General features: G+C 34.8%; 8 protein-coding genes, 2 long non-coding RNA genes and 3 other non-coding genes across 15 annotated transcripts in view; 8 read left to right on the top strand and 5 right to left on the bottom strand.

Annotated features, from left to right (window-relative positions):
• Positions 1 to 4,214: 4,214 nt before the first annotated feature.
• On the top strand, positions 4,215 to 13,089 carry LOC120342010 (galactosylceramide sulfotransferase-like). Its single transcript, XM_039410656.2, has 8 exons — positions 4,215 to 4,336; positions 5,519 to 5,731; positions 6,913 to 7,091; positions 7,931 to 8,027; positions 11,307 to 11,425; positions 11,832 to 11,979; positions 12,418 to 12,534; positions 12,614 to 13,089. The coding sequence occupies exons 1-8, from the start codon at positions 4,235 to 4,237 to the stop codon at positions 12,968 to 12,970; spliced, it is 1,332 nt and encodes a 443-aa protein (XP_039266590.2). The 5' UTR covers positions 4,215 to 4,234; the 3' UTR covers positions 12,971 to 13,089.
• A 2,978-nt stretch (positions 13,090 to 16,067) lies between these two features.
• Positions 16,068 to 16,139, top strand: Trnaq-uug (transfer RNA glutamine (anticodon UUG)). The gene has a single exon. It is a non-coding gene; the product is annotated as a tRNA-Gln (tRNA).
• A 3,132-nt stretch (positions 16,140 to 19,271) lies between these two features.
• Trnan-guu (transfer RNA asparagine (anticodon GUU)) lies at positions 19,272 to 19,345 on the bottom strand. Its single transcript has one exon. It is a non-coding gene; the product is annotated as a tRNA-Asn (tRNA).
• Positions 19,346 to 19,457: 112 nt separating this feature from the next.
• On the top strand, positions 19,458 to 19,529 carry Trnaw-cca (transfer RNA tryptophan (anticodon CCA)). Its single transcript has one exon. It is a non-coding gene; the product is annotated as a tRNA-Trp (tRNA).
• A 920-nt stretch (positions 19,530 to 20,449) lies between these two features.
• On the bottom strand, positions 20,450 to 67,565 carry LOC120342007 (nuclear pore complex protein Nup205-like). The gene is made up of 43 exons (XM_039410651.2): positions 67,286 to 67,565; positions 65,332 to 65,503; positions 64,436 to 64,580; positions 63,322 to 63,481; positions 62,366 to 62,597; positions 61,572 to 61,653; positions 60,909 to 61,107; positions 50,534 to 50,632; positions 50,103 to 50,204; positions 49,434 to 49,601; positions 47,905 to 48,055; positions 47,596 to 47,741; positions 46,919 to 47,008; positions 45,791 to 45,992; positions 45,052 to 45,181; positions 44,321 to 44,435; positions 43,464 to 43,583; positions 41,952 to 42,104; positions 41,635 to 41,763; positions 40,930 to 41,051; positions 39,157 to 39,368; positions 37,761 to 37,909; positions 36,640 to 36,836; positions 35,667 to 35,731; positions 35,231 to 35,349; positions 34,307 to 34,567; positions 33,785 to 33,895; positions 33,359 to 33,448; positions 32,897 to 33,043; positions 30,903 to 31,054; positions 30,418 to 30,529; positions 29,880 to 30,012; positions 28,958 to 29,092; positions 28,339 to 28,459; positions 27,110 to 27,524; positions 26,560 to 26,694; positions 26,154 to 26,258; positions 25,473 to 25,623; positions 24,363 to 24,517; positions 23,667 to 23,753; positions 22,806 to 22,977; positions 22,245 to 22,345; positions 20,450 to 21,115 (listed from the first exon to the last, which is right to left on the bottom strand). Exons 1-43 carry the CDS (start codon positions 67,424 to 67,426, stop codon positions 20,948 to 20,950), a joined length of 6,351 nt encoding a protein of 2,116 aa, XP_039266585.2. The 5' UTR covers positions 67,427 to 67,565; the 3' UTR covers positions 20,450 to 20,947.
• On the top strand, positions 53,459 to 59,003 carry LOC120342020 (uncharacterized). 2 transcript variants are annotated; one of them, XR_005569462.2, is made up of 9 exons: positions 53,459 to 53,654; positions 54,171 to 54,314; positions 54,674 to 54,746; positions 55,214 to 55,329; positions 55,784 to 55,856; positions 56,742 to 56,869; positions 57,324 to 57,384; positions 57,927 to 58,099; positions 58,390 to 59,003. XR_005569462.2 is itself a non-coding variant. In XM_039410672.2 (8 exons), the coding sequence occupies exons 1-8, from the start codon at positions 53,620 to 53,622 to the stop codon at positions 58,041 to 58,043; spliced, it is 747 nt and encodes a 248-aa protein (XP_039266606.2). In that variant the 5' UTR covers positions 53,459 to 53,619; the 3' UTR covers positions 58,044 to 59,002. The 2 variants fall into 2 exon arrangements, 1 of the variants encoding a protein (XP_039266606.2); XM_039410672.2 differs by having other exon boundaries at positions 57,927 to 59,002.
• A 9,712-nt stretch (positions 67,566 to 77,277) lies between the features above and the next one.
• LOC144420862 (uncharacterized) lies at positions 77,278 to 78,630 on the top strand. The gene is made up of 4 exons (XR_013474758.1): positions 77,278 to 77,395; positions 77,805 to 77,878; positions 78,031 to 78,206; positions 78,499 to 78,630. It is a non-coding gene; the product is annotated as an uncharacterized LOC144420862 (long non-coding RNA).
• Positions 78,631 to 80,233: 1,603 nt separating this feature from the next.
• LOC120342025 (uncharacterized) lies at positions 80,234 to 81,563 on the bottom strand. The gene is made up of 4 exons (XM_039410678.2): positions 81,486 to 81,563; positions 81,047 to 81,123; positions 80,583 to 80,809; positions 80,234 to 80,349 (listed from the first exon to the last, which is right to left on the bottom strand). Exons 2-4 carry the CDS (start codon positions 81,121 to 81,123, stop codon positions 80,327 to 80,329), a joined length of 327 nt encoding a protein of 108 aa, XP_039266612.1. The 5' UTR covers positions 81,486 to 81,563; the 3' UTR covers positions 80,234 to 80,326.
• A 6,370-nt stretch (positions 81,564 to 87,933) lies between these two features.
• LOC120342019 (lactadherin-like) lies at positions 87,934 to 92,475 on the top strand. The gene is made up of 5 exons (XM_039410670.2): positions 87,934 to 88,344; positions 88,957 to 89,001; positions 89,634 to 89,783; positions 90,139 to 90,305; positions 91,878 to 92,475. Exons 1-5 carry the CDS (start codon positions 88,095 to 88,097, stop codon positions 92,034 to 92,036), a joined length of 771 nt encoding a protein of 256 aa, XP_039266604.2. The 5' UTR covers positions 87,934 to 88,094; the 3' UTR covers positions 92,037 to 92,475.
• Positions 92,476 to 101,679: 9,204 nt separating this feature from the next.
• Positions 101,680 to 104,752, bottom strand: LOC120342442 (uncharacterized). The gene is made up of 4 exons (XR_005569503.2): positions 104,658 to 104,752; positions 103,865 to 103,974; positions 102,953 to 103,067; positions 101,680 to 102,331 (listed from the first exon to the last, which is right to left on the bottom strand). It is a non-coding gene; the product is annotated as an uncharacterized LOC120342442 (long non-coding RNA).
• A 553-nt stretch (positions 104,753 to 105,305) lies between these two features.
• Positions 105,306 to 108,166, top strand: LOC120342854 (lactadherin-like). Of its 2 annotated transcripts, XM_039411842.2 has the most exons (5): positions 105,306 to 105,539; positions 105,730 to 105,765; positions 106,136 to 106,291; positions 106,761 to 106,933; positions 107,777 to 108,166. In XM_039411842.2, exons 1-5 carry the CDS (start codon positions 105,380 to 105,382, stop codon positions 107,930 to 107,932), a joined length of 681 nt encoding a protein of 226 aa, XP_039267776.2. In that variant the 5' UTR covers positions 105,306 to 105,379; the 3' UTR covers positions 107,933 to 108,166. The 2 variants fall into 2 exon arrangements, with proteins under 2 accessions (XP_039267776.2, XP_077966712.1); XM_078110586.1 differs by lacking the exon at positions 105,730 to 105,765.
• A 982-nt stretch (positions 108,167 to 109,148) lies between these two features.
• LOC120342362 (N-acetyltransferase 9-like protein) lies at positions 109,149 to 111,112 on the bottom strand. Its single transcript, XM_078110585.1, has 2 exons — positions 110,864 to 111,112; positions 109,149 to 110,202 (listed from the first exon to the last, which is right to left on the bottom strand). Exons 1-2 carry the CDS (start codon positions 111,093 to 111,095, stop codon positions 109,715 to 109,717), a joined length of 720 nt encoding a protein of 239 aa, XP_077966711.1. The 5' UTR covers positions 111,096 to 111,112; the 3' UTR covers positions 109,149 to 109,714.
• Positions 111,113 to 112,966: 1,854 nt separating this feature from the next.
• LOC120342308 (uncharacterized) overlaps positions 112,967 to 115,652 on the top strand; it is a 5,904-nt gene continuing 3,218 nt past the window's right edge. The window contains exons 1-4 of the mRNA XM_039411082.2: positions 112,967 to 113,498; positions 113,976 to 114,115; positions 115,095 to 115,242; positions 115,509 to 115,652. The exon at positions 115,509 to 115,652 is cut by the window's right edge and continues 25 nt beyond it. Coding sequence (XP_039267016.2) covers positions 113,376 to 113,498; positions 113,976 to 114,115; positions 115,095 to 115,242; positions 115,509 to 115,652 — 555 coding nt within the window. The 5' untranslated portion in view covers positions 112,967 to 113,375. The remainder of the gene's footprint in view (positions 113,499 to 113,975; positions 114,116 to 115,094; positions 115,243 to 115,508) is intronic.

The raw sequence follows: 115,652 nt of genomic DNA, 5'->3' as shown, positions 1-115,652 counted from the left end.
CCAACTCCGTCACGCCTTTTCTCTAGAAGGCTATTACTTATTCATTTCCAAGAATTTTTTTGGACTCTTTGTGTGTGTGTGTAATGATGTCATCAAAATATGGGCATCTTGTGGCGATTCCGCTTTTGCGTTGGTCGTGTTGGTGTTTATTTACAGCTGCAAATAAAAAAAGAAATTTATCCTAAAGGAATTGAATTAACAACATACAAACAACAACAATATATTCAAATTAAAATCGATTCATAAGGATTCATAGGATACTTGATGATGTGGCGCAATGGCGGCATCGTGTGATCACGGTATATCTCAATGAACACAAATACTGCAAAAATAATAGGATAGGATTTACATATTTATCCCGGGGGCGAGGAAAGCCGATAAGACGGCTTATTCATATGGCGAACCACGGCCTCTCGTGCGGTTACCATTCCAAGTCGGGTATGGAATTAGTTTTTACTGTATTGTTTGTTTTCGGAAGCATGGACTTGGTGGTGGAGGAAGCCGTAACCGACCAGCGGTTACGTGAACCACCCAACGACGGCGAGGAGTCCAGCAATCCTCTCGCACATAACCATCCCTGCAATGCTGAATACACGATAGAATACGTTTAAAAAGTAACATTAAATGAAACATTAATGGCTTTGAACGGCATGGGAGAGCTATCGTTGCGTGTCCCGCGTTACGGGTTTGGTCATCAATGATGATGATACGATCATTTTAAATCATACATACTGGGAAAGAATACGCTGCATAAGAGTATTCTACATTCCACGAGAACTAGAGAAAGGGCATTAGACAGTGACTTCAAATACCCAGGGAAAGAATTAGATTTTTAGTCAGCCGTGTCAATATGATGATTCAGCTAACGTAAAAACAATATAAGGTATTAACTTATCCAGGATATTTGTCACCAGGGCTATCTATACACATACATACATGTTATATTTCATATATATTATATATGTTCATTATTCGAACAGTATCGATCGCCCTTATTTATTCTTTATTTCGTATTGTAGGAACATTTGTAAGTTGTACATCTAGTTTGGCAAAAGAACGTATTCGACTTAGAATGTATCGTGTAATTTCCTAATTCCGATAATGAAGTGTGCTCATCAAGTCTTGTTATAATTTCGATTTTGTTATAAAGTCAGTTTTCAATACATAGTAGTACATGGTACATCAAATTTTATTTATCTAATTTAATATATGACTTTATGGACAACTTGTATTACAATTTATTCCTAAACCAGTCCAATATTAGTGTTCTGGAACACTATATAATCGACACTGCCTTTCTCTTATCCCAACAACTGGTGAAAAACAAGGTGACCGTACATTTGAACCCACGTACATTTGAACCCATGTGTATATCCACGGGTTCAATCTATATGCAGGTGCTAAAACCCATGGGTTAGGGTTAGTATGGGTTTAACTATCCGTGAAACAAAAAAAATTCCATAGGTGCAATAGCATACAGGTGCAATTGTCATGGGTTCAAATGTACGTGGGTTCAAATGTAATGGAACCGGAAAACAACAATATCACAGAGTGAACAATATTAGGCAATAATGTTTAATCGCAAATTTTGTATTGTGGGCCTTGTAGGTGTGTTGTAAACTTACCAATTACGAATGGGAAATGTACTTAGTACCTTATTTGAAATGAAAATTGACAACTGTATATTTCGTCTGGGATCGCTTATTTTGAATGTTAGCCAATTGGAGAATTTCTAAGCTTTAACTTTGGACATACCAATCGACATTTTTTCCTTTGTAGAGAGCTTATTAGGCCAATATATATAGAGAGATTTTTGATTTTCAGAGAAGCTATACAAGATAATCAAGTACAATATTTAGATTTGTCCATTACGGATATTAGCTTGATAGTGATTACTTGTAAATCTAGTTTCCTGTTGTACTGTCTGGTACGTTACGATAAATTTCAGTAATTTAACTAGAATTCATAAGTATGAAGCGTTGAATTCATTGCTTATTCGAAAGTTCGATAAAAAATGACAAACGCATCAAATGCTTTAACTGGGGTTTATCAATTTGTTGACCAAATTCGACGACATGATACAGTCTTGTGGAAATATAGAATATGACAATTACTAATAAATCGCGGACAATGAACTGATTTTTTTACGATATATGTCAGTATTATGCTTACGGAAATTGTATATTGTACAGAACATAATTTGCATTTATTCAAAAAACATCGGCATAGTGTTATTTCATAGTAATTTCAATATATTTAAATATAGATATTCGGATATTTTAAAGTCAATAACAGCGAATGTGAATCAGAAAAGAACCAGCAAGAAACTCAGATCTCAGACACAAAATTTCTTTACTCCTAATTGTAAATGCAGTAAGGTAGCGAAATAGGTTGCGGAATGAGGGCTTTCTTGTTTCGAAACAAGACTTTGTAATAGCAAACTCTGCTTTTCCTCTGGGAAATTAATAAATTATGGATTTAAAACTATGTGTGATGGAATATTATTGCTGATAACAACACATTCCGCTTAAAAAAAATAGTAACTGACGTCCTAATACTTCTTGAGACAAGCAACTTGAAGTAAGTCAATCTTATTAAAGATCAAGTCTACGGGGTTTCTTCCCCATTTTGCGAGACATTAGACAAAATACCTTTATTTCGTCGTGCAAGAAATCACTACACAAATGCAAATAAAAAAAAAATTATGCATTACAGCAGGGGTCGGCAACCTACGAAGCACTATAATCCAGCCCGCGACGCTTCACTAAATTATAGTAACAAAACATCCGCTTCGACGAATATATTCTTTAGACTAAATTATATTATAACCTAACAATTATATATTTCACAACTACTCGTTTAATGAGTATATAATTTAACAAGAGAGCTATGCTCAAATATATGGACACGAAGCGCCACCCGATGGCAATAATTTTGATGACGTCATAGCGAGAAAAAAAAGTAATAGCCTTCTGGAGAAAAATTTTATCTTCAACCACTGAAAATTTCAAAGCAATTGGTCCAGTATTCGAAGAGAAAAGCGACTTTTTAAAAACGTATCAAAGAACAACAACAACATAATATTGAAACGATCGTTATGTCCACTTCGTGTCCAATTATAATCAAGCAAATGGCAACAAAACGCAGGAAAGTTGATGCTAAGTGCAAAGGGTTCAATGGCGCTGAAAATATTCAAATGGAATTTTATGAGATGCAATGAGGAAATAAATCTATATTCTATTCAAGAGGTGTATCACTGCTTGATTTTTTTATTATAAAAAGTACCATCCGTTCGGTTTTTCAACTTTCTAAAAATATGCGCGGTCCGCAAATGACTTGCAACCTTAATTTTGGCCCGCGAGCGACAAAAGGTTGCCGACCCCTGCATTACAGTAACGGATATTATTGAAATTGACAGAGAGTCGCAAAGGACCAGAAATTGTTATCATAAGTCTGCTACGCCAAGATTTAAAACGAGTCAATACTAAAAATTGAAATAAAAGAAAGTAATAAACACAAACAGAAACTTAGTCATTCAAAAATTTACTAATTTGTTGGTATGAATCTTTATATACGATTTGAAAAAGAGAGAGGGAGAAAATAATAGTCGTGGAAAAGTCAATTAATACACAATAATCATGAAAATAGTTCACTATATCATATAGCTGTGCTTCTGTACAATTGCAGCGATTTTTATCTATCTATGGTCATATGCAACATCAAATCGAGCGATCATTTTTATTCGATAATAAAAATAAAATTAAGCAACTTCCGTGTACAATTTCTAAGGCACAATCCATACTCTATATACAGCCAGTCACGTGAAACTTAAAGTAGGAAAAGAAAATTTGCCCGAAGGTCCAGTTTCAGCCACTTTTTGGTTTTGGTTGGTCAGCTACCGTGGACAATCAATTGTTTAGGTTGCTGAGCGACTTCGCGCATTCCGAATCGGATGTATAGGAAACTCGATACGAGAATAATTGTTACGATCGGGATAATTTTAATCCATGGTATTTCGAACCCTAAAGTGACAACAATAACTGATTTTCATTACTGCTTGCCGTACTCGCAGGTAACGTTAAGTTCTTCAGGTGAGAGAGAATTATAATAGAAAAGTAGCAAAGCTTTAGATTTCCCGGCATCAGATCATGCTGCCTATAGTCAGTTTTTTACCGTTATATTTTTCTAGACTTGCTTTTTGTATTTACAGATAGCAATTAATGAGTTTAATAAAATGAAAAAGACGGCAACTAAGTTTCTGATATACGTTGCTATTATAAGCATATTGCTTACTTCCATGTTAGTGATGCACAACATTCAAATAAGCAAAATAATCGTAAGTTTATTTGATTTTGTATGAGCTGAAGCCCGCCACAGAGGTTTCTTCTACTCTTAGTAAGAAATATTTAAAACTATCTAAGCTAGGGATGTGAGACCTGCGGCCCGCAAGGACAAATTGTGCGACCCGCCGAGTAGTGCCAGTTGGTGTGCGCCCACAAAATGAGTTTTTAATGTAGTTAAATCTGGTAGGTGCAAGTAATTTACGTTGCAAAGCCTATTCCTAAATCCAAGTTATATATAAAGCATTTAAATGCAATCCGTTCATGTATACCTTGCATATCACTTACATTAGGAGTGTACAACCTTGAATACAGAAGGTCCAGATACAAATACCTGAGCCATTTAACGTAGTCTTTCTATTAGTTACAGAAAGTTTCGGTCATTGATCCTATTACAATTTACAACCGCTGTTTGCTCCACACGAGCTAGCATTGTAACGTCATGACATATTAACGTGTTATTTGCAAATGTTTTTTTTGTGTGTTTCTGTTCTATTTACTATTTCCTGCAATAATATTCGTGTTGTGAGCATGCGAATAATTATTGGGGAAAATTTATCATAGCGCTTTATGGTAACTTGCCATAATGTTTGCAGATGGTTTTCTCTGTGTGCGTGCTCTATTTACGATTTCTTGCAATAATACCCGTGCTATGAGCACACGAATGAATATTCGGGGAATTTGCGATTTTAAAATGCGTTCACCAAAACTCAGTTCGATTTATTTTAGTTTATTCTAAAACCATTTTTTGTTGGTCAAAATTTTGTCAAAGTTGGTGAACTTTTTTACATACCTTGAAGTAGCTCTTCATCATACTTGCATATATGCAACTAATTAACTTTTTTTGGTACTCCAGCAGTATGTGAACCAAGATGGCGGAACAGTTTAGGGTTAAGCCATAAGTTCAGGTACGAATACTACGGGAGTCACTTGGCTAGTTCCTAAACTCGTAATAGAACTAAAATAGGGAAAATTGGAATAAAATTATGGTCCAATCCTAACCTGGTACGCATACTATGTTCAGGTGTCCGCCATCTTGGTTCACATACTACGGGAGTGCCCTTTTTCCTCCGAGATATATAGCTATGTATTCATTGACCTATGTCTTGCTGATCTTCTTCATATCTTCAGCTGACCTGATTTTACAATAACAATATTTTATAATTGTTCGTTTGTAGGGAGTGAAATTGCCGAATATTGGAAAAAGCGTTTTTTTGTCGAAATCTCGAGTTAAAACCAGCACAACGGAAGAAGCACAAACAGAGGCGATTGTAAAAAATGATTGCGTACCATCGCGATCTCTAGTTTATGTAAAAACGCACAAAACGGGGAGTAGTACACTGAGGGCAATACTCGCGAGACACAAAAGAAGATATGAACTCAGTAATCAGGTTAGCATTCTATGATGTAATTTTAAATCTGCTACCAGTACGCATTCCGTCGTACTGTGCTATAGCGTAGTTCATTCAGCCTCAAGATGTATTGCATATATATGTCGGTGTTTCGCAATCTTTTTTGACCGCGTTCCATTTCCGAAACAAAAATGATCGAGGCGGATTCGCGACACTGAATCAAAATGTTGCCTTCATTTATTTCGCTTCACTTCATGTTCTTTCTTCTTAAAAATTGTTTAGTTTAGGTTTATTTGGAAAAAAAATCTGCTCAAAACAAGGCCGCACTCTCACTCTAAGTACCAAAGGGAATGACTTCTGTATGTCTCCTGGGGACACCACACTTCGGCGTTTTCCAAAGAGCCGTGAATAAGGGCCTCCAAGCCACATTATACATCTAAGTAAACCCAATCTCCGTTAACTCGGTTTGTGCGTAAACTCTATCTTTCGCTTTGCCATAGATGTGGGAAAAAAATTAGTAATCAGTAAAAAAGCACATAAATAAACCTGTGTTATAACTGTTGGATCCTTATAATGCCGGGTTGTTTTTCCTACCCGAAACAAAAACAACTTAAATGGGAATAATTACAATTGTCGATATTTCTACAAATTGTTAAAAAAGTCATTTAGTTTCGTCGAAGCTACACTGTATAATAATGAGATTTATATATTTTTTACATCATCGATAACGTCTACAGGTCATTTCAGATATAGGGTTAAAAAGTGGGATTTTTATTCGTCAGAAAACATTCAACCGAATATAACCTGTGATAATGCTTTTAATTTCGCATTGTAGACTCCTGGCTAAAGTCGTTATCCGAATTGAAAAACATATGCAATCATCGTTTATTGTTAATAATTTTTACCTGACTTTTCAGGAAATAGGTATCAAAGAAATAAGATCTCTGAATAATGTAAAGGGCTAATGAATCAGAATGAATAATGACTTGCATCTGAAATTCTCGAATCGGGCGCATTAACAACCTAATTATATTATATATACATTAATATTAGGACTGAAAAAGTCTGTCTACGACAAAAACCTTATTTTAGTTCAATTCGAAGTTCGACGTTCCTTATTTCTATACGCCAGTTTAGTGCGAATGTTGCTCTTTGCTTGAAGCATATATTTTTGCCGCTTTTGTGCATAATTTCTGTCTAATATTCAATGACTATTTCAGACGCAAGTTATGACATTCCCAGCACCATTTTTCGGTGGATATCCAGGAAGATTTCTTCAGAATTTGACAGTTGTTCCTTCTTCAAATATGTCCAAGATTGATGTGCCGCCAGATTACTTACTTGGCCATTTTCGCTTCGATGAGGATGAAGTTCGGTCGTTAATGAATCCAAATGCTAAGTGAGTAAAAATAGGTGTTCTACTTCTATAATTATAAAACTATTATATCCAATTATTCGAATATTTGTCAATGTGTCACACAATTGGCCTGACCAATATGGAGCCTAAACCATGTTCTTGAATAGCTTTGAATGGCGCTGACTGTACTCAGTCTGCTGTGTTGTTGCTATGCTGTTACCCATGATTACCTCACCGGTACCTGTTGATGCCCGGAGTCTCTTTTTTGTAACGGTCCTGGTTTTTTAAACATTAATCTTTTTAATTCCATATATTTGTTCGACTTATTTCTATTCTACCTGTATCAAAGTTAGACTTTTATCACAGTTGTCGTTGCTCGATAACCAACATTGGGTTTTTTCGTCATCCTTCACCGTGAAATGCCATTTTCATCTTTTTTCCTAGTTTTTGATTGCATCAAGTGTATGTTCATTTTGGTGACAAATAAACTACTGACTGACTGACTGACTGGGTTCAAAAATTTCCATGTTTACCGCCTTACCCGGGTGTAATGATTTTTGTCGGCTAAAAGAGTAAAAAGATTGTTACCCCCTTTCTAGTAACTTTTACGTGGAGAAGATATCAAACACCCAAATACAAAAATTACACTTTACGCCGCGTGTATATGTACTTCTCTGAGTGCGTTCTTTCACATAATTTTGAATTAGTCAGACGCTACGTGAAGAGTCCGTTTTTCAAAGAAAACTTGCATGCCCAATAAAAAAAATAAAAATAGCCCGATACCACCTAAACTACCGCAATCATATTCTGTCTTTTCAGTCCAACAAAATCAGCGTGAATTCATGTCGCTCATCCCCAACAAATATTTAATCTATTTACAGATATATTACAATTCTTCGAAACCCGCTTAAAGCATTCGAGTCCTCGTTTTACTACTATTATGGAAAACATACTGAAAAATCTGTGAAAAATTTACAGGTATGGTTACAGGTATATTTTTGAACTTCAAGGATGCAATATCATAAATATATATAACATTAATTTTGTATTCGTTTGTTCAGGGAAAGGTTTACAGACCCAACTAAAAGAATATCGTTAGAGAAGTTGAATTCGAAAGGAGCCCCAATAGATTTATAGTTCTGACAATTTAGGATAGGATAGGATTTACATATTTATCCCGGGGGAGGGAGAAGCCGTAAGACGGCTTAATCATATGACGAACCATGGCCTCTCGTCCGGTTACCAGTCCAATTCGGCTATGGGATTAGTTAGCCAGTTATTTGTTTTCGGAAGCATGGACTTGATGGTAGAGGAAGCCGTAACCGAACAGCGGTTACGTGAACCACCCTACGGCGGCGAGGAGTCCAGCAATCCTTTCGCACATAATCATCCCCGCATGGGACTCGAAACTGCGAACCCACAAAGGGTAATCAGAGATGCGGTGGCGAGCATATTCCTAACGCTTAGCACGATGCGCCACACCGCCGAGCCGTCAAACTTTATTGGACACGTTTAGTGGCCATAACGATCGTTTCAAAATTTTGTTGTTATTGGACACGTAGTGGACATAACGATCGTTTCAATATTATGTTGTTGTTGTTGTTCTTGTTCTTTGACACGTTTTTAAAAAGTCGCTTTTCTCTTCGAATACTGGACCAATTGCTTTGAAATTTTCAGTGGTTAAAGATAAAAATTTTCTCCAGAAGGCTATTACCTTTTTTTTTTTGCTATGACGTCATCAAAATTATGTGACTCTACGTGTCCATATATTTGAGCATAGCTCTCTTGTTGTTATTGTTATTTGTCTCCGTCTCCATTTTAAAAAAATTGCTTTTCTCTTCGAATACTGGACCAATTGCTTTGATATTTTCAGTGGTTAAAGATAAAAATTTTCTCCAGGAGGCTATTACTTTTTTTTCGCTATGGCGTCATCAAAATTATTGCCACTGGGTGGCGCTACATGTCCATATATTTTAGCATAGCTCTCTTGTTTTGTCAAACTTTGATTAGGAATAAATTTGCCATTCGCATCTCGAAAGCTGTCGAGAGGTTTTCAAACATCCAAAATACATGAAAAGTTTAGAAAATAATTTTACGCGTTATTTTCAACAGTACTTATTGGTTGAAGCTTGACATTTAAAACTTATAAAACAGCTTCAAAAGAAACGAGTAAGAAATGTCGTTTTTATGCAGTTTCGGTCGAAAGTTTGCACACTGTTATTTTTTGAGTGAGATTTGAGTCAAACTGTCACCTACGTCATAGGTCACCCGATTTCATTTGAGCTGATCTTTTTGTGGGGATTATCTGAAACGAGCGACAAGCATGCAAAAAATCCAGTCATGATTTAAAAAGTATATATATATATATATGGATATTTTGCTGGGCTTTGCGAAGTCTTTTAAACATTTGGGTGAATTAACAACTTGTCTCGACCTCTCGAATTCAACAACACCATTAAATTGATTAGCTCATGCATGGCAAAATTAAAAAGTAAATGTATATTTTATATCGATTAAGAGAATTAAAGATTGCTATGTTATAATATGCATAAACGATGGAATCGGACTTGAATCGGAGTAACAGTCGAAGATTTGCCGTCTAATTTATGTTTTTTTTACAGAGAATTTCATAAAATTACAAATGATATACATAGCGCAACTATAACCTATAGTTAGTGATCGTTCTATTTATTTTTTTCCTCCTTATTGCCAATTTCTGTGTTAACGATTTTATATGTTTCGACCCACAGCGTTATTTCAATGATTTGTGAACAGCACGAAGGGGGTAGATGTATCGACGGTCAAACTTAAAAAGATCTTATGATAGAATGAAATTTTAAACACTGAACTCTGACCCCTAAGTTAAATGCCGCTTTTTGTGTAAAACGCTCTGCTATCGATTTCGTTTCCGCGGGGCTAACCACTTTTATACATTCTACGCATTTGCTACGGGAGAACCGTATGCATATATACCAAGGATGCTGTAACAAGAGAGGGATTGGGCTAACTATTCTAAGTGATTCAACAGTCTTGGTGCCCATTGACACAGATATATATTATGCTAAAACAAGTAAACGCGATTCGCTTTTCTTATCATAGTTGAATTATATAAATATCTGATGAAGTGGTCTTAGCCAGAAACGTTATATAAAATAGATTTGTGCTAATGTGCAGCACTGCTGCTAGATCCGTTAAAAATGTGGTACTTCCGCAGTGTGTGTACCAGGTTATGGTTGGGCCATAATTTCATTCCAATTTTCCTCATTTTAGTTCTATTATGTGTTCGGGGACTGTCTGTGTTAGCCTAGTGCAGTGTTTCCCAACCTTTTTTAGTCGCGGACTATTTTCTCACCAGGGAAAATCTTTGCGGACTCATTGTGCGTTAATTGTAAACCCCAATTGTGTGTGAAGAAGCAATAAAATCAAAAACAACAGAATTTTACCGGAGTCAGTTTATAATCCACACTTATAAATTTCAATGAGAACCATAGCGAGGGTGCTCTATCATTGAGACATCGAGAACTGCTCGCTCTGGCAAACTCGGAATATATTATGTGATCACTGGCGACGATTCGCCGAGAAAAATTATAGGAAGGAATTTGCAGCTAAAATTTTCAAATAAATTCATTCCGATTATTATCTGTCGTATGTGTCGCGTTTGCTGTTCGAATATTTTAACCAGCCCTACTCGCTAAATATTGAATCGATTAATTTTATGTGAATAAACTTGCCTTTTGTGTTTTATGTAAATACTAACGTAAATCGTAACTTGGCTGGTACTTAAGTCTAGTAAAAACGTTTCCGCCCCGCAATGAATTTGGCGACACTAAAAAGTTCAGTGACCTACATGAAATATACTACTAAATAACTTTTATGCGTATAAACTTGCCTTTTATGTTTTATGTAAATACTAACGTAAACTTGGCTGGTACTTAAGTCTGGTAAAAACGTTTTTGCCCCGCAATGAACTTCGCGACACTGAAAAGGTCAGTTACCTACATAAAATATACTACTACATAACTTCTAAAACGGTGTGGCTCGTTGAGGACTCATTCAAACGCTCTGCGGACTCATTTGAGACTGCAGACTCGGGTTGGGAAACACTGGCCTAGTGAATATACCCCCTGCCCATAGTAATCAGTCCCTTTACACAACTTGATGTAAAGTAGGCGAACAAAATTTACCTCCATATTGGTACACACACTTCTTGAGCGCCAAAAATGTATAGGCTATATATATATCATACTTTCACTTTAGGCGGTTACGTGTCATCCTGAACCATACCTACAAGTTGCGAAGAAGTATGAAGTTAGTTATCCTGACTACCTAGCGATGGCAGAAAATTCCTTGAACGAATCGATTGCCTGGTATTTCAGGTTCGTTCCCCGTTAGCATAAATATATAGCTTACTGGTGGTCGTTTTTCTTCAAGATACATGTGGAACCAAGATGGTTGTTTGAATGTTGATGTATATATTGCTTATTCTAAAATGTCTCACAATAACCTATCTATCTACTATTGTAGCTGAGCAGTTATATTTCATTAGTCGAACTAAACTGCTGTTTTTTCAAGACTGAATCTAACTAGATAACAAATATAGTACTTGTACTCGGTAACACATTGATGCCAAAACAAAGTTGCATAGGCCAGGCAACAGTAAAAAAACGTCCCGAAATAGTCTTGCCCTCATAGACCTTGGAATAAATATACAAAAAACAAAAAAATCTAAAACAAAAAAATCTAAATGAGCACTTTCTTACCATTCTTAAAATTCATCTACAGAAGCCGCAATTACCAATCATTTGATCTCGGACTTGATCCTACAATCAACGGAAAAGATTATGTTCTCAGCATGGCAAAGAAGTTGGATGCCGTTTTTGACTTGGTTCTCATCACAGATCATCTCCTGGAGTCCTTGATACTGATGAAGGTGAGTATAGACAAGTACATGGTGCTATATATATTATATGATGCATCTTTTGTAGAAAAAGAGTCTCAGCCGTGGTAACCCTTATCATTTGCGCGACGACGAAACACTTGGTGTTGTCACTTGTGTATGAATCCCCAAACCTGTATAGTTGATAAAATTCTAGTCACGGGCGAACCGATTCGCGGGTCCCGGCGAATGTCTTAACAAATAAAGTCAAACCAATCATGTATTGAGCTTATGTTATGATTTCTGAATCGAATTTCTGAAATAAATCAAAACGGCCTATTTTATTTTTTTTCTATAAAGTAAGCTTGTGGATTTTCGAATTTTCCACGACATGTCATTTCAAAAGTCGCCCGTAAACTTTGCTCGGAGATGGGCCTGTCTTACTTCAAATTAGTAGGGTTTTTAAATTGTACACAATTTTTATATTTTCAGGAAGTATTATGTATGTCATGGGAAGATATTGTTCCACCAACTAGGAATAAAGGAACTTACGAATCACATACTTATTCTGTCAAAGAGAAACAGATTGCCAGCAGACTCAATAATCAGGTGTGTATTTCATCGGATTTTATTTGTGACCCTTTCTCAATTGTTGCTATAGTTACCAGTTTGTGTTTGTGGAATTCAGGATCTCGTTTTGTACGAATATTTCAATGCTACGCTATGGAAAAAGATTGATTCTTACGGTAGGAAACGGATGGAAGACGACGTGAATACACTGAAAGAATATATAAAACAAGCCAATACGCGCAAAGATGATAACAAGAAAAAGCGAAACAGAAGAAGCACTCAAACTATCAATAAGAATGAACAAGATGCAAATAAGAGACATTATGCAACTGCTACAGACGCTTTAATATCATCAATACTTAAGAAAAGGGGCCACAATTCGGTTAATATAAATAAGATTCGGGAAATTGCTATTCACATGTCAAAGAATTCAGGATGGTGCCCGCCTAGCCCAGGTCGATTCACGTTGGATTAGAAATATATACATATCTATATATACGTAAGCATCTCATTTAATCATTTAATCACTCTCAGACGACTTGAAAGTTCAAATATATATATATATATATGTGTGTGTGTGTGTGTAATTGTCGTTTGCCGTTTTCAGTTACTGATTTATTCTGACAACATTTTGATGAATATATATTTGTTACTTCAATCAGAGTTTTGTGAATGCTCAGAAAGTGAGGTAGGAGTTGTGGTTACCATGACAGAAATAAGAAGTGAAAATGATAATAAGAAAGAAACAGCGAGAAGAGGTAATAAAAAGTGACTTGGCCCATCGATGCATACCGTGTTTCCCCAAAATAAGACCTACCCCGAAAATAAGCCCCAGTCTGAATTTTAAAAATGATTTCAATATAAGCCCTCCCCCTCATTTTTTTTTTTCTTTTAGTTAGTCGAAAGCAAGAAATCTCTCCTACACGTTTTAAATGATTGATAATTATTATAATCTATGTTATGCAGTTTTTTTTAATAAAAGCGTGTTATTTATAAGTGAATGGAAATCTCATAATTCTCTACATTATAATTTTGTTTTTGATAAATGAAAATATAAGACATCCCCCGAAAATAACCCCCAGTGTTATTTCTCGGAGATAAATTTAAATAAGACCCAGTCTTATTTTCGGGAAAACACGTTATAGGAATACTTCACTGTGTTCAAACCATCAACCTTATTGCCGGGCTATCAGTCGGGTTTGTCTAATTTAATGGGTACTTATGGAGATATATAATCACTCTTCTAATTCGTAGATTTTCATCGCGTGAATCGCGGCCAATCAGAGATTAACTCTTTGAACCCTGAAAGCCGCTAAACCGGCTTTCCCGAGAAAGTCTTCTGACGCTGAAAGCCGGTTTAGCGGCTTTCGCATCCCGTAAGAGGTATGCAACTTTGAAACCTCATATCTCGCGAACCATTTATTATATTTAGACAAGTTTTACATCGTGTGAAAGATAATCTACAGGACTGAGTATAATTTTAAAATTAAGATAGAATATTGTGATCATCTTATGAAAATTGGCAAAATTAAAAAGCATAAAAAACTTCTGAAAATTGCTCAAATCTAATTGACAAAACTTAAATTTGTTTTCGATTAAACCTAGTACATTATCGACAAAATTTGTAGAATTTGAAGATAGCTTTCCAGTGATACCATTAGATTGAACTTATGTTGCACCATTCAAATTTTAGAAGCATTTTTATTCGTGATTTTGTTTGTCGCAAGATCGAGGTGACGTAAATAACGACCTAACACATTTACGCCGTTACGCAGCGACGTTAAGCACGTAGCACGTTTACGTTTCATACGAGAAACACTTTTCCTCGCATGCTCGTAACGTCATTTACTTAAGTTCGTACTCGTGAAGCGACTTACGACTTGTAAACGATACACGGGGAAATTTACGCATTACATCGGTTCGACTAAAACACACAATACGCAGTGTTATTGCCGTTTTAATTGCATAAAGATATGAAAAATACGAATAGCAAAATTACGGATTTCTAAAAACGGAATGATGGAACATATCGATGGATGCATTGTTTAGCGCCATTGCTGAGTTTTATTGTGCCATATTTTCTTCTTCCGATAGATGAATACTATCCAATATTTCATCTGGACAAAGCTTCCGTTTAAAATCCATTGTAAATATAGCGATAACAGGAATGTAGCGTATATGCAGTAATTTCGAAAATCTAATGAGGCTGCAAAATGTAAAACACTGGCCAGGTGAGCTACTGGTGCCACCATGTCTTCCGTGTACCCGTTATCAGTTTTTTTTTATTCAATCTTCATGATATCCAACGGTGAATAATTAGCCTTGATGTTTCCGGCGGAACCTCATAAATTCATGAGGATCAAATATTTCGTTTTGGCCATTCATTTTCGTCCCATATCCAAATAGTAAACGTATATAAAATGGCCTTTATATTCTAGCAATTTTACTATGTTCGATCAAAATTCGTCTGAAAGGGTTTTATCTGCGGCCGAGGATATGATACTAATGCAATGAAGCCACCATCTGCACTCAAGCTGTGAACGACCAGATGTGCAATTGCGCAATATACCTCACGCAAAGAGTTACGCACGATACGTCGCATGAACGTTATCACGACAATGTCGTCGTCGCCCTTTGCGTCCTTACGCAAACTTGGCGTCAAATAGTTGATAAATTTTGTTCCCAAACCATTTGAATCGATAGTACAAATTCTGCAATAAAATGAGTTATGCGTATGTTAAGAAAGTCATACGTATATTCTCCGAAAGGTAATTTTGTATACTTTTCAAAATTGTACTTATATTAATGATACATTTCTAAGAAATGTATTAAATATTACCAAAATACAAAAAAATAGTAGATGGGGCTACAAATAGGCTTACACATCTCATCAAAACATCTCGTGAAAAATAATGCCAGTTAAAAATAAAAGACTAGATAAGCTTTTATATGATATATTACAGACCATCTGATATCTAATGGTTTAGAAGTTATTTTGATTTAAAATTAGGGATATTACAATTTTTTAACGCGTCAAATCGATGCGACGCCGTGGGAAGTCAGGGTGAGAGAGTAGCATCGTTCTGGGGATTCAGAGTTCAAAGAGTTAATGGTTCGTGAACCACACTATGGATCAACGACTAACATACCGCTATGGATCGACAATTAAGCATAAACTTTTTTATTCATGGTTGCTCCCAATGTGTTTAAATAATTCATTAACAATGAATGCTTCAAATTGAGCCCAGAAAATTACATAAAAACAGTAATCTACTATTAAAAAAATCCTAACTTGAAAAATAATGACAGTAATAATTCTATTATTTAAAATTACAACTTTCATTTCGATCCATTCAAGATTTATCTACTTTCTTTGCTCTTTCATGCCCAATCGAATGAGTTTTAAAGGATGAGGTTGGCCTAGTAAATGGGACCAATGTGGATAATAGTCTGCTCGTTTATAACACGTCAGAGTAACGAATACGTATTTTCATATTCTCTCGAAAAAAATGAAAAATGCGTCTCTCGTCTACAGTAATAAGTACCTAAGCGTGACGCTTTCTGACGCGCAAGGCCCCATGGTGTAATGGTTAGCACTCTGGACTTTGAATCCAGCGATCCGAGTTCAAATCTCGGTGGGACCTCTTCTTTTTTCATTTTTCTGTTTCCCCTTAAACAGAGCACACATTGGTTATCAAATTGACCATGTCATGATCCAGTATTTCCTTACGGCAACATTACCCATAAAATTAAAAAACGATCACAGGAAGAAAATTTGCATTGGTTATATATTACACGAAAGATGGTATTATGTTTGGCTCAGGGGCGGACACCCGGGGGGGCGAGGGGGGGCGGTCGCCCCCCCAATAATTTCGCAAAAAAATTTAATACATGTTGTTTCCGCCTTACAAAATTATCATTTCCGAAAAGTGCGATAGTCAAGCGCAATTAAACGGTTAATAGTTACCGATATTATAAATGTTTTCTTACAATAATTTGGACCAGGTCGCCTTCGGAGCACCTCACAATTTTGTGAAACATGCGCGCCCGCACGGGTAATACTCCGTCTTCAAACGCACCGCCGATCACGCGCCACGGTTTTGCACAACTAATTCATTTTTGTACAATTTAACATGATTTTCTCATTGTCAAAATCTTTCAATAGTGTTATTGTTGGCACTTGCGAGAGAAGTGAAAGTGGCAAACTGTGTTTCATTACAACAATTAATTATTATCGCTAAAAAATTAACTAAATCTAAAGTTGTTATAAACAATTTTCACCGCTGGACGTATCTTTTCACGTTATGGATTTCGTGCAAGGCCCAGCATAATTTGCGATCAAAGATCAAAGCATTTACTATGTCGAAAAGTTGAAAAGCGGAAATATAAAATACTAAAAATAAAACTGTAAACAATATAAGTTTTGTTGAGGCCCGCGACAGTCTAAAAACGCTTTTCTAGGCATCGAAAATCGCAAAATTTCGTGTGTTATGTTTGCTTGACTTGCACAAGTTATGTTTGCTTGACCTTTAAAAACATTTCGTCACTAAAATCGAAACACGGTCAATTGTGAGCGGGATTTGCCTTTGTATCCATTACTTTTAAATTGACGTCGAAAATTTTCGTGTTAACATTAAACAAAGCTGAGAACGCGACTTTTCCCCGGTTTGTGATGATATATAGAATAATTAAAGTATATTCGATCACTTTTTGTATTTATTTATGTATTTTTATTGTACTGAAATAACTTTTACTACGTGAGAATTGACAGAAAATTTACGGATTTTTCGAAAGGTTTTATCTTTGAAAATAATCGGAGTGACAACATTGCGATTGAGCGGAGCCAGTGTGACAAGTACATCTCAAATTTATCGAATGCGCAAAATAGCAAAAATACGAATCAAAACAATATATAAACGGGCAGTTTACCACACATTTTTATGTCCGCGGATTGCCGTCGTGTTTTAGAGTGGCTCTTGTTTTGTCGACTCAACCGCAGTTTAAATTGAAGACAATTAAATTAATAAATCAAGACATTTTGAATATGCCCGTATCGGTCTTCGATTGATTACTTTGCACAAGTGAAAAATCATTTTTCTTTGATAAAGTCGGCTCTTTTAACAAGTGGCGTAATCGCGGCGACTGTTCCGCGTGGATTTCGAGGCGGTGAATTTGTATTTTTGATTTACTAGTATACTTTATAATTATTTTCATTGTATGAATTAAAATTGTACTATATGGGATTTTATATCAGATATCGAGATTTTTGTAACGGCGATAACGAGTTCGGAAGATTGCAAAAATACGTATCAAAATTAAATACATCAGGCAGCTTATCTCATATTTTTATGTACACATATCGCCGTGGTACTTTAGTTTAGTAATATTTTTATTTTGACGTAAGAAGTGTCAACCGCGAGTTACGTTGCACACAAATAAATTAATATATAAGGACATTTTAGAATCTCGTGGCTGTCATGAATTGACAGAAAAATCATTATACGCTTAAATAGGCGGCTCTTTTAACGAGCGCGTAATCGCGGTGCTTGTTGCAGACGGCGATGGGGAGTTCCGACTTTGATCCCCCCGCCTTTTCTTTTAAATCCTGGCTGCGCGCCTGAACTTGTGCCTGTTTATTTTCGTATTAAATTATAAATAAAAACCCTGCAAAGTCATTGCGTGAATCCTGAATGTTATTTCGAGTTCAAATGATGATTTAATAAATCGGCAATAATGGCAATTCTACTAGTCAAATGATAATTCCTTGGTAAAATTTAGGAAAAAAATTCGCACAATAGCTTGTTACCTTGTTTTGCATTTCTAATTTTACGAAACGGCGTTAGTGCGCTTTATGCAGAACTAGGAATTGAAACAATAACCTAATTTGCTATTTTCTGTTTGTTAGCAAGAGCCGTGGGCTAATTCTCGCGGAATTCAAGAAATTGGTTCAGTGACGCGCAAGTTCCGTGTCCGAGCAAAGCAGCCTAGGTAATCGATATATGAGTAGCAAAATGACATGCTAATACTTAGAGAATGACATCGACAGGTTATTGTTACGTGACGATACACGGCGCGGTGTTTTTCGGTAGGCGATCCAAGTTCGCCCCCCCCAAAATTATGGAAAGTGTCCGCCCCTGGTTTGGCTACTAGGCGATATATAACGTTAGATGAAAACATGAAGTGCTTACTGACACTCCAACTTAAATATAAAAAAAAACTATCTTTCGCATCTATTGTGACAAGTAACAAATAGTACGACATTGTTGCAATTGAATGGAGTCCAAATAAATTTCTACTTATGATATCATACTACGATGGTTAATCAGTTTTCTTATTGCAAATTTCGACTAATATTTCAGTATTTCGCTGTATCCGTGTACTAGGTTTCATAAAGATGAAAATTGAATTTTATATTTTCCTCTATTCAAGACATTTAAATTGAGGAATATACTGTATAAGATTAAATTGGTCATTATTACGGTAGCTTAGGCAAATTGTAACATCCCGAAAGTGCAATACATTCGCGTGCTTTCGTTTGGAGTATTTGGTTGATTATTTCTGGCCCAAGCCTCGTTCAACTAGCTCTGTGATATTTGTAATTTTTATGTGTGCTGGCAAGCGCACAAATAAATATTTTCATGTTTTGAAATATTTCGCTCCCTCTTCATTCTAAATTTGTGTGAATTATGGTGTTTTCAAAACAAGCTATCTATCTAAATCGCACCAATCATTGATATTGTATACTATTAGATTAGTATAGGACTAAAAAGTAACGACGTCCCTGGGTGGGCTTGAACCACCAACCTTTCGGTTAACAGCCGAACGCGCTGACCAATTGCGCCACAGAGACAGACGAGCACCTCGGTGCCGAATACTGAATATGTTACAAGCAATGATACTGTTTAGCCCCGGGCGATGAACAAAACGTTACATATTAGGACTCTCGCAATAATTTATCGTCTGACTCCGTGGCGCAACGGTAGCGCGTCTGACTCCAGATCAGAAGGTTGCGTGTTCAAATCACGTCGGGGTCAACTTTTGCTCATATTGATAATAAATTTTTGTCTCTTATAAAAAACTGAGACAGTTGCCACACAAGGCACACATACAAGCAACTTAATCACGGGACATCGTAAGCACAAATTACTAGAAAATGATAATGTAGCTTTACTGCGGAAAAAAAGTGGCGGGGAACCATAGCTGGTTAGGTATCGAGCAGCGACACCCGATGCAGGCGCTTAGATAGATATTGCACCGGCTACGGTACGTGAAAATAACTTAATTGTCATAATGTCTTCCGAAAAGTTTTTGTTCTGAGAAAGTCCCAAAAACGGTGCGATAGACTCGTCTAAAATTACCACCAGCTTATTGCATCACTTTAAAACTTTTATCATAAAGGACTTCAGGAGTTTACACGTTTGTATCTCTCGCATTTAATTGACTCCACGTTAACTACAAGCTATAGTTTCGGAGTATGGGTTGCGGACACATATCCGGGTGTTTATATTAATTGCTGTTTTAATGCAATTTTTCATCTTTCTTTATTATGTATACTTCCGGTTTGAGATAAAATAAACTACCGACTGTTTGTTATCTTATTCCATATCATCGACTATCCGCAATGTGCAAATTGCTGATTTTAGAGTCGGCAATGTTTGACCTTTTGTTACTAATACATCTGCTCAATACATGTTCTCGCAAAACTATTTTTTCACATTAACTTTCGCGCAAAGGCCATTCTAGAAATCAAGCGCTTGTAATCAATCACTCTCGCAAGTGGTTTTCGAGCACTATTCGTTTTCTCGCAATGTACAAATAGCTGATTTTGGGGGAACGGACTACATCTGCCCAATACGCGTTCTCGCAAAACTACCTTTTCACATTTACTTTCGCGCAAAATGCCATTCTAGCCATCTTGCAACTAGCCTCTCGCAAATAGTTTTCTCGGACACTGTTAGCTGCACCAGTCCGCACATCACAGACCATCAAAATTTGTTTATTGGCAGTAAATTACATCAGAAAACATACAAATCCCGACTTATGAAATACCGTAATCCACGAAATATACAAAATCACCACCAAAGTCGGATAGTTGAACATAATTGAATTATTTTACGAATTATTGCCTATTTTAACAAAGTACAAATACATTTTAAACATGGAATGCATAAAAATTGAACATTTCTATTCTGTATTTGGAAGGCGTAGATATAAATGTAGATTGCCAAGGTTCATGCAGCATAAACAATGGTTCAATTTACCTACAACTCTATTTTGTTCGAGGCTATTGGGCTGTTGTAACTTTTTATAAAACTTATGTCTTGATCCACATCAAATATCAGAAGTTCAAACAACTGCATTCTTTTAATGAAAAGCCAAAAACAGAGAAACAATCACATTGAGCTATCACATATAAGTGGTAATTTGACGACATATATTCTAGCAATCTATACTACATTGCTGCAGACCTTGTCGTTGTATGCAATCGTACTATGCGTTGAATTCTTCTTACGAGCGGACGAACGAATGTACACTTCGATCCATCGTTCCAATTTGCTTCGATGTCACATAGTTTGGAGAGGAAGACATCAGTCATGCAGGATGGTAAACATCGTTTAAGCTTGGAGTAAAAAGAGTGAAAGAATAATTATTACGAGAGCAATGCTCAAATACAGAGAGTTCCAGATATTGAAATAAAACAGTAAATTTTAGGGCGGAATATCAGGTCTGGTAGAGAATTGAAAAAAAATTAGCCTCCTTTTCTTTTATTGGAAATTTGTGAAACACATAAGGCGAAAGTGAGAAAAATATCCACAAGAACACTTCGTATCTGAAAACAAGTTGATATTAGGCCATTTGTCACACTGTGTCGGCTAAAAGCAACAAATTTGATATTAGGACATTTGTCACCCTCAAGGGATAATTACATGTGAGAGGATGGATAGATTTTAAACATTAAAACAGACGTACAACAATTAAATGGTTAATCGCTTAATAATGATAAGCTTTAACTGTAAGATTGAGTCACTTTATTCACATCCCTTTCACAAGACGACCAGCTAATTCCACTTTGTATAAATTCCCTATCACTCATAGTTTATTTAACCTATTAATGATCTGATCTAGGCTTCAGAAAATATCTTCCCAGGGCTGCTCATTGTGTCAACTTCAACTGGTTCTTATTGAGCACAACATTTAGACACAGACCTGACTTTAATACTACATGCTTTCCATATATAGGTCTGATGATATAGAATCTTTTGTGTGGAGACTTCTTTTAATTCTTTGACATATTTCTCAGTCTCGATTATTATACTTGACCTCACAAATTCTTTTATCAGGTTCACCAAAGCTTTACCGGGCTTCTATAGACATCCACTTCATCCAGAACGAACCTAATCTTTCAGGCTAAATCTGCCTTCTAATCTATTTATACTTCGGCCATTAGTTCTTCAATACACTTTGAATTGGATTGTCACTTTGCTATGTTGATGATTAACTAACTACTGCTTAATAGCAATTAGGATCACATGAGGCAGAAAACTAAGAAATGATTACTTTATAACTCATGACTGTCTTCAAATAAATCTTATCTAACTATTCCAACAAAAAATCATGATAAAAAAACATATTTTTAGCTTCTTTTTCTTAAATCCTCGTTAAATCTTGCTGTAAAATACTTGCCATGAAAATCCTCATCACCAGAAAACTTCCAAATATAGTGACACTTAATAACAAAAAAGCAATACCTCTTTTATAACTTCCTTGTTAACGCCAACTGACATTGTATGTTTGGGGAATGAACTTTGACTGGAAGGCGACATTGAATCATCTGTAAAGTTGGATATGTCTGAAAAAGAAAGTCAGAATATGATGATTTTGAAAGAAAGATGTTTTTTATTAAGATCAAGCTTATGAAGACAATGATATCTCTAGTCCAGTTTTCTATCAGAAAGGTTTAAGGAACTAAAGTCACCAGAAAGGTTCAAGTAGTATTTTTTATCATTGCAATAATTATTCATACCTTTCACTTAGAACAAGGTCCTAATACACTGAGACACTGAGCTACCACACCCTGAGTAAGGAGGTGGGCATTTTTATTTTTTTGAATCACAAGAAGTAAAAGAATTACCAAAGGCTTAAATCTGAAAGAAAAGTACACCCCCTCCCATCATATGACAAACATTAATTGATTTCACTTCAAAATAAAAATTAATCATAAAAATCGAGAGATCTGAGTTTTGTTAATTGTTCGAAATAAATCCTCCTGCTAATCAACAATGCCATGTTTCGACACATTGATATCTAACCTTGCAGTCTTCTTGGGGTTTGTCTCTGCATTCCAGAATTCTTAGTTTGGAAAAGAATTCCAGTTGAACCTGTATCAACTTCTACAGACTTTATGACGAAAGAATCTAGATGCTGCCATAGCAACAGTAAAGAATTTTCCATGACAAAATATAATGTTGAAAGAAACTGCTCCTGAAAAAATATATACAAGTTGAAGTAAAAAGAAATACTGTAATAAAAACCAATTTTTTTCATGTCAGATTAGGTTAATTAAGAACTTTCAATTAAAATTTATGGTTCTTAAAGTAACATCCCTGCACGTCTAAAGGAAGGGATAGGATAAGATTTATATATTCGTCGAGAGGAAAGACGAATAAGACAGCTTCATCATATGGCAAACCACATCCCTCCCGTTCCGGCCCAGTCCAAGTTGGGTATGACCATGGGATTAGTTAGCCAGTTATTTGTTTTCTGAAACATGGACTTGATTGATAAGGAAGCTGTAATCGACAAGCAGTTATGTGAACCACCCCAAGGGGCTGTGGTAATGCAATACAAGACTAATCAGAAAGTTTGCAATGACAAAATCCCTAGCACAAAAGTTTATTTTAAATAGCTAACTATCTTTACACAATAAATCAGTAAAAATAATATAATGTTCTTATGATATTATGCTGCTGCAGGTACAAGTACAGGCAGTTATGAACTTAAAATGTCCAAGTCAGTTGTATAGTCAATAAATCCCTTCACTAACAATCAATCCATTTTAATATTCCAGCTGCCCTATTGTCTTGGTCATGCCAAAAACTGGTTGTTTCCAACGATCAATGGAGAAATGATGACAAATGAAAATATCACAACCTAAGCGAAGAAAAACAAACCTTGGAAGATATTTCCTTCCTAAGTTTGATAGAAGCAATAGCTTGCCGTTGCGGAATCGATAATTTATCGTCTTCTGTAGTTGAAATCTTAAAACAAATTACCACAATGTCGGTATGTCAATATTGAAATACCAAAATTACGGAAAAACCTGGAGAAAGCGAGAAACCCGAATAATTTACTATTCTGAATATATTCTGAACACATGTTTTGAAATATGAAATATATTCTAAAATTTAGTTCTGCTCCACAAAGAACATGAATAAATCAATCCATTGTGTAGAAATTCAATTTGATAATGCAGACAGAAAATCATTATTTCATTGGTTTTTCTATTTTATACAGTTGGTTGTTTTCAGTTTGATTCCTAAAAACCGAACTAAAAAATGTCAAGCGGAAGCATTCTGCATGATTCCTGAAATCCAGAAAAAAATTGCTCCATCAAATTAAGGCGAAATAATGTGTAATGAAAAAATTGAAAATAGAGTTTTATTTTTAACAAGCATGCATTAGAAGTGTTCTGCATGATACCTGAAATCAAGAAATTGCTGCACCAAATTAAGGCAAAATAACAATTGAAATGGAAAAAAAATCCATATTAAAATAATTTTTAATTTTTAACAGACATGTATTATGCTGAGGTAATACTGTATGTGTATATTTACTGTTAATAATTTTTTTTTTAAATCTTAGTTTACCTCCTTCAATTCTTGAGCAGTAAGAATAGCAACATTATCCAATCTTCTCTTTTGTACAGCAACTGATTCCATGGCAGAATTAAATTTTGAAGAGGAAACTTTCAAGATTCGAACTAATAATCCAAGTGTAGGAGGTTGGATGGATCCTGGGTAATCTGGAAAACAAACTAACTATCAAAAATTGTGTCATCAATTGAACCTTAGCATTTATATATTTATCCCGAGGGAGAGGAAAGCCAATAAGATGGCTTAATCATATGACGAACCACGGCCTCTCGTCCATTTACCAGTCCATGTCGTGTATTGGATTAGTTATCCAGTTATTAGTTATCCAGTTTTTGAGAAGAGTGGACTTGACCTTCACAGGAATAGCTAAAACCAAATAGTCCACTTATTCCGAATGCGCTTTAAAATAGTATTTTTGAATTTCGATGTGTTCAAAATGGGGCCCTCAAAATGGGGCCCTACTTCGCAAAGAGCACTTAAAGACAAATGAATAGGAAATGAGTTTACCATGGGATTGCAACGGAGTTCTAGATTTGGATTTTTATTTTTCATACTTTTCAGAAATTGAATAGCATTTTGGGTCATTCTGTAAGACTTCAGTTATTCAAGGTAATAATTTTTTAGAGAACTCCATTCCAAACTATTCCTGAAGTTAGGAATTTGGAATATCGAAGGTATAATAAATTTTTAATCGATCCGAATGTTTGAATCATTCTGGACATTCATGTGCTCACCCATATTGGCCAAAACTGTGATGTAAGATTTAGCCTGCTTCTGTAACATCCATAATGAGAAAGAAATGCAAATAAATATATGCTTGACAGGCACTAAATAGGAACTGACATAGATGTTAAGGTAAAAAAAAGTTTTTGATATTATTGGAAACATACTGGTACATTCCATAGCATATCCATAGACTTGCATAGGAGATGAATATTTGAAATTCTCGAATACGTCAGTTCTACAATGTTGGGCACCTACATCTCTCCGCTAATTGAATCCATCTGATGCATTGAAATGGATAGATATTCCATGGGCAACTTTTTATTCAGGCTTTGAATGGTATTTTATTTATCCTATCACAAATTTAAGAAAGACTCTCACCCTGTCTATAGATGTTGTCACCATCAGACAATTCATCTAGGTGAGGAGAAAATAACAGGACTGGTGAATCCATGTCATGTGACTTTTGTTGCATTATGACAACACAATAACTCGCCAAATTTGCACAAATTTCATGAACAAGAAGAATTATCTGTCAAAAAATAAATTGATATTTTAATGTAATCATGAAACAAAAATCATGAAACAATAAAAGTGAACTTTGGTATAAGCATGGATGACCAAAACTAACACATTCAAAATTGGGAATATTGGATATACAGTGATCTCCCGGTAGTACATAACTCGTTCAGGATTGGTGTTCGACTACAGATTTGTTCGAGTACAAAAAAAAATTTTCGCAATAAGAAACAACAGTAACTATTTTGATACGGTATCAAAATGTGTACCTAAATGACAATAATTACTGTCACTCCCTGCGTAACAATAGCATCCCTTTTCATTTACTTATTTTCCAAATTCGTGATGCTCATTGAATGGCCGAGATGCGCAATTAAGGTGAAATCGGGTGGCGTCATCTCACTCGGCAGCACGCTCGGCACGCGGGTGTTCGAGCCCCGAATTTCCGTTTAAGTTCTGCAGCATTTTTGACAAGTTTGTAAACTCAAACAATGATCAAGCCAGTTTAATATCGTCTGAATCCTTTCGAAAGAAGTAACATACCTCTTGTATATTTTCCTTATCTTCCCTTTCTCTGTTATTTCTTCCAATGTCACGAATCCATTCCGCAGATACACAATATCGTGGAAGAAGACTCAATAACTGACGCTGTTAAAAATGATTGCAAAAATGTTGTGTAAAAGGGAAAATGGATATTAACACACATAAATGGTGGAAACATTATTTCATAACTAGCAAACATTAGACATATTGAATAAACTACAATAGTGAAGCAAATAACAAACATGAATAAATGAGCTAAGTAATTAACTCGAATCCATTTATGAATCAATTCTACGTTTCTATATATGGTCCAGCGTTGTAATCAATATTAAAGGCCTGTTAGGGGAATTTGATGAGACACGTTATGTATGAATATAATAAAAAATATCCCAGAAACCCAATTTACCTGAATTTTCGATAAATGTCCTTGCAGCTCAATGAGGACTCCTTGTGGAATGTTAGCATACATTGCTTCATTGGAGAAATCTTGTCCTGCAACCTGACTCAGGATACCAGTCACAAATTTCAGTTCCATCAAGGACTAAAATGAATAAAACAGAAGCATTTTAGTAAAAACTTTACATCAGGTTCATCAAACCCTGATTGACAAACAAATTAGCAAGTTTAATGCTTTAAAAATATATGGATTCATAAAATGGCTCAAACCATGTAAAGGGGAACAGGTGTGCACATGCAAGTATGTTTTCTAAGTCCATGTTTCCGAAAACAAATAACTGGCTAACTAATCCCATACCTGACATGGACAGGTAACCGGACGAGAGGCCGTGGTTTGCCATATGGTTAAGCCGTCTTATCCACTTTCCTCTCCCCCGGGATAAATATGTAAATCTTATTCTGTCCTATACATGCCATTTATGCATGCATGAAAGGAAAAGTGGTTAACCCTAGAAACTCAATCGATAAAACATATTTTCTTAGAAAATAAGCAAACCCACCTGTATATCATCAGGAATAGGTTGATTTCTCAGAACTGGATTTATTATTGTGTCAGCATGAATCAGCATAAACTCTAGAACAAGCGCGCTCGCTTCATGATGTGTAGTGCCACCTAGTGTTGCAAGAATTGATGAGCAAAGTTTCAGTGCTGGGAAAAGCAGTTGACGATAACGAGACATCACACTTGGCAGAAATGAGTTAACATTTCCATCGTCACCAACTGGACGCATTTCGAGGAATGCACATTTTGCGAGTTTAGTGAGAACTCCTGCATCTAAAATAGCTCTAGCGCCAGCTGGTGTCCGTGCCAGCGAACTCAAAAATGCCATCTTTTGTTCGTAGATATATAATGATCGAACTGCTTCAGGATTAGGTGTAACGGCCTGCTGAAGAGCTTCATCTTCTTGAATAAAACTAAAGAAAAATATTTTTACAAAAATAAAACACATCGAAGGCCTGACCAGTACAATTTACAAAGATTTACATGAAAATAAATTTTGTAAATGTCCGAGTGACTCAGGTGTTGGACCTATTTATGTTGGCAAAACAGGTTACAGGCCTCGGGTCCAACACCCATGCTTTCAACCTATCTTCAAAGATTTATCTTTACCGAAAATAGAAGGGTATTCTGTGTATTCGTATCTGCTTTTCCAGAGGCACTAGCATAATATTGACAAATCAGCCCATATACATTAATAGTAACAGATTGATCTGGTGCTCTAGGTCAGGGCTACCCAACTGGCGGACCGCGATCTGAATCCGGACATTTCGGGTATTCGATTCGGACCGCGCATAATTCTTTATTTTGAATCATTAGGCCCACTTTCAAAGTTTCCTTTATAAAATAACTTCCATAGATTTAAATATATATGGAAAGAACTATAACGCCATGATAAACAATCTTGATTAGCTAATAATCATTAGTAATACGAGGATGTACGTATTTAAGGATGCCGAAATATTATTTCTGGAAAGACCGGACCCAAATACTTTTGAAGTTTTGTATGCGGATCTTCGGTAAAAATAGTTGAGTAGCCCTGCTATAGGTTATAGCTTGAAATGACCATATATTGTACAGAGACATATCAACAGATTATCAAATCATCTTTTATCCAATTGCATGGTAAATATTTCATAATCAATCAACTGATTCATATGTAGCATACAGCTCTAAGCATAGCGTATTGGCAACATAAGTAAAACAGTAACAAAAACTTTTCGAACGAACCTGTGAGCAATTGAGTTAATGTATCCCTTCTTAATCATAAACTGAAGCCATGCAAGTTCCCAATCAATTTGTATAATCGCATCAAGGCACGAATAAGCAAGAATTCTGCAGACGTTATGACCTGTAAAACATCAAACCTAATATTACACGCAGCTGTAGATACAATAGACTGCTTAATGTATGGGTTTGAAATGGCAGTCAGTAGAAATCTGTTCAATGTATATGTGAAAATACATAATACAAATACATATAAGTTATAGATGATGATGCCTAGGAATCTAATAAAAAAACAATACCAGAATTTGACACAGTGACCTAAAAATGACTCAATTTCCATCAAATAACTTCAGGATCTCGCCATCCACATAACCAATTCGATCAACTAACTAACCGGCACTAATCCAACACAAACCATTCAACAATTTCGTCCAAACCAACCAGAAGCAACAAAAACAACTCGAATATTCATCACAAACCCATGTCTACAACAAACACCGAAATCATTAGACAAATCCTCACAAAACAATCAATTTACTGATTCATCAATTCGGGACAAATCAACCATCTCTCAACGCAAACCAGCCAAATTCTATAAAAACAACTAAACGGAAATACCAACCATCACTTGCATCTTTGCATAAAAGTTCCATCAAGGTATCACCATAAGCCTTGAACAACTTGACGTTATCCCGAGCTAATTTTGCATAAATATCTACTGATAATGCACGAAGACCTGATGAAGATGGTTGAGTGGCTGCATAATAAACATATTATTACCTGCAGGTCCATACAGAACTTTAAAACATTAATGACTCTGGAGCAGGACTATGGAGGTGGAATTTTTTTTTAAATTATAATATTGGAGTTGAAGTCAGAATTGTATTTTCAAACTCCCAGAGTCAGGTGTCAAAGTTAGAATTTGACAAAAGTTGGAATTTGTCTGTGTCAATATTTTTGACAAAAGATGAAAAAGTATAGAGTTAACCAATAATTCTAAACAGACAATTAAAGAAGGATGGTATTGGCCTACGTTTTTGCTATTAAAACTTTTTTTTTAAGGCTATTCTTCAAATGGCTTGAATTTGATGCTTGTGTGCTCCGTTGACTACACAACTCAGTCGAGGAAAACGACTGGCAAACATTTTTAACAACAAATCCCTTTGTAATGCAATATGTATTCAATCAGATTGTGATTGTCTTCATCCTTAGCGTTAGGAATACGCTCACCACCGCACCTCTGAATACCCAGCATGTGTTCGCGGGTTCGAATTCCATGCAGGAATAGTCATATACTGGACTCCTCACTGTCGTAGGGTGGTTTACGTGACTGCCGGTCGGTTATGGCTTCCTCCACCATCAAGTCCGTGCTTCAGAAAACAAATAACTGGCTAACTAATCTCATACCTGACATGGACTGGTAACTGGACGAAAGGCTGTGGTTCGACATGTGATAAAGCCATCTTATCGGCTTTCCTCTCTTTCGGGATAAATATGTAAATTCTATCTTATCCTCTTTAAACTAAACGACAAGTTGGACTCACCTTTTTCCTCAGAAGATGATTTAGGTTTCTGACACATTTGCAGGTAATATAGAAGTGATGCATACAGATTAGCTCGTACTTTTTGACCAACCCCGGCCTGGAGTATCCATTCCAATATTCCTTTCATTATAACCTTTGAACAGAAAATATATAAGTTACCTATCACTGGGAATAATTAGTTGTTAAACTAACTAAAACCAATGGGTAACAGTAACAAAATTAATCAAACAGTTTCATTAGGCATTTTACATAGAAATACAGAACTACTAATGTTTAAAACCTTTTCTTCACCATGCATACCAGACCTAATTTTTTACTTCAAGTGTGACGTGACAATTGCACTTAGGTCTAGTAATAAACAAACTGAACAGTAAGCAGAAACCAAATCTGTTATATTTCTCTATTGCCAACACCTTGTAAACTAATGAATTAGTTGTCAAAAAAATTTAATATCCAATCGCTGTGAAGTGATGACATCTAAAATCTGGCAACTGGTGAAACATCATTAAAAATTTCTTCTAAATCTCCAAGCAAGTACCTGTAAGGAGCCAGCAATGCTCGCTGGAATGGGTGTGCTTGATTCCTGTTGTAATATTCTTGATACATTGAGATTTTGACTTGTTGAAAGATCAGAAACAAGAATTGAATGTCTAAATATAAAATTTGTGATCAATTTAGTGCGGGGGAAGCCTCCTTGCCTACTATATCTTTATGAAGGTGTATTTTATAGTTTTTCTTCCCAGTAAAGATCATTTACGACTTAGAGAGAGTCAGGTTAGGATCTTCCAAAACTATGTCAGAAACCATTGTAACGTCAGAAGCTAAAATTTATATACATATTTAGGTTTAGAGCTTTGCAGGGGCTACCAAAAGTTATAAATTCAATAGATAGCATATATTAGCAACAATGGCTTATTTTAAGGATTCGTTCCACAATTAGGCAGGATGGGAGACATTTAACAATACTTCAGATGCTTCCATAAAACACCTTGAACTAATTGACAGTACATATACAATACAAACCTTTGTCCATCAATGCTGCTCGCTGCAGAGAAACAAGTTCGGAGATGAGTAATCAATGTTAAACATATTGAAGCAACAGGAGATGAAAGTTCCGACATGGAATCCGGGTTTAAGACTCTGCTTAGAAGTTCTTGAAGAATGTCAAGTAAGATCTAGGATAGTAAAGAAAATATTTGAAGTGTTGTAATATTGATAAATCGTATTTCAATACAAATTTTTTTTTTGCAAGGACCTATCCCAAACCATCTTTAAATGTCAATTCTCTGTGGTTTGCCAAGACAGAGTTGATACATTCGTCTATACAGCTTAAATCATTGACATGAGTGAATAGAGTCTTCCCAAGACTGTACTCAATAATAAAGTTTTAAAACAATTTTAGAAAAAATTTGTCAATCTGATACCATCAATTCTATGATAATGCTGCATGATTGTAGAAGTCAAATTGTGGAAATTCCAAAAAACTGTGGACACTACAAGTTTTAAATGTTTTCAGCCGGCCAATTCGATTGGCTGTTAGTGTTAACTCTCACTCCTTTACAGTCAGTGTACCAGCTACCAGATACCAGAAAAAAAATACAATGCTTAATTAAGTTTTTACCACGATCTAGATCACGATCTAGATGCAGCTCTCAACAACCTTTCCTGCGGCTCTCGTTAATGCTTTAAAAATTCATTATTTTCAAAAAAAATTTTTCATTGAAAACTAATCATTGACTTGAAATTAAAATGCGGAAGTCTATTAGTCAGTCGAATGGATTCCCCCTTCTGACCGATATTCTCATTTTAATGGTTAATAGGACATGACATTTCTTGTCTTGTTTAGAACTTAATGAGTGTTTTTCATACAACTAACTCATACCAGCTTTTGGAAAAACTTTTGGTCATTTTTAAATCCATGTTATTTACACAACTAGAGTTTTCTAACAAACTAAAATCGCCTTTTTCACAATGAAACGCCAAAAAGTCATTTTACCATTTAATTTTAATCAACTTTATGTTCAGTAATGCAAGAAATGGCTAAGGACATGTCACCAAGCATGCGGAGTTTAAAATCTGATAAATTTATTTCAAATACCTAATCTGGTTTGACGTTTTCTAAATTTGTGGAACGGTCGGTACGTTATTTTCGCAAAATAATGAATTGAAACAATACGTTTAGTGCAAAGATAAGCATATAACACCATAACACAAAGACAATGATTTTTCAAATTTGTCTTCTTTTTCTGATAGCGAGCGCCGTTGGGAAATCTCGCACAATTCACGATTGAGTTGGAGACGTGCGAGTTCGGTGTCCAAGCAGAGCGGCGCAGGTCACGTGGTACCGGAAATTCGAATAGTAAAATGCAATACGAATATTTTGCCCAGCCCTAGTTGTTACGTGTGTTGTTGTTACGATCACTTGGTATTTTAAATACGCTCTTAAGGTTTGTTGCTATTTTACCTTGCGTTGTTTGTGTGCGGCTCTTCATAATTTTGATGTTTGAAATGCGGCTCTGAGACTAAAAAAGTTTGAGAACCACTGATCTAGATCTTCAGTTATGTGGAATTCCATGCGCGATAACTGTTTTTCTGACCTACTTGATGCGAACTACACTTCAAGTCTTGCGCCAATCAGTATTTACTAACACACAATTTTAAACTAATTCTTTATAGTGTATCGGTAGCTCTTCGCATTTTAGTGGTCTCCCCCCTAGCTTTGCTCAGGGATCATTCTCTTCAATTTTCTAAATGAGTTCTCGTGACCTTGCTTTGAGCAAATATTCTCAAAAAAAGTTCTGTATTTACTCAAGGCCATCAGACATGATCACCTATATTTTGAAAGATAAGTGAAAAGTTTATTTGCTCTCAAAGCAGATATACATGTAAAGGTCCGTCATCCAGGCCTGTTACAAACTATAATACACCATCACTAAAGCAGCACCTTTACACAAACAAGTAGACCAAAACATTCAAAATAAGTTTTAATGTTGCAACAAGAGTTTCATCAAACTTACCTGTTGTTTTATTTCTTTCCCCATTAAATCAACAGGACAAGCATTCAATGCAACTTCCAAAGTATGTTTCCATGCATTGAGTAATGCTAGTTTGGAATGAACGCTTTGACGAGTTTGATTTCTTTCCAAAGCAGTCTTCAATATATTCTGTGCAGAGAAATTTAATAATGTGAGGAAATCTATACATATCAACGAGCTGCTTGAATGATATTTATGCCGAAATTTAAAGGGTCTTGGTTATTTCAGAAATGGTTGCTTTCTATCTATACATATCAGTGCCTATTTGTATAGAGCTCTGTAAGATGTGAAGCGACATATAAAAAAACTATAGGTAGCTCTATCTAGATAAAAATCTAGAGAAAAGAGATACTTTTTTATATTTGTATTGCGTATATGGGTTATGCATTGCAATATAATAATAGAATTTATGAAGTAAAGAACCAAGAAAAAGGTAAAATGAACCTGAACTTCTTGAATTGCTCGAGACTTTCTCTCAGCATCATTTGCACTTTGTAAAGTATTAACATTTGCTTCTAATAATTCATGAAGAGCCTGAAATAAAGATCACATAGTGTTAGATAATCTACAGTTAAAGATATGCTGAAAATAATTCTAGTATTATGAATAAAGTGATTTCTACATCACTAAATAAATTTTATAAATCAAAATTTTCAATATCAAAAAAGGAATAATTCTTTTTAAACACATGAACTGTCCTATTAGTACATACCAGTCATAAGCTACTGTTATATTTGTATAGAACAGCACTTCCCAAAATTTCACGACGCAACTATGTGAAAAAAATGCCTTTTTTGGGAACCGCTGATATTGTTGAAGTGACTGATACAAAAGTGAATAAATAATTACATAGTATTTGATTACTTTTACCTTTATATCACAATAAGAGAGTCCATGCTCATTTCTAACTTCACATGATTGTATGGCATTCTCAACATTCGCTGGAACAAATTGTTCTAAAGCAAGAGGCTGTGGAAACTCCTGCCAAAAGAAATAATAATTTAAACCGTCTGAATTTTTCCAATTTCAGTATGTAATATCCCGAGCATCTGTTTCTACCTGTTTACCTTAATTCTATCTAGGCTAGGGAAATATTTTCATATTGATCCCATGGAGAGAAAGGTCAAGAAGGCGAAATATGTAGGGAACCATGAGCTCTTGTCCGATGTCGGGTATGGGAATATTCAACCTGTTATTTGTTTTAGATATATTGATTTGAAGGTGAAGGACGTGCTATGATGTGAACCACTTTATGTGCGAAGCCAGTAATATTCTCAAATGCAATTATCCTCCACAGTATTTGACCTTTCGCAGGGTAATTAATCACCAAGTAATAGCTTTCTTATGTAAATATCATACTTTACCATCAAACGATAAGAACAACAATTTAACCTGTGAAAAATCCAATATGTTCAAAATCCTTAAAATCTGTGGCATTTCATGCCCAGGTTGGAGGCTGTTATTCAATGCCGTGGCATTCATTGTTGTCATTGCCGCTGCCACAGATGTATCTGCTGTCATCACACTAGCACCAAGTATAGAATGACTCAGAGAAGGCATAGCAGATACAGAAGTGAAATCTGCAACTGTCGTGTTCGTAGTTGAAGCCCCAAGAAAGCTTGCTGATATGGATGAACGTTTGTCAAACAACATCTGTGTATGAAGAGATTTCATTAAAAGGATCGAATACAAAAGAACAATTACGGTAAATAGAAAACTAACAGTGTCTTCAATTATCTGTCATATTTTAAAGCACATCGTTTGTTCGGCGCTCTGGAAGTGTATGTACCAATATGAAGGTTGTTGCCTACTTTACATTACCGGTAACCGGTAAGTTGTATAAAGGGACTGAAACCTATTCACTTGGGTAACACAGACAATCCCCAAACTCATAACAGAACTAAAATAGGAAAAATAGGAACAAAATTATGGCCTACGCTAACTGGGTACATATACTACGGGAGTACCGTTTGTTCTAGCTACAAGTTTCAGCTTGCTTACAATGTTTATATGATAATAGAAGAGATTATATGAAGAAGAAATTTTATTTTACCCATTAATGGCCCCAGGATAAAACAATGTAAAAAAAAAAAATCAGCAACCATATGCTCAACAAAAATATTGTTATGAAACACTGATTGGCAAAAAGCAATCATCTACCCTGTCTATGTACCTGCTTAGTTTATTCAAAACTTAGGTTATTCAACTAAACCTCAAACAGAATAACCAAAAGGATTACACCACAGGTAAAATTTATCTATTGAATGTTTCAGAAATGTTTGGCGAAGAAGACAAAACATGAGATAAATGTCTTACTTGAATCAGCCTCTGTGTATGTGATCTCTGTTGATTTGCAGACGTTGAAAATAATTCTATTGCTGTTGTTTTCAGTAACCAAGCTTGCTGTAATAACAGTTGGTTTTCTTTGGCAATACCTTAGAACAAATAATATCAAGCGTATAGAATGATTAAAGTTTTGGATTGTTTTTTGAGAAATTAATAAAGTACGCTATAATATATATATATATACCGGTACTATAATATTCCCAGGTTTTGACTGACAGTCTAGCAATTCATTTTGTGGAACTAACATGTCTATTACTTCTACTAAGGCTATTAAAAAAAGATAGATGAAATAGGATTTTTCCATATTCAATTTATGGAAAGGATCAATGAACTTGAAGATGAAACTTTTTGTATTCGATTTGTTTTGACAATCACTACTATATATTTCAACATAAAAAATTCTTACCGCCAGGTTGGAAAGGTAAATGTTGAAGATGTCGAAATACAAAGTCATGAGAGGATCGAAGATATCTGTGAAATAAGAAGAAAATGAATTACAACAAATCATTATCAGGTGGCTATTAGTTCCCAAAATTAAATCTCAATTTTGAGAATTTAAATGACAAAATATAAACCGAATTCCGCTCTCCAGAAGTGTGTGTACCAATATCGAGGTGACTAATTTTGTTCGCCCACTTACATCAAGTTGTGTAAAGGGACTGAAGCCTATGGGCAGGGGGGTATACTCACTTGGCTAACACAGACCCGAACTCGTAAACGAACTAAAATAAGGAAAATCGGAATAAAATCATGGCCTAACTCTAACCTGATACACATACTACAGGAGTACCTAACATTTACCATAGATGTATAAATAATAATAAATTTCAAATTGATTCCATTGAATTTTCATTGGAAAGAAAGTAGGGGTTTATAGATTAGATAATATGGCGAAGGTTTCATAACTATTTGACATCTTTTTACAATCGGTCATAGCATTTGATACTAAATTTGTACACTACTATTCATTATTTATTCACTATTATTTGCATAATCCTACATATGGAAATTGCATTTAAATAAAAGATTAATACCACTAATAAAGCTGACAAATACAATTCTAATTCTAATCAATACTAATAAACCACATGTAACATATTTCCAGTAACAATAGCATTAGACAGCAATCTCGTTACAAAAAGGAATGAAAGCTTGGATAGGATAAGAATAGGAAATGTTGAGCCTTCAATGGGTTGTGATCAGGGTCGCAAAAATTACTTCCGCAATTATTCATATTTGAAATGTCATTTCGTTTAAATAAACATTTTATAACAGAGACATTGAACCTCAGCAGACTAAACTTTCTGACTTCGGCATATTAATAACCTGTTTCTTTTTTGTTAATTTGTAATGAGTATAAGGATTTGAATACAGCCTACCTCAACACAGGTCCAGTTGTTTCTACATTTGCAGTTAATTTATAAATAAGTTGAAAGCAAAGTTCGGCTAATGCAGGAGTTTCAGTAATTGCGTTAGGTTGAGTTGGCGTCGATGTCTTTGACGTTTCCATACCATAAGACAGGATGGATATCACTGAATGTAAACATGTTCGTGGCGACTGTAGAACGCCAGCATCCTGCGCAGAAGTATTTGGATGGATAATTTGAGAAGTTTATAGGTCGATCTCGAAAATAGTAATAATTTATAAAAAAAATATGGCGTTTGCCAAAGTGTGTGTACCAATATGGAGGTAACTAATTTTGTTTGCCTACTTTGCATCAAGTTGTGTGAAGGGACTGAAACCTATGGGCAAGGGGATATTCACTTGGCTAATACAGACAGTCTTCGAACTCGTAATAGAACTAAAATAAGGAAATTACGAATAAAATTAGGGCCTAACCCTAACCTGGTACTACACACCAAAAATCTAGATTTTCTTAACTTCATTGATTTGGTTTTTAATGTGCCAAATTCGCTAAAAGAAGTTTTGTACTCCAGCTTTAGAGCTACGTCAAAATGATTTCATGAATATGGAATGGATGTATCTTTACAAAGCCTTTTTATACTTTGCGTACAAAATTTGTGAGCATTGAGATATAGATGATATTATGAATCAGCAGGATCTCAATTGCTAAAGTGTTTTTATGCTAAGTTTTCCTAAATTAGCTGCCATCTGGCTGGTTGGTCGTCAAAGTGAACTTGACAAGCCAAATTTCAACTGATGTTTTTTAGCTTATACGTACGTTTAAGGATAGCACATCAATGGTGGATTTCACCTGTGGTACTTCTAATTTAAGTAGAAAACATGCAGGCTTGATCTGTTCGTGTTCAGTCTTACATATTAACAACAATATACATTTAACTCCTTGTACAAAGTCAAGAAAAATAGAAAATGTGGTATAAACAAAAGGTATGTGTACAAAAGAAAATTATTACTAGGCCTCATTCAAACTGATAAAGGTATCATAATAGTTGATATCAATAATTTTGTTATTTATGGTATACAGTAAATTTTGAAAAAAGACAATCTGAAAAACAAAACTAACAAAAAATTTGTCACCTGCAAGCTGGCCTTGTTGATAGGTTTAGAGATGTTGAATCCGAGTAAGAAATGAGCAAGGTTAGGTGATGGTTGATCAATACAATGTAGTAGTAATCTCAACACTGTTAATCTACATTTACTGTTGTAGACAGTGGATGGATCAGATTCTAAAAAATAGAGGAAAATTCAAATTATTGTCAATATGGGATAAGTGATTTAATAAGATAATGCAGCTGATACTTTGGAGAATGAATAACTTATTTATGAAAACCCATTTTTTTTTATAAATAAATAGTCATGGAGGTTCAGTCGTGTACCCCAAGCAGGTATGTGGAGTCTGGGAAACCTACTATCGACTACGACTTGGATATGCAAAAAAAGTTCAAATTTTGATAACAAAAACTTTGATTTATGCAAACCTTCTTTCATAAACTGTAAAGAATTCTCAGAAAAATAATGGTTTTTGAGTTTAAGTGGAGAATTTTGAGTTTTACTTTCATCATTGAGAATATAGAATTTCGACTTTAACTTTGGAAATTCAAAATTTCGACTCCAACAGCCATGACCACGGTGAAAACATGTCACTGCCTACTGTGAGAGAGCTTTTCATAAAATGAATCTGGAATATAATATACACTGTTCTGAACTGCTTGAAGGCAATGTGTAACCTGCAATGCCAGCACAGTTGAATTTCAACGTTTCAACCGCTAGACCAGAGGTTCTCAAACGGTGGGGCGCGCCCCACAAAGGGGGCGTTGGCAATATTTTGAGGGGGCGAGAAGCTAATTCAAAATAAAAATATTTGTTAGATTTGATCTTCTCCACTCTATTTTGGATATTTACATTTATTTATTGATTATTTTCAAAGTGCATGGCTTAGAACAGGGGTTCTCAACCTTTTTTCTGTCAAGTACCCCCCGAGTCACGAAGCAATGAATATATTGACTAACAATTTGAAGCAACAACGATTTGTAATTAAATATAATTTTCGCGTTGATATTATTGCCCTTGTCGTCTGCCTAACTAATGAATTCTTAAAATCTTTCCCAAGTTTCAATAAGCATAATCACTTTCTCCGATGCTCGCAGCACGTCGTCTTAGAGATTTCAGTTTGTCTGCAAAGCCGTGAATTTAACATTGTTGCGTCACAATCACAACAACGCAAGATCAGTGAAAATCTACGATTCGATTGGCACGCATTTTCATCTGGTAGTAATAAAAAATATTAAAAACAGCAACACACAAAAACTTTGCTGTCTTCCAAGTACCCCTGAAAATCCTCTCCCAGGTTGAGAACCCCTGGCTTAGAAAGTTTGAGAACCACTGCGTAAAACAATTATGCCTGCTATACACCAAATATACTGTATCATTAGATGACTTTACAGCTATTTTATAGAGAATAGAAATCGATTACCTTCTCCAGATTCTTCATCAATTTCTGGTTGACCAGATTCAATAGCTTCAACAAAACCATGAAGTATTTTTGCTCGAGTTTGTGAGTTACCAAGTGACGTTATCATAGAGAAAACTTCCCGATGAGTTGCACTCGATATGCGACATAAACATGAGATAATCTCACATGCAGAAAGTGAGAGTTGAGGATGAGTGAGATTGTGAGTAACAAATCTAAAAAAAATAAGATGAAACAAAATGTGAAATTGAATTTTTAAATTGATTATTTTTTGCGACAAATTCGCACTCTTGGCATCTTAATTTCAGTAATTAATTCTTTATAAATAAATAAGAGAAAATGATTCAATAAACCATGAATTTCTAAATTGTTGAACTTTACAATAACTCCATATTATTGGGATGAATCTTAATTTCAGTGCAGAATTCTTTGATTGATTTGGTGTACGAGGTGTGGCTAAAAAGAAACGAGACTGACGTCACAGATTGCGCAACACGATTAACCATTGGTAATCAACACTTTTACAGTGTGGTGTAATATGTGTTCTTTGTTCAACAGCTTTTTTGACACAATATCGCAATTATTTTTGCTCTTTAGGAGTCGTAGGTGAATGTGATTAATTGCTTGTTGAAAAAAAAATTGCCGTGCGAGATCTGATTGAGTTTTTTGGCGATAGGGGGTTCAATTGCAGAATGACGATTGGGCAAAGAGTTAACATTAAATTTTGTGTCAAACTTGGAAAAATGCATGTCAACTGGGCAACATTTAATCGTTGAGCTTTCTGCTCCTCAGTCAACAGCCTTGGCACCATTTTGGCACTCACCTTTCACAAGCCAAAAGTGTCAACCAAACTGGTGCGAACCGTTTTTTTTTGTCTTTTCCAACTTCGCAATGACGCGAATTGTTGAGCGACGGTCGTTGCGAATCAACTGCCTTTCACAACTGAACTCACAACTGATACCTTTTCGATGTTGGTATCAGTTGTGGAAGTGCAAGGCCTTCCTGACTTCGAATCATCCTCCACATCCTCCCTGCATCCCACAAATCGCTTGTGCCATTCAAAAACTCTTGTTCTGGACATGGAAGAATCTCCATAAACATCACACAATTTCTTCAAAGTCGCAGTCGCCGTTTTTCCAAGTTTGACACAAAATTTAATGTTAATTCATTGCTCAATCGTCATTCTGCAATTGAACCCCCTATCGCCAAAAAACTCAATCAGATCTCGCACGGCAATTTTTTTTTCAACAAGCAATTAATCACATTCACCTATGGCTCCTAAAGAGCAAAAATAATTGCGATATTGTGTCAAAAAAGCTGTTGAACAAAGAACACATATTACACCACACTGTAAAAGTGTTGATTACCAATGGTTAATCGTGTTGCGCAATCTGTGACGTCAGTCTCGTTTCTTTTTAGCCACACCTCGTATGCTGAGTCTTTGCGTAAAGCATAAGTCTTTCTATGTCCATACCTATAAGCCATATATATATTATAATATAAGCCATCCAGCACTACTATCACATGGCAGTGCAAGACTCTCAGCACTACTAGAATAAAATTTGGAAATGTAAAAAAGTTAAGAGATTATCATGTGATTAGCTTTATATTTTTATGGTTTTCACAATTTAAATGAAGGCAAGTTTGGTCATTCTGCAGGAATTCAGTTGCTAAAAATGATTATTATTTGAACAAAATTAAATTCTGTCAGTTCTGACTCAAATGTTCGATACATTTTGGACACCCCTGGCACTGACATAAATCAATCATACATACCTTGTGATTGTCACAATATAATCTGCTTTTCCAGTTCTTGGATTAATGCTGAGCAACAATTTATCAAGAGTATTCACTAGGACTGGATTCCCACTTTCTCTCATACTTGATAGGAAAGATTCCTGTTTGGAAAAAATATATAAATAAAAAGAGTGAAACAGGGCATGCATGTAGAAAGAAGAAAATATGTTTTCAATACTGAATAATACTCTGATACACAAATAGTTATTTATTTTGAACTGAAATTTTTCGTGTTGTCTGTAGCCGTGTCCGGAAAATTCACAGCAGGAAATTTCGTCGCATGATTAAGATAAGCCCTTATAAATAACAAATCTTTTTAAATAAAAAGATACATAAAAAAACTAACTGTTTTTATCACAAATACTTGTTTTACAGCTAAATGCTCTTGCGGCGAATTTTACTAGAACTGCCTGTAGCGTTGTGCAGAGCTTTGGGCAAGAGGTACTGAGCATAACATAACGCGTATGTGGAGTAGATGAACAGTAACAAATTGCTATTTTAAACTATTTAGCATGAGTTGCAACAATTTATTATTCAGTTTAGTTCAATACTTAAAATACAAATCCTCTTGTGTACTGCGAGGGAGCCTTGAAATAACGTGTTATAAAAAGATATTACACATACACATCTTGGGAAACTTGAAATAATGTTTACAAATTTGGTAATAGTTAATAAATAATGAACCTGCAGATCCAGAGTCATTTGAATCAAATACAATGCAGCCAATCCAGCTTCAACTAATTGTTTTTCCAATGTTTTATTGACATTATATCTATCCAAGTATGAGATGCAGTTTTCAATTACTTCCATTACCTGAAACACGAGTATTATTAAATTACTAAAGTCAGGTAGTTGGAATTGCCACCTTTTGCCATTACAGTTTTAGTGTTTTATTCAGATATTTTTTTGCATGAGCTGCTTTAATAACATCTTTACTCCAGAGTAGGCTATAGAAAAGCAATCTTTCATATTTATAAATTCAGCAGAAAAAGTGAACTTACAGTTTTAAAAAAATTTCCTTCATTCATGATATGAATCATGATATGATATCCTGGTGCTTTATTACTTGTCTGAGTTTGAATTCGAGATTGTCCTTGGAATGCTGAAGTGTTGAAACCTCCAAGTGATGAATTCATTGAAACACTGAGAGGATCCTGGTAATGTAATAAGGTTAGGAGATGGAATTCGAATTATTATTGGAAAAATCAAGGATTTATCGCATCTGCATTTTGAAAAAACATACTATCAATGACATTTTCTGGCGCTCCAAAAGTGTGCGTGCCAATATGCAGGCAACTAATTTTGTTCGTCTACTTTACATCAAGTTGTGTAAAGGGACTGAAATCCACGGGCAGGGGGGTATTCACTTGGCTAACACAGACAGTCCCCAAACTCTAAATAGAACTAAAATAAGGAAAAACGGGATAAAATTATGGCCTAACCCTAACCCGGTACACATACTACGGGAGTACCTATATAAAAGACTTTTTCCTTCGTCACTCCAAAGAACGCTCTCTCTATAAGCAAGTATCGTCACATAATGAGCAACATTTATAGAAGGAACAGAATCTTTTCGGTGCAATACTGATTACCCAATTTGTTACACTCAGGGTGAAGTCGGGAACACAGGGTTTGATCTGAATCAGAGATCTTTAACCTGCTATGCCAACATACGTTTAAACTATCTAACCTTTGGGTCAAGGTACAAATGTGGAAAAATGAGTAAGTCTCCATAAAACATATTTGAGTGTAACCTCTCTTGTCTAGTGGAAATAAACCAACCAATTTTAGGTCCAATTTATGTGGTGGCAGTGTCGTGACCAACACCAGTACATGTCAGATTAGAAACTGGAAGCCAAGTGGGTTACGTTATCTTGACGAAATTTTGTGAACAGAGGTCACTCTATACTTTAATTCAAGGGTTCTCAACCTGGGGTTCGAAGGGGAGAAGATTTCCAGGGGTACTTGGATGACATTCGAGTTTTTGTATGTTGCTGTTTTTTAATATCCTTTATTACTACTATGGGAAAATGCGTGCCCATTGAAACTAGACGCCAATTGAAACGTAGATTTTCCCCGATCTTGCATTGTTGTGATTATGACGCAACACTGTGAAATTCAAGGCTTTGCGTACAAATTGTGAAATATCTGAAGACAGCGTGCTGCGAGCATTGGATTTTAGGAATTCATTAGTTAGGCAGACGACAAAAGCAATAATATCAACAAGACGATTTAATTTAGTTACATATGGTCAATAAATTGGTGTTGCAACAAATTGTTAGTTGAAATATCAGTATATCACAACTTTGTTCGGTGTCAGATTACCGGGGGTTCGCGATGATTGTTTCGTGACTCGGGGGGTACTTGACAGAAAAAAGGTTGAGAACCCCTGCTCTAATTGAAGTAAACCCTTGGGAAAGAAGCTACCCAGAGTGTTAATGGGTTGGTCAATACTGTCATTGTAATTCAATTTATAAGGACACAAATACATGTGGAGGTAGTATGTTGTTTACCTGTGATGCAAGAGCAGCAAATCCAGATTCTAAAGTTCTTTTCTCAGGAAGAAAATCTTCAGGATGAGGAATGTATTGAGAAAGTAGCTTTGCAAACAGTTTCAGAGAATATGTGGCAATCTACAAATTAGATAGTATGGGTTAAATCTAGATGCATATTATAGCTTGCTACAAAGTATACAATTATGATGTCTTACAAGAGTTATCCAGTGGCAATTTCAATTTGGCTGCTAACGCACTAAACATGTATATGATTTTAGGTAACTTTTTAACTGTTATGATAATCGTGTGTCTACTCAATTGTTTTTAATGACGTTATTGAGACAGTAGAAATGCAATATGTCATCTGGTTCATGTTTTTGATAATCTATTTGAATCCTAAATTAACAAGCTTGCGATAGATTTCAAATATGTGTGGCATTACCTTGTGAAACATTAACAATTATATTAATGACTATATACGATCATTATACTTTATTCTTATTTTTCTTGTCTCACCTCAATATTGTCATACAAATAATAATAACTGATTCATTTATCACAAATGATGATATCACTTGCAAAGCGATGCAGCAGCTTTAAGAAAAAGCATCGCTAGAAAAATCCCAACCTAGACATCTTAGAATTGCGATTCAACCAAGCCATGTAGTCTTTAATTTAACATTTAACAGTATCAGCACCTGCTATCGCGCATACAGCCATCTCAGTTGGTCGACGATTATCAAAGCCTCTCAAATCATTTTGAAACATATTTTTATCTTGATATTATTAAGAGAGTATAATTGACAAAAATCCTTGACAAAATTTAGTACAAGTGGCAAAATATAATGTGATTCAATGAAATAGAATGTCCTTACTTCCCATTTTTCTTCAACACTTTTATAAGATCTTGTCATAAGTTTGAGAAACACAAGTTCAATCGAAAATCTCAAGTAAGGTTCAAATCCCGATGACTGAGATGTTGCTGTAAAACTGAAAAAAAAGTGAACAAAAAAAATTAAACTGATATTTCGAATATTTCAAAGTAACATACAATTTAAGAGTACCTCTCAAGAGTAATATCATACAATGCAAAACTCGACAATGGATGTACAACAATTTATCATTATTATCAATTATCAGTGAGTTTTATATACTCATAATCAAATAAATATACCATTATATTGTTCAACTTGAAATTAGTCATTTGAGTGAAGGTCAAATCGATTAACTTGCGAGTTGCCACCCAGAATGAATTTTAAATTGTTTTTTTGGAGTATGAAGTTTTTTGTAAGTTCTAAAAAGTCATGTTCAACTGGCTTGGTTGGTTTTTCTGCCTAATCCAATTTCAGTAACATTTGACATTCTAGCTATTGATGCCAAATTTTAAATAAGACTTGCTTCTGCTTCATGAATACATAAATCAACTATTCAATAAATATTTGAATATAAAATAGATTTTAATCAAGTATTTTATTATATTTAAAATTTGCAATTAATATATTCCTAAGCAGCTAAATCCTTACATTTTTTGCATATACTTATCACACATAATGGCCGCAATATTAGTACCAGATTTTTAAGATGAAAATTTGAAAATATGTCCAACCTGACAATATTACTGGCATCAGTCAATGTGCAAAGGAATTTAAGAAAAGAGCAAGTCATGTGATATTGTTCTTCTCTTGATTCCACTTCTTCTAATTCAATCTCAATCGCTCGGCCTGTTGATGTTGAACCTGAAACAAAATAATGTATAGATATGAGGTATTGATTAAGTGAAAGGAATTGATGAATTGATATTAGCCGCTGCAGTAAAATGGAAGAGCATATAAAATTGATAACCAAAATACTGAGAGCAAGGTGGTACGGTATCCACTTTACATACTCTACGCTAGTTGATGCCAAACACATTTTATAGCCTAAAAGTTTGTTATAAATGAATTAGTTACATAACTTTTGAAAACACCAGACTTTTTCAGAAAACTTTTCTGAATTCAGTATCAAACTTTTGGACGTCTTCAGGTCCAATAAAATAAATTTATATTTGCATGACTATGAGTATGACTATTGGTAAAATACAGGGAGATGCGTGCTTACTAATTTCTTTATTGATACGTTTTTATTTCTTTATTTCTTTTAGATTCTAGGTTGTCTTAGGTGAATACCTTTTAGTTTTAGGTACAATTTGATTTTTGTAATATTTCTTGTTATATAACATATGCCATTGAAAAACTTTGTGAAAGTGATTCTTTGTAAATATAAATAGCTGTTTGGCAAATTTACTGCTTTTACGGCGACCACCTTGTATAATTTCTATCCAACAAAACATCAATTTCAAATCCTACCAGTTTGTGCCTCCATAATCATTGCACTTTCGAAAGCATGAAGAAGTCCAACTGCAATCTCTGGCATTCTTGCTAGTTGATTCAGTGCAAGTAATACATCTCCTTTCAATACAGCAGGGACAGGGCATTGTAGTAAACCAAGTAATCCTCCACATGCATTCCAATGTGGATGCTCATATACTGTGAGACAAGCAATATCATCCTAGAAAGACAATATATTGATAAATGAATTTTTTTATTGCCTGAGCGCTAGTCGGCAATATAGGATTCTGTTAAATATTGCAGACGTATTGGCCTAAAGCAGTGGTTTTAAAAAGGCATCCAATTGCCCTTTGGTACCCCTACTCTACATACTTATACTACATATACTAAAGAAAAGGACTCTCGTAGTATGTGGACCAAGATGGCGGACACCGGACGTAGTATGTGTACCAGGTTAGGGTTAGGCCATAATTTTATTCCAATTTTCCTTAATTTGGTTCTATTACAAGTTTAGGGATTAGCCAAGTAACTCCCGTAGTATCTGCATGAAATTATACATGAAATTATGGCCTAACCCTAACCTGGTACAAATACTACGCCAAAGAAATAGCTCATTAGTACAAAGTTCAATAATTTATGAAACCTATGGTAATACTTGTAATACTGGTAATACTTTAGACTCATATATGTGTGTTTAAATTCTCTGCGAATATGCGACTGTTGCACAGTTAGCAATTTTTAGGAAAATTTATTGTTTTTATTATTCAGTCCCATTCAGCTCACTCAGTATTGATGTTAGACTGAATGAGCAGAATACATTGTTCCTAGATTGCCACAATTGATAATTGATTTAAAAATAAGGATTCTTAAAACATCGATAATTTTTAGGTGCTTCAGTGAGCTATACTAAATAGGCATGTCCAGAGGATCTCTCCCTCTGATAGAAATGGAAGGCGTTAAAACATTGGCTTTAGGATTGTGATAAATGAATATAAGAAGGGCATGCTATTTCAGATTATTTAGTGCTCATGAAGTTCCATTGTGATTTATTCAGATTTTGACATGGTTTGATTCTTCAGGCACAAAAAACCTAATACACCAAAAATAAAACATTTTGGCCACGAATAAAGTAGAAAGTGAACTTACATATTGAGTAATCTTAGCAAGTAACTGCAGCACAGCTCTCAATCCTTCAACTTCTTGTGGTGTGATCGACATAGTATGATGATGATGCCCCTGAAAAACAAGTAAAAAAATTTATTGCAACTTTTTAGTCACTAATCCTCTGAACGAGGCTCTGTATATCTTATAGTATTGCATTAAAAGGTTTTCGACAAAGCATATTTAAATTTGTGTTAGCGTATTGTGTTAATGTAATTAAGAATCCAATGTGAAAATGGGGTACTCCCATTTTATCCCAATTTTCTTCATTTTAGTTCTATTACTAGTTCGGGGCTAACCCTAATCTGGTACAAATATTACGTTCCAGTGTCCGCCATCTTGGTTCACATACTACGGGAGCGCCGAAAATGGTAATTAACAAAAAAATGGATGTAGCCTATTTGAAATTCAAAAACACACTTTTTCACTTTACTCTTGAATCTGATAACATGGCAAATGAGATAGATAATGTTGAGCCTGAAATATCTTAATCTGTGAAAATTTTGTTGAGGTATTGACAATGCACAAAGTAAACTAGATACGCTCGAATGAAACCTCGTATGTGAAAAATGATTTTAAAACGTAAGATGTGAGATTAACCTCTTGGAGCGGATAAAAATGATTACCGTGAATAAGAAATCATCTTTGGATTGCTGCCTTACCTGTGTAATGTTCTGTCCTGATACTGCACCAAGTGTCGAAACAATATGCCCAGATTGCGTTTGTTCCATTCGTAAATTTGTATAATAGCGATTCATGGACTGAAAGAAATGGTCCCAAGATACATTGCTTCCTTCAGAGGCCACTCCTGAAAGTCAAATTAATCATTTTATTAATGAGAAATCGATTGACCTATAATTAAAAAGCCATTATTAATAAGTAAAGACTAACTTGTTACACCAGCAATGTTATTTTTATGACATGAAAATAATATGACACTTTAATCAGCCAACCAACAAAGTCCAAATTACCCATATTAGCCCCATTCATTCTCAACATCTCAAAAGCCATTCTAGCACTGTGTGATCCAGTAGATAATGCAGACAACATTTTTAAATATGGAATGTAGAGCAATGGTGGAAGAAGATCACCAGACTGACGGAGGAACTTGAACAAAGATACCTAGAACAAGAAGTGATGGAATAACGAAATGTTCATTATTTAAAGATTTAAAGTTATGTGTTTTCCCGAAAATGAGACCTAGTCTGAAAATAAAACCTAGCCTGAATTTTAAAAATGATTTTAATAGAAGCACCACCCTTGAAATAAGACTTAGTCGATAGCGCAAAATTTTTTCGAATAAAATCGTGTTTATTTATAAGTAAATGGATATCGGTTTGCATATTTTGTAAAACTGAATATCTCGTAATTATCTACTTTGTAATTTTGTTGATAAATGAAAATAAAAAACATCCCCACAAAATACGCCCCACTCCCAGTGTTATTTTTCGAAAGAAAATTGAAATAAGACCCCGTCTCATTTTCGGGGAATCACAGTAACTGAGAATTGGAATGGACTCAAACTTCCCTATTTGGGTTTGTAGATATAATTGAATATGAATTTCCTACATAATTTCATTTACAATATCTGAATGTTTCGTGAAAGTAGGACACCAAATTTATCACACACAATGTGTTGCATAAAGGATTTTAGTTTAACACTTAACTAGTTACTTTGGGCATACCAAAGGCAGACCTTCAGATTTTTCAACATGCAATCGATTCGATGTGCATTTACTTTATTTAGTGAGTGTATCACCAAAAAATATTTACAACATTTTGCAAAAAGATGACTGGTTGCAAAAGTTACAGATGAATCATTTTTATATACCTGCAAAATCTGATATCATAAAATATGCATCATTGATATAAAAATGTCATCATTAGACCAATAATGATCTTCAGACGTAAACTATGACAAATTTTGCAGAAAATATTTATGACATCATAAATAGTGATAAAAAAATCATTTGTGACAATATAAATATCTGATCCATTGCTAAACTATAATCACAGTGCTTAGTGAATCGAGCAAAATAGAATCACAAGAACCAGTTTAGTTTGGGATTGTTTTCTATGAGAGTAATAGCTTGATATCTTAGCTAATTCTTCAAGGCCTAAGCAATCCATCGCTTTTTAAAAGTTAATAAAAGACAGGTGTTTGGTCCAATCGCTCCGTAAACAAGGTACTTTCTGAATACAGACGGCTAGAACCATAATTTATATAGGATTGTGTATTTAAATCACTGTGTATGAACCAGTACTAATGGCTAATACACATTTACAATCCATATTTAGCTAATGTTTCAGAGAATTCATTCAACAATTTTGTAGGTATGAAAATTACTCAGAAAACCTGTATATGTACAGAAGGAAAAATGTGGCACTTAGTTAAAGAGAAATCTTATATAAAAAGAAGTACAATAAAAGATTCAATCTTTCAGATCTCGCCTACTACACGCCCCTCTTTGTGGCCAATGAATGAAAGATTTCAAATTACCTGTCGTTGAGGCAACCTTTGATTAAGTCTACTTGTACCAAGGAACGAGCCACCAATCTGAGATGTGTTTCCAGCTTGAAAACTTTCTGAAGCGGGACACCAGTAATCCATTGATAATTGAAGATCATTCTCATCTTCTCCGTATAATGCAGTGATAAGTTCCATGAACTAGAAGAAAAAGCTTGTCATTATAAAGCAGTGATTCCTAAACTGTGTGTGCATCATGAAATATCAATCCATTTACAAAGAAATTTCTATTAGCCCACGTTTATTGAGACATGACATAAAATGACACAAAATGAGATTTACCGGTGACCCGCTTACAATTGGTGATAGGCCTATTGAATTTTATATTGATGGCTTATGTTTGCAAAACAAGCATCCCCATGACCAACTTAGCTTATAAAACATTTCCTCATAAACCAAATGCTAGTAGCAAATTTTTTTTCGAATGCAGTTTGACACAAAAAGTAAATTCATTATATGAGTTTAGATATCTCTGAGTTAAAGTATATCAAACATAAATCTTTTTATATGAACTTGACACCACCATTTATGGATAACTCATGTATTGTTAGAAATGATAGGTCTATAGTAGGCCTCAAAAAATTCAGCCAGAGAAAGATAAGGTGATGAAAATACCAAACAATAAAATTGAAATGAACTAACATGTTTGAAATCTTCTCTCAGCGAAGGAGGATCTTCCTGTTGCATGATATGAAGCATTAATATCCGAGCAACTTCGTCACCACGGTTACGCATTTCTTTCACCTGAGAAACAAATAAATAAAAGGGAGTTGGAGAAATGCTTAAAAAATTTCATCAGGTCTTGCAAAAGCATGCAACATTGTCTTACACAAAAAGTATGCGAGTTTAGCAGCATAACTAACAAGGCAAGTATACAATAATATAGTTCTTATAAAGTCCTGATATTTGAATATTAAATAACTCAAATATGTTCGATACCTGTGGCAAAAGGCCAAGAATTACTGAAAGTAAATTCTATATACTATAGCATAGGCGAGCAAGGTGCTATAAGCCTTAGTAACCTAAGGACTAATTAATACAAGAGTCAAAAAGGTTCGAGTAAAAATTCTTACCTTCAAAGGCATATTTACAATCAAATCTGTAACCAACCCATGGATTCTACGGATATAAAATTCTTCAGAACGAAAATCAGGACTGGCAATAACATTCTCCTAAAAACAAAAAAATATAAAGATGGTGAAGAATACAAACTCTATGAAACAAGAGTTAAATTTCTGTGTAATTTTAATAGTATTGCAGATATTGAGTAAATTGGAAATATTTTGCAAGGTAGCAATAATATAAGCCTGTCAGCAAATTGTGAATTATTTCATATGGCCATGAACTTTGCTGGTCTATACAGTCATAAATGTGTATTATGTCATTATGTCAAGGAATGTAAGACATAATATCCAGCGCCCCAGAAGTGCGTGTACCAATACAGAGATAACTAATTTTGTTTGCCTGATTTACATCAAGTTGTGTAAAGGGACTGAAACCTATGGGCAGGGGTATATTCACTTGGCTAACACAGACAGTCCCCTCTCGTATTAGAACTAAACTAAAATAAGGAAAATCGGAATAAAATTATGGCCTTATCCTAACCTGGTACATATACTACGGGAGTATCAAATATCCTGTATTTATTTCAAAACTCACATCATCAGACCAAGTTTTAATTCGAGTAGAATATGGAAACTCAATTGTGAATTATCTCATATTATGGCCATAAACTTTTACTGGCCCGGTATGTTATTATGTGATTTGCATTGATGAGTACCGCGAAATAAACCACACAATCTATTTCATTCATTTATTTTAAAACGTACATCGTCAAAACAAAATGTAAATTATGTAGAATATAAACCACTCCTTAGCAATAACATTGTTTTTATCGATTACTTATGCTACGAAAGAAAAGTTAATCGTAAAATTTGGTTGCAATTTGGTTGCGTTGACAATACATTAGTATTTGAATATCAGAACAGTTTGATATTTTACATGTAGCTGTAATTATTCACAATTATAAAATATTGAATAATGAAATTTATGGATGAGAATAACAGGAAATAATCGAAACTATGAATGAAAATAAAAGAAATTAAATATTTATCTTTGTGGATTTGTTCACACCAAATTTTAATTACTGTAATACTATTTACTAGCAATGTATATTTGAATAATGAGATTCTCATGTTTTTATTTATATCATTCAAGAACATAATTCTTCATATATTTATCTTTATTTGTAATTTTAAGTGTTAAATTACATTTTTATAATTATTTGTGTTTAATTAACACAGCATGTGATTTTGATTAAGTTTGAGCTATATACTTTCGGCATAAAATAGGACCTATGTAGATAATGTTAGTAGAATATGAATCATCTTATTTAAAAAAAAAAAACTTCCGCACAGGGTTCTTTTCTAATGAACACTAATAATAAAGTTCCTGAACAAACACTGAGTTAGTAAATGAGTAACCAAACACAGGAGGTTTAGATGGGTGTAACTAACACAGTGTCATCTCATATGGTAGAAATACATCAAGAATTTATCAGTCAGCAATTCAGGAGTAGTTACTATAAATATAGAATATAGATACAAATTGGAAAATTATCATAGTTCATTTAGAATTTTGAAGTCTAGCATATTGAATTGGGTTCCTTGAATACTCCTAAATATTTGAATAAACTGATACAATTGCAGCATGCAGCATTTTTAGCAATTGATATCTAAGGCTAAATATTATTAGAATAAAAATGCATAATATTATGAATTCATGATTGTATCAATTAGCCATGGAGCTAATTAAAGCATTGTTCAACATGCACCACCTCTATTGAGACTCGTAAAATATGTTTGAATAAAGTTAAACTTGGTGATACTATGAGCTATACTGTTACTATTAGTTTTAAAAAATATGATGATTTAATGAAAAGCTTTCACAGTAATATTAGTATAATAGAATTGCAATCAAAGCTAGTGTAAAATTTTACAACAGGATACAAGTCTGCATATATCTGAGAATGGCCAGGTGTTCTAGAATTTTACCTTACAATGGATTTCAATTTTAAATACCAGTATTCTGAATCTAAATTTTGATACACAAATGAATTTACATATGTTTTATTTGCCATGAAAAAGGAAAATGATTACCTGAATTATTTTGAATAAAAGCGCATAGTCAATAGTTTCACCAAAAGTCCAAAACAATGACTTGTTCTGCAATTTCTTAAGAATTATTACAACAATCATTGTTTTAAATAAAAATTAGCAATTGTTTTAGTAAAATATCAATTTTGATCATCTTAATTTCAATATAATGGGTTTTAGAGTATGATTGATTTTGAATTTGATCACATTTAACTGCAGGTATATTGTGGATATGTTATGTATTTTGCATAATTAAAAATATCGGCATTTGTTTAATATAAAGGAGTCCAACTGTGATTTAATTAAACAGAAATTAAAAATTGGTATAGATAAACAAAGTAATTCAGATCAAACTAAGACCACAGAAAAAAATATGTTCGAATCATACTTGACAAGGCCCACAATGTATTGTTTCAAGATATCAAATAAGAAGGCAGGGATTTAAAGGACAGATATTGTATTACAATGACTGAGTACGAAAGAATAATATAGGTTTTAAAAAGAGAAAGTAACCTCCCATATAACAAAGCAAAGAGTAGCATAAACAGGAAATGTTTCTGATTAACCTATCAGAGATTGTATTTACCTAAAATAAGTTTAAAACCAGAAACAGAATATGAATTTTTATTCAAGTATGTACACCAAATCTGAGTCAGGATTGGCAATGTTTATTGCTATTGTGTCACAAATGAGTCGTTGTGTTTTCATTTAAGGTGGCTTACTTAGTTCAGAACCAGGTGGATCCCCATGTCTATAATATCATAATTGAGAGTGTGTATAAAAAAAGAAAAAGCTTAGCCCTTTTGTATCTTACATATTAAAATCTGTGCCCGTACCTGTTTGAAATGTCATTTGTAAAGAGATCTACCACAGAAAATTACTAATAAACATAAGTTCTAAAATCTGAGACAATATTTTTGCTAAATTCGCAGGAGTGTTATTAGATTATTGTTAAATAGCAATCTTGCAACGTAACACGACATATAAGAAGATTTCAAGCAAAGATGAAGTATACGTTTGGATATTTGAAGTCTATAAGGTAACGCATCTAAAACTAAGTTACAAATAAGTATATCCAAATAATTACCGGGTATACATTACAGGATTCTAACTTGCAATTAATATGAATTGATAGGATGAGTATAATACCATTTAGCAGTAAAATAAACACGTTTAATGGCATTGAGTTTTCAATTACCAATATAAATTTGGAATAGTTAGATTGTTGATAATTAATTGATTTAATTGAAATCAAACTTTTATCTAGATTGTCCAATTCCAATTTAAATGACTTAGCATAAATTCGACAACAAGTATTATGATTACGATTGGTTTTAGATTAACTTTTTTTTTATTAATTTCTAACTCCTAGCTGTAACTTCCAAACTTTTCATTATTATAAAGTACGATTAAATAATATACCGGTAATATATAAGACCAAGGACTGTCATAAATTAATCATCGTAAATGTATCCTAATATGATAGAGAAAACATTCAGGTATAGGGTATATAAAAATATTTCATATTAAATTTCAGAATTTTTCAATGTTTCAGGGGTCAAACATTGGATGTAACATGTCGCCCAGAATACGCGATTGTTTTGTTCGCAATATTGGACTTGCTGTTTTGTGTTCCCGCTACTGCATATCAGATCATCATCAACACATTCAGTGAGGAAACATGGAAAGAATCGCACAGGTAAAGAAATTTACATGAATGCATTGTTAAAACAAAATGTTTTTATATTGACTAAATTAAAAATTCTACAATAAACTGGGATCTTCCTTGTTAGCAACTTGCTTTTGGCTTGCTGCATTTTCAATAAACCATGTCTACACAAGGCTACAAATGTGAATAATAAAAATATATCACATACATTATATTTGAGGCAAACAAATATAAAAGGCTCAATCATAAAGGACGAAAAGCCATTTCTAATTACAGCATAGTGAAAATTTTGGACTTGACCACCTTGAAAACATTTTAAGCAAGTTTTTTTAATAAGATCTCATTACCTAATATAATAGTTATAATAAATTGAACATTTATTCTTTCAGTGAACTGTACACTGTAACAATCGTTCATATGGTGCTCACTGTAATATTAGGAATTACAGCAATCGGATTTTCGGTGAGAATTTTTTTAAAACGACTCAAAAATAAAAGAAAAAATACTAGAACTTGATACGATTGCATAATCTTATGCAATAAGTTTTATAAGTAGGGTAGGCCTACTGTAATTATTGTTAAAAACGATTCCTTTCATAAGTTAATTTGATATAATTATAGCGTAATTGCAAACCAAAACCAGAAAAGTCCTGAAATCTCACTTGCACCATGTTAAAATAAAAACGTAAAAATAGCCGTACATAGAATAATAATTCAGGAACATTTAAAGACAGAAACTTTAAAAGTCCTAAGAGCAAGTGTTTACTAGTCTTCATAAAATAAAATAAAAAATTTTTTACACTGTATTTACAATTCGAGACTTTTACAATTCAATAATCTACAGTCAATTATGGATCCAAGCTATTATTACCGTAAATACAAATCAGCAACAAGAAAGTAAGATTATTATATCTCATATTTTTCATTCAGAGATGTAATCCAAAAGTACAAACAGGACTGACAATCACACAAAGAATAACAAGCATCATGTTGTTATATTTGATGAAGAATGAAAATTTTGAAACTTTCTTTTCAATAACAATATGGTCAGTACATAATTGCTCAAGGATATTTCTGAGAGAATTTAATTAATTATTGATATTGGTAACTTCATACACTGAATACTTCCAAGTTTTAATAAAGAAAGATATTAGTGTATGTTGTATAGCATATCTATACTACTTTACATAGTATGAAACCAGGTGAATACCTTCAAAATAAAAACAGAACAATGGCGAATTACATAACAAAACCCTATTGAAGTAAATTATGACTGATATATCAATATCTGATATTTTGCAGAAGTTGAGTTAAACTCATGAAAACAAGTTTTAAATGTAGGTGTTACATCACAGTACAAAATGGAAAAACAAACCCCAGGATTTCGAAACTCAAACAAAATATGATTAAACAACCATATAGCTTATTAATAATAATAAGTATGCAATCTTAACACTATTAGAATAAATTTTCGAAACAAATCCTCTTTTTTGTGAACAGGCTGGCAACATCATTTGGAATCACGCAAGTAATAAGTGAAGCAGTCTCATTGTCAGTAAACGATACATCAAAGGTAAATCAATTATAATCAGCTTCATACTTTGCCAAAAAAAGATTTTATATTCTCTGCCATGTCAAAGCTGGTAATATACAGTGACTGGGCGCTCCAAAGGTGCGTGTACCAATATAGAAGTAACTAATTTTGTTTGATACTTTACATCAAGTTGTGTAAAGGGACTGAAACCTATGGGCCGGGGATATTCACTTGGCTAACACACACAGTCCCCGAACTCGTAATAGAACTAAAATGGGGAAAATCGGAATAAAATTATGGCCTAACCCTAACCTGGTACACATACTATGGGAGTACCAGTGACTGTATTCAAAATTTTGAGAACGGGTTCTCTTTTGTATCGAAATCCCTAATAACAGGTTCCCACATCTCAAAAAATACGTAGAACTTTCAAAAAACATGACAGGCTTTAATAAGAAATGTACAAGAATGTAACAAAACATTGTGGTTGTCTCTACGTAATCTACATTAGCATGGCCCGCTTTACTTGCATCTAATACACAATTTTCCAAATGCTAAATTTAACATTAATTAATCACCAGATGCAGGTCACCAATTTGTTGTGGCCGCCTAACATCTAAAACATCAAAACTAATCACAATCTCAACAAAAATTCCTTGAAATATTTTTCAGCTTAAACATCAAAATTTGATTTTAGTTTGGCTGTGACAGCATCAGGCGGGCCAGGTTGATTTACCCAACGGGCCGGATTTGGCCCGAAGGCCATAGTTTGCCCATGTCAGATTAGAAACAAGAAAAAGTTCGCTGAATATCTCGAAATTTCAAGAACGTACAAGTCTGTGCAGACCCCAGCAGTGGTTATTTGCTGGTTGGAATATTTTTCTGGAATTGCAGAAATAAAATTCTCCTTTTTTTTTATCTTAGATGACAGAAAGATCCAGATTACAGATGTTTGCTATGACATGGATACCTGCTTCAATAATAACAATGATCACAACGATTGCCGCCAATTTTTTGGGAGATGAAAATCTTGATCTGAGATATTTCATTTTGTAAGTCAACAACAATATAATATCTAAATAATGAGTCATCTTGAATATTATTCACTACTAGTACTAAGTAGAAGAAAAGGGCCATTTAAAGGCAGATGGGTGAATGCGAAAAGTCAAATATTCAAAATGAAGAAATTTTGCTACTCTCGAAGTATGGGAACCAAGATGACGTACAACGGAACTCTAGTTTGTGTAACAGGTTAGGTTTAGGCTACAATTTTATTCCAATTTTCCTTATTTTAGTTCCATTACGAGTATGGGGACTAGCCAAGCGACTGCCAAAGTATTTGTACCTGATATAATGGCCTAACCCTAACCCAGTACACATTCTATGTTCCGATGTCTGCCATCTTGACTCACATACTTAGGAAGTACCGAAATTTTGATTAGGAATAAGCTTAGAACTTAGAAGCATCCTTGTATTTTTTCTTAATTGCTAAATAATTTTATTTAGATACACATTGGGAATGGAACTTCTGATAACAATTTCATACTACACTCAAGTAATAAGTATGGTAAGGAATTTAAATCCTATATTAAAATGAACTACCTGTACTACTAATTCTCTCGTACAAATCAAGTGTCTCTTGATAAAACATTATTTGTTTAATATATTGAGCTTTTTATAAAACTGGAATGATACATTACAAGTCCATGAATCTGAAACAAATAACTGGTTTGATATTTCCATACCCGACATGTACAAGTAACAGGCTGAGGTAGTGTTTCGCCTTATGATTAATAAGTCTTTTATATTAGCTTTCCTCTCCGCAATATAAATAGGAAAATCCTACATGGTCACATTTGTAGAATAAATGTCGACAAATTAATTATATGATTCCCAAATAAAAAATCTCTCAAAAATTTTTGCTTGCCTTCAAGTTACCTCTATCAATTCACAACAAAACCGTTTGTATCTAAGCGGTCTTGTCTGATGCCAGTTTGTCAAATTAAAATGATGATCACATTTCTGCTATAGAATTAATCTGTACCAATGTATACACTGTATATAGTCAATATTAGAAATGAATTAAGGCAACGAAACTTTGGTTTTCAGGCAAGTAATAGAAAAGATGGCAACAATGATGAAAAAAATAACAACAGAAAAGATTTCGAAATGATTAGTATTGAAAAATACGAAGACAACTCAGTTATTGCACAAAACATTGTTTGAGAATTCACTTCTCTGTGACCCACAAAGGAAATGCATGATGGATCATCACAGTACAAGTAAAAAAAAAATCCAATCAGATAGTTTACCACTAGTAAATATGATCATTGTCAAATTTCCTCACAAAAATACCAATAAAGTGTAGACCAAAGCTAAAGACATGACATGAGCAAAGTAAAAAGTAAAAATTTCATATTTCTCTTGAAAATTCTGAATTTGAATATATCCATGACAAAGTCCATATCTGGTTATTAATGTGAACTGAGATATCTACGAGTATTTCTATTCCAAATAATGAAGTATATACACCTGTTAAATGTTACTATACCTAACGTTGACTGCTATTCAGGCGTGATGCCACCATATTATTGGAAAAGAGGACCTCAACTTACTGCCAGAAACCTATCACCGCTTGCGTCTGTTTATGACAATGTTTATGTACATTTTGTGTTATTTCGTTTCATTCCTGATTTGTTTTTATTTTAAAATATTTTCACTATGTATTACCGGTACTGTACGATTCAATATTAACAGAATTTAAGAGCAATTTGGTAAAACGCTTGCATTTATTAGGAGATTTGATGTGATGTATAAATTATCCATGAGTTCAGGAAAATAAGCAATTTTCAGTCTATATTATGCTTCCTATTGACCTACAGTAAAATCTGAAACATAATCTTTGCATACCTATAAGAAAAAGGCCAAGAATTGCCACAACTGTATTTGCACCCCACAAAATAAAAATTTGTAAATTTGTATTGTGAAGTTTTTCTATGGCAGATAACTGTCTCTTAATGCTTTACCAAACAAAAAAGCACAATTTTGATCAAAGAGTTTGAATTTTTAAAAAAAAATTATTATTCTAAATCAATTGTAATTTTATCATCAACGTTCTTCAGTATTGCTTTTTCTACTGCAATATATACTATTATAGCGGAACAAACTTGTGTTTCTGCATAATGTGATGGAAGAAAAATTGAGCATACAGATTATTCAAAGAGTGTTTTCTAATCGTGGTCAGTCATTATGACAAGAGGCCATGGTTCCGCCATACAATTATACCGTCCTTAGCATCCTATCAGTTTTACTCTTTCCCAGAATAAATATGGAAATCCTATCCTATGGGGGCTATAGCAGTGGTTCTTAAAGTATGGGTCGCGACCAGGGATGGCCAATACCGAATAGTTCACTATTTCGAATACATTCAAATCATTATTTCCGAATATGAAATTTCGAATACATTCAAAAATAAATTCGAGTAAAAAGCATATTTTAGGGCATGAATCAACTGCATACAATAAACAATGGAATAACTGTTATCTACAACCTGCCTATTTACCAGACATTTTATGTCCGCAGATTGCCTGATATTTCAGAGTAGTATTGCTTTTCATATTTCAGTAACAAAACTTTCAGTACAAAACTTCGAATCAAGAATCAATTATAATGGGTAGTTTTCCACACATTTTATGTCCACAGATTACTGTGATATTTTAATATATATACGATAGCAATGCTTTTATTTTTTTCGTAAGTTGACGCAATCACGGGTTATGTTAAACAGAATTAAATTAAAACGGCAAGGCATTTTAATTGCTGGTATCTAAATATTTTGCGCAACAGAAAATGATCCTAGTAAAAAGTCGATACTTCTAACTATCATTATCAAAATCGGTTGCCGAAAAGCAAAAAAAGTATAAACTATATTTTCTAATAATTCCGACTAATTTATTGGGTGTTGTAACAATTATGGCTTTAAATAATTTTAAATTTTTCGCCGTGAAGGAAATCAATGTATTAATTAGAACCTTGCAAGATAATAGCGGCAATGCCAATCATGCAACAGTATGAGGCGCACGCTCGCACAGAATATCACAAATAATTAAAGTGCCAATTCTATTTCATCGTGATTACAATACGTTACAAAGCGCCAAAAATCGTATGAAGATTTCACTTAGAAGTAAAACACCTCGCTGACGGCGAAGAGTGGCTACTATTCGGAATTATTCGAAAATCAGCCAAAAAGGTATTCGAATACTTTGATATTCGAATGTTTTCGAATATTCAATTTGTTTTGGACAACCCTGGTCGCGACCCAAACATGGGTCGCGGAAGGTTTAAAAGTGGGTCGCGACAAGGTCGTCAATGCAAGGGCAATCTAAGAGGAAAAGGACGAACTTTCAGCTTTCCCAATGTTTCAATTTAGCTTCTAAACTCTGATATTTAAAAATAATGGAATATAAAGTTTCATTCACGGAAAGAACTGTCTTGAGCTCATTGTTACATCACAATTCTGATATGCCAGTCACGTCGCTTGTCGTTGTGTTGACCTCGCGGAATGTCGTCTTAGTGGATTAAAATAACTAAAAACGGGTGTCTTTTTGGTAATGTAAATTGTAATAGACGACGCAATGAAAAAGATCGCATCTCAACATTAAATTATTCAATATCTACAGAAAATGTGACTTCATCTCTAGTCATCATTTACCGCGAACGAAGCAGTGTGTGCACATTTGATTACAATTCGCGACAAGGCACTACTTGTTCGAGCGAGGATTTTTGGCACTGACGGTTATTAAAACTAAGCTCGCAATCGCATCGATTCCCGTGACAACTTGCGTATTGCGCTCAGTAAAATAGAGCTGTGTATTGAATATATAATGAAAAGGAAATTTCAGTTTCATCAATCTCACTGAGTCAATGGACTGTTTCTAATAAATAGTTGTCTGTATTTGAGTCAAACTGTACTGACATTAAAAACACATTTTGCGTTATTTAGGATTGGGTCGCGAGTATTCGTGAAACTCAGATTTGGGTCGCACTCAAAAAAGTTTAAGAACCACTGGCCTATAGGCTATAGGCTCTTACCTTGAGAAATTGGAATACTTTTCCACCTAGTGCAAATTCCAACATCATTTCATCTTGTTCCAAAGCATCAGTGAATCCAGTAGAATTGAAAGTATCAGGCATATTTTCCAAAACTGCCATTGGTATCTGAGCTAAAGCACGTAATGCAAGAGACCATGCAAGTTGAATGCAAGCTTTGATGCCCGGGATTTTCCACTCACTGCAAATGTGAATAATCATGTTAATATAGTCAAGAACTCAAAAAGTGAAGGCCAATTTTAAACTGTGCAAATTAACAAGAGGATTCATTTTAGAATTAGATTTATCGCATGCTCCATACTGATAACAACTCAATTTTTCTCATTTGAGCTAGGTAGTTTCCTCTTGTTACTCGAAAGGTGATGTGGAACCTGTGGGCCGCGGGCCAAGAAAAATTTTGCGCCCCGCGGAGAAATGCAAATTTTGGATGATACACGACCCACGAAACGAGTTTTTACTTTGGTAATTCCAATAGGCCTATCCAATATTTTGTGCTTGCAACTACTAGCAAGCCTGTGCTAATTAAATAAAGGTGAGGCCGGCAGTTTTAGCCAGTTATTTCTATCTGACCCTTCTTGTAATAAAAGTTGCACATCCATGAATTAATCTGTGGAGCAAGTCGAAAATGTTGGAAATTTTACTTACTCTCTTTTCATTATTTTCTTGTGAACATTCTGAACAAAATCTTTCTCAGCAATCAAAGGATGATTCAGCAGAAGTTCTAATCCTTGAAATATATAAATTACGAAAATATTATCTGATATACAGCGACTAAATGTGATGGTATATAAAACAGATAAAAGATGCTAATTCAATTTTAAATCCATTAACCCAAATTGTGTGCAATAGGTCTAAAACTGGATGTTTACTTTCATAGAACTTGAAATTTGGCACGGTCCATAATTTAGTTGCATTTTTAATGTGAATCTTTGTGAAATTTTGTCTAAAACATTATATCCAATTAACCAACTCTATCCGATTCTCAACAATTTTAATCTAGCAATAGATGGGATATTTAATTAGGATATTTAATTAATAAATAACATTTTTAGTTCATTTCATTTCAACCTATATCAAAAGATGTTGTATGTTTGCAGTGTGTGAAATCCCATTTATCATGCATTCTAAGTTCCACATACTGGTAATGAGCATTCCGCAGGTAACCTTCTATCAATCTTTGAAAAACCCAAGGCGCTCCAGAAGTATGTGTACCAATATGGAGGTCACCAATTTCGTTCACCTATTTTACATCAAGTTGTGTAAAAGGGACTGAAACCTATGGGCAGGGGGTATATTCACTTGGCTAAAACAAACAGGTCAACATGTAATAGAACTACAATAGGGAAAATCAGGATAAAAATATGGCCTAACCCTAGCTTGGTACACACAATACATAAGTACAAAATTTAGAAAACAAATTTTTCTAATCATACTCATACCTCTGTCATCTTGTTCTATGGGAATGTCCTGTGGCAAAGTGAAGGCATAGAACACAGTATGAAGCAGAGACAAAATATCAAAAGATAATCTTCCATCTGATGATGCTTCTACATTTTTTTCAAGATGATCCAGAATAGATAAAGTATCTTTCAAAGAAAGCTTTGATTGGCCGGCGTAGTTGAATAAACTCTCTGCTAAATCGTTCCTGACACAAGTGATCAAGTCTCGCACCTAAAGAGATAGATGGAAAAATATTGCGATAACCATCCTGCAATGTCAGAACAATGTCCTATTTTGAATGCAATGTTCAGCATCTTATTAAGCTAGATATTATACATGTAGTATTCTTTTTTCTAAAACTAAGGATTGTAACCGAAAATGAAAAAAGCGAAACGGTCTGGCCTTGTCAGAATTAGGTTCCTGTACATCTAGAAAGAAACGCTTTGATATACCTGTTGAATTTCCGGTATTCGACCGGAAATGAACAAATTAATAAAAGCATGTTGAATTTCAATACTCAGGATAGAAATAACAGTTATTCCATTGTTTATTGTAAGCAAATTACCTCATACTGGTATTGGCCATACCAAAATTTAAGGTCCAGACTGATTGTTGAAGGGAACAAAAAGTCAATAAGCAACCTTCGGATGTGGCTATTATTACTTATCGATGTCTTCATAAAAGTATTTCCTCGAGTAGTATTTCGACGACGACATGGGGCGTTGGCTATTGTTTCCTACATTTTTGATATTGGCTGAAAACTATTCAAAACAATCCAGTTTGGGTTTGCAGATATTTTCGAATCAAAACCGCAGTTTCTGTTTTGGGGGATCCCCTAACTTTTGATCGACAAGTCTTCGATCTCTGACCGATATTCTCGTTTGTCTAGTCTAGTAGATTTCCTATTCTAGTATTGCTAACGTGTATTTGTCAATATAGAGGTTTAGATTCTCACTTGTTTCCTATGCTTAACTCCTCCTAAACCTCTTTGCTTTGACAATGTTTCAATTTCTTTGTCAACCTGAATTTCATCCAACAGTTTCAATACTTGTTTGGTCAAACCATTCTCCAGAAGTTCGTCTGTGAATGCTGTTGCAGCTTCGACCATTTCATCACTGTATAAAATTAAGAGTTGGTTATTATTATATGTCAGAATAAAAAAAATCTTACAAAGACTTTGTTAAAAAATATTTCTCCTCATTTGAATGTAAATTTGCGAAACCCCAGGACTGTAAGCACAGTTCTGATTCCAAGACGTCCAGACATTCGTTTCAATGAAACAAACCCTATTTGTTTCTAAAACGAGTGCATCTGGCATTACGACAGATGCATCAGATCGCCAAGCTTGTGTCGGTAATAATTCAAATCAATTGCAATGAGAATCTGCGGTTCTGTGACCAAAACTTTAGTTTAGTTGAAATAAGCTCCATTTAACACCAGGAAAATTAGATATCAAATCTTTGTTAAGCATTATTATACTTAAGAGTAATGTTTCATTAAGGCTGCTAAATTGATTTGATTATTGCTTAATTCATAAGAATTTAGACTTATTAAACACAATTCAATAATGATATCCCACAAAAGTGTGCTTCCAAATATTCAGGTATAATTTAGCTGTAGAAGATGAATATATTTAGATGTTACAATTCTCATTTTTGTCAAATTGCATAAATTTTGATAAATGCAAGGCTTCTCTTGATTTAATGGAAAATATTGAAATAGAAAAATGGAATTGAAAACAATAATGAATTCTACAGTACCAAAACTATTCTTGAACACAAAAATATTTTACTTGGCAAATAAAAGAAAATAATCGAATATAAGTAGTGTTAAATAAAAAATGCAGAAAAATGTCAAAATATGAAATAATTACATATCAATATCAAATTATAACAAAAAATACAAAAAAACAAAATTATGGGCCTGTAATAATAAATATATATAAAAGATAACAATAATTTTATCCAGATTCTGCAATGTTTCGATGACAACACGAGAGGATGAGCTATAAAGTGATGGATGAAATATTCGAAATAAAAAACAGAGGTACAAATTCCAATCCCAATCACCTGACTTCCAAAGTCCAAGTTTGTCCTTTTCTGCATTGCATGAGAGTTTTTAACGAACTTGTCAAACATTTTCTTCCATCCCAGTACAACAGAACACCGACCAATCCTCGTGTTAATTGTGGATAGTGAGGTTGTTGCCTCTCACCTATGTTAATTAGAAAAAATAGTAATCCAAAATTCAGAATAAAATTGAATTGTTCAAAACATTTATCACAGCGTACATTCCACTTGAAGTTGTTCACTTTATTTACATCTGTAAACTTATCACTGGCATTACCTTGCACACAGATGCTAATAATGTACAACTTATTGAGAATATTCTTGATATTGCTTTTCTGAAAAAGTTTGACTTTGGTTGGGCTAGGCAGAACTTAACAGAATAATATTTGTAAGTGTGAAGACTTCTGAACCACAAGAATTTTACTTTTTAAAAACAATATCTTTGCAGCGTTTGTAGAGCATATGGATCTACTAACACTGAGGCGTAGAGAAAGGGGTAATCGGTCGAAGGTTACCATTTTAATCCAAAATACCAAATAACTATTTGAATGGTTAAATCCAACCTTTATCAGTTTTAAACTTCGAATGAATTATAGATTTTTTTACTGGGGAAGGGAACTCGCGGGGAACCAAAGCTGGTTACCATGCAGCGACACCCAAGGTTCAAATATCTACGGTAATTTGAAAAATTAAAATTTTAGAGTTAGGAAACTACTGTTTTTAATGGTGAGTACCGTACGAATCGTTGACTAACGAATCGTCTAACATCGATTAATACAGATAGTTAATTTCTTGAATGTTTTCTCAACAAGTTGACTATTAGAATAAATGTTTGTACCTTGTTTTACAAATATAGGCAATGCTATTAACAAATACATTGATTTATACAACCTTACCTTCCAATAATAACTCAACGGCAGAAAACTCATTCAAATTGAACAAATCACTGACAATAAGAGATTCATCTATAAAATCTTGAGAGAATGTCTGCGGCGAACTTTCTCCTTTGAGACTCAAACCTTCGTTCACTGCATTTTGTACTTTGGTCCGATGCTCAGCATTTTTCACCTGTTAAAAATAGAAGTATATTATGATAATATATTATGAGTGGTCGCTAGAAAAACAGAAAATTTGTCAAACAGCTGTTTATTTTGCACAGAATACCTTTTTTGAGGTATATATAGAATCAAATTGAGTCAAATAGAAAATATATCAACCTATAACCAAAAATAAATAAAAACGTTTCGAAAAAGGAAAGGAGTAAGCAAGCATTTTATTTGAGATCTCATCTGATCTGACCTTCCAATTTTTTGCTTGTCTAGCGACTACCCTACTTACAATTGAAGTTTTACTACAGCATATCCAAGTATTGAAGCATTGCAATATCCAGATATCTGATGGCTGAATAATATCTTGTTACAGTATGAAAGGATTAAGGCAGAGGTCGGGAACCCATGGCTCGCGAGCCATATATGGCTCTTTTGGTGGCGGCTTATGGCTTCCAGAAAAATCTAATATTCTGAGGCTAAGCTTACTATTGTAACGAGATTTCAAACTCTTTTATAGACAAATTTGCCAATAAGTTTGAGAACGCGTGCCCAGCGCATGTCTATGTTTTGTAAGAGAATTACCAGACAGGCATTGTGACCAAATTATGTGATTCTGGAACATATATTGTGACATCACAAATCGGTAGTCTCGGAGCAATAGAAAAAAGCTTTTTGTCCATTTTTACGTACTAGTTACAGTTACAGTATTTGTCATATTTAGATCAGACTAGCAAAGCTAGTTTTTAAAATACTACGAAGATGCCTAAACGAAAGAAGGGTGATGAGTATCATAGATTTTAACTTGTGCTCATGTGAGCAGCCGTTCAAGGCCCTCAGCGTCAACATGCAGCATCAGAAGTCACAATAAATGTATATGACATTGTATGTGTTGACTTTTGAGTAAAAATCAGGCCTGATTAAGTGAAGAAATGCTATATGACTCGCACAGAGATACAATCGAAAATATCTACCTTTTATGGCTCTCTTGACCAAAAAGGTTCCAGACTCCTGGATTAAGGGAATATAGTCAAAAACAGTGGTTTTAAACCTTTTTGGTGGAGCAAAACCATGACAGCTTGAAGAACTCCTGTGCATTTGCATATATGTCATCATACACTAGACTAGGCAAATCAAAAAATTTAGATTAACGGTTTAATGTGATTGTCTTCAAAGGCATAAGCGTAATAGTGGAACACACATATTAAACCTGTGTATTTGATTATATTTGAACAACATTCAGATAAACGTTACATATGCATGTGATTATATCTAGATATGGACTCTTGGATTCAAATGTAAACTTGGGTAACCCCAAACTGTCTGGCTGCAATGCTGTACTGGCAGTATGGCACTGTTCTCCGATTCCAGGATTTCTCAACATTTGGTTCAATGAAACAGGCTTTATTTGTCTATGAAACATGGCCGTATGACACGATGACAGATGTGTCAAATCGCGAAAGATTGTCTTGGTAATAGTAATTCAAATAACCGTGATAAATTAGATTTTTTTTTCAAGGTAAACAATGGCTGAATGATCAGATGGTTCATTATGCAATGCCAGTTTGCCCGTTTGATTCCATACAGTACGACTGTACGGAGGCCCAGAACATTTCGCAAGGGAGGGTTTGCACTCACTTTTATAGTTATTGTCTTATAATGTCTGAATGTGGGGGATATTCTTGAAATTGGACAACTGCAAACTGCAACTGCTGAAACTGTGTCATACTGAATAGAAGAAGCATGGTTGGAAACCACTAGTCTATAGAGCTTCGAGATCAAAATACCAATAACAGATGCTTACAGGGTTTTTAAGCAGGCTTAAGAAGTCAGGTCTGTGGCGTCGAAGAAGAGCTTTGAAATGATGAATCGATCCACTTTTTCTGAGAACGATTTCTTGAACAGTTGACCACAGCTCTTTAAACGGAGCCCACCTCTCCATCATCACACCCGGTCCTCGTTAAATGAAATACCTACAGACCTAATAATATATTATAGTTCTGTAGTTATGAAACCTCACAGAAATCCAATCTCTAGAACTCGGAATGCTGAAATGGCACGAACTACAAAAGTGCAGTACGCTCCCGCCACAATATAGTGGCATTTAGACGGTGCCAATGGTTTGCAGTTCGTGCCACCACATTAAAATTCGGTTCTGATCTTGCTCAAGCATTTCCAGTGAAAAAACGGAAATGCGGAAAAAAAGCTTGGGATTGTCTGGCAACAAATTTCAATCTTACGAGTAGCGACTATTGAAAGAGTTAATTGAAATTTTGCATCATGCACTAAAAGTTATCGGATTGTCGCTTGTATCCTCATTTTATCCACATGCAAAATTTAAAACCATTATCACTAACAACGGATATTTATTTATAGTTGCGTTTCGCTTGTTGGACACGAAGTGGACATAACGATCGTTTCAATATTATGTTGTTGTTGTTGTTGTTGTTCTTGTTCTTTGACACGTTTTTAAAAAGTCGCTTTTCTCTTCGAATACTGGACCAATTGCTTTGAAATTTTCAGTGGTTAAAGATTAATTTTTTCGCTAGAAGGCTATTACTTTTATTTATTTCAAAATTTTGCGTGAATTCTATGAAATTTGATATTTCGTCTAAAATTTTGCTGCATTATTTTTTATCCATGGGAACACGGATTTTAGTCAGTGTCATGACTGGCTGTACGTTTTGATTCTGCAAAATTCTTGCTACTGGAAATTCAGAACTTTTTTGAGGGTACCGGTAGCGTCAAAGGTACCGGTAAGGACTGATTCGCTCTGGTCTAACGTGTCCATATATTTGTGCGTAGCTCTCTTGTCTTACTATATAATATAATAATAATATTATAGTATACAAAACCCCTATAAAAGGTAGCATAGCGTTTAGTAATCCTAGTAACAGTGGTACTGTTTTTATCGATAAATATTATTATATAATATATATTTGCATTATATTTGTTTTATTGTAGTAAACTTTTGACCTGACAACAGACAAAACGAAAAGATAAAATATAATCTGTTACACACAACAAATTGCACGAATCGAGATTGTTATAGATGTATTTTGTTGTTGAATTAGCATCCAAGGCTATTCTTGTACATTATCGCACCATATGTTAGAAATCTAAAAAAATCTTGCAACTGAATGTTAGGCTTATTTCAAATGACCCATGACCTAATTAAAGCAGAAAGAATAGTAGTAAATAAAATACCACAGACTGCGATATCAGCAACGCGGGTAGCAATGCTTACAAAATTTTGCTCCGTGTAGGGTGTAGATTGTGAAATCGATTTCGAGGAAGTCTTTCGGCAACTTAACAAATTTCTAATAGTGTCATTTCTTCAAACAAGCATGCTTTTATTTTACTCTTTTATCTAAAATTTGATTTTAGTTTTTTTTTTAAATTCACCATTTTTATTCAAATTATTTATTTGCCCTTTTCGCTTCGGTAGTAAAACATGATGACAGATTCACCGACAATTAACCTATTTATAACTGAAAATAAGATTTGGTTGTAGAGAAGGTATAAAACGCCACATAGAAATATAAAAATTAGCTCAGCACTTTACCACCCCAGATAGTGTCTTTAGCCCCGCTCGTGTCGTTTGTTTCAAGCATTCCGATCATACGCTTATCGTATTTAAAACAGCAAAATGCTTCTCGATAGTCCTACAAACAAAAAAAAAATCGGAATGAAGTACAATTTTCGACCGTGACTCTAGCGACGTTACATGAACCCAAATCCATTCATGTCCGCAACAGCATATTAAACCGGAAATGTATGATTAAAATGAGAGTGAGCCATCTTCTTCATGCGTCTATTTTTGCCTTATGAGAGACAATGCAACGAATGACACGGCAGTGACGCAATTGAGAATTATCAATATAAACAAGGGTTGTGATGCTCATCCAGAATTTCATCGTGTATCCAGTGGACTAACTGTGTCAAACAGTTTGAATCAAGGTTAGCTAGGAAATATAATAAATTTTTCCTTTGAGTAACATTCCAATATTTATTTTTTTTTTTCGGAATAGTCGGCTTCTTAGATTTTGGGATTGAGTTTTCGTCGTGCAGACTTATGCGTTGTGTAACTTTCCTATTTGAAAGTAAAGACAACATGTAAACATAGACATTGAAAAAAGTTCAAAATTTACAGCCTCCACGTGGAGTTCGATTTCAAAATAATTGTCAATGTGTTCTGGAATGATTTTTATCGGTGTAACTTCAACTTTTGACGATTACAACGTGCTCCGAATCAAAGATCTTTGATCCAAATAAGATAATTCTATATCTTATTTTTTAAGATGAACAAGGCATTTTTGATTTTGCTTCTACTTGGGTTGTGTTTGATTTTGGAATCGGAAGCTGTAAGCGTCAAATAATAAGTTTGGTTTTTCTTGAAAATAATAATACAAATTAAATTATTGATTGACACTATTTTAATACAGTAATTCACTGAATACAAAATTGTTTTTGTTCGCGATAAATTTTGTCTTTGATAAATTTAAGTTGAAGCGTCTTAATACGGAACAATGATTCACTGACTAATTCTTTATTTCCACTGATTAATTTGAAGGTTGGTTAGTATTATGGCTTTATTAGGTTTTAACGTTTTATGTGATGAAAGTATTTGTGCATCTAGCTGACACGATTTTGTTGTATTTTCGATTTTGAAGTTGCTATTTTGTTGTAACTAGGCTGAAAACTGTTAGAACCCATAACAAGCAATACGTATATTTTTTTTTGGCGCTTCCGAAGTATGTGAACCAAGATGGCGCACAACCCGAACCCTAACCTGGTACACATATTATGTTCAGGTTGTGCGCCATCTTGGTGCACATACTTCGAGATGTCCCTTTTTCCTTTAAAATTTATTCACAATCAAGCATATTTTTCAAATTCACTATGTTTCCATCCAGTCCGGGCCCAGGAAAAATTCGAAGAAGATATCCAAGGCCTGGTTGGCCATGGGGACGAAGGCGTAAATTCCGAGGACGACGCTGTTACCTCAAAGGAGATGAAGAAAAAGATGAGGAACCAAGCGCCGAGCAACAACAACAGTTTGATTCCATACTTGAGCGCGCGAAAAAGTTGGATCAAAAACTTGCGGAGGGTAAAATTCTTTTAGCGCCACTGTTAACACTGTCTCTATAAGACGTTCATTACATCTGACTGTCGTGTTGTCGTTACTGTATAACAGTGGTCTGCCAATGCGCGGGCCAAATGCGGCCCGCAAACAATTTTTAGGTGGCCCCGAACGACCTCAACTTTAATGCACAAAAGGAAAAATTGCTCACAATATCATTATCTGCGCCAAATAAAAGTCGTAAAACGGCTGTTGTACGGCTTTGTTTTGTAGTAATAAGCGTAAGCGAAATCTTATTTCAGTCGTTTACTTGTCGATCTGTTAGTTGTAATTAACACAGAAATAGCAGTTGAGGGTGCGTGATAAAATGAAGTTCAATTTGGCAATTATTTACCGGCGGAAATCAATATGGTCTGCTTGTTGTCGTCAATGTGCATATTTGGCTCAGTAGTAAATAAAGTTTGCCGACCACTGTTATGAACTTCAGTGCGGCATTTTAAAATTTAGCAATTATCCAAATGTGGGAACTATCGCCTAACTCAAGACTATTGAAAAAGCTGAAAAATTATTAACATAAAAACTTGTTAGAAGTCAAATATAAAACCAATTGATTTACTTCCATATTTTCCGTCATGATGGGTAAATGGTGCGTGTGTTGGCTATATTGGCCAACGGATCAGTGCTATCGGATTTATGCCATTGATCAAGTCAGTATCAGTATCAAAATGATCAATTATGTTGCAATTCATATTGTATTTACTGGATTGGGCGGGTTATTGTCGATTTTGCATAATTATATTGATATCGCAGTTGTGGGAAATTTATCAAGCAAACCTATCGATCACTCACGGTTGTAGAAAATTGGGTGAGCTAACCGATCGTAGCACTGCAAGTTATTAGCAAAAGTGTGAAACAATAATATGTTAATGATTTTTCATTTTATTTTTCTAAAGATATCGCAGATCTGTTCAACGAGTAGAAGACAAAAAAGCAGAATCGTTTCAAGGAGATTTTCAATATTGAAACTCTTACTATTTCTCAATGCCAAGGATGAAACATTGACAATGCAAATTTCGTTCATCATGTATTAATGTTTCAACCTTGGCCTTGTGTTTTGCTGCGACAGTTTCTATCAGCTTGACAAATAAATCTCCCTATAGAATTATTGGTTAAATTTGACCTCATGAAATTAGTAGAAGTTCGCACTGGTTGAGAAATACTTAAAATATTATTGAGTGTTTTAAATGGCTCGGGGGCCAGGTAGAAAAAAAAAACTATAAATGGTAAAAAAAATAATTGTTTGTGAAATTTGAGTGACCAGCTAGCCGCTTCAGTCCTTTACAGTAATGTACTAGAAATTCAACATTGATAGATCGATTAGTCGCGGAGAAAAGTTTTCTTTCCGAAAAATTCTTAGTCAATTTTATTGTCTTATTGTTGAAAATATTTACTTCGATTATATCAATGCTTGATGGTTAGAAGCATTGGTGAGATTCAGGGGCTGGAATGTGATAATCAGAAAACCCGTTCTTGTTTTTTTTTGTGTGTGTTTGACCAGGGGTTTGCAAACTGCTGCCCGCAGGGAAAAATTGTGCGTCCCACTGAGAAGTGCGAATTTTGAATAATGTGCCGCGAAACGAGTTTTTAGTTTAGTTAATCTGGTACCTGCGAGCAATTCCAATCTTTTTCCGATGCAAAGTCTATACCAGTACCCGAGTGCCACTGTCATATTAGCAAAACTAGCATTTCAAAACTAGCTAGCAAAATCCTGCAAAATACACAATGTTATAAAATGTGTTTCTTAATGAATTCGTTTAAAGTCGGTGTGACAATAAATTTGAATAGCAATTTCTTCAGAAATATTTGCGTTTCAACCATTTCTGCAAGGACCCCCACCAATGCTGATCAATAACAAAAAGAAACAATTTTGTTATGCCTGAAAGTCTACAACTACTAGAAATTCTATCTTAAATAAAGGTACGGCCCGCGGCTTCACCCAGTTACTTGAATCTGGCCTTCCTGTAATAAAGGTTGCACACCATGCGTTAGATCAGGGCTTCCCAAACTAGGGGTCTCGGCCCCTTCCGGGGCCGGGAAACGAATTTTAAGAGCCCCAAAAAGCACACCAATTTTACACAAAGTACTATATCTATTGTGCTTTTTTCAGACTCTTGATTCCAAATACAATTAATAAAAATAGTGTAAAACAATATTTCACGATTCCGAGTGAATACATCTTCATACCCTGATTCCCCGAAAATAGGACAGCGTCTTCAATTTTCTTTCGAAAATAACACTAGGGCTTATTTTGGGGGAATGTAGAGAATAGCGATATTTTTAAATATACAAAATATGAATACGTTTTGATTAAAATAACTTCTACATATAGATTATTACCATTTAAAAAGTTGAAAAGATTTCTCGCTATCGACTATATTGGACTCGATGGTTTTCGAACTTCATTGTATTGTGACGCCTTCCAAAAATATTATGCTCAAGTTGCGACTCCCTGTGAAAATACGTATTGATTGATACCTTTCAATAAAAGACCTTTTCTGCAATGAATTTCATATAAACGAACAAACAAAACCTAACGACAGTCAGTGAAATCACATTTAATGGACCATGTCAGAAAAGCCTGCTTCATATAAATACAAAATCGCAAAGAGGATGGGAGTTCGCGACACTTTTGAGCCAAGGAAAAATAATCTTTATCCACAGAAAACCGAATATTTCAGAAACAAATCTTTTTATTATAACACCATACCAGGTAAGATCGATTTAATCTTCTTTTTTTTCAGTAAAAGTAGAAGATATGGGTTGGTTAATAGATTCGCGAATCACAAAATTTAGCGACACCCTAAAATGAAACGACGCACTTCCACGGGACTAGGTAAAAAAATTGCGCTGACCAAGTCTTTTTTAAAGGAGCGCATATATAAAATCATTTTTTATAAAGTTCAGGCTTGGTATTAGTATCGGCGAAACACGGTAGAATCATCGCGCTTGCATAGCAATGCCGGCTTTAATTGCTGTTCGCCTCGAAACATATCACATATTTTATTTATTGTAAATGTATTATTGTTTCTCCATTGTTGCAAATGACAAGTATATGGATCAAAGTCATTTTAGCGTTCGATGTTTACTTTCTGTTACGTAGGGTCTATTGTTACGTATCAGAAGAGGTAAACCCTACCTACATGCTGCAATTTCGTAGACTGCAGTTAAGTCATTTGCTGAACCGAGTTTATCGAACATGCGTGATTTTTTAACATTTTAAACAGAGATAAGAAAGGAAAATTGGTACTCCCGTAATATGTGAACCAATATGGCGGATACCGGAACGTAGTATGTGTATTGTGTATCAGGTTAGGGTTCGGCCATAAATTCAGATACAAATAGGCCTACTACGGGAGTCACTTGGCTAGTCGCCGAACTCGTGATAGAACTAAAGTAAAGAAAATTGGAATGGAATTATAGCCTCTACTCTAACCTGGTACATATACTACGTTTCGGTGTCCGCCATCTTGGTTCACATACTATGGGAGCGCTAAAAGTTAACCTTTTCCTTTATTCTTTAGGCCTACATGTTTATAAATCTCGAATGGCATAAAGTGCATATATTAACAATGAAAAAATTGTGTTTTATTTTTAGGCAGCATATTTTTCGTATAGGTGTGTTTTGCCTGATAATTTGCCTTATGGTAAGTTTGATCAATGAGAGTGAAAAATTATGGATGAGGACCATGCCGTCGGTGGCCACACATCCCAATTTATCAATTAGGCCTGCATAAACAAACACTGAGCTACAGCAGAACTTGCTATGCAGCAAAATGCATCCGCACCCATAACACTGAATAATTGAGTAACGACAACGTTAATCTGAGTAAATATGTGATTGTATTTCTTATTGAGTAGTTTCTTGTTTGGTATTATTAACGTGATTAGGGGCCGTGAAAAATTTTAAAAAATTAGAAGGGGCCGCGAGCTCAAAAGTTTGGGAAGCTCTGCGTTAGACGACAGCAGAAATTGGTGACGTGCGACGCAACTGACGATTAGCGTTATATTTCGCTTTTGGAAAGTTATGTATTAGATCATGCAAAACGTTCATATAGCTTACGTAGTGGCATACATCTTATAAAATTAAGTAATCGGTTGTTAGTAAGTTCGATATAAAAAAAACTCGTTTTTAAAATTTCGAATCACACTGGTTTGTTGTAATGTTCTGTGTAAATCAGCCATGTAGCTCCTTCAGACATCAGTTTTATGCTTAAGCAAATCATTACATTTGAATGGAAGTACAAGTCTCGTGTGATTAGATTGAAAATCAAATTTCCTAGCAGTCTAATAGCCTTCTGCATGGAAGGCCATTCAATTGACTAATTCTAACATTTCAACGCACAACTGTTACATTCACGACTGTGTGGAATACTATTAATTTGTAAATTTCAAAACTTTTCTTATAAAAGCTCCCTCTCGAGATTGTTTACTTCGTTTTCGTAGTACTCCGAGGTCTCTGGCGTCACTTTCCCTTCTTTTAATTCGCTACGTGTATGATGGTCTTCTATTGTCAAATGATTCAATGCATTCGTTCTTTGGGGGAAAGATGTAACCAAATTTGGTCTTCTTCAAAGCGTCTTTTCGGACAACCCACGTCTGAGGCTCAACACGTAACAGTTTTCTTGCAAATTTTTATGAGCAAGAAATGAAACGTGTAGTGATCGTGCCGCTTGCCAATATTTTGACTCGCCAAGGAATATGGCCTAATATTGCCAAATTATTTCACGCTCTTTTGATTATAAAGTAGTGGGCATCCAAACGGTTCAAATATATCTCGTGAGCAAACGACAAACAATTTCGTATTTATGCGAATTGAATCATGCGGGAAATCCATTACGCCATCAATGAAAGTCTGGAAACGTTTTGAGCGAAACAACTGAACCAGGAAAAAATACAAGATAAGGATAAAACGAGAATATCGGTTGGAAACCGAAGACTTATCGATCGATAGTTAGGGGATCCCCCAAAACAGAAACTGCAGTTTCGATTTATCCGCTCTTGTAACTTGCGCACTGCGCATCGCACACACTCGGCGGGTTTCAAAATTCTCTCGCTTTACAAAAATCTAGATCACTATATCAATAATTGATTGATAACTCGCTAATTATACGACATAATTCGCCCAAAATCAATAGGCTTCTGGTCCGAGATAAGATGAATGCACATGCAAAATCTGGAGCAGATTCAATCTCGCTTTCGTGAGAAATCACGTGCATCTAACAGACACACACACAGACAGACATACAGACAAATACCTATAAATATACTTACCGATCTTAAGATCGATAAGTAACAACATGCTGCATGGAGCACAAAGATATTCTGAGAATAATCAAAAATATATTCTGAAGAATTTTAAAAATTCGTTTCAATTTCAACTATATAGAAAACTAAAGTAATAACTGAAGAAGAAGCAGTATTGCTTTAGCAACAAAAATAATAATTTATCGAACGATAAACTTGTCCTATTTTAATCCAATGAAGTTTTGCTCACGATTTAGCTTGATAATCAAAATATTCTAGGTCAATAAATCCTATTTTATTTGGTTCAGTCGGGCCATGCGTTTATTGTAATTCAAATGTTTTGTCAGAATTTTTATCTTGTAGCCCATATAATCTACAATATTTCCTGATGTTAAATCTTTTCTTTGTATTGAAATTTTGAAAAAGTATAAAACAGCAACATTTGGTTACAGATAATAGGCCTACTGTTTTCATTACAAATTACCGATTCTAAACAAATTTACGTAATAGTATAGAGTAGCGTTGAATTACAAAGCATAAACACTCTGAACACAATTGAGGGAGGAAGATCAAAATGATAACTATGTAGTAATCAAATCTTGAATGAACTAAAGTACGTCTATATGCCAGTGAATCATTAGATTTTTTCTACTGCATTCCATTGCATCCTTCCTATTTGCATGTTATCGGCGTACGAGTGTGTAGTCATCTCACGAAAACGGTCGGATTGTTGCAAATTTTATTCCAGTGAGAACAAAATAAAAACACAATATGCTTATGTGATTATATTTAACCAATCACAAACATGTCAATGTGAAAGGAAGCTAAAACGTGTGGTGACTGTAGTTTTCACACTTCTAAATATCGGACTTCATTAGAATATTGTTTATATTTAGCACTATGGACACTAATTTAATTTAAACAAAGTGGATAACACGTGAGGTTACGCATACTGTTGGTATTTGAATGGAACAGCCAAAAAACTACAATAATGTATTATCCATCTAATAACATTTGGTTGTTTTCTGAACAAATTTAATCATTGTAAATCACACAAAACTTGCATGCTGACAACAAAAACATAGTCATGCCTGATTCTACTTTATCGTGGTTTTGAACATAATTAGTAATTAAAACACGGTACAATTTACGCCAAATAGATGTGATTCCTTATGCAAATGGCATTGTAAACATTTTCTTCTTCACTGTTAAATTCACTGTATATAGTTTTATTTTTCAATATTTTAGACAATATTTGATTCACTGGTATTCAAGTTTTTGAATCAATAGACTAGAAAAGTCTTTTTACTGACCTGGAACAAAAGATTTTAAACGATAGTTGCAAGTGGCCTTGTTCTATTACTATTAAATAGGAGTGACTTTACTACATATTGTCACAGTATTGGAAGAAAAAATGCAACATAAGCGGTGACATGTGAGTAATATACACATTGAAGGCCTAGCTTTCATCGGTGATAGATAACTCATTACCAATTTCACCAAACGAAACAAAGAAGGAACTTCAAGGTAAATTATTTTTACATAATTATTTATTTGTAGACATTATCTTAATATATTTGATTATTTTTACAATATTTTAATTGATATTCATTTAGATACATTACAGTATTACATTGAACTGTTGTTATTATGAACTATTGTTCATAAAGAATCTTTCATAAAAAAGTCGTTTATCGGAAGAATAAAAAAATCTGTATAAAATATTTCTTTCTAAATTTTGGAACAATTTTCCTCCACTTTACAAAGAAGTTGTAATTGCTGACTCTCTAATACTTCTTCGGCCAAATCTACCATATGTATTTAACTATTATTGAATATTTAAAAAGTTATTTTTTGTTTATTTAACGTCATTACGAACCTATACTTGACTGTTCTCAGATTGACTATTCTATACCACAATTATGTATTTTTTCAGATGAACAGGAATGTCCTGATCCTTCTCTTTATTGCGATATGTTTGCTTGTTGGCTCAGAAGCTATTGTTTACAAGTAAGTAGAATGGAATAAGATTTACATATTCATCTCATGGGAGAAGAAAGCCGATAATCGTAAAGCGAACCTAAAGCTTCTAAATTTAGATTTTCTGTAGAAATTAGCATATTATATTGATTTTACTGAGAACTTCATTGATTTTTTACCAGTCCTGGCAAGCCCCATTCCTGGCAGAAACCACGACCTAAGCCAAGATGGTCGTGGAGGCGCAGAAAACGTCGTTGCTTTTTGAAAGGGGACGAAGAGGAACCGTCTGTCGAAGAAATAGAGCAGCTAGACAATATTCTTGAACGTGCGAATGCGCTCGATGAAAACTTGGCTCATGGTAGGATCCAACTGTCATACAAACTTACAGATAGTGATCTTCGTTAAATTTTGGTGAAACATCGCCCGGCGGATTCCATTTCTGTCGGGGCCGTAGGTTTCCTATGCATTTTGATAATATCGTTTGTACTTTGAATTTTTTTTTATCTCTTCTTCAACTCCACGTATTAGTGATCGCTTAGGCCGTTGCGTTGAACACATAATTTTGCTTAAAATAATTGGAAAAAATAACAACAATATGTAGGGTGGTGACGTTCGACTTGTGAGTTATCTTATTTTATTCTAATTTTCAGATATCGCTGACCTGTTTGAACTCTGAAGTGTACAGCACTTTATAGGAAAAGTTGGATAATTTTTTGTAGCAGGAATTATTCAAATTTATGAGCGACAAAGCTTGATATATTGAAATAAACTATATCCATGATCGCATGTGTTATTGTTTTATGATAATTTTAGCTTCAATTACCAAAAATAACATATTGGAATGAGTTAAACCAGTCTGTAGGGCAGGGATTCCTAACCTTTTCAGCAGCGGACCATTTCTTGTATAAAAATGCTCGATGTATAGCCAATATGTCTGCTGACGCAACAGGGCCTTTTCGGACACATTTGAGTCCGCATCCATGTGCGGGGCAAAACTGCTACATGCTAACAAACAATTGAGTATGAAAATATTTATGGATAGGGGTTCTGTTGGGCTCTGTGAATATTTAGAAATGGTACCTAAAATCAGGACTATAGGTCAACATTCAATTCAACTTTGCGTGCATGGGAGGTGCCTTGATGTAATAAAATTTCGTTTTTCAACATGCTTTTATGGGCGCTCCAGAAGTGTGTGTACTAATATAAAGGTAACTAATTTAGTTCGCCTATTTTGCGGCAAGTTGTGTAAAAGGGAAGAAAGCCTATGAGCAAGGGGTATACTCACTTACCGGGGCTCCCGAAGTATGCGAACCAAGATGGCGGACATCGGAATGTAATATGTGTACTAGGTTAGGGTTAGGCCATAATTTTAGGTATAAATACTGCGGGAGGCTCTTGGCTAGTCTTCGAACTGATAATAGGACTAAAATAGGGAAAATTGAAAAAAAATTATCGCCTAACCCTAACCTGTTACCCATGTTACGTTCCGATATCCGCCATCTTGGTTCGCATACTTCGGGAGCACCCACTTACCTAAGGAAGACAGTCCCCGAACTCGTAATAGGATTAAAATAAGAAAAATCGGAATAAAATTATGATCTAACTCTGACCTGATACACATACTACGGGAGTAGCATTTTATGAGTAATATGATTATAAAGAGCTCAATATATGAGCTGACATGTACGATACTTACAGCTGGCCTGCGATGCGCTTTAAATGGAGCGCTGCCAGCTCATAAAAGCTGCAGTTACCGCAACAAAAATATTATTTTGTGGCTCGAAGGAGATTATGGTTGTAAAAGATAAGTTAGGATTTGCTATTTATTTATAAAGTTATCAACAAATAATCAATTTGTAGAAGGGATTTGTCGCAGTATGTGTTGGAAATAGACATGTATTAATATTCCTAGTTGTCATCAATCAAATAAACGTGGTGTAACGGTGAAAAGGAATGTGAAAATTGCATGGCAAATTGTCCATTCGTTTGGAATTTAGATACAAGATTAACGGGTGTGTTTGTTTTGAAACTTTTCCGGAGTTAAAACAAACTGTTTATACCGAAACTCATATAAACATATGGCGAACCACAGCTTTTAAATTTAAATTTTCTGTATAAATAAGCATATATTAATTTTGCTGAATACTTTTGCTGAATATCGTTTTTCCGATACGAATCCGCAACGATTTTTTTAAGAATTCATTTTAGTTAGTCAGAAAACGGACTTAATCTATAAAGCGAAGTAAACATTTTTTTGTAATTTGTTCCGTTAAGGTTATAATGCTCAATCTGCACCAACTTAATCCAATTTAATATTCCACCTACACACAAACCGACCCCAAAAGCGTCGATACAACATCGTGCCTTCCAATATAATTATTCAACTATGCGTATATGATCAATTTTATTTAATGCCCATTTCAATATAATCAAATTTTTATGAAATGTTATCTTCGTTGTACTTTGGCCTTGACGCTTTTACTGGAAAAGATCAGCAACATCTGAAAACAAATAAATTTGTTAGAATTAATTTAAAACATATTCGCACACGACTGACCCGTTTTTTTAGAGTCGAATACACATAGAATCAAGGAAAGTCGAAGTAATTTTGATTTTAGAATTAATTTAACACACATTCGCACACGACTGACCGGATTTTTTAGAGTCGAATGCACATAGAATCAAAAAAAGTCAAGTGATCTTGATTTATCAAATAATATTGCGATAGCATTACCTTGTTCATCAATGTCGTGATTAAACACTTCGGGATTGTCCATGATATCCTCGAAGTTATTTGTGTCTTCGAATTGGTCGCCTTCCTCGTCATCGATAGGGCGTTCGTCGTAAACTCGTCCTCTAAAAATCCTCCTTCTGAAAAACCTTCTCCTGAAAATTCGGCGTCTCCAAGGAACAATGATGCGGCGACGGAAAAATCTGCGTCTCAGTATAGGAGGATGGGGCCTGTAAAAAGATTCAAACAATCAATGCACCAAATAGTTTATCAAGGTGATCTTAAAAAAATTAAACATATAGTTTGAAATTTCTTGATACATAAGCTTGAAGAAATATTCTTTTCGTGAATGACATGATAATTTTTTGGGTAATTTCTTGAATTTCAATTGGATAACAACTCTTAATCGAACTATATCGGTTGTTCAATTCATATCAAAAAGTTGGAAACGTACGAAAATCACTCACTTGATAATTCTTAGAGCTTCAGACTCCAGAATCATTGCAACCCCAACCAGGAGAAGAAGGGCGAGAGCTTTGTTCATCTGTGAATAAAATAACGAACATTTTTAATTTTATTTTATAATCATATCTAATCTATGTACCACTGTTATTGCCAACAGATCAAAAAGTTTTATTCAATAAACTCAATTATATATCATGAGATTACAGGAAAGGTACTCAGGAAAGTGGAACTCAGAATCAATTGTATTATTGTCATGAATTAAAATATATTTATTCAATAAACTTCTATAGCGAAACTTTAATCATTAAAATTTGTAATAAAAACCGATAAATTACGCATACATATCTTACAATATCTTACAAAGATTTTTAAAAAAATTATAATTTAACAAAATTATAATTTGAAAGATTCTCTTCGCTAGCGTTAAGAAACAATTTTTACCGTTTTTGCAGTTTCTTGTCTTCAAGCGACTTAAACTACCAATTGGTGAAATAATCGTCTATCGAATTCTGTCCATATATATAGAGATTTTGATTTGCGTCATCGGCTTGTTTCCGCCATATGTATATGCTAATTTAAACATTATTCGATTACATTATAAAAGAATAGTTAGTGTTCTAATAAATAAATAAACTCACAAATGCAAATAAATGCACAAAAATGTTGTCAATTTGGTTGAATTTCAGTGTTATTATTCTCGTTTGTTTCAAACCAAGTAGAGATGCATCTACAATCTGTGTTGTTGTACTAGTTTATAGCGCGATAGTTACTGGGAAATTCTATCAAATTACTGAAATAGGTTTATTGCATTTTTATTCTACTTTGATTAGAACCGTGGAAGTCATGTCAAAAGTCATTTCACGACTGGAGATAATGTTATAACTGTGAAGTGTAGAAGTCTAAAATAAAAAGGTTATTTTACTAATAGAACGAAAACTGACGTGATTTAACCATATGTTTTTCAATGCCCATCCCAAGGACTATCCGAATAATCGTGAAGTCAATTTGATAACGATTTTAATTTAGTACGTAAATACTGTCAATTAATCCTTGATCTAAAGCAGGGGTAGGAAAACTGAGGCCCGCGGCCAAATGTGCCCCGCAAACTCATTTTTTGCGGCCCTCGAACAACTTTAAATACATTTATCCTAAATTTATTGTGTCCACATAATTGTACGTCGCTTGTTTTGTAATAAGTAGCGTCAGTTGGAACTCGATTACTTGATGAACGCCTCATTGTTAGTTGTAATTATAAGTTAAGTTTATTTCTGATTTTTAATCTGGGAAACGGAGGAAGTTTGCGACGAGGGTAGAATATGTTGTTTTTTGCGCATTTTAAAACCAGTTAGCTTAATATGCCAGGACAGCTACGCAGTAATTGAGAGATTTAACGTTTTAAACGCGTCATTGCAAATACGATCCCCGAGACGAGCCACTGCTCATCTGTGTGACAGTGCAAAACGTGTGATCTGCACTTCGGAAGCACATATTGATGTGAGCATCTGAAATGCATTACACTAAGAATAAATTTCTTACTCGCTTGTCAGATCGCCATGAAGTGCTGCGGGGCAACGAAGTTGCCGCTTCGGCTAGGACACAGAAACAACATCATCCTTCACATTGTTAATGAGTAAATAAAAACAATATATTGTTTGATAATATATATAAAAAGGCCACTTACACGTCTCATTGTGGCAGACTTTTAGCACAGCAATAGTTGGTGCGAGTGCACCATAATTTAAAGTTGAATGTGGCGATTGTTTATAGGCGGAAACTAATGCGGAAACTATGCACACTGCGGGAAAAGTGAATATTCGGCCCGCAAGTATATAAAGTTTGCCAACCACTGATTTAAAGGCAGAAATAAAATGGCGTTCGGATGTGCGGGTTACAGTATGGCTTATTAACTGTTGAATTTAATTGAGTGTCCAACTTTATCCGAACTGGTGTCCGTTAGAGAATATGTTTTTAATTAACTAGAATTTACGAATTGAAAATTTTATCTTGAAATTAGACTATTGTATCCAGATCTTTGGACACAAATTTCCTTACGTTATGGTTACTTTACGCGCCATTGCATCAATGTGAAAGATGACGAGTTGACATGAAATATAACCGACATCATTTTAAGAATAATATTGAAAAACTAACGTTTACATTTGCAAAATTAAAATAATAACGTCGTGCGTCTAGCTCAGGGGTGGGCAAGGTCTTTTAACCAGGTCCCAAAAATTTTGCCCACCTAGTCTAACAGGCCATGTAATTGTGACGTAAAAAGTTACATTATATGAACACTATTTACAGTGTTACAAAACAAAGGTGGAAAACAATATGCCTCGTGCGAAAACTAAACTAAAAAAAACGCGATCTCAACAAATTCCTTGAGCTATTTTTAGCTAAAACATCAAAATTTGGTTAAGGTTGGGTTGTGGCAGCATCAGGCGTGCCAGATTAGATTACCCAACGGGCTAGATTTGGCCCGCGGGTCGTACTTTGTCCATGTTTGGACTCTAGCTTCGCTAAGGTCATTAGCAAAAAAACTCTTTAGAAAAAATACTCCCAATACTTTTTAGGTATAGGGACCACAACCGTAATTTGATAATCGTTCGTCGCTGATGTACTTTTTACCGTTCAACTGATGCTCAACTGATGATTGAGAGCGTTGACATAAATGTTACGTTTGCTTAATTCCTTGAATTTATAAACGATATTGTTTAGGTAATTTTTTGTCCGTTTCTTCGTTCAACATTCTGTTGTAATACCAAAGATTCTCTTTATTTGGTGCTTTTTAAATTTTATCACATTTGAGTGACTTTACTTTGAAATTTGGATTTTATTTCAAAAACAAAAAGGCACTCCTCATTTATTAAAACTAGCTCGTTAAAATATATGCAAATGAGATCTTAATTTTAATATTGGATAAGTGTTCCAGTTAAAACAAGCCACCATATGTACAATTGACGTCAGTCGACGTTTTTCACTGTTATATTCACCAATGCAAACAAACATAAAAATAGTATGTATAGTACATGCACACTGTAAAGTTACCATATAAACAGACACGATCAATGAAACATGCTGATATTGAAATTGGCATTTTTTTCTTTTATTCCTTTATTGCATCAGAAACAAAAAGCGATGGTTTTGCATTGCATACTTTCCCAGCCAGTACACTATATTTCATTTGTATGAATAACCAGTATATTGACACAAAACACGAGCTGCAAAAAGGTCATTCGCATACCTGCAATTTCAGCGAAAAATATATAGTACTATTTTTTCTTAAAAAAAAAATTAGTGAACGAGAGCAAGTGCACAAATATGTGGACACGAAAGTCAGCAAGTGTTCTCGTGATCATAAATTTGTTCGAGCGCCAACTTGGTCGGGCTTTAGCCACGTTTCGTTACACGCAATCACAATTAAACGACAAAATTCTTCGTAAAATGTCGCGCCCGTAAAACTCGACGAAGAAAACTTTAAACAAAAAAAAAACAAAAAAGAGAAAAATTTTTTCTTTCCACGACTTCTTTCATTTGGAAATTCGAATCGATTGGTCGAGTTACAGGGTCGTTCAAGGTTGTCGGCTCCGGGGGCCACAAAATTATTTTTGCATTGTTTGCGGGCCACAATGGTACCAAGAATAGGGAAACAGTGCAGTTTAACACATATTGTTCAGACACATTGATCAGTATTTGTCATTTATCAAGCTAAAACATGCAAAAACCACCAAAAAACTTACTAATACATGCAAAAGTCTTTCTATAGTTTCATTTAGTGAAAGATTTGAAACTCTTCATTATGGAAAAAGTACATATGCGCATGTGAGTGCTTTTGAACATCGATGAGATAGATGTTCAATGCAAAATCCCAAATTTGGAAAATGCTCATTGCTCACAAGATTCTAAAATGCCGTTTTAGATTATATTCTCTTGTCACCGACACAATTTGCCGACATATCAAGCAAGCATTGTGGTATTTTCCTTCCCACAGTTAAAAATCTGTTTGAATTCGTCAGCTTTCTTTTAAACTCATGTTCACAAAATATCTCAGAAAAAACTTTAGATTGATTGATTACCAAATGTAAGCGGTAACTGGTTGCAAAAGAGACCCTGCATGAATTACATTTGTTGGGCCATAATGATGATATTCGGTTATCAGGCATAGACAACCTAGACTGATAGAATCCGCATTCAATTTTTAGTTTTCTATGATGCCAAAATTGTTAGCATGTATTCCCGACCCAAAAGATAGAAAGCCAGATAACGATTTAGACTGCCAAGCACATCATTCAACTTCTCTAGTTGCAATTGTAATTTTAATAAAAGTTACACTGTGAACATTAGTTTTCAAACAGGTTTTTATGTATATTAATTATTAACCGTCGAAATGAATGGATAAACCTTGGCCACGACAAGTCCAATAAACAAACCATACAAGTATAACAATTTGATAACATACGGAGCTTCTTAATAAATTCAATTATGAAATAACTGTTATTTTTGTTATCCTTTTATACCGAATACGTGCGGTGAATATCTTTCTTTACTGTTTATTCTATCGAAAAAATATTTGCACGATCTCTTTTTATATCGAACCATACGGGGGCCAATGAATAGAATAAATAAAAAATGAGCATTGTATAATCCTGACTCATATACTATAATAAAAACCACTCATGCCTAGAAAGGAGATAAGTTTCGGCATTGAATAATATTTAGATATTTCACAATATGACTCATAGCACACTTGAGTGCCATTTTTAATACGACTTCTCTATTGGCGCGTATTTGAATTTTAGCTGTGGCATTCCATTGTTTAATATAGAGAATAAAGCTAAGCTGAAATCATGTTTATGTATATATTGTCACGCTAATAACCGAATTGCGTAAGTCATTTTTGGCGGTTTTGAGTTTTTCATAAAATAGGTATTTATGTGATGCTGCGCACCTGTCTGTTAACTTAGATTTTATTTTAAGAATTCCGAAACCCATAAAAATCGAGATTTTGTATGATATGCAAATTTGTTCAGTTTTTCTTCATAATGAATTATCATTGTTAACGCAGGACCATCGTGACGTCACAAAGGCAAAATAACCTCGGAGAAGGATTTTGAGTTTTTGCATCTCAGATTATAGCTTAGCGCTTATAAATTTCAATTTATACTACAGTATAGGAAGGCGTGCACTTGTGATATTCACTGTCTGAGTCCAATTCACCTTGGTTGGCTTTTATATAAGGGTACATTGCTGTTTTATTCTTTATATTTAACTTTAGTCTTATTTCGATGGATGTGCAGAGCGTGTTATATTGATGAAATATATATTTTTAAACATAAAAAATAATGTAATTAAAACAGATTAGCTATTTAGGGGATTAGACATCGTATATACTAAGAATTACATTCGTTTTTGGATTGTTTGGTTTTCAGTAGGCCTACTGGTATATAAAGTCAAGTTGCAAAATTGCGTCCCTAGTCATACCCACATTTCTGCCTAAGTCACAATGCGCCATTATGACGTCACATGACTGCGTCATACAAATTAACACTTAAATACGGCTACGATCAAAAAATTGAACTATGGCGAATTATTGACTCTCAGTGGCATAGCAATATCATTAGGAAGTTTTTTACGTTTTTCCAAAAACTGCTAAAAATGACTTACGCAATTCGGTTATTAGCGTGACAATATGGTATAATAATGAAATTAACCCAAAAATTAAGTTTTGACTCTTAAGTAAATATAAATGAAAAACAAAGGCGAATCGCTTCTATTGACATTATATCACAATCGCGTAATATTTTAATTTCAATTTTTTTCAGAGAATTGGTTCTACAATGCACATTTGCCGTAATACATGCACAGCTGGTAAGAACCAAACGATATAGATTAGCCAACGAGTATCTATAGTATATCAGTGGTTTCAACGCGGAAGGCTAGAGATCAGCCTAGATATCTAGGGGGTTCACAAGTTACATTCAAACCGTATAAAGTATATACAATATTTTTGCAAATATGACTAAACTTTCTCCATTTTAAAGACAAGAACGACGGCACAAAGGTTACCCGGGAATGGGTATCCACTTCACCTAACTACTAAATACACGAAATAAAAGTTTTCATTGAAATAAGTGTCTAAATTGAGGATAAAAGAGCTAATTGTGTTTTTGTTTTGACAGGATCGAAATCAAAGTCAACAATGAAAAGTTCAATCATATTTTATCGACTATGAATACATTTCAGACTGAAGACACTTTACTTTCAAAACAGAAGATGGTCTGTAGTTCAACTTGAGTGGATATTGATATCACTAATATTTCTTCTGTTGTTTGTAATGATATTTCATCTTGGATTTCAGTGATAGACGTTCGATGACGGCGTTTTCATCAACCATTCCAAGCGCGATGTCATAACTACGATCGATGCTTTTATATTTGAACACAAAGTGGATTTCTGGATCGTTTTGCAAAATTGCTATTATTGTTGATCTTGTTTGCCTCCGTAGCTAACGGTCCAATCAATTTCAACTTCTTGGTGCTTAAAATGGTTGAAGCGCTAGAGCGCTATAACTTTTATTTATTTTTCTAATTGCCTGGGATTGGGTATTTCACCCAAAATTTGAATGCTTCAGTTTATTTCCTAGAAAAGTTCAATTAGAGCGTGCATGTCGCTTTTGTTTGCGGCCGAAGTTATGGTCTTGGTCGGCTTCGACAAGTCGCTGGCGCGATGTCCAGGCATTCGTCAGGCAATGCGTCTTTACTTTGTGTCCACGTGTTTGGGCATTTCATGTTCATTTGTTTCGCCATTCAAATTCAGTATAATGTCTAGACTTTGTGGCAGACTGCCGGATATGTCTAGACTAACTATATAACCTTCGAAAGCATAACGAATCAAATAATATTCATGGAAAGCTTTTGCGAATTTTACCTGTTTACCTAAAATAACCATGGTTTTCAAGCGAGAGAAATGTGAATAAGAAAAAATATAAAATTGCTTATAAATTTGAGCTTTTAGAAATGTATAGTCAGTCTGTTTTCAACGTCAAGTAAAATGAAGTCAGTTCTAACATTAGCCGTGCTTGTTGTCGCCATATCACGGGGATTTTGCGACATCCCTAATGTTTACGAGTTCTGCAATGCGTTAATGTCGGGCGAAAGGACATCGTGCGACAGAGCTACGTGCCAAGGAAGACCCGGTAAAAGAGGAGCTGAGGGCCCACGAGGTTTGAGAGGCCCCAAAGGAGAGATCGGTCCCATTGGTTCAACGGAAGAATTTGAAGTAAAAATTCGGCAACTAAGTGGTACAAATTATTTCAAATTTCATGAATATTAATTAATTTCGTTTATCTTCAAATGTACCAAATGTATGTCATATCTTCAGCACGGCGCCGCGAAGAATTAGGATTAATCTAGCCCAAACAAACAGACTCATGTCACACAATATTGGAGAGACTCAAATCCTCTTGGCGAATTAGACACAGGGACTTAACATATGACTCGAATACAATTTTGAGCGAGCGGTCCTATTTATGTCAAAGTAAAATGTTAGTAATACCTAATTAAATCCTAATCTAGTTTTTAAAATAATATTGAGTTAACGCAACAGAATGAAATTAAGTTTAAGTGATAATGTGAACTGTAAACTTCTTACTAAAACTTACAAGGACTCGGATTCGGCAAATGACTCAAAACTGCAGCGATTGATTTGGTAGTACTAAACTCGCGACACGGATAACTAGTGGCTCAACCTATAATCGCGAGCTTATGAACATGTACATATAACACGGATCATGTGTGAATGTGACACCATATTTATTAAATGCTTAAAAAGTAGCTGAATAACTCAACATAATATTTCTAATTGCGCAACACGAATATATATATTCATTAAAACAGTATTCTTTCGATTTCAGATGCAATCAAAGTTATTTCGTCAACTATGTTATCAACAAAAATTTGTAAGTTTCATTTTTTGATGTTACGTCTTGGACGGTCTCCCATCAATTTTTTGTATTTGAGTATTGTTGGGCCTTTGCTTTGTAAGAATTTTTGTATGAAGTCAGATTCCGAGGAAATACCGAAAACAACGGTATCGTTATCTTTTAACGATAAAAATATAATTGAAGCGAAATCTTTACCAGACATGGTAAAAGTGAAGCCAAATTGATTTTAAAATCAATATATGAATAATATGCAAATACCCATTAAGCGCCATTAGTGCGTTGCTTTTGAAAAATGAAAATGACGTACAGACTAATGACATTTTGCCAAGAGGCATACATAACCTCTGGCCGGTGCTGGGATTTATTATTTTGAGAATTTCTCTGTTGTAGCGATCTCACTAACAACATGTTCCCGCGTTTCAGTAGATGTACGTTTGGAACTACGCAAGCTACATTAACATGACACATTTTACTTAGCCTATATTTAATACATAACTGTCGAAATGCTAAATATAATGCTAGTTGTCAACCGCGGTGCACTTTGCGCGGCACTCGTCCAACATCTGAAACAAAAAACAAGAACGAGTGCCTCTGTGCTATATCCAATCCATAATGTCTCTTTATTAAAGATGTTTTCAATTTTGCAGTTAATTTGTGTGCAATGGGCATGAAATCACGTGCTATACCCGACTCCGCCATTAGCGTTTCCTCTGAATGGATTCCAGAATACCATGGAAGGCATGGAAGGTTGGACGAAACGACTAATGCATCATATGGCGTTTGGCATTCAAGATCAAGTAAGATACCCTTCTGAAAGAACTAGGAGTACTCTGAATAACAAATAGAAAGTCAAACATAATTTTCAAAACGTGAAATATGCGTGCGGTGCACGTTACCCGTCTAAAACAAAAAACGAGAACGCGTTCGCTGATAATCGCAGCGAATGTCCTGAATCACACCACTATGTATAAGGATAAAAAGTTGGCAGTATGTGGATATGACCTTTATTGAATATATTCGTATTAACTTTTTTGCTTTTTATTTACATAACATTAGCACCATAATATTGGTGGTGCTCTGCTGTCGTGTGTTGGTAAATTCATGAATTTTAAACTACTGTACAATTAAATAATACAAAATTAATTGTTCTAGATAATGGTGAATGGTTTCAAGTCGATTTTGGGGTTCCGAAATCCGTATCTGGAGTCATTACACAAGGAAGACCAACATGCTGCAACCAGTGGGTGAAAACTTACAAAGTGTTGATTGGAAATTCAACTGACCAGTTACAACCTATCACGGAGAACGTACGGGACAAGGTAATGGCATTCCTATTTCTAAAATAGCATTTTTTTTTTTAATATTTTCCTAAAGCAAGGTCACGAGAACCCACTCAGAAATGAAGGGTATAATTTCTGAGCGAAGTGACAGGCGACCCCTGAAATGTCAAGAATCACTGACACTTCAAAGTTTAAAGCAACAATTACCAAACTTTTTGTGCACGCGGCGACAAATCATCAGGAGAGAAAACGCCCGCAGCCCTTAACCCTTTCCATGCGATTTTTATTTTTTAATAAATAATCGTATTTGCTACGCCGATTTTATGTATTTGTACCCCCACAACTAATCGATTGACTAACAAAAAACTAATGATCCTCTGCTGCCCACTGACGGCTCGTTGGAAAGCTTCTTCAAAGAGCTTGCAATTGGCGATTAAAAAAAAAAGTATTTTTAAAAGTGGTGGTCTGAGTCACGAACCGGATAGAAAAAAGGCAGTTTTTTTTCTTGGGAGTTGAAACTTTAAACCGTGATAAAAAATAGAAATATTCGCTAAATCCTTTACTGTTACCGCTTCGTGGTTGGCAAACAATAGCATAATATTGCTGTAGCAATTTCGTGATCTAACTCAAAATATTTTGGTAGATGGAAGGGATAATATGTCTTCTGTTACCACCCAAAAAACACCGAAATTTGCATAAATTTCAAAAACACTCCCTCGTTCCGCCGCAAATAAAATTCCTGTCGCAAACGAAAGCGAGATTTACCGTCGCTTATGTTAATCTCGAAGAAGACTTCTTATCAATAAACTAAAACCCGGAAAAACTAGACCAACAGTTTGCGACCCATTGCTAAATAAAACAGTGAAGTACATCAACGTACCCGCCGCAATCTAGCGAGTTTTGTCGTGGGTACGTATACGTGCCCACCGCACGGAAAGGGTTAAAGGCTTAAACAAATGAAATCCTGTTTGCATTGATACGGTCGGGTAAACAGCTATGAGGTAGTTATTTCACAAAACTGAAGTTTTTTTTCTGCTTCCCAATATAGCTATAAAATCCAAGAAACTGTTTTGCATAATGAGAGGACATAAACATGTCATTAACTCAAAACTGGATTCATTTGAAAAGGTATCGATTTTGAAGTATGGTGTTGTATTTAAAATGTAACAAAAATCAGTTAAACTATAGAATTAAGATTATTAATCAATTTATTATTTCAACAAAACTTTTATGGCATTGTTTTCGCTTGAACATCTATAATTACATAATTTAGACGGAGTCTTTCTTCCTGCGAAGTGTAGGAAAACCAAGTAGATTGTACATACCCTGCCATGATTAAAATCCCGATAAAACTTAACCATAATATTGTTGATGGTACTATAAGTTCGATTTAAGGCAACATGTTGATTCAATTTAACCAACAATTGTCAAAAACACAATATCTTTATTTGTTCTCCGTTTGAAAAGGGAATGAATGTCGGGTTTATTTTCCCATTGCCAACATTACTAGCACTAAACATCCTATTTCAATATCTTGAGAGTGGAAATGGCTATAACTGATCTAGTAAGTAATATCATTTGCAACACATTACTTATATTACTTTTTTGCAGATATTCACAGGAAATACAAGAGACGGAAAAGAAAAAGTTACAAATATATTTCCAGCACCGGTAACAGGTCGTTATATCAGAATCTATCCACAAACATGGAATAGACATGCCGTTATGAGACTTGAATTTATCCGTGGAGAATGTTTTCATTTGTACTGATTCAATTCCATTGCTTGGACCAGAGGTGCGCAACAATTAATACAGGATATCCAGATACAATTAACTGGGTAAAACTGCGGGCCGCACGTATATTTAACATAGGTAGTTGCAGACACAAAAATTTTGGCTATTGATTTGATGACATGCCTTGTTTGCTTATCGCAAGCTATCGGTTAGGGCAGCAGTTCTCAAACTTTTTGCCAAATTACCAGGGCAGTTTTGTGATCGTCATTGTGTATCCTATGCTTTTTAACGTTAATGTGTACTTTATGCCCTTTGTAAATCTGAATGTAGGTCTAAGGAATAAAGGCAAAAAGTCAACTCTTCTTTCTCATCTCTTTACTATTTTTTTTTTGAAATGCTTAAAAAATGACTCATGTTCACTAAACTCTGTTCAGCAAATAAATTAAACTGCAGCTCGAAAAATTGCAGCAAGTAGTGTTTACATCTATTGTTACGTATATGAATACAGTAGAGGCAGACACTACGCAACAGAAAGTAAACGACAATCAATCAATCAATCAATCGTTTATTTTGTCATCACAAAAAAACACGTTCAAACATAAAGTGACACAATGAATAAATTACAGTACTAATCATGTTTTTGCGTGACCGGAGTCGCGAGGGACCTAGGAAGGTCTTCAAGCAGCGACACCTACAGCGCTACAGGTTAGAATAAATATATTTAAATGAGGGATAAAATGAATAAATCCTAGGAATAAGTCACAACTGATACAATTACAGCGACATTCGAAATGTATGCGATTATGACACAGTAAAACAGAAAATGTAACTTTCACGGAATAATTACTAACAACTAATAAAAACGCGAGGAAAGCAAGATAAAAGCACAGAAAAAATATAGGAAGGCAAGTTTGGCGGAATATGCAACTAAAAGCATATAAGGCAAACAGTAAATCGAAAATATTTACAGCAAATGCAATTTAGGAGACAAAACAGACATAGAAAGGTAAAATGAGTTTATTGATTCATATACACAACATTTAAAATAGGAAACAATAAAACATTTATAATAAATACAATATGTATTGGGTATGTTCAGTGGCGTAGCATCCACCCCGCGGTCGCGGGAGGGCCCACAGCGCAAAGGGGCCCAAGCGGTTGGAATTTAGAAATTTGAGCCGCAAAACCAAAAGCTGCATTGCAAAACCAACAAGAGAGCTATGCTCAAATATATGGACACGTAGAGTCACATAATTTTGATGACGTCATAGCGAAAAAAAAAGTAATAGCCTTCTGGAGAAAATTTTTATCTTTAACCACTGAAAATTTCAAAGCAATTGGTCCAGTATTCGAAGAGAAAGGCGACTTTTTAAAAACGTGTCAAAGAACAAGAACAACAACATAATATTGAAACGATCGTTATGTCCACTACGTGTCCAACAAAGAGATGAGAGCTGAATTCACGGCGGTACCGGTACCTAACGTAGGTGCGGTACTGAGTTAGCAGTCAGCCAGCATCTTACCTGTACACTGTAGGCCATATACGGTAATTGATCACAGAACAGTTGTTCCCTTGCAAATTTTATGTTGTTTACACTTTAGGACAGATAATTGATCACAGAACAATTCTTCCCTTTCAAATTTCATGTTGTTTCCAGTAGACTCTCATCAAAATAAACAAATATAGTAGGCTACAAGTGCTACAACGCTTGCATTACTGCACTGGTAGGACCGTGAAAGAATAAGTTACGGTAATTTCATTGTGGTAAGACACCGGTACCGGCACCAGTACCAGTATCGTACTTACGTACTGAGCTACCAGTACCGGTTAGCAGTCAGCCAGCATCTTACCTGTACACTGTAGGCCATATACGGTAATTGATCACAGAACAGTTGTTCCCTTGCAAATTTTATGTTGTTTACACTTTAGGACAGATAATTGATCACAGAACAATTCTTCCCGTTTCAAATTCTAATGTCGTTTCCAGTAGACTCTCATCAAAATAAACAAATATAGTAGGCTACAAGTGCTACAACGCTTGCATTACTGCACTGGTAGGACCGTGAAAGAATAAGTTACGGTAATTTCATTGTGGTAAGACACCGGTACCGGCACCAGTACCAGTATCGTACTTACGTACTGAGCTACCAGTACCGGTACCGAACCTGTAGGTCTGATATTCCGTTCCGCATACGATAAGCTATAAAACTTGCATTGCAGCATTAGTAATACCGCGGAAGGAATAAGTCAATTTCACTGCGTTACGGTACCGGTATGGCAACTTACCAGTACCACCTACAGTAGCTGTAGTACTGAGCAAGACAATCGATCGCGAAACCGCTTGAAATAAGTGTAAAACAGTGTTCCCATGAGTAAAAATAAATACCGCGAAATTTTGTATGAAATATCATATCTCATAGGATTCATATAAAATTTAAGAATAAATAAAAGCAATAGCCTTCTGGGGAAAAATATAATCTTTACTCACTGAAAATTTCAAAGCAATTGGTCCAGTAATCAACGAGAAAAGCGATTTTTTCATAACGATACCAAGAAGAAGACAAATAAGAACAAGAACAATATTTTTAAGTCCATGCTTCCGAAAAACAAACAATACAGTAAAAACTAATCCCATACCCGACTTGGAATGGTAACCGGACGAGAGGCCGTGGTTCGCCATATGGATAAGCCGTCTTATCGGCTTTCCTCTCCCCCGGGATAAATATGTAAATCCTATCCTATCCTATCCTAACAACAAAAATACCAAAACGATCGTTATGTCCACTAACGTGTCCAATAATGCACATGTTATAACGTTGATGTTAGTTCTGCTCAAATCGTTTTGTTACGTAACAATGCCAGGAAGTCTTGTGGTTTGATCGCACCGGCAAAATTACGAAGACTGTCAGAATGATGTCGAAAGCAAAACCTCTCAGTGGCGCACAGAAACGCAGAAAAGAGGCAGAAAAGGAAGCACGTATGAAAAAATTAGAGTAACCAAGATAAACGGCAAATTTTAGGTTACCATTGCCTTTTAATAGCGACATGTTATGCTTTTTGACGAAATAAAAAAATGAGTTGTTTTAGCTTATTTAGGGTCCTTTCCACGAAATATTTTTGCAGGGGGGCCCACGAGAGTCTTGCTACGCCACTGGTTATGTTTAACACAATTCTGTTAATTTTCGCGGTACACTTAGTGCAAACTTCGGGAACCGCTGATTTAGGGCATTGTATCGTCATTGATAATGAATTGGATTCAGATAAAGTTTACTATAGGCTTTAAAGCGCAAAGGGATTGGAATCATTTTCACGTACCAAGTTAAACTAAATTAAAAAGTTGTTTAGCAAGCCTCACACTGCTAACAATTGGCACTTTTACGCAAGCCGCACATTTGGCCCGCGAACCGCGATGGCAATCCCATGGCTTGGACCAGTGACGTTCAACCGGGTCAAACATTTTAGGATATTTTTAAGTTTTTAATCTTCAAGATATGTATAAATATGATAAAATAGAAAACCTAATCAAGCGAACTATATAAAGAAAACATGCAAACCACAAAATCCGTAGAGCCTCATGACGTCAGTACGGTGATTGGACGTCTGGTAATAAATAAAACCTTGCCATTGGAGATAAGTTCTCCAGACCGATACTGTTGTATATTATATGATGTAATACCGCTAGGTGACGCTATTGACCCAGACTGATTTGACCTTGTATATCGAGGCTGTCATTGTTGTTTTATTTCTGTGCACGTGTTAAGTGCTGACTTGCTGTTTAGTCTGTTACTGCTATGGTGTCTTAATGGTGAAGTGCTTGACTCTTATAATAAAGTAGTGTTGTAATGGAAACTTGGTGCTTGTTTATAAAGATCTAAAGGCAGAATACACAACAATTTGGCGACGAGGATGGGATTAGTCTGCTGCCATATAACGTTAACTGTTACAATGGGATCGGTCTGCTGCATGCCGGTGTCACAGTAAGTGTTTCAAATCAACGTTATTACAAGTACCTGAAAAGAAGAGTCTGCAATATAAGCAGCTGAAATTGTCTTAATAGACTGAAATTTATGAGCCTGAAATTCCATAGCTGAAAAATTACTATACCTGAAATGACTACTTTTGGAAAAATAGAAGAGTATAGTAATGGCCAAGATTGGTCTGAATATGTTGAACGCCTAGGACATTATTTTGAAGCAAACGAGATTGAAAGTGCTGATAAAAAGAAAGCCATATTATTAAGCGTTTGCGGGCTCAAACCTACAGTTTGATCAGAAACTTATGTGCTCCTGAAAAGCCTGGTGAAAAAACTTATGTCCAGCTGAAAGAACTTGTGAACAAGCATCTCAACCCCAAACCATTGGTGATAGCAGAAAGAGTCAAATTTCATGAAAGAATCCAACATGATGGAGAAACTGTGAATGAGTTCCTGGCACAGCTCAGGAAATTATCTGAACATTGTCAATTCGGTGAGTTCTTGAATGATTCACTAAGAGATAGATTTGTGAGTGGACTAAGATCAACTCGAATGAAACGTAAATTATTAACTGAAGTTGACCTAACTCTGCAGAATGCTGTGAAAATTGCTACTGGTATGGAATTGGCAGAAAAACAAGCAAATGAATTAAGTTGCAAATTTGAAAAATTGCCAGTAGATGAAAGTAAACCAAAAGTTCAAAATAATCAAAGATTTGCAACGCGTTCTGAAATTCGAAAATTCAAAGAATGTTTTCGATGTGGGAAAAGTAATCATCCTGCTGAAAGCTGTTTCTACAGAAATGCAAAGTGCCATAAATGTAAACGAATTGGGCATATAAGTCGAAAATGCTCAATGCAACGTAACTTCTATCGAGGTTCCAATCCTCTGAAAAGTAAAAAGTCTTCGAATTGTGACTACATGCAACCTACGAATGATGATAACCTGTCTTCGGACTGTTCTCAAAATGAAATGTGTCCTGTATTTACTACTAAGTCTAGTTCTTATGGTCCAATAGTAGTTCCCCTGAGAATTGAAAATTGTGATTGTAAATTTGAATTAGATACCGGTAGTGGGGTGTCACTCATTTCTGAAAGCATGTATGAAAAGAATTTTAAACATTTGCCTTTGTTGAAATCTAATGTTGTATTGACAACTTATACTGGTGAAAATATTACTGTCTTAGGTAAAGTGAATGTTACTGTTGAATATGAGTCACAGTGTGTAAATTTACCTTTGCAAATTGTTCGTGGCAATGGTCCATTACTATTGGGTAGAAATTGGTTATCCCAATTGCAATTGAATTGGCATCGTATTTGTCATATTGGTTCCAAGCTCACGCTTGAGAATATTTTGAAAAAGTACTCTGTTTTTGATAATTCCCTTGGTACTATAAAAGGTATAACTGCTAAACTAAGGGTGAAAGAGAGTGCCATTCCGAAATTCTACAAGCCACGTCCTGTTCCTTTTGCTCTTCGTGATAAAATTTCGGATGAGCTGAAAAGACTAGTAAATATGGGGGTCCTGAAAAAAGTTGAAAGTTCTGATTGGGCTTCACCCATTGTTCCAGTATTGAAAGCTGATGGTTCAGTGAGAATTTGTGGGGATTTTAAAGTAACTATAAATCCTGAATTGGATGTCCCTGAATATCCCTTGCCTAGACCTGAGGACCTATTTAGTAAATTGAATGGGGGACAGAAATTTTCAAAGCTTGATTTATCAGAAGCTTATCAACAAGTCTTACTTGATGACGAATCTCAAAAATATGTCACTATTAATACTCATATGGGGTTATTTAGATATTTAAGGTTACCATATGGGGCAGCTTCTAGTCCTAGTATTTTCCAAGAAACTATGGAGAAAATTCTCCAGGGATTGCCAAATGTGGGTTGTATTTTGGATGATTTGATTGTCACTGAAAAAGATGATGATAGTCATTTGCACTTTCTTGATAAACTTCTATATAGATTGAATTCATTTGGTGTAAAATTGAAACGTTCTAAATGTTGTTTTTTGCAACCATCTGTTGAGTATTTTGCTTTTATTGTTAATGCAGAAGGTATTCACCCTTCTCCGAAAAAGATTGAAGCAATAATGGAAATCCCTAGCCCTGAAAATGTAAAAGAATTGCAATCTTTTCTTGGTATTGTAAATTATTATCGTAAATTTATTCCTGCAATGTCTACCCTTGTTGATCCTTTCAATAAGTTACTGAAAAAGGGTATGAAATGGAATTGGAATAGTGACTGTAAAAAAGCTTTTGTGAAACTGAAAGATATATTGGTGTCATCTGAAGTGCTAGTACACTATGACCCTGAAAAACCATTAGTACTTGCCACTGATGCTTCATCTGTGGGTATTGGTGCTGTAATTTCTCATATACTGCCAAATGGTGCTGAAAAACCTATTGCATATGCTTCTCGTACTTTACCAAGTGCTGAAAAAAATTATTCCCAAATTGAGAAGGAGGCACTAGCAATTGTATATGGTGTAAGAAAATTTCATGTGTATTTATATGGTCGAAATTTTAAATTGTTGACTGATCACCAACCTTTAACTATGCTATTGAGTCCAAAACGTGGTATACCTGTTTTAACTGCAACCAGATTGCAAAGGTGGGCTATAAAACTGTCTGCATATAAATATGAAATATGTTATCGAAACACGGAAAATAATGGGAATGCAGATGCATTATCCCGATTGCCCATGAAAACAGATCAGTCTGAAATACGCGATTGTTGGGAAGAAGAGGCAACGATTATGAACATAAACCAAGTTCATACGCTTCCCATAACTCCTGCAAAGCTCCGCCATGCAACTGAAAATGATCCAAAGCTCTCACGAGTGTTGCTGTATACTATAAATGGTTGGCCTGCAAAGGAGGAAATTACAAATGAATTGTTGCCATTCCACAGGAGGAAAGATGAAATTACTGTGGAAGAAAGAATATTGCTGTGGGGAATAAGAGTTATTATTCCTGAAAAGTATATTGCAGAAGTACTAGATGAACTGCATGAAAATCATCCTGGTATGGTTCGGATGAAATCATTAGCCAGATTGCATGTTTGGTTTCCGAATATTGATGAAAGAATTGAACAGAAAGTGAGAGATTGTTCAAATTGTCAGGAAGTAAGAAGTCCTGCGAATAAAACGCCTGGAAATCCATGGATATGGCCTACGAAGCCATGGCAAAGAATTCATATTGACTATGCTGGTCCAATAATGAATGAAAACTTTCTGGTGGTGGTCGATGCTCATTCTAAATGGCCTGAAGTGTTGAGAATGCCTTCAACTACTTCTGAAAAGACTGTTGATGCATTGAGATATTTATTTTCGAAATATGGACTACCCGAAATATTGGTAAGTGATAATGCTCCTAACCTGTCATCGAAAGAGTTCAGAGATTTTATGATACGAAATGGAATTAAGCAAATCTTCTCAAGTCCGTATCATCCGTCCTCTAATGGTGAGGCTGAAAGAAATGTGCGTACCTTCAAAACTGCACTGAAAACTTTAAGGAAATTACCTGGAACACTGAATAAGAAGTTGGCATCGTTCTTGTTAACTTATCGAACAACGCCACATTCTACAACGAAATGTACTCCAGCTGAATTATTCATGAAAAGAAGACTGAGAACAAGATTAGATTTAATGAAACCTAATTTTGAGTAATTCGATGCAGAAAAGAACAACTCCAGTGCAAAAGCCTATTAGAAATCTGGAAGTTGGAAATCGTGTTCAAGTTCGTGATTATAGAGATCCAAACCGAAAATGGATTCATGGAATAATCTTAAAGAAGTTGAGTCCTGTAACCTATCGTGTAAAAGTGGGTTCAATGATCTGGAAAAGACATATTGATCAAATATTGGACATGTCTAAAGTGAAATTAGAGAAATCATATGATAGTAGTTTGGATGATGACGTTTCATTGCCTTCTGTGTTTCCAAATACTGATGTAATTGATCCTAATGTTGATATCCCTAGTACTAATGAAAACTTACCTGTTAATCCTAATGTTAGTACTGAAAGTGAAACCCAGTGCCCTGATGAAACATCTGTTGAAATTTCACGTTATCCAAAACGTCTTAGGGTTAAGCCTGAGCGGTTGATTGAAACAATGTAAATGAAATGTAGTGACATTCTCATTTTTTTGAAGGGGGGAAAAAGTGTTGTATATTATATGATGTAATACCGCTAGGTGACGCTATTGACCCAGACTGATTTGACCTTGTATATCGAGGCTGTCATTGTTGTTTTATTTCTGTGCACGTGTTAAGTGCTGACTTGCTGTTTAGTCTGTTACTGCTATGGTGTCTTAATGGTGAAGTGCTTGACTCTTATAATAAAGTAGTGTTGTAATGGAAACTTGGTGCTTGTTTATAAAGATCTAAAGGCAGAATACACAACAGATACCGTGTTTCCTCAAAATAAGACCTAGTCGAAAGGGCAAAATTCAGATAAATTTACATTAAAATTTATTTCGTAATTCCATACTTTGTAATTTTGATTTTTTTTTTGCTTAATGGAAATAAGAAACATATCCCCAAAATAAGCCCCGGGTTTTTTTTTCAAAAGTACCGTATTTCTCCGCGTATGCACTTTCGTGGTCAGGATTTAGTCTCCTAAATACTATTTAAGGTATTATAGAAGGAGAAATACGGTATTTAGGATATTTTGTGTAGTAAGCAAAAATGCATTAAAAAATAGATTGGATGGTAGAAGGGGCTTAGTGATTTCCCTATTTGCTAAAAAAATAGTTAAGACTGTTAAATTTTATACACTTCCGTTGGCCCGGTCGGGTTTCTATTGTACCGGTCCAATGTTTGAATAGATTGTTTGCAGTTCAACGGCTTTGAGGCTAAAAATAATTTCTCTGGGCATCACATGCAGTAATGCGCGGAGTGAATGTGTGAATATTGCTATTGAAAAACTTTTTAGGTAAGTGCGCTGGCGAAGTTAATTCGATGTATATATGGCGTCTGTTTATGAACATCTATTATTTAGAATTTTGTGAATGGAAGCACACTTCTAATTTTGAAAGAATATGTGATTTATCAACGACCTAGTTAGTAAATTGGGGGTGAGCCTACTTAGTAGTAGTAATGTGCGCTACACATAGTGTTACGCAACGCGTACGTGAAAATTTGTGTAAATACAATGAATTATGCTGCTTATTACACATTCCATCAATTCGTTTGAAATTCAGTTCATGTATGATGGCCCAAATCGTTTGATTCTCCTAACCCCAAAATTAATTAAAGTAAGATATTTTACATTTCGTAACACTTCAAAATTTAGGGTTTTAAGTCAGCTTTTAAATAATCAGGAGTCCGAGTCGGTATTTATATTTGCCAATATACACGATTACAATTGGGATTCTAATATTCACGGCGTTTAAAAGCCGGAATCCTAGAGTTCCACTGGATTCTTAGTAAAAATTTAAAAAAAAATTAAAAAAAAAAAATTTCAAATAAACATATTTGAAAATTTGGATTTCATGGAGCAATCCGCTATAGAACTCGAGTCAAAAGTTTTTCGGTTTACCTATTTACAGGTTAAATGGGTATTTTAATAATCGCAATGAGTGTGTTTCAATCCTAATAATGGCGCCTTGTCATCCAAGTATTGTCAAAGTATTTTACGGTATTACCATAGCCAGCTTATGGCCTTTTGCCTCTACTTTCAATCGGATGCTGATTTAGATATCTGCGTAACGGTTTCCCCGTTGCATCTATGACTGACAAACTCGGACAAAAGTGAAATAATAAAAAAGAAAACAGAAGCAGAGAAAGAAACAAAAAGAAGTAAGAAATAACATGCAGCGCAGTTTCACATAATAAATGCACAATTAACACAGGATACTCAGAACATTTGAGACTTGCATATATATAGTCTCAGTTGAGCAAATCATAAATTTGTAAAATTAACGAAACCTAAAAGTTGAATAACATTGTTAGAAGAGGCACTATATACAATTATCTTTGTCATTTACAACAACAGAGCGATGCTTAAACATATGGACACAAAATTTAAACCGCATTAGTACGGGTAGTATGCAATCTGTCCCAGTGTCCCAGTAGACTACCGGTAGCATAAAAATAGTAAGACAGCCATCACGATATCATAGAAACGTGTACCATAACTAAAAATTATACAGCGCATTTTAGTTGAAATATCAGATCGCACAGAAAATTTAGGAACAAATCAAAGTAATAGCTTTCTAGCAAAAAAATCAATTTTGAGCCACTAAAAATTGCAAAGCAATTGGTCCGTCAGTGAATACCCAAACTGGGCCTTACAAATCCTTCCTCTGAACTGACATTGTCAAAGAATCGCATTCACTGCCACTGTTTTCGACTTGGTTGACATAAAAAGGAAGAAAAAACAATTAATGACACGAAAGATTAGTTTTTGTTTTATCTGTTAAGAATTATAACCATCAGATCGAATCCTTCTGGATTATTTGACACCGGTCACAACGTTCGTGTTCCCAATTTATCGTTGACAGTATCTCCTGAGTACTCAGGTCAATTATTATTATTCAGAAAGAGATTGAATTGGCGGATTTATTCCTTATCCTTTTAAAATACAATAGTTAAGCATAAAACCTAAATTTACAATATTTTGCGGGGAAAATATGATGAATCATAATATTTTTGACAGCGCGTCTTTCTTGATGTTGCATACACACAACATGGCTTATTTGAGGACACATAATTACGAAAATATTGCTAAAAAGTTACACGAAAAAGTACACAAAAATATAGCTGGTTCAGAGGAACTGGAAAGTTGTAAATTATTATATTTTTGTATAATGTATAATTTTTATTTAACTAATCAACAGTCAAAATGGCCTCAAGTAATTGGGATTCAAAAATAGGCATAATGCGTCGCTGCATGCCATCAACAGAAATTATGGAAATCAGTCGTAAATAAACACTTTCCAATAAACCAACTGAACAAGAACATATAACTTACATGTGGAAGTCGAGTGAAATATTTGTTTTTCCGATAGGATTTCTTTGTTTTCTTTTGGAATTTCTATCGTTTTCGGAAATAAAAAATCAGTTTCAATTTCATTTATTGTTTCATTCTGAAAATTTATAAATATATCAAAATGAGCTGTGTCATTGAAACAATTTACAAAACGATACAATTAAATTAAATCAACAAATCTGTATAGCTAATAACAGGCATTTAGTTGAACTCTTAGTTTTCATTTACTTGGAAAATAAAAACACTATAATAGAAATAGTAAACTCAGTAATTCTGGTAGTATGACCGACCAAAATTTTGAAAGACTACTTACTATAGTCTCTATGAGTCAGTCGATTGGGAAAGCGAATCTAATATGCCATGATGAAATTATTACTTGTGTGTAATGAATTCTTGAAAAATAAACACGCCAAAAATGTTTTTACTAGAAGCATTCGCGCGATCATCTGAGCCCGCTGGTTCAACTTTGATATTAAAAGAGAATAATAATGAATACCTACATGCAATGTTCTCTTATTGTCAGCCTTTTCTTATATAACTTACGTTACTAATCTTAAGGCTAATGTACAGGAAATGTGAATACGTATTCGTGTAAACTCATTGTAACTGTTCTTATTATACAAATCATTTTTATTGTTGTTGCACATAGAACGCAAAATTTAAGTGGGAATTGTAAAGCATAATAGTGCAATATTATTAGATCAGAATCATAATAGGTATAAGTTTCAATTACCTGTATATTTCACGACGGTGGCTTTTGTATTTTTCCCACAATCAATCTCGAGTTGAAATGTTGCTCGACATAATGTTATTTCGAGTTATCTCGGAAGCACAGAAAAAACGAATTTATTCTGAGCTGAGCCGTAGATAATAACATTAGCGTGTTATATTTACCCTCATGTGGCGACTGTCTTCATGTGTTTCCAAATGTTTTTTCTTCAGTCTAAGGCCGATATTTCTTAGTACAACAATGTTTCACACAATTACCGAATCATGTAGTAGATCTAAATATAAATACATATAATTACTAAATATAATTAAAATGATTAATAAATCTAATCACAAAATTGTAATTTCTTAAAATATATAATAAGTTTTAAAGGTTTTGCTTATACATTCAACTTTGTACAATGAAAAATAAGCAGCCTCATGCTAAAAAATTGAATGCTATGAAAACGGTTGTTGTTAACATGATATTCATAGTTGTACCAAGATAAATAAAACCTTTGACACATTGCTGTTCGATTGCGCGCAAGTGAATGGAACCTTTGTTTGATTTCGACACCCACCGTGATTGCAACAGATTCACAGCACTCATTAAAGCGGTATGCCAGTAAAATGTGTATAGCGTCGGTTTGCGTGAAAACAAGCAATGCCTCAATTATTCGTGCAATCAATTTAAAAACCCGAAGTAGATAAGTTCATTTGACGTTTTGTGTTCATCCACTATTTTAAAAATCTGAATCACTATTTTGAATTTCAGACTTCATATATGATTGTCATTTATCTGAGAGATCCAAGCCCTTCTGATTATTGTCATTTAACTCCGCGATTATCGGCCGCTAATGCCCTGATTTTGAGAAACCCCTTAAGTTGCCACTTATAAAATATAGTAATAAGAAAAGCAGAAATAATACAGCAGCGGATTATTAAATCATTTTTTATTTATCAAAGAACATTTGCTTACCTCTTTGTCGTGCCGAAAAAAGTATCCAAAACGTTGAACCTCAACCAGACCAAACGTTCGTCATCTGGTAGCACTGTAACTGGTCGAGAAAAGCGAAGCGCTTCTCTACATTCCCGCTTAAATCGATTAAGCGATATCACTTAATTAATTAACTTTAATCAAATAAGATAACGACCGACTCGGGTGACTTAAGGTCGACCCTACTGCTTGATGATATCATGCATCTCGAAGAGGTTTTACAATATAATGTGAATTTTACTTATGACAACAAGCCTGTTACACATACTTAATATGACAAATACAATAATTTGAATATAGTTAGCGTGGGTAGGTTGCGAATTTTTAAACGTAAAAGTTTGGGGTGGGTTGATGTACCGAAAAATCACGGATATTCGAGGCATATTTCTCAAATGATCTACTGCTACTAGTCATTTATACTTAAACGAGTTTTAATATTGACTCAGCGCGAGTAATGTACATGCAGGGGCGAGTTCACACAGAGAAGGTTCTCGACATTCAATTTTGAACTATTATTATCTTTAAGTCGCTTTTAAATTGTAAAACCTTGTTCCAGAATAAAACGTGTTTAAAATTGTATACTATATTTATTGCGTGGTTTATTGTGTTTATATTTTGAATGTTCATTCTTATGTATTAATGCAATTGCTTATCATAGCGTTTGGTGCGACATTCCAAATGTCTATGAATTTTGCAATGCGTTGATGTCCAATGGGCAGCAGGCACCGTGCGATAGAACGACATGTTCCGGACGGCCCGGAAAGCGCGGACAGGAAGGATTGAGGGGTCTTAAGGGTGAAAAGGGTGAGGTTGGACAAACTGGAACACCAGGTGAACTGGTGACAAAAGTAGCTCACTTGGAAAGTAAGTTTAATTTAACTACTGTAATCACACATTTTTACTTTCGTACATATTACTAAATTTGACAAAATTTTAGTTTTCCCCCCATGAAATCGTTATACATGTTTTATGTGAATTTATGTTACTCCGAATTATTTATTTCGACCAAACTCAACTAAATTTCAGGCTGCCTAAGTCTTTTGTAATTTTTTAGAATTGCTGGAGATGATAATGGCCGGAACGCAAAAAGGTATGATATCACTGTTACCTCATTCATACAAAAATACAATTATTTTAATTAGTTCAATTTATTTCACGACAAAATCAAGAATAGAAATGCTGAAAATATAAAATCTTTTGCGTAAACAAACCATTCTTTATTCGAAAATCTGAGACTATTAGTGCCCAATATCGTTCCGTCATTATGTTTAAGTGCGATGCACAGATCACAAAGCAGATTTCGTTGTAAATATATGCCCGAAACAATGACAAAAATAATATTGTTCAGAAATCGTCGTGAATAGCAAATTAATGTTTCCGAGCTTTCTAGCAAGCTCCACTTGCGAACAATGTCTACGCAAAAATAGTAGCCTAATCAGTTTCATGTTCTAACTTTTTAGATCTTTATTGTGGAATGGGAATGAAGTCACGTGAAATTCCCGATTCTGCGATATCTGTTTCTTCGTCGTATTCAAAGCATCAAGGTCGATATGCGCGATTGGACGAGCAACCATCAGAAATTCCTATTTCATATGGCGTTTGGCATCCAATATATAGTGCGTATATACTGGGGAGTTTATATGCAGAACTTATTTGAAAAACAAAACAGCGATATCTAAAGATACGAAAACGAAAGTCACTACAAATGTCAAATGCGCTAGTCTCATCTATAACTAATATTGTAGTTAAATGTAATGGTTCCCTGGAACTAAATTTTTAGATATAATAATTCTTAAACTTCCGTTTGCTTCGTTTGTGATTTGCTACAAATAATTTCTATTTGATCACGATATCAAAGTATTTGGTAGTTTTGTGACTGCAAAATAAGAAATATAAATACATATTAGGTCTCAAGAAAAGCGCTATAAGCTATGAAGCGCAACTGACCAGGCGTTGGGGGGGAGATTCGAACTCGAGATGTGTGATCTGCGATGCCAACACAGTCAAGTCTAACGCCCTAACGCTAATCGCTAGGCCATCGCGTCACCCACGACTAATAAAACTTCAATTTTTTCTTCGCCATAGATCGGGTTGGAGAATGGATTCAGATAGACTTGGGTAAAATGAGATCAGTGGCTGGAGTAATCACACAAGGACGACCTAACTGCCCATGTGAACAGTGGGTGACGTCATACAAAGTAAAATACGGAAATTCTACAAACAAATACGTCACCATCACCGAGAACGGCCGTGACAAGGTTTAATAATTTTGGAAATTTTGAAAACCAACACAAAATTTTAAAAGCTAGTTGAATAAAAAAAATTCCAGTTAAAATTTAATTTAGCCAAAACCCGATGCGTGTCATACTTTTTACGGCTTTTCCTTGATGAGCTACAGATCTACATACCGTGTTTCCCCAGAAATAGGACCTACCCTGATACCCTGAAAATAAGACCTATAGTCAAAATAGCGAAATTTTTTTCTTACCTAGTCGATGGCAAGAAAATCTCTCCTGCGCGTTTTAAATGATTGATAATCTATGTTCTGCAATTATTTTGAATAGAAACGTGTTAATTATAAGTAAATGAATATCGGTTTTCATATTTTGTATATTTTTGAATCTCGTAATTCTCCATTTTGTGATTTTGTTTTTGATAAATGAAAATATAAGACATCCCCCTGAAATAAGCCTCAGTGGTATTTTCGTAAGAAAATTGAAATAAGACCCTATATGATTTTCGGGGAAACACGGTATATATATATATAAGTTGTGGAATGCAATATTTTAAGAACGCGTTCTCTCATTCCAGAAAATGTATGTATGTCTTTAATGAGCTACATGAACACGACATGATTTAATTAAATCGAATACTGTGGGTGTACTGTAGTTGATTTTTGAAAAGCCAAAATATAACGCTACTTGTTAGCTGTGGTGCACGTAATCATTTGCTGCGATCGTCTACTCTAAAGTCCACAACAAAAACCATGAACGGGTTCGCTGAATATCACGACATTCTAAGAAGGGGTTCGCGCGAACTGAATCCCGCCATTGATTAATGTATATATATATATATATATATGTATGTATAAATTTCAACAGATCTTCCCAGCAAACACGGACATGGATACCAAAGTGGCGAACCTATTTCAAACACCAGTGGTCGCCCGCTATATCCGAATCTATCCACAGACCGGCCACAACTTCATGGTGATGAGACTCGAGCTGATTCGTGGAGAATGTTCGGATTTATATTGACTACTATAGCCTTGGTGCACTTCTTTGTGACTCGGTCAATATTATGACACTTTATTCATTGAAGACCGTTATATTTCAAAAGGCATATGTTGTTCATTAAATAATACGTTTAAATCAATTTTAAGACATTGATCCGATTAACTAGACATATCGAACGAACATGAATTTTATGAAAAAGTGTATGTGACATATTTTTCCGCTTTGCTAGTGCGAACAACAAAAAGTTGAATTTACGATACGATGAATTTACCAAGGTTAGAAATTCAAGGACAAGATGAAAATTATTTATTATATTGTTCTATTTTTAGAAGTCGAAATAGAGTTTTGCGAGTATCTTATCCTGATTGTATTTTCAAAATGTTCCATTAAATTTACCCAACGATTAAATATGTAAAGTGAACGTATGTGCGGCTGACAGACAAACTCAACTCCAAATCCTATATCAAGGAGATGATAAATTTGAGTGAGAAAATTTCCGTAGGACGCACTAACAAATTCCCTCAATTTTATCACCCTTAGCACTTATAGAAGTCTTGGCTTCCTATCCCTTGCCATGAATGCCACTCCTACTTCAATATTCGGGGATCCGGAACCTTTAACCCGTCAGTCGAATCCTAACTGCTAGCATAGTTTTTTAGATTAGACTTGTTTTTCAGGGTATCTATGACAATGACAATAGCACCTGGACATTTTCAGTACTAAAAATAATATGCCCAAATGTTTGAACACGACGGTCGAAGGTCAATTGAACGCGTTCTTTCCTCACGTGTCATTATAGTGCTCCCAGGAATTATGAGAAATTTTATGAAATTAAAATAATTATGAAAAATTTTTGTTCCAGTATCGGATCCCATAGGACTTTGCCCAGAATTTGAAACGATTCTAATGTTTGAAAGAAAGGCGATTTGCACGAAAAACTAATTCCCTGGGATCGGTCAAACATTCGAAATTTACATAGATCCAGCGCCCGCAAATTTCACAAGCGCCACGTCAGACGAACACGGGCAAAATCCCAATGACCCAAATTAAAAAATTTCCAATGAAACGCAAGCTTGCATTTTGGGGGTCATATACTATCCCCCAGGTGTAGGCTAAGCAAGAACGAATGACTGACAAATATAGGCACAAGTTGATCTTGTCATTCGCGACTGGCAGCATCTTCTCTCGACCCAGTCTGAGGATCTAGTCGTTTCCAAATCATGAACAACCCAAAAGATCAATTGCCAGAGTGAACCTTATTGTTTTTTGCATGAAAAGCAAATGTTGCTCACTCTTGGAAAAATGCAGAACCGCAAAAAATGACCTATTTTGATAAAATTGACACAACACGTAATACGAGAATATCGGTTAGAGACCGAGGACTTATCGATCAAAAGTTAGGGGATTCCCCAAAACAGCGGTCTTACTACATAGTGACACCTTGTGTCCCATCACTAATTAATTAATAACTCGCTAATTATACCACATAATTCGCCTAAAATCAATAGGCTTCAATAGGTCCAAATATGATGAATGCACATGAAAAATCTGGAGCAGATTCAATCTCGTTTTCGTGAGATATCGCGTGCAACAGACAGACAAATACCTATCAACATACTTACCGATTGGAATCGATAAGTAATAACTTGCATCCTATCAGTTATTTCACTCTGAATTTCTTATAACTAAATCTGGAGCAGATTCAATCTCGTTTTCGTGAGATATCGCGTGCAACAGACAGACAAATACCTATCAACATACTTACCGATTGGAATCGATAAGTAATAACTTGCATCCTATCAGTTATTTCACTCTGAATTTCTTATAACTAAAGAGTAAATTGGAAAATTTCTGAATATGAAAATTTTCAATATTTTTACCATTTGATGTGTATTCTGGATCAATCCTTTTACTTAGGGTTATTTCTTTGAATACTTCACTTCGAGAAATTTCTGAGAAACCGAATTTCTCTTTGAATAACTTTATACTTGGGATATTATCGCAACCAATTTTGGCAATGAAATTAGTAATATTCAAATAGTGAAGGGCATAAGCTATCATGAGTCGTAAAGCTTCTGTTGCAAATCCCCTTTTTCTTGCATTTGATTCAGCAATCATTATTTCTATTTCTGCTGATTTTTTTCCAGGATCACAGTTCAAAAATAAGTTGACATCTCCTATAATGCACTGTATTTCTCTTTGTGAGGCTTGGTCTATCTTTATATGATCTTCAACTGGTGTTAACCGGTTTGAACTGGTTGCATCTTGTGATGATTTGTTTGGTTCAAAAACTGCAATAGGCAAAAATGCTTTGGTTACAACTCAAAAAAGTACAATATATGAAGTCCATTTCATCTGAAAAGTTGGGCAAAATATTCATACAATTGAAATTAGTTGTAAAGTATTCAATACAGCATATTCTTAATTCCAAATATAATTTTCAATATATCCACTTTAAAAGTGTTGTTTTATTTAGGGAATTGACATCTGACAGTGACATGAAAATAAGCTTAAAATCACATATACAAAAATGTTATTCCTGTTCCAAAAATAGTGAATTGTCTAAAATTATTTGTTGAAAATGACTCTATCTGAGACAGAGCCAACTTTGAAGATTTGAAACAAAAAGTCAGCCATTGAGGAAATATTTTTAGAACTTTTAAGACTGAAATTGTGATTATTATACTAATGTGTATTCATTTAGTTAGAATAAGATGCCATTATTGAATGACATTTGAAAGTATGTGGTGCTGTTGCCTAATAAAGAAACTATACTCGATCAACCACACTACTGGACTTTCTGCACATTAGTAGTTGTGCAACTCATTCAACCGTAATTTGGATGCTCGAGACCTTGATTTGGGAAATCTCGTATTAAAGAGGAAAGTTTTCAATAGATTAACATTATCCTCATTGGTTCGACATAATGTAATTATATAAAACATTGTTTACCATAATCATCCCACATTTGCTTATCAGCAATAATAAAGGTTAATTTATCATCATCCTCTCTCCATGATTTTTGCATTTCATATTCCGCCTCGATTGTTAATGGTTCTGAAGCTGTTAAAGTTTGAATTTCCTGAGACTGCATCCAGGAATGATATTTTTCAACATGAATATCTTCATAAGGTATCAATATCACTTTATCTCCTAAAATCACGGTGTCTACATTAATCCGCATTGTGTATTGAATATTTGAAAACTAGAAAGACAGGAGGTCATTTAATACTGCACTTTCACTACTGTAAAATCTCAAGTTTATGTTTATATACATATTCAAGGCAAATTCAAATTGTACTATCAGTACTAATCCCAAATATATATATATATATATACACATATTCAGGGCAAATTCAATTGTACTATCAGTACTACTAATCCTGGGTACAGGAGTTATTTACATTTGAGCCAAATTCACAAAATTACATATGTCATTCCAATAAAACAATGAGGTGTATATTCTATCTACAATGGGTCTGGTCTGGTATAAGTTTAGCTTGATATGCAACTTTTATATGGTATGGAGAGTCTGATACAAAGAATGGTCCCACTTCAAGGGGGAAATGGAATTAGAATAATGAACAGGCCATGGCTCACCATGAAATTGGCTGACGGCTAACTCGCCATGGACCACTCGCCATGCGACGGCGGTTAACGGGTTAGCCTGCAACTGTGCGGAGGCTCTTCTTGTAATGGGAGATGGAAAGGTGGCTGTTTATACTAACAACTTCAATAGTAAGGATAAATATATTAAATTAAATTGCGGACTAACCCGTTAGCCGCCGTCGCATGGCGAGTGGTCCATGGCGAGTTAGCCTCCACCCATGGAATTACTCATCTTTGTAGTCGGTGGAATGAAAATTTTGTTCACATTATATTCATGTATATTTCAAGTTACTATGAATACCATAGCAAATGGTGAAATGTGAGAAACCTCGTAATATTATCATAATTTTGTTAACATAATTGTATTACAGTTGCGGTATTCTGCATGTACAATGTTAGGATGCATATGCTATAGCAGGAATGCGGTACGGTACACTGGGTACCGGTATTGCTTCAAATAACTTGAATTATGGGGTCTAATGTAGTTTCTTACCTAACATACTTCTAGTGGGCGTAGCATGACAATTTTTCCACGTATCAATCCTAACACCCACCTGACTACACCATCCAAAAATTACGTCTTACATAATACGTAATTCTGAACTCACTAACTTTGTAATTTAGAATACCTCACATTTGACATTAAAAACATGTACAAATGGATTTAGGATAAGATAGGATAGGATTTACATATTTATCCCGGGGGAGAGGAAAGCCGATAAGACGGCTTATCCATATGGCTGTATGGCGAACCACGGCCTCTCGTCCGGTTACCATTCCAAGTCGGGTATGGGATTAGTTTTTACTGTATTGTTTGTTTTTCGGAAGCATGGACTTGGTGGTGGAGGAAGCCGTAACCGACCAGCGGTTACGTGAACCACCCAACGACGGCGAGGAGTCCAGCAATCCTCTCGCACATAACCATCCCTGCATGGGATTCGAACCTGCGAACCCACGCAGAGTGATTAGAGGTGCGGTGGCGAGCGTATTCCTAACGCTTAGCCCGTTGAGCCACACCGCCGCGCCACCATTTATTCAAATAATTTAATTCACACAAGCAGACAACATTGCCCCTAAACATTTATTTATTCACGCTTCAAATCTTTGGGCAACGGCTAACTAGCTTTGACAGCTGCTTAATTTATTTCTCTCTCCTGATCTCACAAACAGAGCTCTACGACTTTGAGGTCTGGGCATAAAACCATTCATATGTCTCACATCGCAGTTCAACTTATTGCCAACTATTGATTCGTAAGCGGTAGGCGTTTTGTGGGCTCACTGCACGCAGACAGCCAACGAACGATCGCTCATATCTTGTGTTTCGACTTTCGAGACAGACAGATAGCCTCACTGCAGAACTATGCTACCGGGTCAACATACACACGCTTCGTGTTTCGAAAAAGCTCATATCGATACCGTGTCAGGATGTCAGCAACAGTTCAGATGCGAGGTGTAAGAATTCATTCGTAGGGACACTGGTCGATGAAGTCTTTAGCAATAAGCTTGTTAGAGAATGTGGTCAATATCACAAAATCGCCAATACCTCATGTGAAGAAAATATTGCGTTAAATCACGCATTTACAGAATTTCCTTACCGTGTGCTTGCCTTGTGTTTTATTGTAATTCCTCATTGGGCAACGAACTTTCGCGTCTCAGCTGCTTAGCACTTACAGCTTATCACAATAATTACGGGAAATTATGCGACAGGCAGAGAGTAGTAAGCGAATTTCTATTAATTAGCTCAAGACAGATCCAATTCCAGACTGACAAAATTGGAACAACCAATATAGGCTATACGCCATGCATCTGACAAGAACGACAGTAATTGCTAATTTCAATATACACAGACTGAATTATGCCAAAGTTTTATAATTCATTCGAAGAGTGTCTTGGTATTGGAGGCGACAGCAAAAAGGTCTGTCTGCAGATTGGAGCACCAGGTGCCCATTCTATGCGGAATGTTGCGAAAATGATGAAGGTTTGTTTGAATCTTTTTTGTTAACTTTATCAATTTTTAAATGGCAACTAAAAAAATTAAGTGAATTATGATTGCATGCATTTTGCCCATTTATAAATGGATTTCTGTGTAAAAATGTTAAAACGTACATCTTGCACCCCGTTTGGCTCATCTTGGTACTCAAATATTTGATTAATATATGTATAGTTATTTATATTCAACAATAGCAATCCCGGTTGCTATCATGCCGTTTCCGCGCAATTTCCTCCCCCCCCCCCAAAAAAAAAAAAAAAATTTCATTTTGTCCGAAGAAAGATAAAATTTTAATTGGTGTGTGTGACAAACCTCGAGTTTATGGCATTTGTAAAAACTTAGGAATGTCATTGGTGAGACCATAATGACAGAATTGCCCTATAAAAATAACGTTTGGTCTGAGACTGTTCCCACATATATAATATAGCTACTAACCCATTCTTTTGTATGTGATACGTCTTGTAGGAAGCCACGATAAAACATTTTGACGAATCAAACCCAAGAAATGAAGAAATATTACAATATGGTTGCTGTTCTGGAAATTATGAACTGAAGCAAGAATTGGCAAAATATCTCTCGGAAAGTTATAGAAATCCCGTGAAAAGGTAAACAGGGAACTGTCTTTTTGGCGTGACGTAAATCTCAAATGTACGGTAATTTGATTACATCAATGACCATTGACCTCATTAAAAAGTATTTCGTGTTTGACAATCATCAAGTTTATAGATAATAGCTCCTCCGCACTGAGAGTTGGGTCGAAATATATAAATTAGGGACTGCTTTCCAGCAATTATTCTCATGTATTTTAAGCGGCTCGGTGTGTAACAACATTGACAAAATTCAGGTATTATGAGATAATTTGTATTGAACTCGGTCATGCTGCAAAAAAATGACAACAGAAAATACGAACAAATAGAACGGAAACTCAGGAAATTTTCCAAAACTTTGAATGAGATTTAAACAAGCAATAAATATATATGAACACCAAATTGGGGACCATCTAACCCTTGACATATATACTTAAAAACACGACGGAACACTCTGTAATCTAAGTATAGCTTTGAGCTTGTGAGCATCGTGAGGATATCCGTCAGAGCCGTATAGACACGCTGAAAATACAAACAATAAAATAATAAACACGTACACTTATTTTAAATTTGTCCCTGGCCCAATAATCATCCAAAAAGTACTTATAAAATAAAGGTAAAGTTATTAACGATGAGAGGTATCAGTATGTTATTTTGTGAAATACCAAATATAGTAATGTTCTCGGCGGTTCAGAAGTATGTGTACCAATATGAAGGTAACTAATTTTGTCCGTCTATTTCATACCAAGTTGTGTAAAGGGACGAAGGACCCCTATGGACAGGAGGTGTATTCACTTGGGTAACACAGACAGTCCCCGAACTCGTGATAGAACTAGAATAAGGAAAATCGGAATAAAATTATGGCCTAGCCCTAACCTTAACCTGGTACACATATATACCACGGGAGTACCATATTGTTCTCAGTATATGCGAAATTTGTATTATTTGAATGTTCTTATTTTTAACTACTCATACTAATTCCTGCATCATTTTTTAGTGAAGATATATTTGTCCATAACGGAGCAAGCCAAGGATTGTCGAACCTTTTGTATTATTATTTTCAAAGAGGAGAAACGTTATTTGTCGAGGATCCGTCATACTGGAATCTAATATGTGATTTGAAGAACAAAAACACGATGTTTTCTGTGAGTTTAACTGATATTTTAACAAAGATTACAAGTTATTTACTAGTTCATTTGAAGCGACTGATATTAAACTTCATTCTTCTAAATCTTATTTCTGTGAATCGCACTTGCTGTTGATGCGATCTATACTCGTGTCTACAGGGAGTATCGTAAAACACGGTTTTTCATTTGACAAAACAGAGATACAAGAAAAATATTTTAACACGTTACCAGCACACCTTCCAGTATTTTTTTAAATTTGGGATTCTTTTTGGTATCCATTTTAGACGAAAACCATCGGTATTGGAATGGACATAAATGGATTAAATTTGGATGAGTTGGAAAACCACTTGAAAGATATGAAAGGACCAGAACCTAACGATAGATATCCTTACCGTGCTGCTTTATATTTAATTCCTGTTTACCAGAAT

This window comes from Styela clava, chromosome 3, assembly GCF_964204865.1.
Source record: "Styela clava chromosome 3, kaStyClav1.hap1.2, whole genome shotgun sequence".
NCBI lineage: Eukaryota > Metazoa > Chordata > Ascidiacea > Stolidobranchia > Styelidae > Styela > Styela clava.
Note: the sequence above shows the minus strand (reverse complement) of the source record. Positions and strands in the feature narration are given on the sequence as shown.

Coding starts and splice junctions, on each gene's coding strand:
- LOC120342010 (XM_039410656.2), top strand. CDS start 4,235: ATGAAAAAGACGGCAACTAAGTTTCTGATATACGTTGCTATTATAAGC. Junction 4,337..5,518: donor TTCAAATAAGCAAAATAATC/GTAAGTTTATTT, acceptor GTTCGTTTGTAG/GGAGTGAAATTGCCGAATAT. Junction 11,426..11,831: donor TCGATTGCCTGGTATTTCAG/GTTCGTTCCCCG, acceptor ATTCATCTACAG/AAGCCGCAATTACCAATCAT.
- LOC120342020 (XM_039410672.2), top strand. CDS start 53,620: ATGAAGTATACGTTTGGATATTTGAAGTCTATAAG. Junction 54,315..54,673: donor ACATGGAAAGAATCGCACAG/GTAAAGAAATTT, acceptor TTATTCTTTCAG/TGAACTGTACACTGTAACAA. Junction 57,385..57,926: donor ACACTCAAGTAATAAGTATG/GTAAGGAATTTA, acceptor TTTGGTTTTCAG/GCAAGTAATAGAAAAGATGG.
- LOC120342007 (XM_039410651.2), bottom strand. CDS start 67,426: ATGATGGAGAGGTGGGCTCCGTTTAAAGAGCTGTGGTCAACTGTTCAA. Junction 50,633..60,908: donor AAGTATTCCAATTTCTCAAG/GTAAGAGCCTAT, acceptor TTTTGTTTTTAG/GAGAATGTTATTGCCAGTCC. Junction 30,013..30,417: donor GCATTGCTGGCTCCTTACAG/GTACTTGCTTGG, acceptor TTCTGTTCAAAG/GTTATAATGAAAGGAATATT.
- LOC120342025 (XM_039410678.2), bottom strand. CDS start 81,123: ATGAACAAAGCTCTCGCCCTTCTTCTCCTGGTTGGGGTTGCAATGATT. Junction 80,810..81,046: donor GAAGCTCTAAGAATTATCAA/GTGAGTGATTTT, acceptor ATCTTTTTACAG/GCCCCATCCTCCTATACTGA. Junction 80,350..80,582: donor TCACGACATTGATGAACAAG/GTAATGCTATCG, acceptor ATTTGTTTTCAG/ATGTTGCTGATCTTTTCCAG.
- LOC120342019 (XM_039410670.2), top strand. CDS start 88,095: ATGAAGTCAGTTCTAACATTAGCCGTGCTTGTTGTCGCCATATCACGG. Junction 89,002..89,633: donor TATGTTATCAACAAAAATTT/GTAAGTTTCATT, acceptor TCAATTTTGCAG/TTAATTTGTGTGCAATGGGC. Junction 89,784..90,138: donor CGTTTGGCATTCAAGATCAA/GTAAGATACCCT, acceptor TAATTGTTCTAG/ATAATGGTGAATGGTTTCAA.
- LOC120342854 (XM_039411842.2), top strand. CDS start 105,380: ATGTCCAATGGGCAGCAGGCACCGTGCGATAGAACGACATGTTCCGGA. Junction 105,540..105,729: donor AAAAGTAGCTCACTTGGAAA/GTAAGTTTAATT, acceptor GTAATTTTTTAG/AATTGCTGGAGATGATAATG. Junction 105,766..106,135: donor AATGGCCGGAACGCAAAAAG/GTATGATATCAC, acceptor CTAACTTTTTAG/ATCTTTATTGTGGAATGGGA.
- LOC120342362 (XM_078110585.1), bottom strand. CDS start 111,095: ATGCGGATTAATGTAGACACCGTGATTTTAGGAGATAAAGTGATATTG. Junction 110,203..110,863: donor GCAAATGTGGGATGATTATG/GTAAACAATGTT, acceptor TGCCTATTGCAG/TTTTTGAACCAAACAAATCA.